The sequence below is a fragment of the Malania oleifera genome, chromosome 2, assembly GCF_029873635.1.
Source record: "Malania oleifera isolate guangnan ecotype guangnan chromosome 2, ASM2987363v1, whole genome shotgun sequence".
NCBI lineage: Eukaryota > Viridiplantae > Streptophyta > Magnoliopsida > Santalales > Ximeniaceae > Malania > Malania oleifera.
Genome location: NC_080418.1, coordinates 34,854,290 through 34,998,468, shown reverse-complemented (window position 1 = coordinate 34,998,468; position 144,179 = coordinate 34,854,290). Strand labels below are relative to the sequence as shown.

At 36.5% G+C, this 144,179-nt stretch overlaps 3 protein-coding genes across 11 annotated transcripts; all 3 read left to right on the top strand.

Moving 5' to 3' along the window:
* The first annotated feature begins 26,184 nt into the window (after positions 1–26,184).
* On the top strand, positions 26,185–96,453 carry LOC131149339 (uncharacterized). Of its 9 annotated transcripts, none has more exons than XR_009135205.1 (8): positions 26,189–26,867; positions 27,495–30,401; positions 32,727–32,824; positions 33,839–33,892; positions 61,275–61,628; positions 81,911–82,030; positions 82,207–82,320; positions 95,752–96,453. XR_009135205.1 is itself a non-coding variant. In XM_058099710.1 (4 exons), exons 1-4 carry the CDS (start codon positions 26,325–26,327, stop codon positions 61,533–61,535), a joined length of 3,765 nt encoding a protein of 1,254 aa, XP_057955693.1. In that variant the 5' UTR covers positions 26,211–26,324; the 3' UTR covers positions 61,536–61,633. The 9 variants fall into 9 exon arrangements, 1 of the variants encoding a protein (XP_057955693.1); XR_009135204.1 differs by having other exon boundaries at positions 26,211–26,867; positions 82,226–82,320; XR_009135201.1 differs by lacking the exon at positions 32,727–32,824 and having other exon boundaries at positions 26,185–26,867.
* Positions 84,319–84,696, top strand: LOC131148117 (uncharacterized). The gene has a single exon (XM_058097849.1). It carries the CDS (start codon positions 84,319–84,321, stop codon positions 84,694–84,696), a length of 378 nt encoding a protein of 125 aa, XP_057953832.1.
* A 36,021-nt stretch (positions 96,454–132,474) lies between the features above and the next one.
* On the top strand, positions 132,475–134,148 carry LOC131147794 (aquaporin TIP1-1-like). The gene is made up of 2 exons (XM_058097370.1): positions 132,475–133,216; positions 133,539–134,148. Exons 1-2 carry the CDS (start codon positions 132,833–132,835, stop codon positions 133,908–133,910), a joined length of 756 nt encoding a protein of 251 aa, XP_057953353.1. The 5' UTR covers positions 132,475–132,832; the 3' UTR covers positions 133,911–134,148.
* The last annotated feature ends 10,031 nt before the right edge of the window (positions 134,149–144,179 follow it).

The window sequence follows — 144,179 nt, the reverse complement described above, 5'->3', positions numbered from 1 at the left end:
ATTCAGTATTTGTCTTTCCCTCAGTTATGAGAAATACAATACACGAAGAAATACTAATGTTTTGTTTTGGGGGATTTGATTTTCAGGGTATTGAGTGGAGAACCCTGCAGATATAGGGCTAGAGGATAGTAAGGACTTTTCAGAGATAAGGCAAGGGAAATATGCTATGCTAGGAATTTTTATAATGTTATCAGAGATTTTACATATATGAATATACCAACTTATTACCCAGTTTTACAGAATATAAGTTTTAAATGCTTTGGTGGCCTGAGTAGATATTTATGTGATGAAAAACTTATATAGTTTTTACAGTATACTATACTGATTACACGGATATAGACAGTATATTACAGATATTTATCCAGAACAGTATATTACCGTTTTACTCAGATCAGTATGTTATAGTTTTATACAGATTAGTATATCACAAATATTTATCCAAAATAGTATATTTCAGTTTTATTCAGTTCAGTATGTTATAGTTTATATACTAATCAGTATATCACATATATTTATGCAAAATAGTATATTACAGTTTTACTCATATCAGTATACTACAGCTTTATTCAAAACAGTATATACAATGTTTATAGTATGCCATGTTTCCTATTACCATAACATACAGAGTATACAGACAGAGTATACATACAAATATACAGAGATAGCATCAAGATGCTACAGATATAGCATGCAGAGATTACAGAATTTACAGTACAAAAGATAGCATTATGGTAATTTTGGAAATATGATGAAAACAGTAAAAGAGTATATATAGTATTAGATCCCTGAGGAATGATTACAGACAGATACAGATAAAGAATACAGAGCACGGTACAATTTCTATATATAGAATAGAGTACAACCACATATCTTAGATAGTGTGTGGGTACCGTCAAACTGTGCTCGGAGAGGATGCAGCTCCCCAGTTCACTGGGTTAAGGGGGCCAGTTTGACGAGGTAGCAGCCAGTCCCGCACCTAGGAGAGTATGCAGTTTGGCCGGGCTGAGGTAGTGTAGAGTATATTGACTTATCTGGAGGGCCGACCAGATTAAGTCCCGCCTACGGGCCGTACAATCCTGTCATGAGGGGTCAAATCATGACATACAGAGTTCCACGGATAAAGCACAGTTATGTATATGTATACAGTTTTACAATATCTGATGAGTATAGTATGATATTAGTAGTATGAAAAATAGAAAATACAGATGATACAGTTATATTTTAAATTGTGAAAAAGAAGATATGCTTTACAAATTTACTATTGTATTATAGTTCAGTTGTTATTTAAACAGTATTCCTAACTAAGTAGCAACACACTAGTAATAGCATATTTCCACTTACTGAGCATCGACTCACCCCATGACTTTAACATTTTTCAGGTGAGCCAATTGGGCGAGTAGATCAGGCTCGCGGATAGAGAGTATATTGATTACCCTGGTTTAGAGGGTAAGTTTGTGTAAGGTATTGTATTTTGGGACAGGTATTTTGAAGAGAGATGTATTACATAGTTATGGTTTAGAAATACAGATTCTTGGTAATGTATGATGTGTATGGATGTATGGATTACGTTTTCGCTGCATAGGTGTCATTTTATATTTAGATTTACCCCGGTGCCTTCTGAGGCTCGAGTTTCATAGTAGGGGGTATCAGAGTAGTTCATATATATATATATATATATATATATATATATAATGATATAAATTTTGACATCGTTACACTCACCTTACTTAGTGAGCCCTCGAGTTATGTATCCAGGCAAAGTCTCCGAGAATAGGGAAGTGTACCCTCCCATACAAGTAGCTTCCTTCTACTCTAGTACCAACAAAAAATTACCAGAGCACTCACCTTTCTCAGCAAGCCCTCAGGTGGAGAATTGTACTTTACCAAAAATACTTATGTAATTAAAGTTACACGTATCTAATGCCATCTTTTCACAAAGATCCACATACATACGCATACCACAACCAATCCACACACCATACACACATACTTCATTCACACCCATGCAGGGCCCATATCCATAAAAAAATATAACGTCCACACAGGAAACACATCCACAAGAGAAATATGGTCCGCACAGGACTATCAACCACACAGAACTATCATCCACACAGGACTCTCATTCATACAAAACATAAGGTCCACACAGGACTAACACCTTCAAAAAATACATGATCCACACAGGAATAGTCCACGCAGGATTAACACCTTCACAGAATACATCGTGGCCCACATAGGCACCACAACCACACAGATTACAAATCCACACACACAGCCCCGTTCATAGTAAATCGGTAAAACAAACTCCTCATTCCACTGCCAATGTTTTACCCCTTTAATATAAATGCCCATATAACAACCTCCTCATACCACTGCCAACGTTATATGGTGATTTATATCAGGTACGATATAACGACCTCTTCATACCACTGCCAACGCTATATTGCAATTTACATGAACCGTAGCACAAAACACATCCATAGCATAACTAATCATCCAAGCACATCAACGCATTTACCACAGTATTCGCAATCCAACAATTCTCACAACTGAATAGTATTCACAACCAAGAAGAATTTATAACGCAATCAGTAGCCACATGGGAACAATGGTTATAATCAAGCAGTACTCGCAATCATTTAATTATGAAAGTTATTTTCATACCACACGAATTTTTCCCGAATATGAAATATAATCAAAATCAAAATCATTATTTTCTCAATGTCTAACTATTCAGATAAATTATACCTAAATATTTATTTTTGTATAATAGAATTTAACCGGTTTAAAATTACTTTTAAAAAAAGCTGCTATAACGTTTTTCCCCTTACTTGCTACACAAATTTCTGCCTAGGCCGAACAAAAAACGAGACCCTATTCCAAAAATCTCAACTTACTCAAATCTCAAAACAATATTTATTTAATACTTCTTAGGTTATATATACTTCAATTTAATAATAAAACTTAAAAATATATCACTTACCCTGATTTTGGGATGGTGCCCCAAAATCTCAAATCAACGATCTGCTCCGGTAGCTTTGCAAAGAATGATCCCACGAATCTCGTGGTGGTTCCAGATCATCAAAATAAATCATTGTGGAGCGAGAAATCAAAGAAAATAAAGGTAAGAACCATAGGTTTTTAGAGAGGAAGAAAAGGAAATTTTGATTTCCTTAAGAAATGCTAGCGAGACTTTCTTTATAGCCACCTTTGCGCAGAAAATCGTCACTAGTTTCCCCAGGCCTCAAGAAAATCGTCACCAATTTTCTCTTTAGCTAGCCCAAATTTACCGTCTACTAGTTACTGTCTCGTAGTAAATTCCGAAAACTGTTGCCGATTTTCTCCTGAACTAGCCAAAATCCATTTTTTTTCTCAATTTTTCTTTTTATTTCCCTTTATTTATTTCTTTTATATTTATTTTCTTTTAGTTCCCGAGTTCGGATTATTACACGCCTACGTCCTTGCCTTAGGCAACACACCTAAGGATTCCACTATACCACTCGTTCACGAACGGAGCAAACCTTTACAACACACTTTTAATAAGATAGAGCCCTCCTCTCCAAGTGATACCCCACGCTTGGTACAATGATTCAACAGCCCTTAACCATCAAGAAAACAAGAAAAACTTATTCTGTACGAGAATCACTCTCAAAAAGAGCAGATTAGTACAAGTTATAGCACAACTAAGAATACTTCAATTTAAATATCAATGAAGAATAGAATTGAAGGTCAGAGAATATATCATTGGGATCTTTCTTTTGATTGATCAAACTCAGAGTTAATGCTCAAAGATCAGTGAAAAATAACTCAACAAGTCTCAGAAAAACTCCAACAAGTATGTAAGCAGGAAGGCTTTTGGAAGAGTATAAGAATTATAAGCTTGATTTCTATTTTGAATTCTTGATATGATTTGATTTGTGAAATCATGTATTTATAGAGTCAAAAAGTCATATTTTTGTGTTTCCCAAGTTACTGGGAGTGTTTCTCAATTTTTGACAAAGTTTGGGGTACAAACAACATAATTTGGAAACTTTTAAACGTTGTTTTAAAATAGCCGTTACGAGGTTCAGGCACCTGGACTCATCAGGGTAAGTCTCCTGGACTTTGAAATTTTGCGTAATATTAAGGTTAGAACAGGGTCAGGTGCCTAGACTCATAAGGGTCAATCGCCTGAACCTATACTGTCTTCCCAATTTTAATTCAGCATAAATGTCAGTCGCCTGACGAGTCAAGGGTCAGTCGCTTGGGTAGTTAAAAACCTGTGTTTTAAAACTTCTTTCTAAAAACTCTTGCCAACTTGTTTTGATACTTTTCAAAGTATTTTCTAAGGTTTTCAAAATATGGTCTCTACGTCCATGATTAACCCTAATGAGCTTCAAAGCATTCATTTTGACATTTAATTGAAGTACTTACACAAGACTTCCTTAAGACTTAAAACTTTTCTAAACTTGAAGTCTTCATGTATATCTTGCTTTGAGTCCATCTTGTCTTGAGTTTCAATATTCTTTAAGCTTTCATAATGTTTGTTTGTCTTTGACCTTTTTGAGCTTTCTTTTGATCACTTGGCTTTGGAATTCAATTTTTCATAACACTTGTGATCTTGGATTCTTATGCTTGAACTTTTTTAACTTCTTATGTTTGGTTTATTGAAACATCATTACTTAAACCACAACATGTTAAATTACCTTAATTTGTTATCATCAAAATAATATTCAAAAGCCATGTTAGGTTAGCACCTACAATTTTCATTTTAAATAATCTCTAAATTAAAATGAGGATACGTGATTTGTAATACTAAAAAGAAAATACCTTTAAATATATAAATAGAACATAGTTGCAATTTTAAGTATTGCAGGTGGGAAAGTTTTAAGTTAAAGGTTTGTACGCCTAAGAAACCTAGGGGAAAACATGTTCTCGTGCCTTAGCTCTAAAGAGACTAATTTTTTGTGCGTGAGAACCTGATTTTCATTTTGTGAGAAACCAACTTTCGTAAGAAACCGATCAATTATTTGCAACCTACGAAGAAGCTAAAGAATGTCCTACGATAGCATCCTGCAAAGAGCAACTGAATTCTATGCTATGAAAACCTATTTCCGTGCATGAGAAGCCTCGTACGTAAGCTGCGAAGAAGTTGAAGAACATCCTCTAAAGAACATTAGAAATGGGACTAGCTAGTAAGATATTTATTATTTATCAGAAACCGATCATATTATTATTATTATTATTATTATTATTATTATTATTATTATTATTATTATAGTTGTTGAAATAGATAAAGTTGAGCATATTTATAGATTTTAATTTTATATAAATTAGTAAGAATATAATTGAAATACATAATGTATCTTTTGAATTATATTTATAGGTTTTAAAGCCTTTTTTTCCTTGCCTATTTCGTTTGCATTCAGAGCAAAATGATTCCATTTTTTCTTTTGTGATTGACCTTTGTCATTGTTAATTAAGTAAACATTATGTTAAGAAAAACTTAACTTATGCCAACTAATTTTCTTTTATTTTTTGTATTTCTTTTAGGCGGGAGGAGGTAATTTACCTAAAGGAAGAGAAAAGTCACTAGACATATATATTCATTGAAAGACTGACAAGTTGACAAAGTAAGGACGAAGGTTCACGAAATGTGTTTTAATATTTTTATGGACCTCTAGCCATCTAGACTAAATTTAACTTTTTAGAGGCTTTTATTTTTATCTATGACGTGGAAGATTGTAGTTTTGTCCTGAACAATCGTTGTCTATACTTCACTTTAGACTATATTATTCATTTTACAAGCTTGCCAATTGATGGCAAACCTGTTACCGGCATCAACAACTCTGAGAATAAACCATGCTCCATTTACCTAGGAAGAAATAATTGTTGTGTTAATAAACAAGGTGCGGTGACAAAAAGATGGCTAATAGAACATTTATGCACGTGCTGACTAACATAGAAGAAGATGATGAAAGGTTGGATTCCTACGTTAGGGCTTATTTATTATGCATCACAAGTATAGTTGTTTGTTTTGTTTTTAAATAGCCAAAATTTTGTGTTGTTTGTTTTTTAAATATTTAAAAATTTTAAGTTTACACGCTATATTTTTTCTTGTAGTTGATTTTGTGTTTCTTATATGTATCAGTTCGTAATTATTTTATTTCTCAAATCATAGGAATTTTTTTGCTCCCAAACAAGTACATGGTAAAAGTACCAATTATTTTCCTCCATCTCTTCAATAACATAGCTAAAAATGATAGTTATGCTTGTGGAGCAGCTACATTGGCTTCCATCCATTATGGCCTCTAAAAATTTGAAAATGAATATCCTAAATCATTATCGGGCTACAATATGCTTCTAGAGGTAAGCTTTCATTCAAAATATGAATGATTTAATTAATATCATTATGTTGTGGATTGATGTTTGGTTGGTGTTCATTTATCTTCTTGCAGATATTTGCTTTAGGGCACTTACCCATTGTTGTTGAAGAAATTGTTGGGAATGAGGTTCATCCTAGGCTTGAAAAGAGGCTTTAGGCTTAATAACACCTTGAATGCTGCCAAGCACATATCTCCAAACCTTTCAGTAAGAAAGTTTAGTTGTGGTCCTTTCAAGTTTGAGATATAGTGCTAATCGTGCATGGACCTATCAACATGAAGTTTTGCCCCAGTGACAAGTTTACTTCCAAGTGGGATAGACCATATGTGATACAAGAAGTTTATATAAATAATGCATATAAAATATTTGATAGTAATAACTTAAGAATTGACCCCATAATGACAAATTCTTAAAACTTTACTATACCTAGAGTTTTCAACTTCAAATCTAAGTGAGGTGAAATTGCTGTGAGCAAAAAAAAAAAAATCCCCACCAATGGTGTTGCACATAGCTAAACTGTTTAGACACAAATAAAATTTCTATGACAAAAAAAAAAAAAAAAAAAGTCCCACCATTGGTGTTGTATGTGGCTAAACAGTTGAAACACAAGATGAAATTTTTATGGTAAAAAAAAACACGCCAATGGTGTTGCACATAACTAAACTGTGTTAGGAAATTTTAATTTCCTATTATGGGCTCACATATTTAAAAGCAATTTTGTTACTATGCTATTTTAACATCTATTGGGTATGAGCTTTGCAATGTGTAGAAATCCAATACTAAGTTAATTTAGGACTGATGGGCTTCTAAAATAACCTAGTATATAAGGAAAACCTAATAAGGCTATGGTCCTCAAGTCAAATCAGAAATAGTTTCACGTTCTTTCTTTTCCCCATCTAAAGAGAAGAACACAAGTGAGGCACTTAAGGATTTGAATGTGGAAGATCAAAACTCTCCGCTAAAGGTTGTTGGACAATCAAATTAGACACATCTATGGATCCAGGTATTTATTTTGCAATTAGTTTTCTTAATTGAATAACATGATGATCTTGAGTTAGTAGGTTTTATAGATTAAAGTTATTTCTAACAAGTAATATCAGAGCCTAATCATGTTGTTGACTAAGAAACTATACATGATTTGACCTAGGAATGATACTGATTGTATTAAAACCCTAGATCTAGGCTTTGCATGATAAAATTTAAAGAAAACCTAGATTTGATGTGTTGTTGCATGATTTTATGGATCAACATGTTTTAGGGTTAAAGGAATTTTATTCGCCATGCTTAAAATCATGTTTTTCCAACCCTAATTTGAGATTTTTTATGGTTTGGGATCGATTTGGAGTAATTCCAATCGAAATAGGAAAAAAAATTAAGGAAATTCTTCAAGGCCCGCGTGACTAAAAAAATAAAAAATAATAAAAATAAAAGAAGGACTTCATGCTTCAACGCCTAAGAAGAAATTTTTTTTTCTTTCAAAGATAATTTGTGTATGTCTAGTGTTTCAATATAAGTATATTGAAGTAATAAGTTGTCAAAGTAACCTCTATTATGTAGATGCATCTATATTGAAACATTAGGGACGTATGTGTGTTATTTGTGCGAGTAATGATCAGGCCAAAAGAAGGTTATTATTAGGCCAAACAACTTGTATACTTGCGGTGATAAATACATTACAATTGTTAGATTATCCATGTGAATAACAAGTTAGTTCAAAGAAAGGTTTGTTGTTTGACAGAACTTATTGTAAGTATTTGATCACTACATGAAACAAACCACTAACAAGTTAATATTTTAATCTAAAAATAGGATATTAATGTTGTAATAGGTATCTTCAAATAGGGCCCACTTTTACTTGTTAATATATCTGTCATGTATATATGGAACTGATTTAGGAATATAATATGACTTGTATATTATGACTGAGGATGTTGTATGGATCTGGATCTTGCGCTACAGACAGAACCCTCCCACCTTTATGGATACAAGTACCTGTGATATGAAGAGGGACTTGGAGAGGTGGGAGCGTTCTAATCGTATGAGCCTAATGATCATGAAACACTCTGTTTTAGAAGCATTCGGGGTCGTAATGTACTATGAGGATGATGCTAAGGTATTCCTTGAGGAACTACAAAAACGTTTAGCAAAAAATGAAAAGGCTGAAACAAGAAACCTTTTGGTTAGTCTTGTTTCGATGAGGTATAAAGGAAAAGGTAATATCAGGGAATACATTATGGAAATGTCTAATATTGCTTTAAAGCTAAAGGCACTTAAGTTAGAGCTGTCTAATGACTTGCTCATGTACTTAGTTTTGATTTCCCTTCCTACACAATACAATCAGTTCACTATGAGTTATAACACTTAGAAGGATAAGTGGACTTTGAATAAGCTCATTGCTCATTGTGTGCAAGAAGAGGAAATGATTAAACGAGAGAAGACAGAAAGTTCTCACTTAGCAACTTCCTCTAAGGATAACAAAAGGAATAAGGATAAGGATGTTGCCATTGGCACATCCTAAGGAAAAATGCAAAAGAAACCAAACCAAGAATTCGGCTACTACTTTCGTAGGAAGGGTGGACACCTCAAGAGGGACTGTTCCGATTACGCGGCTTGGCGAGAAAAGAAAGGTACACTTCTAACTTTAGTTTGTTCTGAAATTAATTTGCCTATAGTACTTTTACATTCTTGGTGGGTAGATTCAAGTGCTACTACTCACATAAGTGTGTCAATGCAGGGCTGCCTAAGAAGCCGAAAGTCGGTTAATGCTGAAAGATTCATTTATGTAGGCAATGACAATAATGTTGAGATTGAGGTAATTGGGACCCCTTAACTTAACAGACTTAATAGTTTGTGTGGAATGTATTAAAGGGAAACTGACAAAAAAAAAAAAAAAATTAGAAGCCAATAAAGCCTCAGCTGTCTTATAACTAATACATACTGATATATGTGGTTCATTCCTTACAACTTCTTGGAATGGACAACAGTATTTTATCACATTCATAGACGATTACTCGCGCTATGGGTACCTTTATTTGATACATAAGAAGTCACAATCTTTGGACGTGTTCAAGGCTTTCAAAGTCAAAGTTGAGAACCAACTAGGCAAGAAAATTAAGGCCGTCAAATCTGACCGTGGTGGTAAAATACTATGGTAGATATGACGGATTAGGAGAACAACGTCCATGACCCTTCACTAAATTCCTAGAAGAATGTGGTATCATCCCACAGTACATCATGCTAGGGAAAACTAGCATGAATGGTGTTGCTGAGTGATGAAACAAGACGCTTAAGGACATGGTAAGAAGTATGATTAGCCATTCTTCTTTACTAGAATCTCTCTGGGGGGGGAAGCACTAAAGACTGTAGCATATATACTAAATAGGGTGCCGAGCGGCAGTACTAAAACTCCTTATGAACTTTGGACTAAAAAAAGCCAAGTATTAGGCATTTACACATTTGGGGTTGTCCGACTGAGGCTATGCCTTATAGGCCTAATGAAAAGAAATTAGACCTAAGGACAATTAGCTGCTACTTTGTTGGGTACGCTGAAAGATTGAGGGGTTATAAATTTTATAATTCCTCGACAAGGACCTTCTTTGAGATGGGAAACGTCAAGTTTCTTGAGGAAATTGAGTTTGTAAGGGGGGAGATAAGGTTAGGAATATTGTCTTTGAGGAGGAATTTATTTCTCTCCCTAGTATTGTTATTGAATCTGTTCAAGAAACAATACAAGACAATATCATTGTACTCCCTATGTAGAGACCCGAATAATTATTGTAATTTAATAATAGAAGGAGGAGAGAAAAAGAATTATATTTGAACTATAATAGGGGTCTCGTCGACGAATGCAGCATGCTTGTCGAAGAGCACGCTTAAGGGGATCGTCGACGGGAACGTGTGTCTCGTCGACGAGAAGATATTGATAAGCTATTTTTCAGCTCTGAATTCATCAACGAGGAATAGCATTCGTCGATGAACTTCCTTTGTGGGCTCATCGACGAAGTGACGTGGCTCATCGACGAGTGTAGGTGTATAAATAGCCTAAACTCAATTTTTTTGACAGATTTATGCGCAGAAACCCTCCTCTCTCTCTCTCTCTCTCTCTCTCTCTCTCTCTCTCTCTTGTTCATCCCTTCCCCCTTCTCTCTAAAATTTTGGGCCGAATTCTTGTCGGTCCGACAATCCAAGGCCGCCACAACACTCCTGCGGAAGTTCTCTTCAAGTCTGTTGGAGTGGATCATTGGTGAGACTGACTTGAACTTCTTCCCAAATTGAAGGTAGGACTTTTTATTCAATATTTGGCTTTCCGACAATTGTAGGAAATGTAGTACTCGAAAAAATACTAAAGTTTTGTTATGGAGAATATTTTTTTTAGGGTGTTGAACAGGGAGCCCGGCGCGTGTAGGACTAGACACTATAGGGATTTTTCAGTAGTCAGGTAAGGGAATAAACTAAAGCAGTAATTTTCCATGAAAATTTTATTTATTAGCAAATTTATGTTCAAAAAGCATGTATTAGATTTGGGTATTATTGAGAAAATGTATATTTGGGAAAATACTATTGTTATATAGGAATGTATATTTTAATATGAAATGTTAGAAAATATGATTTCAGAACAGAATGTATGATTTTATTTATCATTGTGTGGCATCAATATTATTTTCCGCAAATTGTATTATGTTAAGTAAATTTTACAGGAAAAGCATATTTGCAGTTATTTTAGGAATAACATGATAATATAGTAAATCATGATTTCCGAATACATGATAAATAGTATATTTATTCAGATCAGTATGTATATTATGTTCAGCGCAAGGCCGTGATTGACAGCCGGCGCAAGGTCGTGGATTATGCATGTTTTCAACTCAAGGTCGCAATTATGACTATATTCGGCGCAAAGTCGTATTTATTTATGTTATTATAGAAATTGGAAAATGCTATCAATCTATTTACGTTAAATAGTATATTATCATGTACTATATGTTATCATAACTCGGATGATAGTTCAAATCAGTTTTAGGAACACGGTATCATAGCTATACAGTTCAGTTCAGTTCAAACTTGTGCTAACTGCCTCTACTAGTAGAGGGGGTTGGAGATGGATAGTTGATGTGGTTTTCAGTGTAGAGTTGTAGACGTCCACCTGGCAATCCAGACCAGGATGTGGTGGACCCATCGTACTTACAGACATTTTTTACTCAGCAGTGGTTGGCCAGCCATTATCGGGTCTCGCCTTCGGGCTACACAACCCATCATGGGGGGTAATACATGACATCAGTTAGCTATACATCTTGGGTAAATTTTAGAATTACTAGTTATATCAGATGATTTTAGGAAGAGTGAAATGCAGTATGATTTAGTATATTTATGAAATGATATGTTTACTCAATTATGATATTGTCAGTTTTTAAAGCATGTGACATGTACTATATAATTATTATAGCCCGCAAATATTCATGTTACCATACAATTGTATTTAGTTTATTTTCCTTACTGAGAGGTGTCTCACCCCAACTTAAACCATTTCAGGGAACCCAGAAAGACTGGCGGACCGAGGCCACCGTTGAGGCAATGTTATTACCTTACTAGGAGGGTAAGTTTTGAGCTAGGATTAGCTGGTTTTTGTTATTAGAACCCAATTTTATCTTTTGGTGACCTTGGGGATTGTGTATTTATATAGTATATGGTGGAACGTAGGTACACTGGTATATGGTATTTTATGGTTGAGTGTATGAAATTTATAGTTACTGCTGCTTAGGTTTCCATTATGTATGTCAGGTGTGTCCCCATTACTCACGGGTTCAGGTTGACTTTGTTATGTTTTAAGTTAATGATAATTAATATGGTTGATTATGTAGTAAATTAAGCAGGTCGTTACACCCTACACAAAATGAGGATATTGCTCCAGAAGAGCAAACTCAACAACCTCAAGAAGTGATGTCATTAAGGAGATCCACTAGAGAAAGGAGAAGTGTGATTTCATATGATTATATTGTCTTTCTCCAAGAACATAAATTTGACATAGGTGTAGTGGAAGATGATCCAATCAACTTCTATCAAGTCAAACAAAGTTCTAATTCTCAGAAGTGGATTGATGTCATGAATGTGAGATGAATTCCATGAAAGCAAACGACGTTTGGGATCTCGTCAAATTACCTAAAAGTGTGAAGCCCATTGGTTACAAATGGATATTTAAGACCAAGAGGGATTCAAGGGGTAATATTGAGAGATATAAGGCACGTCTAGTTGCTAAGGGATTCACTCAGAAGGAAGACATTGATTATAAAGAGACTTTCTCTTCGGTTTCATCGAAAGACTCTTTCAAGATTATAATGACATTGGTGGCTCATTTGGACTTAGAGTTTCATCAAATGGATGTAAAGACAACATCTCTCAATGGTGACATTGATGAAATGATTTATATGGTGCAACCTGAAAATTTTATTTCTGGAAATCCAGAAAATATAGTTTGCAAATTAAAGAAATTCATCTATGGGCTCAAACAAGCTTCCCGTAAATGGTATCACAAGTTTCATCAAGTAATCATCTTGTATGATTTTGAGGTAAATTCGATTGATGATTGTGTATACCATAAGGTCAATGGGAGTAAGGTTATATTCCTTTGTATGTCGATGACATATTGCTGGCGAGTAGTGATATAGTCTTATTGCATGAAACCAAAAGATTTTTTACCATAAAAATTGAGATAAAGTATCTTGGGGACGCCTCTTTTGTATTAGGAATTCAGATACATCGAGATCACTCTTAAGGTATACTTGGGTTATCACAAAAGATCTATATTGAAAGGGTACTTGCTAAATTTGGCACGAAAGACTATCACCTAGGAGATACACCCATAACTAAGGGAGAAAAATTCAGTCTCAATCAATGCCCCAAGACTGAGGTTGAAAAGAAGGAAATGTAGAAGATTCCTTGTGCGTCACCTGTAGGGAGTCTTATATATGCTTAGGTATGTATGTATCTGGATTTGGCATACGTAATTGGAATTTGAGGCTGATATTTGAGTTACTTAGGATTGGATCATTAGAAGGCAGCCATGAGGATTATGAGGTATCTTTAGAGAACAAAAGACTACATACTCACCTACAAAAAATTAGATCAACTTGAGATCATTGGGTATTCTAATTCTGATTTCATTGGATGCCAAGATAGCAAGAGATCCACTTCGGTCTATATCTATCTTCTGGATGGAGGTGCTATTTCCTAGAAGAGTGTTAAGTAGACTCTCATAGCTCCTTCGACCATGACAGCAAAATTTATAGCATGCTACAAGGCATCTAATCAAGGAATTTGGTTGCGGAATTTTGTCACAAGGATGCATATTTTGGATGGGGTTGAAAAATCGCTCAAGATATATTATGACAATAAGTCTACGGTGTTGTATTCAAACAATAACAGAAGCTCGACCAAGTCAAAGCATATTGACATCAAGTTTTTGGTGGTTAAGGAACGGGCTGAGAGTCGTCAAGTGTCAATAGAACATATTGGGACAAACTCCATGGTTGCAGATCCATTCACCAAGGGTTTACCGCCCAAGGTGTTTCATGAGCACACTGCACATATGGGTGTCATCTTGTTTGACGATGTTGCGGTTTAGTGGAAGTTTGTATTTGATGTTCTTTCTTGTAAACACTTGTTTCAGATTATTTTTTGCAGAAATAAAGTAATTAAGGAATGCATTTTTATGTATTTGGGACTTCGAATGTTATCTTCCTTTTGGAAGAGCTAAGGATTAAGGAACTAAGGTTGATCTCATAAGTAATAAGGTAGGACCAGTTGTGATATGCATGTTAAGGTTAAGGAGCATGCATATTACCATGCTACACATACATTCTCGATCTATGCCATTGAGTGTATTAGTGTGGTGACCATTGATGGGTTTAGTTACGAATATAAATGTAACAAATGTCGCTTTGATCCCATGCTAGTATATGAGATGAACAAGATTGAATTAAGGAGATATTATAAAGATAATAGTCATATTATGTACACTTAAGGTTTAGGTAATATAATTTTTTTCGATATTTATGTGTCGCTCAAGTGGGAGATTGTTAGGAAGTTTTAATTTCCTATTGTGGGCTCACATATTTTAAAGCGATTATGTTATTGTACTATTTTAACATCTATTGGATATGAGTTTTGCAATGTGTAGAAACCAAATACTAAGTTAATTTAGGACCGATGAACTTCCAAAGGAAAATCTAATAGGGCTATGATCCCCAAGTCAAATGAGAAACAGTTTCACATTCTTTCTTTTCCCCATCTAAAGAGACGAACACAAGTGAGGCAATTAAAGATTTGACTATGGAAGATCAAAACTCTGCTAAAGGCTGTTGGCTAATCAAATCAAATACATCTATGAATCCAGATATATATTTCACTTTTAGTTCTCTTAATTGAATAACATGATGATCTTGGGTTATTAGGTTTTATGGATTAAAGTTATTTCTAACAAACTGCTAAAACACAATATGAAATTTCTATAGCAAAAGAAAACAGCTCCCCCAATAGAGTTGCATGTGACTAAATTGTTGAAAAATTACAAAATCAAGACATCAAACAAAAAATCATCGATAGTGTTGTATGTGGCTAAACTATTAAAACACTCCATTAAGTTTGAGGTGGTTAACAAGTAAATGATCTAGGCCCATGAAAGCTAAAATTGCATATGGTACAAAAAAAATTGTTTTCCTCAAATTATAAAAAGAAAAAAAATAAAGTGCGGGGATATGGTGGTCTAACTTGTCTCCAAAAACATCTTATCTAACACCATTCACTATGACACCAATATCTTCAGCACCCATAATTGGTGGTTGAGTTTCATTCTCTATCTACCAACATTTATCATTTTCTACCTTTTGCTAATCAAATTGCTATTGTCAATTCTTTCATAATATTGTTGGTTTCATCAACTACAACAGTTGTTTTGGAATGATTGTTTGTACTAGTCATAATAGTTGGATAAATTTTCCATTTAATGAAATGACTCACAAACTAAAGTACTCAACACCTCCATGTCATCGATATCAATCTCATTGTATCTCGTTGCCTTTTTCAACTGTAAGAGTTACCAATTGTAGTGATTTGACTCAAATTATCGTCCAAATGAGTTGCTAACCATCATTGCCACATTACCAATGTTAGCCCCCTTTATATCATTGTTGTCATCATCATCTATAAGATTTACTTTGGCATCAATACATAAACTAGCTAAAGCAACTAAATATGAATTTTCATCCATGTAAAGCAAGTGGCTAACTAGTGCACCCACCACCAACTACATCATCTATGTTAATTCATCCTCATTAGCAATCTTATTGCCTTCATCCACCATGATTATTGCTTTATATTTACCTCTGGATAATGATAAGAATAAATGTGAATTGTTGCTTAACAATGTAGGTCTTCATTGATACACATCCAACATTTCCTTTAATGATATCATAGATTGAAGATGCTTCTTTACTACTAAGAAATTCATGATTTGCAATGGTTGTCACCTATTCAACTTTATTCCATGCAACGTATTGCATAGTATGATAGTACATTGGCTAAAGAGGTTTTCAATCACAAAATATTGCTTGTTGGTCTGGTGAAACCTTCTATTGAATCATTGACATCAAAAAGGACATCGTGTTTAGTATAAGAATACCATGTCATGGCATAAATACAGCTATGTGATACCTAAGGTGGTCAGCTCATATTATAAGAAGCGAAGCTAAAATGTGTGACTTTGAAAGCAAATTGCGTGTTGATGTCACTTAGATAGCAAAGACATGCAACACTTAAACACGTCACCAATGTAACTAGCAATACCTTACACAATTATTACAACCATACAAAGATGATGAAAAAAAATGATAAATCATGATGTCATAGAAAGATATATAATCAATATCACCATCTCATAGAAAATTGGATGAGAAAGTGTGTTTACCAATCTCTAGTATTAGTGGAAATGCATACAATGGAATGGAAGTAAAATGTTCAAGTTGATATGTTCATTGAACTTCAAAAAGAAAAGAAAAAAAGAGTCAACTCAAAATAAGAAAGAGAGAGAGGAAAGAGGTAATGCCTTGCATGAAACTAAATATACACATACAAATACACATATACTATGTATTTTTTTTTTGTGTATGCATATATTATAGTATATTACATTATATTTATGTAAAAAACAAAGGTTTTCAGGTGTGGAACAAGATAAAGCAATCATTAGCATTAAATGTCTTACTCCTCAAAATTTCCTTCCCATAAAATATTCTTTTTGATTTTCTCAATATATTAAGTTCTCTTTGCCTCCTTGGCATACAAAAGAAGATGTTTTTTTAATTAAATCATTCCCCCTATAACATTATATATCATTAAACTCCCTATCTCTCTCTTCTCATCTCTTTCTCTCTCTATCTTTGAGATACATGACAATGCTACTCTCATTCCATTATAAAGAGGAGGTGATATTATTTGCATAAAATATTCACTCTCCTATACCATAACCAAGGGAGCACACCATCAATTCCATTAAAAAAAAAAAAAAAGGGCAATAAATATTGATTTGTTTCCAATATTGCATTAAGTATGTATTTGATGAAGAAAAAAATAAAAATAAAATAAAATAAAATAGTGCGTGAGAATTCCTGCTTACCTCATATGCAAAATTACCTCTCTTCCATATGCATATATTGTCATTAGAGCAATTTAAATTTTTCTCTCTCTTCAGAGGCTTGGTTTGACATTGTTTCTCATAATAAGTGGTGGTAAAATTTTGAACTATTATTGGGGGAGTTTTGCATCAAATAAGAAGATAGACACATTTAGGTTTGCTCCTTAAGATAGTGCTACTTTGAATTGTGGATGTAGTCCCACCAATTACCTTTATAGTGTGTTGATGAGCCTGATGTACTTCATGTTGTTCGATGAGTTGGTGATCTATGCTTTACCTTCATCAACTTCTTCCATTTTTTGTATCATTCAAGTTTAAATCCTCCTCATAATTTCTTTCAAACAACATTCTAGTCAAATTGATAAAGTTGGTGAATAAGCTATCACTAATTGCTAATTTCAATCGACGAAGTTGTTGACTTGCTTAAGGAAACCTCAAAGTGTTGCGCCATTGAAGATGAAAAAAAAGAAATGTTTTTTTTTTTCTTGCAACATTCCATTGTCAACCAACTTTGGGCATTTGCAATTGTATGCTCTAATTCTTAGTCTCAAAAAGTAGATGGCATTAAGTTCGAGCCATAAGGCAAACCATGCCAATCATTTTAACGTATCTCCATCAATGACCTTAGTTAACTCTTTGTCATTGGTCAACGGAAACATATGAATATTTTTTTAGGAAGCAAGTGTCATATCTGTTGGGTGCACCAATGTTGACTTCATTAGTTTCAAAAATTGTCACTCGACAAGTTGTAAAATAAGGATGCTACAAATAAATCACTATTAATAGTGAAAATATTATTCTTCTTGGAAAATTGTCATTGAAACACTAATTGACCAGGATCCTTTAAGAATGCAGGTGGCATTGAGCCTGGTTTGCAATATTCTAGTTATAAAACACTTAGTAAAACCCAGTAGGCATGAATCCTACACAATAAACAATAATCTAATGGATTTAATAGCTATCACAAAGAAGATTGTAGTCTCACCAATTGCTTAAGGTATGCAAATTCTTAAATGATAAAAATACTAGATCTATACCAGAATTAGTGGTAAGGACAACAATGAAGCTTTTGATGATGAAAACATGCCAACATAGTGATTTTATGGTTAATAATGCTCGAAACTTCTACTAAATATCATGTAACAAGTTTGGTCGAGAAAAGGTAACCAATTGAATTTGTAGGGAAATTGTTGCACTTGATGACATTGTGTCACAATTTGTGACTAGGTGAGGTTGAGGATATTGGTGATGATGGCAGCACCACGTAAGGTGGTTCACAATCAATAATGCTTATGATATGTAGCTGAATCCATGACATGTCATACAATGAGTGTAGTTGAGTGGTAGTCGAGACCAAATATGCAAAGAAATCATTGCTTTCAACAACATTGTACAAAAGGAGATATTATATGAAGATGGATTTAGAAAATATTTTTTATTTAACTGAGTGTCATTGCTATAAAAGAAGGAATTTGTGAGTGCTTCCCCGAAGATTATGTGAAGTGTAATAGAGAACATACTTCAATGATGAAGGAAAATTTGTTCAAAAGAAACAAAATAATATTAAAAAAAATGGTCACAAAGGGCAAGTATCAATTACCTCTTATGGTGGAAGACAAAAGAGTCATGATGGAAATTAAAATAGGATCAAGGGCTATATATAGGCTACACAAGTGTCATCCCTCTTTCTTTGTCTACTTGTCTGCCTAAATTAAATTGAACCTTTTTATTGGTTACTCAATTTAGCAAGAGCAAAGGCACACTTTTGGGCACTGCCAAAAATAAAGAATTTTATAAAGGCAAAATATGGTATGATAAGCCTCATCTTTTACAAATAAAAAGGGGGTTCACTACAACAAAAGGAAGAATATTGGTCTTAGATCCAACCATTTTGGTTCAATTAAATATATAAAAATAAATACTATTGTGGAAATTGAACTGCACAACGAAATATCAGATCAAACAAATGCAGCACTCATTGGAAAAATACAAAACAACACAACCACGCGGATTATATGAAAGCAATAACAAAAGACACAAAGGAATTACATGGTTCGACAATGCCTACATCCACAAAAGCAATCGACAATCTTTCTCACTATCTTGTGTCAAAGACACGGAAAACCATTACAAATACATCACAAATGACATATAAATAGAGTTTACAGAGGCTTTCCCTCCAAACCCTAGCTAACTTAACATCCCTAGTTCAAAATTTGAAAATTTGCATTGGTTCCCCAAGTCAAACCATCAACGATTTCCTCAGCATACTTTAGCACACTATTTTCACCATGTTTTCATCTTGTGCATGCCTTGTACTTACAATATAAGTCACATATCACAACAATCTCCACCTTGGTGAATATACACCCCTTAGAAGAAAGTAGAAAACATTAACCTGCTGCTCCATCTTAACCTTAGGACATTAGGTTGGGACCACACGTCTAACAACTGGAGACAAAAACAAAGTCCAAGAAACACTTAAACTTGTCCGTGGCAGCTTCGGCTTTTACCAATAACCCCGATTCAGCTGTAGATATAATGACCCAAGACTGCACCTTGGACTTCCAATAAGGCCTTCCCACAACAGTAAACACAAAATCTACTGTAAACCTTCTATTATCAAAGTCCTCTGCATAGTCTACATCAACATACATTACAACCAATGAATCACTTTATTGCGTGCCAAAACACCCCATTGCACCAGCATAAGGGACCTTTGACATATTCCGAACATCACCGTTCGTCCTTGGGTACTGAGTGGTAGACAATTTACACTGATTCTTCACAAAATCATCTTGAGACGATAAACAATGTCTTCCTACAGTTTTGTTCACAAAACCACCCCAAGATAATTTCAATCTTCCTACAATTTTATCCTTGCAAATCTTCCAACCAAGACTCTTTTTGGCCGTAACCAAAACCTTCATGTCAAATACACTTCTAAACAGAGTTCCCAACTGATTAGCCTCAGTCAAAGCTTTCCTAGCGAATAACATATTAACCTGCTGTTATCCCGAGGTATAATTCCTTGCATTATGAATAATGTAATCCTTGCTCTGAGTCTGTAACTCCACCTACATCACATGTTCAATGTTGCTGCAACTTTTTGGCATCTATTTCTCTTCCTTTACTTGAGTACGTTGCACCATGGTTTTCTCACTAAAAACCATGTATCCACTGATCACCACCTGTTTGCCATTGGATCACCTTGCTTTAATCCACCTTTCTTATACCTTAGAAAGATGTATCATCCAAATATTACACAAGGCCTAGATCCGAATCACTAGAAACGTGCACGTCTGGACATCCAAACACTCTCACGCCAAAGTGGTCTACTGCATAACCTATCCAAACCTTTCCTGTAACTTTCCCATCTAGTGATACATTTGGCGATCGATTAAATGAGAAACATGCCATACTCACTGACTTTACCAAGAAGTTCCTTGTAAGCTTTGATATCAATTTATTGTGGAAATTGAATTGCTTAGCGGAATATCAAATCAAACAAATGCAGCACTTAATGGTAAAATATAGAACCACACAACCATGCAGATTATATGAAAGCAATAACAAAGGACATAAAGGAATTATGTGGTTCGGCAACACCTACATCCATGAGAGCAATTGACAACCTTTCTTACTATCTTGTGTCAAAGATACGAACAACCATTACAAATACATCACAAATTACAAACATATAAAGAGTTCTTGGAGACTTTTCCTCCAAACCCCAACCAACTTAACGTCTTTTGTTCAAAATTTGAAAATCTATGCTAGGTTCTCGAGCCAAACCATCGATGTGTTGTGTCATATCATCGACGGTTTCAGACAGAGAGCAAAATCTCTCTAAAGCTAGGCCAAACCATTGACAGTTTTCTTAACATACTTCAGCACATTGTTTTCACTATGTTTTCATCTTGTGTATGCCTTCTACTCATAATATGAGTCACATATCACAACAAATACAGTTAGTGACTCATATTTATGCTTATAAATCAGCATAGGACAAAAGGTCATGAATGTGGCCATGTTACCTACTCATTTAAAAAGGTTTTAGAAAAACACTTGGAGTCTTGTCTCTATTGCATAACAAGCCCGCACATAGCCAAGCTTTGGAGTGGGGAAGCTTTGGGGTGGGGACATTTTTAGGCACCAAAAAATTATCAATGCCTAAGTTTAATTTAATTAGTCAAAATAATTTTTTTTAAAATTATTTTAATGATCTCAATTAATAAAAATGTATATTAAGTTTCATTAACAGAAATGAGTTCTAGGCCCAACATTAAAATATGGGTTTAATTAATTAAATAAGATTAATTTGCCTATAAGCATATGTCCTACGTAAGGACATGTGTCAACATATTAGGCGTACTCGGGTTTCACCTAATTATAGCCTCTTCTATAAATAGTGTTTCACTCCTAAAAAAAGTGGCTCCCAACAATGAGCCACACATCAACTAATTGAGAACATCTAAGCCTCCATTATTTGATAACTTTCTCAAAGTCAGATTTGGCTACATAATGAAGATCGACACATGATCAAAGAACAACAAGTCTACAACCCTTCAATGATCCACTCTTTATTCAAACATTTGTTCTTCGCGATTACACTCACATATATTGTAGAGACCCAGAGAATTATGACAATTAAATAATAAAGGAAAATAGATAAATGATTTTTCCAAGGGGGCTTAGTAGGGTCTTGTCGATGAACAGAGAATATTCGTTGACGAGGGGTCTTCTTGGGAATGTTGATGAGGACACGTGTCTCGTCGATGAAGAGAAACCGAGAGCAGGATTAGGGACATGCGGGCTCGTCGATGAACTCATAGTCTTTGTCGACGAACTTTCTTCTTGGACTCGTCGATGAGGTTCATCGACGAGGTGACATGACTTGTCGACGAGGTGACGTGGCTCGTCGACGAGGCCACACTCTATAAATATGTCAAACTCACAATCTAAGCAAGAAATTCATGCAAACCCTCTTTCTCTCTCTAAAATATGTTTCTCTAACTTCTCTCTAGAATTATGGCTTCGATTTTCGCCGATTTGACAATTGGAAGCCACCATGTTACTCCTGAAAAGATTCTCTATAATATTGCCGTATCAGAATTTTGATTTGGAACATTTGAGCATCATCCCAAAATCTGGGTAAGTTGATTATTTTAAGTTTTATAAGTTATTGATATTTTTGAACTGAGGGATTGTGTAGAAAGGTATTATACTGGTGTTTGTTGATCTATTGGAGAAATGTAAATTTCAGGGTGTTGAGCTAGGAACACACAGGAGTAGGTTTGGTTAGATTTGTGAGCTTCTCAATAAGTCAGGTAAGGGGATAAATTAAGTCAGTATTTTTCATGAAAATATTATTAATATACAACATTTATTTTCAGAAATTACGTATGTTGTAGTATAGTGTTTGGGAATACTATTGTTGAATAGGAAAATATATTTAATACATTTTATCAAAAAATATGATTTCAGGATCAGATTTTATGTTTAGAGTATTAGTCGCATTTGTGTGGCATAAGTATAAATTTCTATGAAAATTATGTTATATCAGAATAATATGATTTTTCCAGAATAAACATGTTACGTTAGTTTTCAGAAAAACCATAAAAATAGTACATGAATTGTGGTTAAGAATATTATGTTAAATAGAGCAGAAATTTCTTATTCAGTATGTTATGATATGGTCAACGCAAATGTTGTGATTTATATATTATGATATGGCCGGCGCAGATGCCATGATTTATATGTTATGATATGGCTGGCGCAGATGCCGTGATTTATGCATGTTATGTTAGAAATCAAGAAAATATTATCATGTCAGATATTACTTTGAAATATGAAACAATTATGTATCAGTAATATGAAATGTACTATATGTTATCAAAACCCAGATGACTTAGTCCAAATTTCAGAGCACGGTACCGTAACTATATGATAAGATTACATTCAAGTATAATTTTATGTTAATGCTACCACACATCCCTGATAGAGTATGGGAGATGGCAGATGATCTTCAGTGTAGTATAGGTGTCCCCCTGGCAGTCCGGACCAGATGGGGCAAGCCCATCATACTTACAAACATATGTTTGACTTAGAGCGGTTGGCCAACTATTGTTAGGTTCCGCCTACAGGCTACACAACCTAGTCATGTGGGGGTAAGACATGACACCAGCTATCTATCCATCCTAGGTATTATTTCAGTATTGTACAGTGATAGAAGATGTTTACATGATTACAGAATTTAGTACGTTATTTATTATGATATGATGAATCATGTTTTACTCGGAATTTATACAGCCAGTTTTATCATATATATATATATATATATCTACTGCTGTAGAGCTCTATCAACCTTTCTATTTGGATTTCCTGAAATGTTTGTAATGCTGGGGTGAGACACCTCTCAGTAAAGGAGATAAACTAATATTAGTGTGTGGCAAGATGAGTATTATCGTGCTAAAACATAAATTGTACATAACATGTGTGTGTGTGTGTGTGTGCGCATGTGCGCCTATATATATATATATATATATATTATGATATGATGAATCATGTTTTACTCGGAATTTATATAGCTAGTAATCATGTTTTACTCGGAATTTATACAGCCAGTTTTATCATATATATATATATATGATAAAACTGGCTGTATAAATTCCGAGTAAAACATGATTCATCATATCATAATATATATATATATATATAGGCGCACATGAACACACACACATGTTATGTACAATTTATGTTTTAGCACGATAATACTCATCTTGCCACACACTAATATTAGTTTATCTCCTTTACTGAGAGGTGTCTCACCCCAGCATTACAAACATTTCAGGAAATCCAAATAGAAAGGTTGATAGAGCTCTGCAGCAGTAGAGGTTGACTGAACTACCCTGCCAGAAGGGTAAGTAGTTAAGTTAGGGTTAGATTGGTTTTTAGGTTATGACCCTAGGGTGCTTTTTGGTCATTTTGTGGATGTTTGTATATATATGACAGATTCAGTAGAATTCTAGTATTGTGCTAGTTGTTGTATGACATGTATGTAAATTATGTTTTCCGCTACTTAGGTATCAGAGATGTATGACAGGTATATCCCCGATACCCATGGGTCCGAGTTGATCATGATTATATCAGTTTAGCAGGATATTGGAGTTATTATGAATGTTGTTATGTAGAAAAAAAATAATAAATAAATATTAATATGAGTATATGATAAAATAGGCAGGTCATTACATATATGATGATCTAACACACATCCATCTTCATCAATATTCATTTGCGCCATGTTCAAGAGCACGCTTATCAAGCCCTCGAATTGATCATCTAGAAGATCCACCAATTCTTCATTCAAGAACATGCTTTTTAACCCTTTGAATCGACATATCTTGTCAAATAAATTTGAAGATCAAACAAAATTTTCTTCTATAAACAATCAAATTGATCTTTTGGAAGATTCGTCACCACTGCATTTGGGAACATATTCCTTGAGCCCTCAAATCAGCCCATCTTATTAAATAAATCAAAGATCAAACAAATCAATCTTCCGTAGATTGCCAAATTGATTGTTCAGAAGATCCACTACTACTTTCTTCAAGAAAACACCATTCTTCATGATAAAGCCTATGTATATGTCACCATCACCATGTTTGGGACATGCTCCTTGAGTCCTTGAATCGATAGATCTATTTAAGAGAAATTGATGATCAATATAAATACATCTCTTATAAATTGTCAAATTGATTGTCCTAAGATCTACCACCTCTTCATTTGAGAACATGCTCTTTGAGCCCTCAAGTCGACAAATCTTGTCAAATGTATCAAAGATAAAACAAATTCATCTTCTACAAATAATCAAATTGATCTTTTGAAAAATTCATCACTAACATGTTTAGGAACATGCCCCTCGAGCCCTCAAATTGTTATATCTTTAAGAGAGATCGAAGATCAGACAAATACATCTTCTATAGATTGTCAATTTGATCGTTTGAAATATCTGCCATCTCTTTGTTTGAGAACATGCTCCTCGAGCTCTCGAATCAAAGGATCTTTAAGAGAAATTAAAGATCAAGACAAATCCATCTTTTTGTAGATCATCAAATAAATTGTTTGGAAGATCCATTATCGCTTCCTTCGAGAACAAAGTCATTGAGCTTTTGAATTGGTACATTCACTTTCAAGGAGATCGAATAAGAGGATATTTACTCTGTCTATTATAAAAATATACGGAGATTGTGCTCATTATTTTGTTCAAGATACAAATTTTGACGTGACAAATATCAAATGAAATAAGGGCTTTAGCACATGACTCTTATATCTAATTGTTAATTGATTTTTTTTTTTTTGGGGGCCAATGCATTGCAAAATGAGCTTTATATTTTAACATCAAAAGCATAGTATTATTGCATTTCATATAAGCACATTCTATTTAGATGTCACAATATAACCTCATCCAATATAAAAAATTACTTATTAATTAATGTTTAATCCTCTAAAATATAAGACTCTAAAAGTGAAAATAAAAGAAAACAAAGTATAAACAATTATAGGAATTATGACTCTCCTTATGTGTTGCACAATTTGTTGAAATAACCCATTAGAAGCAAGAAATGCTTGTACGTTAAAATATTCATATAAAACCACTTGCAAGACAAATGTTGTAAAATACAACCAAAATCACATGAGCACTTATGCAGAAGAACATTTATATAGAATTATTTATTGAAGTAGTAGTTTTAGAATAATTTAAGTGTAACTAACATAATTCAAATCATATTCTTAGTGTTGAATATTTATTAGAACTACTTTACCATAAAAGTTTGTTATCAAAGTTTTCTTAAAATTAATTCTTTAAACTATGATCTCTTTGCAGCCAAATTGATCTATTGACCAATTAAAGATTGCTATAAAGAATCCAAAAGGAAGTGCATAATAAACCCTTCTTAAAATATACAAATATATTTATAGATGAAGGAAGAATTTTTCATTCAAAAATTTCCAAACTTTTGCTTGAAAATTGAATTTGAAATTTATTTTTGAAAATCAACTAGTTTTTTTTTTTTTTTTTTTAAAACTCACACAAGAAAAATGACTAGTATTAGTAATGGAGTGAAAATGAAATATGCTGAATTGCTAATGAAATGTTTTCCGGTCATTTGCCCAAACCCAGAAAACCAGAACCTGCCTTTTCCGTCCCGCAATCTCTCAATGGAAGTTCAAGCCTTCTACAAGTAGTCTCTTACCCAAGCTCCCCATTCTATTCATGGAAACAAACACTTCTTCCTCCGTGCGAGTCTTAATCCGCCCCCCTTCTTCCTCAACACCGCCATTGCCACCATCCCTGTACCCTTCTCCTTCCTCGTCCCCACCGGATCCCCCTCTCCCTCCTATAGCTCCGCCGCCAACACTGTCCCGACAGCCGTCGCCGCCATCTCCGTCACCGGCACCGGCACAGGCACCGTCGTCATCCCAACCTCGCCCATCAGACGGCATCGTTGTCGTAGGGTTTATTGGGAGAAGACCCGACGATGTGACTCCGCTGATCAACCGTGTTCTGGACTCGAATGTGTTCGGTTCTGGTAATCTTGACAAGGACTTCTGTGTTGAGAAGGAGGAGGTAAAGGGTTGGTTCAAGAATCGAAGAATCAGCTATTATCATGAAGCGGAGAGAGGGGTTCTGTATTTACAGTATTGTTCCACGCAGTGTCCGGCAATGGAAGGAGTTTCGGAGTTGCAGTCAGATTTTGATGCGTTATTGGAAGAGCGCGATTTTGGGGATCTTCAAGGATTGCTGTTTATGTTCTCCGTGAGTTACTTTCTTTACTTGGTTGGTAGCGTGGTAGGGAACTGTAATTTTTTTCATTGGATTGAAATTATAAATTGTCCTTAAGAACAGTAAAAGAAAAATATGACGCATTAGAATTGTATAAAAAACAGACGAACTTATTAAGACCATGGGTTGTGTACTCTTTTACTCTCCCTGTTGTTGTTGGACCGAGAGATTCTTAGCTTCAGCACCTGCAAGATCTATAAATCAGGTTAAATCTTCTTATTGGGCACACGACATGCTTTTATTGAAGAACTTAGCAAAAATTCAACTAAATATGATTTCTCTACCTCCAATAGAAAAAGCAAATTCAGCTAATTATGAGTTGTCTACTTCCAATAGAAAAAGCACATGAATATTTATCTCTAGTATCAATGTGTTTGGTAATTAATTATTACATTTCAGTTGTTTTACTGGTTAATTGGTATGAGTAGTCCTGCTTATAAGAGTAATCTGGCTATATTTAGATCACGAACAGCTTGGCAGTGGTCTGAAATTCCCAAATGAAGTTTTTTTTGTTCTTCTTTCTGGTGCAGTGTTATTTTATGTGGTTATGAATGAATGATGGGATACAATATATAAAAATAACTTTAACTAGCAATGCAGGTTTGCCATGTAATCATCTATGTTCAGGAGGGCTCACGCTTCGATACACACTTTCTGAAAAAATTTCGGACTTTGCAAGCTGCCAAGCATGCTTTGGTTCCATCTGTGAGATCTCGAACTGCAGCACCATTGTTGTCTAAGCCACATTCTTTGTCATCCTCAAGAGCTCCTGTATCAGCAAGTTCTTCTAACAGTCCTTCTCCAGGCAGGAGTCGGGGCATGCTGAATCGTAATGCTTCAGCTATTTCTCTTATGTCAGGTCTAGGTTCATACACCTCTTTGTTTCCAGGACAGTGTACTCCAGTCACACTGTTTGCTTTTCTTGATGATTTTTCGGATCTATTGAACCCGGGTTCTAATGTTGAGGATTCAACTGATATTTCCTCATTTAATCAGTCTTCTAGTTTGAGCAGTTTTTCCAGGCCAAGCTTGCCTACAAAAGGTTCTGGTCCAGTTGTTGTACTGGCACGGCCTGTAAATAAATCTGAAGGTGGTTTGAGGAAGAAACAGCAGTCATCTCTTGAATCACAGATTCGTTTTCTTATTAAGAAATGTCGGACTCTCACTGGGTCTGAAACAACTCATGCTGGGTCAAGAAATGCAGGTGGTGCAAGTTCAGCTCCCTTGTTTTCACTTGATGCGTCAAGGGCTGTTGTGTTGTTAGAGAGGTGTAAAAATCGAAGAGGTGAATCTCTTGAGTTTGCCACCAGTCTTGTAGAGGATGTTCTGAATGGAAAGGCATCCTCAGATTTGCTTTTGCATGAAAGCCATGGTCAGATTGCAAACAAAGAGGATGTTCAATCTGTAAAAGAGTTTATTTTCAGGCAGTCTGATATTCTAAGGGGGAGAGGGGGATTAGTTGCTAACACTAATAGTGGTTCAGCTGCTGGAGTTGGTATGGTAGCTGTTGCTGCAGCTGCTGCTGCAGCCTCTGCTGCATCTGGTGGAAAGACATTTACTACTCCTGAACTTCCAAGTTTGGACTTTTGGATATCTTCCAGTCAAACTATTCTGCGAGGATTGCTTTCTGCAAAGCGTGGGTGCATTGAAGAAGCTGAAATCAGCAAGAGAAAATCTCGGCAAAGAAACACTGTTCCAGCTCAGAATGAAGTGATTGCTCCTAGATGTGCAGATCCTGCAGAAATTGCAGTTTCTTGGTTGGAATGCGGTAAAGGGCTGAACATGAAATTCTCAACTTTGTGGTGCCAAAGAGCCCTTCCAGCTGCTAAGGACATTTATTTGAAAGAATTGCCTGCTTGTTATCCAACTTCACAGCATGAAGTCCATTTGGAGAAAGCTTTGCGTGCTTTCTGCTCAATGGTCAAGGGACCTGCAGTTCAGCTTTTTATGAAAAGATTAGAGGATGAATGCACATCCATCTGGATATCTGGGAGGCAGCAATGTGACGCTGTTAGTTTAACAGGAAAACCATGTGTGCACCAGAGACATGATGTTGAGGGTGGTGGTTTGCTTGCGGTGGCTGAAGTTATGCCACATTCCAGTGGTTTTGTTTTTCTTCATGCTTGTGCTTGTGGTCGTTCACGCCAACTACGGTATGACCCTTTTGATTTTGAAAGTGCTAATGTGACTTTCAATCATTTTCCAGATTGTGAGAAGCTCCTTCCTGCGCTCCAATTACCAAAGCTAAGCCATGCAGGACCTCTTCAGCCATCATCATGGAGTTTGATTCGAGTTGGGGGTGCAAGGTATTATGAACCCTCTAAAGGCTTACTTCAGAGTGGGTTTTCTGCCACTCAGAAATTCCTTTTGAAGTGGACAATTTTTCTTGAGAGATGGAAAAATCCAACTGGCGCGTCTGCTAGTATTGTGCAAATTCCTGTGACCAGCACAATTCACAAGGTTGAATCTACTGTAGACGCTGACCTGAGGAAGTCTAGTGCTGCTCATATATACCCAGGAGAAGTACAGAGTGGGCTTGAAAATCGTAGGAAGTCCTCAGAGAACATTAAATCTATTGATAATAAGATCAGTTTTGGTCGTGGACTTCCCAATTTTTCAATGAAAAAGCCATTTTCTGAGGTTGTTGCTGGATCAGCCGCAGCAGATTCAGGATTCCCTCCTCTTCAGCAGAGTAAACAGCCCTTGTTAGATTATGAAAAGGGCACAAAGCAAAATAAGTTTAGAGACAGGATTCAAGAGCGAATTCATCCAGCTGCTGATCATCAAGATTTGCAAAACTCTGAAAATATTTCTCCTGTTCAGGAAACTTTAAATGCAACTAGCGCTAATAAAAACACGGAAGGCAACCCATTTTTACAGATAGGTAGCAATGTAGTTCCAGTAAATGTGGATGGTGGTGGAAATAACAAATTAAACCCATCTTTAAAGCATGTAACTGTATATGTTGGATTTGAGCATGAGTGCCCACATGGACATCGATTCTTGTTGACTCAACAGCATCTCAATGAACTTGGCTCCTCTTATTTGTTGCCTGAAGAATCTCTTATGCCTTCAGCTATGGAAAACTTGAACTGCAAACCAGTAGGTCCAGTAAAATTGGTTAGGAATGCTGGCAACGGTAAAGTTCATCGAAACTTAAATGGGATGACTAGTGCTGCTTTAAATAGGGTGAGAAATTTGGATAAGTCAAAAGAGATTGTGCCCAATGGTAATCATTATTCAGGAGGGCTAATGCAGACTTCTGAAATGGGAAAGGATCAGGAACAAACTTCTGCTTGTTCGTCAACCCTCCAGGATTCTGGAAACAATATTGAAGAATGTTTTCAGACCCTTGACCTTGATGATGGTGGATGTGCTTTTTCCATGTTGAACAGGAATTTACCCATATACATGAACTGCCCTCACTGCAAGATCTCCCGGACCAAGAAGGATCCAACCAAGAATAAGTTTGCCAGCACAATTTCTCAGCTTCAAAGGATTTTCCTGGTATATATTTTGTTAATGAGCATTTAATGCATTGCTTTTCAATTCTAACAACTCCTAAAATATTAATTATTCACATTGAAGCCATCTTCCATGCTATATTTCTCAATAGGCATATTGCATGGCAATTATTTTTTTTTGATAGAAACATATAAACGACAATTGACACCATGTTTTTACTGAATCAAACTTGTAATCCTCTTCGAGCCATATTTAATTTTTCCATTACTTCAAAAATGCGCTTTGTACTTTTATGCATCATTAATTAAGAAAAGGAATGCTGGCTTTGTTGTTCTTGTAATAGTTTCTCTTGCATAAAAATGCAGTTTTTGTCCTTTACTGAAGTGGTGAAAAAGTAAAACTGTCTGAATATTTGCTGACATTCTTCGTGTTGATACTCCTTAACCAAACCATCACGATCATTCTTTCTGTTCATTTTGGTTATTTTTTCTTTCTGGATCCATTATTTGTCTAGCAAATAACTTCTATGCTCTTTCGTTAAGACTCAATCTAATTTGCATTATTTATGCGTTGGTTAGGGACAATTTTAATTATTTAATGACTCCTTTCTGCCCCAGAACTTGTATTTCTGTACATCTTACAACAACGTCATCTTATGGGATCTTTGGTGTTATATACTAGTTCCGTGTAGGTGATTATAGCAGTAAGATTTTGTTTCCAGATAATGGATTTTTTGATTGAGAAAGAAAACCTAGGAGCTGCAATGCCCTTGAGCTTAGTAAATTAGTATATGCATATATCTTTTCTATATGATTTTAATCGAGTGAGTTCAGTCGCTGTTCTGCCATGTGTCCATTGCCAAGCCTTCAACTTCTCTTCACGTTTGCTTCTCAACGTCTCATCTGCCTTAAACATCTCACCCACTATGTCATGCGTGTAGGCATGTCCCTTTGTTCTCATTTGCCTGCCAATATTCCCCTATAATTGCTTCTCTCAACTTTCCTTTTTACTGCTGCCAAAATTTGAACCCTTACATTGTCTTCCTTATGCAATTGTCCTCCTCTCTTCTGGCCTTGCTTCAACGCGCTCTCTAGTGATCCTTTTTTTTTTTTTAATATTATAAATCTCATCAATCCAAGCTTATTCCCCTTCTTGTATTGTCGCAAGGCTGATTTGCTTGGGCCTACCCATCAAGATATATCTACCACCTATGTAGCCATTTTCCTCTGTGAGCTACCAGCCTACCACCTATGCCACATCATGCATGGCCAAGAAGATGATGGTTCATATAACAGACATGTTAGCTTCAGAGATGGTGGCCAACTGTTTATTGCGCAACCCAACCATTGAAAACTCATTAGGTTTAGTACCCCGTGGTGACAACTTCATAGTCAGTTATGTGATTCTAGTTGAACAAATGGCCGAGTTAAACAACTTGGTTCCAAGCATCAATGGAGGTGTTGTTGATCTAGTGTCACTAACTGAACATGAATGCTTGAAAGAGGAGAAACACCTTACATCTTACTGTGAGTTCTGTTCTTGCCTGCTTTTATGAGGGGTGATGCACTAACTGGGCGATCAACTTGAACTCGTTCATTTTCTGCATAATGCTCCTATCTGTTCATTCTTTTCTTCCAAGGGGGTTCTCTCTTGTGGGATTTTTCTCTTTTTCAAGAATCTTAATGAAAGAGTTGAACAGCTTACCACTTTGCTTTCTGTGTTGGACTGCTTTGTTCCTTCCAAATATGGAGGATGAGAGGGTTTGGGGGGGTGATTCCTTGGGGTTTCTCTTTCTCTGAATCATTTTTCTTACTCTTAAAAGTTTCTTCCCCCAAGTCTTTCTCTTGGAGCCAAATCATTTGGAAGGCAGGGGTGGCTCTGCCTTTAGGCCATTGAGGCACCCGCCTAGGGCCCCCAAATTTTTGGGGCCCCCCAATTTTTTTTTAATATAATAATATACTTTTTGAGCCCTAAATTTTTTTTAATTAAATAATATTAATATTATTTATTATGCTCTATTCCCATAATTGACTTCCCAACTAACAAATAAATGAAATTATATTTTAAAATATAAAATAAATACAATTTAATTCATTTTTTTTCAAGTCTTATACTTCCCAACTAACAACTTTATTGTATTTCAAATTATCTATTACTCTCATCTCTCTCTTAGTCTCTCTAAAAAATTTTTTTCATCTCTCACACTCTCTCACTCTCATCTCTTGGTCTCTCTATGATTTTTGCTCCAACTATTGTATTCATCATCTTTGGGCCTCCGATTCTTTGTAATTTTCTTCAACTCTAATTTTGATTTCAATTTTGTATATTATTTTCACTCTGAATTTTTTTTTTTCAATTTTTTCTTAGATTTTGGAAGCTTTGAGGTTAGAGCGCTGTATCCGACAAAAATTCGATATCTCTAAAGTCTCGCTCGCCGATCGATTTGCAATAATAATAATAATCAGGTTATATTGTTTCAATCTACTATTTCTATAAATTTATTAAATTTATTTTTATTTGTTTACTTAATTTGTCAATTTATAGTGTTAATTTTGAAATTTAACTATGTCAACGAGAAAATATGAATCTGGATATGAAAAACGAAAAAGAAAAAAAAAAAGAAGAATTAGTGTCATCTCAAAAGGGAGCTCTTGATAAATTTTTTTTTAGTTCTAAGCAAAATATAAATGAGCCCGCTCCAGTCCCCTTACGAAACTATGTCACAAGAAAGATTAAATGGATTGGCTATGTTATCAATAGAAAAAGAAATACTTAAAAATCTTGAATATAAAACTTTAATTAGTGATTTTGCATCTCAAAAAGTTAGAAAAATTAATTTTAAATAAAAAAAAAAATTAAGGGTCCTTGATTAAATCATTCGCCTAGGGCCCCATATTGTGAAGAGCCGGCCCTGTTGGAAGGCTAAGGTTCATTTGAACCTTTGTGGACTATGACACTGGATGGAGTCAATATTCATGAGATGTTAAATATAAGCTTTTAGATCTTTTGCCAATTCCATTACAGCAAAAAATCTAAATCTACAAACCAACTAAGCTTGGTAATCTATTGACAGAATAATTGTGTGCCCACATGCAATCTGGCACGTCTCATTAACAAAATCTGGGACAAACAGAAATACAAAAAAGAGACAAAAGAGAGGAAAACAAACAAAAAATCCAGCTCACAATATCAATCTGACAAATATCACCAATCGCTGAATATCCGAAAAGCTCACCCCCTGAAAATTCCCATAACCAACACACCAAAGAGATGCCATATATGGTATGACTTTAGAGTGGAATGCACTCCGAAACTATACACCACCCAGTTGGATATGGGTGTTGCACAGCTATTAGGACTTGTTTAATTCTCTTTTGGAATTGATATATGCCATGCAATATGGATTTATGGAGTGTTTTCATACCATAATTCCCATATATCTTCAACACCTCATTACATTTTTCATGGGTACTTTGCAGGTCACCCCTCCATTTCCAGTTGTTTTGGCAACCCGCCCAATTATACAGTTTGAGGTATGTCTTAGTTCCTCACTATAATATGCATCTATAAACTGGATTTATGTACAATAACAATGAATCGAGAACTTTATTTGAGTTTAGTTTGAATTAATTGTCTATTATTTGTATGAATTTCAATAGGCTGCATATGAAGTACATTTTTGCAATTATTGTTATTCACTTTATGAATGTGCAGGGGTGTGCATATGCATCTGTGTGTGTGCGTGCCTGCGTGTGTTGCTTTGAGGGATCATCTACACTATATATAAAATTACGAATAGTGTAAGTCATTTTGTGGACAAAAATATCCTTGTCTTTAGAAAGTAAGACTAAAAATTCCTAAAATTTAATATTTATACCATATATATCCTAATCTTTTAAAAGAAAGGCAAAAATTTCTAAAATAAATAAATTTTCATACTATATATAAGTGGAAATTGTGTAAATCATTTTGTGCAAATTTTTTTTTAATCTTTTTAAAATAAGACTAATATTTCTGAAAGAAGTAAATTTCCATACTATAAAGTAATTCAACTAAAATTAGATAAAATTACATTTAGAATGTCTAGAAACTTTTTTTTAAACATAGTGAAAAGCTTTCATTTGGATAAAAAATAAAATAAACTAACAGAATATATACATATACGTATCTTTATCATATCTATACAATAAACTAATAAATGTACAAATAGGATAAATGATTCTATGAAAAAATATCCTTAGATTTAAAAAATAAGATAATAATCCTAAAAGGAAGTACATTTAACTAAAATTAGGTAATATTATTTTTGTAAAATATAATTTAGATAAGGGGTTGGGAGGGGTTTAGATTTATGAAGAAGTTGAAGAGTTTGAAAGAAAAATTGAAAGAATGGAATAAGGAGGTGTTTGTAGATATTAGGATTTAGCATTTTAGGTGAATTGGAATAGATAGATAAAAAGGAAGAAAACATTACACTTTTTCAAGGGAGGAGGAGGTTAGAAGGGCTTTTTGAAGAATGAGTTGGAAGATATGATTTTCAAGGAAATAAGAAGTTGGAGGCAGGAGACGAAATTTAAAGGGGTAAGAGAGGGCAATTGTAGTTATAAATTTTTTTGTATGATAGGCAGTGGGGAAATGAGAAAGAATTTGATTAGGGAGTTGGAGGTGGACCAGGGGAGGGGTGTTATTATCTCGGATACTAGCAGAATTGCATCTGAGATCATGGTTCGAAATCGCGGTCGTGGGTAACATTGCGTAATGGTTGCAGGTGTCCCGAGACACGGGAGACGCGGGTGTTACGCAACAAGAAGTGGGTGTAATGGTCTTGAATTTTTTTCACGCATGCATAACCATGCCAAAATTGAAAAATAAGCATGAAATCCATTAATGCATGATTTTTAATGAATTTTGATGGCTTTTATTCAACCTACAAATGCTTTTTAATAGGTAATATGATTTTTATATTAATTTTAGTGCGTTGTTTACAAAAAAAGGCATATTTTTTATAGTTTACATTACTTTAATGGGTAAAAAGATGTAGAAATGTTATTAAAATGAAGAATCAATTAATTAAAGACATAAAGTTACAAAAAATGAGTCAATACTTAATATACACATACATGAATTTGAAAAATGATTGGTATCAAATATCAATAGTTGAATACATGAATACATGATTGAGATTGAGATTGAGAATTATCTCTCCACCCTTGTGGAAATACATAGCTGAATAAACCCGTGTTTATGTCATTTTGTTGTTGCTCCTGAAAATGTACTAGTGGTGAAGAAGATCCAACTGATATAGGAGGTGCATAATCTCCTCCTTAACGATATCTTGAATAATACCCATAAGTTGGGGTTGGGGCTGGCTCTGGGTAGTGTGTAGAAGAAGACTCACTAGATCCTGAGATTCCTGATCTACTAGGATACGTGAGTCATGAGATGCATAATGTGGATATGCTGGATGAGATCCATATGATTGTGATGATGAATCATCTAAACCAAAGTCTCCAAAACTACGAACCGCACCATATGAATCTTCAGTAGAATTAGTAGGGTCACCACTAGTAGCACTCCTTCTCCTGGGTTGTGAAGGTTGGTTCCCTGGAGGAATACTCAAGTCATAATTTTCAGGTATATCATGTAGTTCATAACAACTAAAAGGATGTATATCCCTTATAAATGATATCCCTGTGTCATATCCATAATCATATTCTATACATCCGCCACCACCACCATCACTACCCCCCCCCCCCAACCCTAGCTCTAGTACCACTACCACCATCATCATCATTTGGTGGCTTAAACCAAGATTGTCATCACTTTGTGTATGTTCAGGGCTTGAACTTGAATCATCATGCACGTTTATTGGTGGTTGATCACCTCCTTCTGTAGTACCACCAACTTCTTCATTTAACCAATTTGAATTGTCTTGACTGTCGAGTAGTGGTGTCTCTCTCTCCTCTAACCATTGACTCAAAAGATCATCTTTTTCGAAAATGTAGTCCAAATTGATTGGATTGAAACCATCTTCAATTTCCCGTTGGCTTCTTCTCATTGTACGTCTTAATTCTTAACTTTAACCTCATGTTGTAAAGTACGAAAACAAATTTTTGTATTCTCATGTACTTTAATCTATTTCTTTTTTTCGTATGGATGATACTAAAGTTGCTCCAATTATGCTCACATTTTGAAGATGATGTGATCTGACTAAGAACTCTAATTGCTATTCTTTGGAGCTCAGGAGCACACAAGGCATAATGAATCCACCATTCGGCTGCATGAATAATTAAAAAGAGTTTTATGTCAGTATAGTGTATTTTTCAAAAGTCAAATTTGAACATAAAGAGAGAAAATAGAGCCATTCATCCATTATTTAGCTATATTTATGAGAATTTGTTTGTTTCACTGCCCTTTGAGCCAACGGGGTTCCAAACGTCTCTTACTTATTTCAATATAGCAAAAACTAAAAAAGGATGATTGTGAAATATAATTAATTAATTAGATGTATTAATAATTATTCTAGAAGGTATTACAGAATACTAGAACAATTCATTATTCAATTTAATTGAACCAATACTTACTTGATTAATAGCCCAAATTTGAGTATCTATATTGGTACCAACTTGGTTATCACTTTTTTAACCCCATTCATGACTTCTCTAGCAACTTCAGGAGAGGGTGGGCCACCGTAAAGAAATTGTAGGTTCAAAAAATATCCTATAATTAAATTTAGAAACATATTAATCAATAGTTTTTTAGTGCAAATATGCATAATTTTAAAGTTAAAATAGTAAGAAATTGTATTTGATTTACACTTACCAGCAACGTGCAAAACTTGGTGCAATTGAAAACTCCCCCAGTTGTCAATAATTTTCCAATAATCTTTGTAGAACGGAAATCTTTTTGAATGACCAAGTTCGCCCTATCAATTGCCTTGTATATGAAACCCATGGTTGGTTTTTCATCCCTATCAACCAATTTAAGAACTTTCACCAAGGGTTCCTGCACTTTAATTATATCGGAGGCCTTTTGCCAAAACTCTTTGCCTAAGATAATCTTCTTCGAATCATATGCTGGGTCTAATTTTGCCATCCCAGACCTTGAGTTTTTCTAAGCATTAGATGTAAACATTTCCCTTAATGCTTGTTTATGTCTGACAATAGTCTTCAAAGCAATGAAGTTGATGGCAAATCAAGTGATGGCAGGGCAAAGTAACTCTCTATTATTTGCGAATTTCTTCATGAAATTCACTATCTATGTGTGGTTGTAAATAAAGGAGGTTATTGTTCTTGCATCTTCTAAGACCTTTTTCATGCTATTTTTCTTACCAATATCTTCAAGAATAAGATCTATGCAATGAGTTGCACATGCTGTCTAATAGAGATTGGGCCTCTTTTGCATTAATAATTTTCCTCTTGCCTTCATTGCAGTTTCATTATCAGTCACTAATTGGACCACTTTATAAATATTACTCCCTCCAATTGTTCTTATTCGAAATTTTTGTCTCTCTTCCCACTGTTGTTGTGATCGTATGCTTTCTTGTCGAGCAAATCTCATACTTTCTTCTTCCGAGTCTTCTTCATCGCTCAAATTCTCAAAATCTCCTCTAATTTGGGCTTTTACTTCATCTTGCTTTTTTTGTTTATCTCTTTTCTTCTCCGCATACTGTTGTAGACGTTTTATCATTTGTTCTCTTACTTATGTGGTCACATTTGAGCTTCCAACAACTTGACAATTTTTATGTGCCAAGTGTTGTTTCATGCGTGTAATGCCTCCTTTAATTATCTTCCCACATAACTTACACATAATAACATGTCTATTACCGTCCACCGCAGTACCAAAATGCCATCCAATATCCTTACTAGGTAAGTTCTCATTTCCTCTCTCACGTGGCATCTTGATAGACTTGATTTGATGATCTCTACACAAAACATAGAGAAAATACAAAGTTACAACCTTTATAAAAAAAAATGACAGGTATAATATAATTAGTAATTTAGTAAATATTAAATAGTAAGTACTAAATAGTCCTTCTAATTTTAAATACTTATTACGTAAAAATAAAATATAATATTTGATTAAAAATAATAAGTAATTTTTATTTAAAATATTTAAATAAACAGAATTATAAAATATTAGATATTTTATTCATTAGTAAAATAAGAGTGTTTATGCATATATTTAATGGATGTGTTCTCTTGTTGAAAGGATTTCAATAAATACATATTTTTAAAGTGTAAATAATTACGTAAAAATATATTCCTTTATCTTTACAAAAGATATTTTCATTAATTTTTATAACTTGATTTTATTTTCATTTATAATTATAAGAAATTAACATTGTAATTTTAAAGGTGAAAAAGACTTTTGCTCTACTTTCATATACATCACTAATAGAGATCCATACAATACAAATTGACTGTTTAACTTTTTAAACATTTTCTCAGTATATGGATTAAAATAAATTTTTTCTAGAAATTCTAGTAGTAAAAATCAGAATTATTAATGTATTAACTATTAAGTTAAAATTTTGTTTATTAAGTTATCAATTTTTACTTTATTTGATAACTAAAAGCAAAAAAGTAGATCAATGTAAAGATTTTTTTTTACCTAATTTCAAATTTAAGGTCAAATTGATGTTTTAAAACTTAAAAAATATTAAGAAAAAAGAAATATATGATGGAACTAGATTTTCATAATTACTTTTCAAAAAAATAGGACAATTAAAATATTCATAAATTAAGAAAAATTTATTTTACATATGATTATTATTGATTTCTAATTTTTTACTTTATTAAATTACTTTTTTTTTTAATTCAATGTAACATACATGATACAAGTTACAATTATAACAAAATATAATTTTTTTAAAAGAAAAATATAATGAACAGTTTAAGTGGCCAGTGGGTGTTGACTGATTGACTCTTAAAACTTATCTTATATGCTGGAGAGTGGAGAAGTTGAGTCTTGAGAGTGGAGTGCTGAGCAGAGAGTCTGAGACTGAGAGAGGAGCCTCGAAGGAATCGAAGCACGATCAGCCGATGACTCCAAGCTCTGAAGCCAAAATCGAAGGGTTGGCCGGTGGCGAGTGGCGACGACTGGCGGAGGGAGTTGCTGAAGGGCTATTGGCGACTGGCAGAGGTGGGGGAGTTGCTGCAGGGCTGTCGTCGGTGACTCGCGAAGCTGTTGCAAGTCTGCAACTCCTGCAAGGCTGCGAATGCGACTATTTGAGGGCGTAGATGAGTAGATTTGATCTCACTCTTAGGCTTCGAAGAAGTGAAGCCTTCTTATTTAGCTTCGTCCAACAAAAGTTCAAGGTACGATTTTTATTTTCCTCTTTGAATGTTAGATTAAATGGCAGATCTGCCTAGGATGGGTGGTTGGGAGAGGGGGAAAGGAGCGGAAAGCTTGGCTTTAGGGATTCAGGAATACTAGCAAGCTGTCGGCACTTGACCAGTGTAATGGTCTGTAACGGACCGTTATGGCAACGTAACGGCCGTTATGGCTATGCATTTTTTCTGCTCCGCAATATTGGCCTGTTTCGGTTTCGGAGCCTTCAATTTCAGTTACGTAATGGCCGTTATTTAAAACCATGATTACAACAATCTCTACCTTGGCGAATATACGCCCTTTAGGAGAAAATTAAAAACATAAACCCGCTGCTCCACCTGTGACAATAGGTTGGGATTGCCTCCCGTCTAGCAACCAGAGACATTCAACAAATCCAAGCAATGGTTGAACTTATTCGTGATAATCGACTTTGTCAGGATATTTGCTGCATTCTTAGAAGTGTGAACTTTCTCAAGTTCAAGTTCACTTGAAGAAACCAACTCCCGGATCTTGTGGAATCTCGCATCTATGTGTTTGGTTCTTGCATGATACACTTGGTTTTTCGCCAAATATATGACATTCTGACTGTCACAACGCAGCTGAACTCTACCATGTTGTATACCCAGCTCCTTGACTAAACTAGTAAGCCACAATGCTTCTTGGGAAGTTTCGACGACTGCCATATACTCCGACTTAGTTGTTGATAATGCAACCAGAGATTGTATCATGGACCTCCAACAAATAGGTTCTCCCACAAGGGTGAACACATACCCTGTTGTAGACCTCCTGTCATCCAGATTCCCTACAAAATCTGCACCTACATATCCCATCTAACGGATCACTCTATTACCTGCCGAACCCAATGCCATAGTGAGAAGTATCCCACCAGTATCTGAAAATCCATTTGACGCCATCCCAATGTTGTCTACCCAAATTTGAAAGAAACTTACTTACCGAGATGACAGCTTGTGCTAGGTCTGGCCTTGTACATACCATAGTATACATTAAACACCCCACTGCACTAGCATAGGAGACCTTTGACATGTCTTGGATATCATCATCCATCCTTGGGCATTGAGCGGTAGATAATTTAAAATGATTCGCTAATGGTGTACTTACCGGTTTTGCATTAGCCATGCTAAGCCTCTCCAACACCTTCTCCACATAACCACCCTAAGATAACCACAATCTCCCTGCAATTTTATCCTTGCGAATCTCCATCCCAAGAATTTTCTTGGCTGCACTCAGATCTTTCATGTCAAACTCTTTATTCAACAGAGTTTTCACTGATTAACCTCAATTATATCCTTCACAGCAATTAGCATGTCATCAACATAAAGTAACAGAAAAATGAGAGAACCGTCCTCAAGGCACTTTACATACACGCAACAATCATATTCACACCTCCTATAGCCTATCCGGATCACATAGGAGTCAAAACGTTTGTACCATTGCCTCGAAGACTACTTCAGCTCGTAAAGTGACTTCTTCAGTTTACAAATCAAATGCTTCTGTCCATATTAACTTTCCCTTCTGATTGTATCATATAAATCTGCTCTTCCAAATCACCATGGAGGAACACTGTTTTTATGTCCATTTGCTCCAATTGCATATATTAATGTGCCACCAATCCCAACACTACCCTGATGGAAGTGTGCTTGACCACAGGGGAGAAGATTTCATCATAATCAATCCCTTTCTTTTGTGAGTATCCCTATGCTACTAACCATGCCTTGAACTTCTCTCATTCCTTTTCTGATACCGCTTCCTTCTTCCTATACACCTACTTGCAACTTATCGCCCTCTTCCTTTATGGAATCTCCACCAAATCCCTCATTTGGTTCTTATGCAATGACTCCATTTCCTCCACTATAGCAACCATCCATTTACTTTTCTCCTGGCTGTGCACCATCTCTTGAAAAGTAGTGGGATCCTTGCAATTGGTAATGAAGCATAAGACACCAAATCATCAAATCCATACCTAGGTGGTGGCCTGATAGTGCGTCTGGGTTTGTGTAATTGTGTATAGCGATACTATCATCCTGCCGGTTTCCTAAGCTAGAAGTCCCCGCATTCTAAACACCTTCATCATTGCCTCGAGTCTCTAACTCCACCTACACAATATGCTCATTTCTGCTTTAGTTTTCTGGCACTTGTTTCTCTTCATCTTCCTCCTGAGTACGCTTTACCATGACTTTCTCTTTGAAAACCACATCTCTACTGATCACCACCTTGTTGCCATTGGATCCCATAACTTGAATCCTTTCACACCTTTCTAATATCCCAAAAAAATGTAGCGTCTATACTTTGCATTATGCTTTGATCTCTCCTCACTAGAAATGTGCACATGGGCAGGACAACCAAATACTCTCACCAGAGTAGTCTACCGCATTACCTGTCCATACCTCCTCGGCAACTTTCCCCTCTAGTGATGCCCTTGGCGATCGGTTAACCAAGAAACATGCCATACTCACTGCCTCGGCCCAAAAGTTCTTTGCTAGCCCTGCATTCAACCTAAGACACCAAGCTCTTTCAGCCAGAGTTTAGTTCATCCTTTTTGCTCCACCATTCTGTTGTAGTGTCTGGCGAACTGTGAAATGTCTCCTTGTGCCATGCTGCTCACAAAACTCCATGAACCACGAATCAGCGTACTCAGTTCCATTGTCTTACCCGAAGCATTTAATTCTCCTCTTGGTTTGGTTTTCCACCTTAGCTTTCCACAATTTAAACCTGGCATACGTCTCTGACTTGTACTGCGTGAAGTACACCAAGACCTTCCGTGAGTAATCATCGATAAAACTCACGAAGTACATATGTCCACCCTGTGATGCTACTTTCACTAGCCCCCAAACATCAAAATAAATGTAGTCAAGAATACCCTCTGTTTTGTGAGTGGCTGTTTTAAGCTACACCCTGTTTTGTTTTCCAAGACACAATACTTGCAGAAATTCAGCCTGCATGATTTGATACCTTTCAAGTGATTCCTCTTATGAAGTTCCTTCATCCCATGCTCACCTATACGCCCTAACCGCATATGCCACAAAACAGTATTATCTAACTCAGAATTTATGGCTGCAGTTCCACATGCAATTTTTGTTCCCAGTAGTGCATAAATATTTCCTGCTAACTTTTATCCCTTCATTACCGTTAGAACGCCTTTACACATCTTCATTACCCCACTTTCAGAATTGTAACTAAATTCGGTACAATCCAAAGCGCCCAATGAAATTAAATTCTTTCGTAGATTCGGTATGTGTCTTACATCACATAATGTTCTCACAATACCATCATACATTTTAATTCTGACATTTCCTATTCCAACTATTTTGCATGAAGCATCATTTCCCATCAGAATACCATAATTAACTGACCTGTAGGTGCTGAACCGTTCTTTATTTGGTGTCATGTGATAAGAGCATGCCGAATCTAGGATCCAATAATCCGTTTGACGATTGGACCCATATGAAACAGAAAGCATATTACCATCACTGCTCTCAGAGTTTCTTTCTTCAACTATATTCGCCGATTTTGAAAAACCCTCCTGATTTTCTGCATTCCCTTTCTTCCTTTCCGGACACTTCGATTTATGTGCCCCTTTTTCCTGCACTTAAAAGATCTAATGTCCTTCTTCTTGGACTGCGATCGAGACCTACCAGATTTTCATATGTATGAGACGCTGGTAGGGAATTCAATAGCATCAATGCCTTGTCTTCTTCCTCGAACTTCACATCAACTCGCGTCAAATCACTGATTATTTGATTGAATACATTGATGTACTGGTTCAAATCCGAACCCCCTGCCATCTTAAGCCAATACAACTTCTGCTTAAGATACAATTTGTTCGTTAGAAACTTAGACATATACCAAATTTCAAGTTTTTGCCAAAAGGCCACTTGAGATTCCTTATCCATGGCCTGATGCAGCACGTCATTGGCCAGACAAAGTTTGATAGTCACCACAGCCTTCATTTCCAATCCCTTCCAACTTGTTTCATCCACGCCTTCTGGTTGACCTCCGTATAATGCCTTTACCATACCTTGCTGCACTAACAGATCTTAACTCTTCTCTGCCATAGTCCGAAGTTTTCCGTTCCATTGAACTTAACAACATCAAAATTTGCAGAAGAAATTCCAAAAGCCATTATAACAATGCTCTGATACCAATTTGTTGTGCAAATCAATGCGCAGCGGAAACAAACAATCTCGCAATGCAACACTTAGCAGTAAAATATACAGAAAACACAATTACACAGATTATAATGAAAGCAATAAAACAATGACATGAAGAATTACGTGGTTCGGCAATGCCTACATTTACGGGAGCAAACGATAATGAATTTGTCACTATTTTGTGTCCAAAGACAGTGAGTTACATCATACAACATGTATATATAACTTTCCTGGAGTTTTCCCTCTGAAACCCACCTATCCAACTTCCCAATTCAAAATTTGAAAACCAACACTGAGTAACCGAGCCAAATCGTCAATAGTTTCAGACATACCGTCGATGGTTTGAAGCCGAGACCAAATAGTCGATGTAACAGCACCAAAAACAGTCGACTGTTTCTCTACACCTAGAAAAACCATCGACGGTTTTAGGGAAACTGTCGACGGTTGGCTCCTGCAAACCAGCATCTGTTGTTTTCTACCATGTTTTCTTTTTGTACACGCATCCCACTCAACATATGAACCACATTTTACAACAGACTTGATGAAGGTTTTCAACAAATTTTATGGGGATGGGGTTTAAACTTTAAAGTAAAGAGTATTAATTCTACCTTCATTGCTTTGGTGATAAAGAAAAGTAGGTCGATTAAGATTTTTGATTGTAGGCCTATTAATTTATCATCTAGTGTTTATAAAATAATCGCCAAAGTTCTAGCTAATAGGTGAATGGGGTGCTTGACAAGACTATTTCTAAGGCCCAACATGCTTTTCCGGGGGGGGGGGGGGGGGGGACACATATTGTGGATGCTATTTTGGTTGCGAGTGAAGTTGTTGAGGATGGTAGGAGGAGGAAGAAGAAGGGCTTCAACTTTAAGCTGGATTTTGAAAGTGCTTTTGACAGAGTGAGGTGGAGCTTTCTAGATAAGATTTTTATGAGGAAGAAGTTTGGAGAGAGGTAGCAAAGATGGATGAAAGGTTGTATATTGAACATGTTTTACTTAGTGATAGTGAATGGCAAGCCAGATCATGTTTTTGTCGTTTTTGTTTGTTTTAGTGGTAGATGTTTTGATTTTTGAGTAGGCTGGTTCATAGGGTGGTGGATAGAGGATTAGTGAAAGGTTTGAAAGTGGGGGAGGGAGGAGATTACGATTTCACACCTTTAGTTTTTCTGATGATACTATAATTTGGGGTCTCCATATTTTTGAAAGGATTTCATTTGTTAAGATTAATATAGGGAAGGGTGGTATGGTGAAAATTTACGTGCTTGCAGAGTGTGTTAGAGATCTTTGGAGGTGGGATGTGACGATGTGTTGAGTTGGAGTTGCTGCTGTCCTATCTAGGGTTCCTTTAGGGGGTAATTCTAGGTTAGTTAGGTTTTGGGACCCGGTGGTTGAGAGCGTCCAAGCATCTAGGTGGGTGAAAGGGAGCTCTTTTTTCCTTGGGAGGCAAGATTACTCTAATATAGGCTTGTCTTTCTAGTATCCCGTTGTATTTTCTTTCTATTTTTAAAATTCCAGTGGGTGTTGCCAGTAAGATTGAGATAATTATGAGAAATTTTCTTTGGTTGGGGTAGAGGGTTTTAGGGATCATTTGGTGAATTGGGAGGTAGTTTGTAGGTCTAAGGCTGTCTGGGTCTTGGAAATTTGGTATCTGAAAACACAAATCTCTAGGCCAAGTGGCTTTGGCGGTTCCCTTTAGAGGATTTTTCTTTGTGTCATAAAGTTATTAAAAGCAAGTTTGTACTTGACGGGAATGGGTTGGATACAAATTTGGTTCTAGATGTTCTTTGGAAAGTCTGTGGAAAGCTGTTTCTCAGATTTACCCTCTCTTTTTTCCTCATACTAAATTTGTGTTGGGTAAGGGGTGTAATATTCGTATTTAGGAAGACTTTTGGTTGGAGAATATTGTCTTGTCCTCCTCTTTTCCTCGCCTATTTCGATTGAGCTTGGGATAAATGATCCCATTTCCTCTTCCCTCGTTGATCCTGATGGTCCTTTACCTTCTTGGAATTTTTCATTTTAGGAGATCCTTGAATGACAGGGAAACAAATGAATTATCTTCATTGTTGGTCCTGTTGAATAATTGTATGTTATCCCCAGAAGCTGATAGTCGATCTTGGCTGTTGGATCCCTCGGGGGTCTATTCTTGTGAATCTTTTTGTGAATTCTTGGTTAGCACCCACTCTTCCTTTCCACTCTACAAAATTATTTGGAAGGCCAAAATTCCCTATAAAAATCAAAGCTTTTGTTTGGTTGGTTGTGCTTAATAGGCTAAGTACTAATAACTTGATGCATATTTGGAGGACTTTAAAGGCTCTCTCCCCAGATGTATGCGTGCTTTGTTTTAACTGCTTAGAGTGTGCTCCACATCTTTTCATGCATTGTAATTTTGCATGGAAGGTTTGGAACAAGTAGTTCAGTTATTTTGGAGAAATTCGGGTGTGTGTAGGGACAGCGGAGGAGTTTTTGGCAATATCTTTTGTTCCGTTTGGTAGGAAGGAGAAAGGAAATGAGCTATGGCTTAGTGCTTTATTAGTATTTTGGGGTTTGTGGAAGGAATGAAACTTGTGTATATTTTCAGGGAAGAAATTAGCATTTTTTGTTGGTGTGGGGGAAGATTCATTTTCTGGCTTCTCTGTGGTGCATGGGTGATGGTAATTTCAAGGGGATATGCTTTTCAGATATTCAGTGGGATTGACGTTCTTTGTTTTTGTTCTTATCTTCTTATATGTACTGTATTTAAAAATTTGTTATGCTTAGCTTGCATGCATCATTGCATCCTACGTTTCATATTTGCTTTATTTTATCATTTTATTTTTTAAGTTAATCCAAAAAATTTATAAAGTCCCTCCACCAAGACCTACAATATTCAGCTAAACATTTTTTTCACAACTTTAGATGATTAAAATTTTACCGTTGACTATATATTATGGTTACAAATTCATCCCCCCAATTCATACCCCAATACTTCTGTTTTGAAGTGTTCTGCACAATCCACCAACTGAATCCCACAAAACATTAAAATTATATAATCTTTAAATTTAAATATGTAAAAGCTCTGGGGCTGTTTGGTATCACTGTTAGAAATTATAAAAATGAAAACCAAACAAAAACTAAAGATCAGAAATAGAAACTAAATGCTGAAAACCAAACCTGTTCAGTTCATATTTTTAGAACAGAAAAAAATTAAGAACTTGATTAAGCAAATGTTTCAAGTAGGCTAATAGCAATTACAAAATATGATTAAAATAATAAAAGTGCAAAGTAATATAAATTAAAAATACAATAATAAAAAAATTATGATATTTATTTCACTTAATTATTTTATTTCAAAATTCACTTTAAAAGAATAGTCTTATTATAGTTAATCCAAAATAGTTAATCTTGGACACAGAGATATTTTGGCAACAGGTTGCCAAAACAATTGAAAATCGTAGTGGCCATTTGGTAACATTGTAAAAAATTATGAATATGAAAACCAGAAACGAAAACTAAAAGCCAAAAACAAAAACTAAAAATTAGAAACTAACAACCTGTTTGGTTAATATTTATAAAACTAAAAAAAATTAAAACATAATTTATAAAACACTCATTTTCGTCTTTAAATCAAATCAAATTATAAAAACATGATTAAAAATAATAAAATTGTAAACTTTAATAAAAATAAAAATATTATAATTATTTTACTTAATTTTATATTTTTCAAAATTTACTTTACAATTACAATCTTATTGTAGATGACAATTAAAAAATAGTAATAATATTTTTGATTGGCTTTTATAGTTTTAATTTTTTTTGAAATTTATGTTATTTTTTATTTTAATTAAATTTAAAATCATATGTTCATTTTATTTAATTTTAATTAAAAATGTGCTAAAAATGAATGATTTAATCCAAAAAAAAACTATTTCTGGATATTAAAATTTCTGGTAACAGGTTAAAACAACTAATCAGTTTTTTGCAAATATCTGAAAACCGAAAATAGGAACATAAATTTAACAACATGAACAAACACGCTTTTTTAATCTGTTTTCTTCATTATGCAGAAACAGAAACAGAAAATAGAAAATAATAATGATGCCAAACAGGCCTATGAAATATGGTTTTGTGTTTTTTCACAAATAGCTGAAAGCCGTCAATAGAAACAGAAAATTGGCAATTAATAAACATGTTTTCATAATTTGTTTTTTCACTGTACAAAAACGAAAACAAAAAATCGAAAGCGGAAATGATACCAAATAGGCCTTTAGTTATTTATTTTTTATTTTTTATTTTTTGATAACAAAAGGAATTTCAATCATAGGGAAAGAGTTTACAAGGAGGGAGAATAAGATATCTCGCGAAGAATATTTGGTGCACACCAGAAAAAAAGAACTAAAACAACTAAAAGAGAGAGACATCAAACCAGCCATTTCCTCCAATCCCTATGTAAATCCTGAAATCTAGCTTCCCTTAAAATAACCAGACATTCCAGAAATAAGCTGTACACTGAATCTTATCCCACACCAGTGACCAATTTAGCTTCTTCCAAGGAAATATCTGTGCACTCCAGCCATGTACCCCATAAGACAGCAAAGATGCCACTCTTCCACATAGCTGCCCTATCCTTTCTTCTTCCAAAGCCAGTGAATGAGATGGCTAACAAGTCTTCCAATAAATAGGGGCAAATACCAAACAGTTTGTTCCAAATCTTCCTTGCAAAATCACATAACAAGTCTTCCAATAAGTAGGGGCAAATACCAAACAGTTTGTTTCAAATCTTCCTTGCAAAATCACAATGCGAATGAGATGGCGAACAAGTCTTCCACTAAACAGGTGCAAATACCAAACTGTTTGTTCCAAATCTTCCATGCAAAATCACAATGCAAAGAAGATGGGATGCTACCTTGGAATTCCAGTAACAGAGCACACAAACATCTGGAGAGAGGGCCTTCAAAGGTCTCCTATTCAGTTGAGACAGGTCTCTCATTGTTTGTCTGAGGATGATTTCCCTGGTTAGGCAAAATGCCATTCACAACTGACCTAGCAAGAAGCTGAGAACTGCCTGTGATATCTTGCCCCTATCTGACATAGGTACCTTTTCAACACCCACAACATCCTGTGGATATCTCAACTGCGGCAAGGCAAGCCCCACAGCTTTGCTTCCTCCTATAAAACTTGGATGAGAAGCATTTATATAATCCATCTCCATCTCAACATTATTCATTATCATTCTCTCAGCAGGTTTTACGCTGTCACACAAGAACTTTCCCATTACTTCATCCAAATGCCTTCACAAAGCTGGAGATCTTTGCATCTCAATTACTGCACAAGCATGACTTATTTGTTAGTAATTCATCATAGACTGATCAAAGACATTGAATGCTGGGGTCTAATAACCGAGCAATCTGTCTGTAAACCCGAACATCAAATGGCACCTCTGGGACAAATAGAGCACTTCTTGGACCAGTGGCATTTTGAATAGTTGTTTGGATATCCTTGTCGCTAAATCCTTCACAAGGATCCACTTCCTCCACACCCTTTACAACAATTGACTGAAATGTGTAGTGGATCCTGGCATCCCCTGACAATTCTTTTGTTGACATCTCCTGACTTTTTCCATCAATCAGGGCAGAAAAAACTTTGCAGTATTTTGTCAGAATGTTCAATAGAACCATGCCTTGTTCTGCTTTTGATTTCATAGCTTCTCCATATGTTTGCAGCTCTTTAACATTAGCAACATATGAGAATTTAGTTATTTATCTCAGCTTTCAAACCTGGGAGAACAGTTCTACTGTGCTGCTCCAAAATCTGATTCAATTTCTTGCTAACTGAGGAATGCCATAGAGATTGGAGAGACCATGATATGAAGAATTATATAATAATAATTAATATATATATATAATCTCTAACTCTAACTGGGCTGGGGATTTTAGTGTTCCAACTCCACTCTCCACTACAGTCTCTACTCCTCTCTCCAGCCTCAACCTTGAGCGCCGCTGGACCTGGACCAGTCTCTGCCCAGGTCTGCAGTTGCCTCTGGACCTGGACTAGTCGCAGTCCACACTCCGGCGACTGCGCAGTCTGCAGGTACTCTGCAATCTGCAGTCACTCCGCAGCCTCGGCATCAATTCACCCTTGCCGACTGGACCAGTCGCCGCCGCAGTCCACAGTTGCCGCTGGACCTGGACCAGTAGCAGTCTGCACTCTGGTGACTCCGCAGTCTGTACACTGAAGCTGGATTTAGAATTTAACATGTTACAAATCTGATTTTGCAGTTTTACAAGCAATTCCAGATTGTTTTAGGCTTCAATTGGGAATAAGTTTTCAAACTTCTTTACAAATTTCCTGTGGAAAGTGCTATTACATTAATTGATTTCAAGCACATTTTATATACATTAATTGTTTCGTTAAATTTGGATAACTGAAAATTCAGTTCGATCGGCTAACAAGACTAATTTGGTCGGTTCGGTTATGGAAAATTCTTGACTGTAAAAATTTGGTTAATTCGGTTAATTGACCGAATTGCCCGAACTGGCCGTATGCTCGCCCCTAATCATGCCAGTTGTCTGGGATCCAGTTGGGTCAGCCTTTTTGGCCTTGAAAGTGCATCAGAGGTTAGCCAAGTCAGAATTTGCAGGACTAACTGCCAATATGATACAATTTTCTTGTTTGATATAGAACATAATCATCTTCCTTGTCGTGGTTGTAATATCACTAGGTTGATCACCCACACGAACTTTAGCGATCCCAAGAAGATCCAGAAGGGTCATATTAAAAACATTTGGAGGAGAAATCTTTAGGCGAATTTGCTTATCTGAAACTCCTTTATTAAACCCAGCTTCTCTATCAGTTTCAGCCTCAATTTCTTTTTGTATTCTCACAAAATCATAGAACCGCTTTCCAGGCAAGTGCCAGAACTCGCACTACTCCAGCTCATCTTCATTCTCAGAATGCCATCAGCTGATTCTCCAACATTAACACCAGCGGCGTCTGAGTGCAAATGTTGCAGCCCTGGGAAAGGACTTCGTGACCAACCAGCGCCTCAAGCATGCTGGACTTGCCACTGCTCTGGCTGCCCACAATGGCCACCTGCTGCAGACTGATCTTCGAGAGTTCAGTGCTGAACGGCGCAAGGATGTCTTGGAGCCTGTTGATTATCGGAATTGCTGACATGCCGATTGATGAAGGATTGATGTTGGGCAAGTCATCCATGGAGTTCACCTACTCTTCCATTTGTTAATTGTTGAAACAGATAAAAGGAATCTGTCATAGAGATCACCGTGGTGGAGAGAAACCCTTCAACTGGGATTCTCTATGGTGACTCCAATAATGCTTCAGTGCGCCAATGGCTTAAAGCCTAGGTATTCTATGTGCGTGAATTGAGGTTGGGAACTTGTCCATGGAGTTCACCTGCTCTCCCATTTGTTAATTGCACGTGAATTGTATGTTAATATCTCAACTTATCTTAGGGTCAAGATATTAACATACAATGCACGCACAATTAAATATTTAAAGCGCTTCATTTCTTAGAAAAAGTATATTTTTTTGATAGCAAAAGAAGAGATTTCATTAATAGGAGAAGAGTTTACAAGGAGAATAATACATATCCTGAAAACATTCTGGCAAAAACCAGAGGGAAAAAACTGAAAATCAACAATGGAAGAAAAAGAAAAGTCAAGTCAACAGATTCCTCCAATCTTGCTGAACTTCCAGAGAGCTTACTCCCCCAGAAAACCAAACCCAACACACCACAAAGAGGTCATATAGTGAATCGTTTCCCAAACCAGCAGTCAATTCAACTTCTTCCCAAAAAGATCATGCATTACTCTCCAAACGTAACCCCCACAACACTGCAAAGATAACACAATTCCATAACACAGTCTATCCCCTTCCTCCTTCCAAAACCCTCAAATGAAGTAGCCAGCAATTCCTCCACTGATACAGGACAAACCAAACTTTCCCCCAAAACACCAAATAACTTGTTCCAAATTCTCCAAGCAAAATCACAATGCAAAAAAAAAATATGAGATGCTGTCTGAGAATTCATATAGCAGAGCACACAAAAATGTGGAGAAAGAGCCTTCAAAGGTTTCTTGACCTACAAAAAGTTGTTGGTATTTATTTTTTTTAAGCACAACCAACCAAATAAAAGCCTTAATTTTTGGGGTTACTTTTGCCTTCCAAATAGTAGAATAGAAAGGAAAAAAAGAATTGGAACAGGTCAAGAACTCATAAAATGATGTACAAGGATAAACCCCCGAATGATCCAAAGACCAAGAATGAACATCCCTACTCGAAGGAAGATGACAATTATTCAACAAAGCCAACAAGGATGATAATTCCACCAGGGCTCTATCATTAAGATATCTCCTGAAATGAAAATTCCAAGAAGCCAAAGGATTAATTGAATCACCAAAAAAGGAAGAAATACCACTATTCTGCCGTAAGCTTAATAGGAAGAGGCAAGGAAAGGATGTGGATAAGACACCATTCCCCAACCATGGGTCTTTCCAAAAATAAATATGAGAATCCTTCCCCATCTCAAATTTAGATCTCCATGGACTTACTAGAGAACATCTTAAACTTGCATTAGAGTCCCTCCCCACCTCAAATTTCGATCTCCTTGGATTCTCTAAAGAACATCTTAAAATTGCATCAGCATCCCAACCATTCTCACTCAACCCAAACTTACGTATAATAATTCTATGTCAAAGGGAAGAATCTTCTAGGGGAAATGCCATAGCCATTTAGCTAAGAGAGTGGTGTTCTCGCTTCAACATTCCAAGACACAGCCTACCCTCCAAATTCCAATTTAGACCTGCGCACCTCTTCTTAACTCACTAAATGATTCCTATGATCCTCGACCCTAGACCACAAAAAAATATCTCATAATTCTCTTAATCTTACTAGCAATCCCCGCTAAAATCTTAAAAATAGAAAAGTAATATGGCGGGATACTATAAAAACAAGCTTGAGTAAGAGTAATTCTTACCCCACGAGAGAAAAGAGCCTCTTTATAGCCATCTAAACGCTTTGCCGCCCTTTCCACTTCTGGATTTTAAAAATCCTCAAATCTGGGATTACTCCCAAAGGGCCCTCTAAATAAGTCAAAGGCCAATCTAATAAACCACTCCCCATATAAGAGGGCCACTCACTAGCGCGCTCAACAGGCACATTAATAGCTACTAAACCAATCTTTCCCATGCTAATTTTGAGCCTAGGCACCTCTCAAAAACATGGAGAATGCCAAAATTCTCTTGAAAAAAGGACTATGATCATATAAAAAGAAAATACCATCATCAGCAAACTGAAGATGAAAAACCACCATTCCTTGTCTCCCCATTGTCAACTCTTTCACCAACTCCAATCCACTGCCCTCTCCTCCATCCTACTCAAAATTTCAGCTACTACGAGACTAGGACAAACAAAAATGGGGAAAGTGGGTCTCCTTTTCTAATATCTCTCAAGACACTAAACCAAGACTTGGGTTCACCATTCACAATTACAGTGAGCCATGCATTAGACAAATAACCACTTATCCATTGGTGTCATTGCTTACCAAATCCCTTTCTCGCAAAGATTTTATCCAAGAAACTCCAACTATGTCATAAGCTTTCTCAAAATCCAATTTAAAAATGAAGCTCTCCCCCCACCCCCCCCCCCCCCCTCTTTCTTTTTCTTTCTCCTATGAATATCCTCCCCCACCTCATTAGCCACCAAAATAGCATCCTCTATTTGTCTCTCTATGCTCTTTGAGCACTAGAGATATTCTTATCAAGCACCGCACCCAGCCTATTAGTTAATTCTTTGGTAATAATCTTAGAAATACTAGAGACTAGACTAATAGGTCTAAAGTCCTCTACCTTAATAGATCTAGACTTCTTAGGCACCAAAGCAATAAAGTTGGAATTAATACTCTTGCTAAAAATCGTATTCCCATAAATTTTGGTGAGGATTTGAAGCAAATCACCCTTAATTACATCCTAGCAATCTTGAAAAATGCCTATATTAAAGCCATCTAGATTTGGAGCCTTATCCCTCTCCATTCCATCCTCTCACTTCTTCCTTATCAAAAGGTCTATCTAACCATCACATCTGATCTCCTAAAACGGGATTCCACTCTAACTCAACCGTCGGTCTACAAACATCCTCCTCATAATACAAGTTATCACAGAAATTAGTAATCTTAAAGGCAATCCAACTAGGGTTAGTGATAATCCCCTTCTTAGAACATCCAACTCAAATCAAATTCTTTCTCATTTTCCCATTTGCTAGCCTATGAAGGAAACTAGAATTACGATCACCATCCTTGACCCATTTAAATTTGATCTTTTGCCTTTAGCTCCTCATTTTCTTAAAAATCACCTCTTCCAACTCATTCTTCAAATAATTCATTTTTGCCTTATATTCCGAGAGATTGATCTCCATCCTTCCTATCCAAAGAATCTAACTCACATAAGATGCTGGATTCTGTAATGCTAACATCAACAAACACTTCCTTGTTCCAATTTTTCAATTTCCTTATGAATCTAAACCCTTCCTCGCCCCTCTTCATGTCCTCTCCCCAAGAGCTCCTTGCCAACGACTTGAGAGTTGCATGATCCACCTACCTATTCTCAAACCTAAAAGGACCCCACGACACCCTACTTGATTTCAACATAATAGGTAAATATCAGAAGTAGGCCTTAGGAAAAAAACTCTGGAGAGATCATAAAATTTGTCCTTCCACTCACTATAAAACAAGAACCTATCAAGCCTATTAGCCACCACCCAAGCTCCCCCAATAAAACAAGTAAAAGTTGCATTCCCCTAGAGGGAGATCTTTTAAACTGCCCTCCTTGATAAGCAGGTCAAAATGCTACATGCTAGCAGTTAATCTACCCCTTTTTTCTCCCTCAAAATACCTCACCATGTTAAAATTGCGGCCTGTGATCCACCTAGGGGAGTAGAAACCATAAACATAATAAAAGATCATCCTAAAAAGAACTCCTAAAGTTTGTTCTAGAGGGACAATACTTGGAGAAACCCACCACTGGCTCCTCCCTTGCACTTCAACCAAAACAAATAGGAGAAAAAACCCTACCAAATTATCCACTCTAGAAATAGAACAAGACCTCCTGAAGTCTCTTTTGAAGATAGAATGTCCTAATCCCTACAATGACCACCTAAATGCTTGTAGAAACCTCCCTGTCTATCATTCCATTTTAATTTCTTGAATAAGAACAATATCAAGGGAATACCTAGACAAAAATTCCTTAAATCAAACTCCTCTTCCTAACACTCCTTAAACCTCGCAGACTCCAACTAATAATCTTCATAACTTAACAAACTTATCACCCTTTCCAATCCCCTTATCACCCTCATAATTTATCAATAAAGCTAGATTTTTTAACTCTTTTTGAACTTTCTTCTTCTTCCTCTCATAAGTTCTAGGATTTAAACCTAGCCTCACTTCATCACCTATGAGGTCTACTAATTTCAGGCCTAGATCTTGAAGGAGTTTTTGCAGCTCTCTATAATCTCTCTCACCTCCCTCGGAGCTAAACCCACAACTGTCCCTCCTAAAAGAATCCTTTCTTTGGCATAAAGTATTAGAAGGAAGAAATGAATGAGAAGGAAGTGGAAGGATGCCTTTACTAGTTTTAGAGGAACATGGATCCTTCGTAGGAAAGTGTTTGGAACACATTGAGCTTGTCACCAAGCTCCACTGATCTTCGTATATTTGTGGGCCATGCTTGAAGCATTGCAATATGACCTTGTGAGCATCTATGGCATTGTCCCAAACCATTTACATGTCCAACAAAGCAACAAGGAAAGCCCACCATCTAGTGATTTGATCTCCCCTAGTGATGTGCACATCTTGACTCCCCGCTCCTGTATTATCCTTCTTCAGTTGTAGATATCCACCCCTGCCGTGCGAAAGAACCTTTCCTTCTTCCTTGAGATCAGAGACCTCTCGATCCACCTCAAAGCCTTGGTTCCCTTTGCACAATACACCCATAATCCTCAAAACCCAGACAAATTCCTCCTCCTCCTCCAGCATGACGAACAACACATGCATACCTGAAAATTCCAAGATGTGAAATGTTGAAAGATCTAGATAATTCTTGCTGAACACCTTCCTTTCAACTTTACGTGTAGAGTGACCTCCCATTACTCTTTTGCAGTATCTTTGATAGAGCTCAAAGCCACAACCTAGTAAAGAAAGGAGAAGTGAGAGATGGGGAGAACTGATTTTTGTGAATGGGTGGAAAGAAATGGGAAATTGTTAAGAGGAGGTTCCTGTGGAGAGGGGTTTAGGATAAGAGGAGAAAGAAGACTGCCATGCTTGCAATCTTGAAGGGAGGAGGCACTGGGGGAAGAGCATCACGTTAATGGGAGCCTATGTCTTTGTCTTCAATGTTCAAATTAGGCTTTTGTAGTGACACCTAATATATTAATAATATAATGGATATTCTGATGTGTACTCATCCACTGGCACACAGATGGTGGGGTGTAGGCCACAAGTTTGGTGCATAGTACTTCAACAAAGAATTTGTAATTGACCAATAAATGAAATTTTCGTTCGCAATTCAGTCAGCACGACTCTACTCTGCAATAGATTGTTAGTGTTACTGCTATTAAATACAATTAACGAGTAAAAGCCTTAACCTATGAGGACTTTGGCCTTTCAAATAGTACAATGAAGTGGGAAGACATGTTTATATGGGTTTTAAGACTTGTAAGTGCAATCCTCTAATCAACCAAGAGTACAACCGAATAAACTGATAGTCGAAACCTCCCTATCATTAGTAGACCTATGAAAATGAAAAATCTCAAGTGAATTCATCACTATTTAAAATAAAAAAGAAAGAAATGGATTCATTATGCAACAAGGACCACCATGCTGATGAGGAAAGGAAGTGCAAAGTGCAAAATCACCCACCCCAATTTCTTCCCAAAATCAAATATGGTCCCCATCATTGACGATAAAATTATCATAAGAAATACACTTCCAGAACTGTCAAGAGTATATCTCAGCCCCAAATTAGCATCGCACCCATTACCCTGCAAGCCAAATTTACTTTTTTGATAATGTTGTGCCAAAGGGGAGACTCCTTTAAGGGAGTCATTTACCCATTAAAGCAATATTCTTAGTCACCAACTTACCAAGGCCCAAACCCCCTACTTTTTAGACCTGCAAACAATATCCCATCTAACTGAATGACCCTTTTTCTTCCCATACCTCTCTTATGACTTAATATTTCTAGCTACTCTTCATTGAAATTCTAAAAATGCACTAAAAAATAGAGAGGAGTACTCGAAATACATGGCTGAATGAAGGATGACACACCCACCTAAAGAGAATGAAGCACCCTTTGACCCATCCAATTGCTTGGACATCTTCTCCACAACAGGATTTTGAAACCCAAAAAACCTAGAATCACTGCCCAGAGGCTCTCCAAAAGAGTTAAGAGGCCAATCTAGAAAACAAGACTTAGCTAAAGAGGACAAATCCAAAGATTTAGACATGATGAAATTAATACAAGCTATACCACTATACCACTCTTCTGCAAATTTATTTTCAAACAAGAAACCCTCTCAAACAGTTGCAACTTGCAAAATGGTAAGAACATTTAGAAAAAAAAAAAAAAAAAAAAAAATTCCCTATGATCTTCAAATATCGTCTGCAAATTGAAGATGAGACAACACAACCCCCTCACTACGTACCCCAATCCCTTTTACAAACCCTCTATACCCCTATGAATACTACCCAAGGCATCTTCCACTAGAACAAACAAAAAAAAGGAGAAATTGGATCCCCTTGCGTAACCCCCTTCAAACCCTAAACTATGATTTATGCATTAATAATAATTGAAAAAGAGGCATTAGACAAGCACCTCCTCATTCAAGCCTGCCATCATTCACCCAAATCTTTCCTCATAAATAGTTTACCAAGAAAATTCTAACTTTCTATGTCACAAGCCTTTTCAAAGTGTACTTTAAATGCTGAATCCTTTTTTTCCTCCTACGAACCCCTCAAAGACCTCACTTGCTACTAAAATAGCATTTATATATTCCCTAAATAGCATTTATATATTCCCATAAAGCACTTTCTGCCTCTAGAACTTAACCTATCCACTAGAACCTTTGCAGTGATCTTATACACTTGAGTAAGTCGGCTGATTGACCAATGTTTCAGAGTCCGTTACAATTTAATAATTGAAGAATGAAATCTTTCAAAGATGGTAAATTAATTATGTATGACTATATTCTGTTGTCATTAAAATCATATGAAGCCTTGGGGCTCACAACTTGGTTGATAATGATGCGAGTTGCACAATATTTGGATATCTTTCTTGTTGGCACCATAGTTTTAAAATGTGGACTTGTGACCAACTTGGTACAGTCAGTGGGATAGTTAGGCCGGTTGGACTGGTGGGCCGAAGTCATCAATTGATCCAGTATGCACACACATGAACACATATTTCAAAGATGATGGTCATAATTATCTATTAGTTATGATTTATCAAAAAGAATATCTATTAGCTATTAGTTAATTAGAGTAAAAAAAATAATTAATTGCAACACTCAAGTCCATTTTTGTTGTACTTTTTCAAGTCTTTTAAATCGGACTTTTTTTTTGATAGTAAAAGAAGAATTTCATTGATAGAATAAGAATGTTAAGCTAGGAGAATAGGACATCTCCTTAACATAGTCTGGAAAATCCAGATAAAAAACCCAAAGAAACAACTTGAAAATGACATCAAGGGAGAGGAAAACCACGACAAACCAACACTCCAACATATAATGCTGATCGCGTTGAATATCAGAAAAGATCTCCCCCTTAAAAACCCCTGCCCAACGCACCAAAGAGGAGCCAAATAATGTATCTTTTTGCAAATCGGAAAAAGAGATGGCTTCTTCTCAAGAAATATGTGCACATTATGCTCCATCCACAGCCCCCAAAATACTGCAAAAAAAAAAATACATTTCCAGAGTGATGCCCTTTCCTTTTTCCTGCCAAAATCAGCAAAAGACACTGCCAAAAAGTCCTCCACTGTCTCAGAACTCACCCAAAATTGACCTAAAATACCAAATAACTTATTCAAAACCCTCCAAGCATAGTCACAACGAATGAACAAATGTGCCCTCCAAGCATATTCACAATGAATGAACAAATGCGATGAAGATTCTGAACAATTAAAACAAAGAGCATAGATGTCTAAATATGTAGCTGTCAAAGGTCTCCTAGCCTGCAGCAAGTTATTGGTATTAATTTTATCAAGTGCAACCAACCAAATAAAAGCCTTGATTTTAAAGGGGACGTTGGCCTTCCAAATGGAACTATAGATAGGAAAAGGTAAATTAGACTTATTCCAAAAATCACAAAAAACATTTGTAGGAGTATACCACCAAAGGATCCAGAGACCAAGACGACCTTTCCTCCTTTAAAGAAAAACGACAGTTATTCAACAAGGCTAGCAAAGAGGATAGCTCTTCCAACTCCCTATTGTTTAACGATCTACGAAAATGGAAATCCCAAGAAGGCAAAGGACCTCTTGGATCAACAACAAAAGAAGAAATGGAACCATCCTGTCCTGAGCTTAGGCAAAAAAGGCGTGGAAAAGAGGTGGACAAAGCTACATTCCCTAAAGGGTCTTTCCAAAAACAGATTTTACTACCTTTTCCCATTAGGAATTTAATATAGGTAATGAAGAGGGGATAACTTTGAGAAATTGCTTTCCACGAACTTTCCAAAGAACATCTAAATCTCAAATCGGTATCCACGCATTCCCGTCTAATCTATATTTACTTTTAACTAAATGCCATTGGGAAGAATTCTCTTGTGCAAATCACCCAAACCACTTAGCCAAAAAAAGTTGTGTTTTTGGACACCAAATTTCCAACACCCAAACCACCCTCCTGTCTAGTCCTACCCACCACTCCCCAACTTACCAAATGATCCCTAAAACCCCCTACCTCCAACCACAAGAAATCCCTCATAATATTCTGAATCTTATTAGCAAGCAACCCCCACCAAAATCTTGAAAATTGAAAAAAAATAAAGGATACTAGAAAGACGAGCCTGGATAAGCATTATTCTACCATCAAGAGAAAAAGAGCTTCTTTCCCCTCGTTCAATCTCTTGGAAACCCTTTCCACAATGGGATCCCAAAAGCTAGCAGATCTATTGCCACCCCCCACAGGAACCCCAAGATAGGACCATGGCCAATTTAAAACACTACACCTCATTTTCTCATCAAATAACTCCCTAGACTATCACTCTCAACAGGCATATTGATAGCCGTGTTACCGCTCTTCCTCATATTGATCTTAAGCCTAGATACCTTCTCGAGAACGTGAGGGAGACCCAAAATATTCATAAAAGAGTGTTTTTGATCCTCTACAAAAAGAAGAGAGTATCATCAACAAACTGAAGGTGCGAGATCCTGGACCCCTCTCTCTCCACCTCCAAACTCTCTCTAAACCTCTAGTTGCTGCCCTATCCACCATCCTACTCAAAGTATCACTAAAACGAACAAAAACGGGGAAAGAGGGTTACCTTGCCTAATCCCTTTTGTGGCCTTAAACCAAGATTTGCCCTCCTACTACCGCCACTGCTGCTCTAGCAGTAGAGGAGGAGTACTGCTTTTACTAGTAGAGGGGAGGAGGAGAATCAAATAAAAATTAAAATGTAGTGTGAAAAATGTTTAATCCAGTTAAAATTTAAAAATTTGCTTAATATAATAGTGGATTTAATTTATTCACATGTTATATTATGTATGTGTCGGAGGAGTTGAATCAAAGAAATATTAAAAGGTAGTGTGAAAAATGTTTGATTTAATTAAAATTTAAAAATTTAATTAATAAAAGAGTGAAGGATTTAATTAATTCGCGTGTTATATGTATCTGTTGCATGTAATTTGTTCCATTAGTGTTCAAACTTCGAAGCCCCTCATCTGTCATTGCGGTAAGACATTAACTCAAATTTCATGAGGTTTGGGGTTCAAGTCTGCTTGCTGCAGCTTATATATTTCTAGTGTAAGGGATTGGATCCAACCCAGCTGGTCTATTGACTACGTCCTAGTCAGGCCGAGACATTCGATTTCAGCCAGCTTGACTCCAGTTCACTTCACATCCAATTTTCTGATATGTCCGAACTGGTTAAGTGATCCATTCCAGTCTGATCTTGGTTTTTTAAAAATATTTTTTTACATGTGGTCTTACACTCTACTTGTTTTTTTGGTGCATTTTGAAAAATTATGTAAATTTTTCTTCTTGATGAAACTATCTTTTATGTGTAGGCATTTTTCTTATCTCTGTGGCTTACATAGTATCTTCATATCTTTTTGTTGTGATGCAAGCTTTGTTATCATGCAGTCTTTTGGTTTTGGGCGCATTTTCGAAAATTGTAGGTCTGTTCTTCTTGACTAAGCATCTTTTATTTGTAGGCATCATGCCTACCTACATCTGCTTCAGACCTTGAACAAAAGTTGCAGTTCAGCCTTGGATGCCAAGTAATCTTACCGCCAGAGAGTTTTCTCACGCTAAGGCTTCCATTCATTTATGGCGTTCAACTGGAGGATCAGAGTCTACATCCTCTTAAGCCATTTGAACATCAACCAGAACCCACTGCCTGGCTTATTAAAGGCACAACTTTGCAGGTCTTGTCAAGGGAAGAAATTCGGATGAGAGATTTCGAATGCAGTTAGGATTTAAATCCCAGAATTTGGTTAAGTGATGATTTATATCCCTTATGAACTACACGAGGCAGATTCATTACAACAGGTCCTATTCAAGCTCAGGTTAGGTTCACTTGTAACCTGCATCTCTAAGATAATGTATTTTTTTTTTTTTTTTGAATATTTTACTTATTTCAATTAACTTTACTATTTTCTTGACCTTGACTTTCATATGTTTAACTGTTGTTTCTTCCCTTTCTTTTTGTTTCAAATCTTTTGGTTAGTAGGCTTTCAAGATATATATATTCCAAATAAATTTGTGTTAGAATAAGCCATGTGACTTTAGTAAGAATGTGCTAGAGAGGGAATAGCATATGATCTGCGACCAATGGACACCTTAATGCAAATATATTTTTGAAATTTGAGTTATTGCACACAAAAAGAGATTGTAGTTCTTGAATCAAATCCTAAAAAATGGGGTCCAACTCTGTTTTGTTTTGAAAATATGTGGTTGACATATCATGAAGATTTGATTAAAATGAATGACCCAACTTGAAGATAGGTCTCTCCCTCTATTTATAATGCAAATTAAACGCATTCTAATGATAATAATATCCTTACTAACTCTCACTAATTAACATACAAACACACTCAATAATAATACTAAAAGACATAAATAACCTCTTAACACTCCCCCTCAAGCTGGAGCATAAATGTCATATGCTCTTAGCTTGTTACAAATGAATTTAACATGAGCACCCCCCAATGCTTTGGTAAACAAATCAGCAAGCTGCATATCTGACTTCACATAAGCAGTTGTAATGAGCTTCTGTTTCCAAACAAAGTGGCAATTAACTTCAATGTGCTTCGTCTGCTTATGAAAGGCCAAGTTGGAGGCAATATGAAGGGCAGCTTGATTATCACACATCAACGTCATAGGCTGAGAATGAGAAATACCCAATTCTTCCAACATGTTTTTCAACCATACAAGTTCATAAGCAGTGTGAGCCATAACTCTATATTCTGATTCAGCACTTGACCTTGCTACCATAGGTTGTTTCTTGCTCTTCAAATAAACCAAATTACCACCAACCAAGATATAGTACCCGATTGTGGATCATTGGTCGGAAGGCGATCCAACTCTATATGCATTTGTATATCAATGGATATAAGTGTGACCTTGATCACGAATTCACGATATAAAAGACCTCAAGGTCACCATGCAAGAAGGCATTTTCACATCTAACTAATGCAGAGGCCAGTGACGAGTAGTAGCCAAGGAGATGAATTGACGTATCGATGTAAGTTTGGCAACTGGTGAACAAGTATCAAAATAATCCAGACCATACACTTGAGTGTATCCCTTAGCAACAAGACAGGCCTTTAGATGGGCCAGAGAACCATGAGGGTTGACTTTCATAGTGTAAACCTAGCGACAACTAACCACAAACTTGTCAGGAGGAAGAGGTACCAAGTCCCAAGTACCATTGTCATGTAAAACATTCATCTCTTCATCCATAGCATCCCTCCACCTAGAATGGGCCAAGGCTTAAACAAATTTAGGAATGGTAGTAGATGATAGAGTAGTAACAAAACAACAATAGGAGCGTGATAAGGTGTCATAACAAACATATTTGGAAATGGGATGTTGAGTACATGTGCGTTTATCTTTCTGAACAACAATAGGAGGATCAACATCATGGGAAGTATTATCATCAGACGAGGAAACCAAAGGCGTGGTAGTAGAAGCTAGAGGAGACTCTCTTCCTTGGAGCCGTCGTCGTAAATATACCTGCAAATTAGGATGATCAAGATGATGAGAAGGACTCAAACTACATGGAGACTCATATGGTTCATTGGGCAAGGACAACAACCCAGAATTTGGAAGATTAGGCAAAGGAAGAGACTCATTGAGCTTAGAAGCGCCTAGTGATTGGGTGTGGTAAGGTGTAGGCTCAAAAAAGGTAACATTGGTAGAAACAAAGAAGCGATGCAACACAAAACTATAACAACGATATCCCTTTTGAGTATGTGAGTAGCCCAGAGAGACGCATTTTGTAGCATGAGGATCCAATTTATCCACCCTAGGAGTTAGTTGATGAACAAAGGACACACACCAAATATATGAAAAGGAAGAGAAAATAAAGGTGAATTAGGAAAGAAAATCGAGCAGGGAATTTTACCACTAAGAACAGAGGATGACATTTTGTTGATCAAATAACAAGTAGTAAGTATAGCATCACTCCAAAACACTTTAGGTACATGCATTTGATAAAGTAAGGCGCGAGTGATTTCAAGAAGATGTCTATTTTTCCTCTCTGCAACCCCATTTTGTTGAGGAGTGTGGGCACAGGATGATTGATGAAGAACACCAAACTAAGTTATATAAGTAGTGAATTATGCATTGAAAAACTCTCAAGCCTTATCACTTCGAAGTATTTGAACTGGCAAACCAAATTGAGTCTTTATTTCAAAACAAAAGGTAAAAAATACATGAAATAACTCAGAACGATCTTTTATTAAATATAACCAAGTCATTCTTGAATAATTATCCACAAAGGTTACAAATTACGGGAAACCCAACTTGGACACAACCCTACCAAGACCCCAAACATCAGAATGAACTAACATAAAAGGGCTTGCAGCCCGTTTATTGACTCAGGAAGCGAAAGGAACACAATGGTGCTTTCCTAATTGACAAGACTCACAATGGAGACCAGAGGCTGAACTCAAACTAGGAACAAGACATTTTAACATTTCCAATGAAGGATGACCAAGGCGACAATGAATTTGGAAATGTGTGGCAGTAGCAGTACAGTCGGTAGAAGGAGATAATGGCTCAAAGTGATAGAGTACACCAGCTTCACACCCTCTGCCAATCATCTTCCTCATCTTCAAATGTTGAATAACCACAAAATCAGGGAAGAATGTTACTAAACAATTCATGGATTTAGTAATTTTGCTAGCTGACATAAGATTGAAAGGAGATTTGGGAATATATAAAACTCAAAAAAAGAAAAAACGAATAAGTGGGATTTATAGTCCCAATTCCCTTGACTGCAGTGGTGGGTCCATTAGCAAGAGTAACAAAAGTTAAATATGCAGGATATTGAAGAGTGGAGAAGAAGGTAGTTATACCTGTGATATGATCAGTGGTGGTGGAGTCTATAACCCAAGGACGGGGACGACAAGTACTGCATGATAGGCATACTATGTGATTACCTATTTGGGCAATAGATGCAATGGGAAGAGAAACTTGTTGTGACGCTTGATATTGCTAGAGCTTGGAATACTCTTCCTCCAACATGGATATAGTACATTGCCCCAAAGGTGAGGAATCAATGGTGGCTAGATTGGCTGCCCCCAAAGGTGTGAAATCAGTGGTGGCTGCATTGGAAACATGTGAAGGTTTGCTGTGAAGATCCCAACACTACTCAATACTATGATTACTCCGTCCACAATGAATGCACTTGTGAGGAGTACCTCTACCTCGTCCGTCTCTACCACTACGACCACTCGAATCACCTTGATAACTTTTGCAGTTGTTCGGTAGAGAGCTAGAATCACCCTGTGTAGCAAAGGTTGTCCTCTCAGAGCTAGATGCAAGAGCAAGAGAATGCGTGCTAAAGGAAGCACGAAGGACAGGAGAATAAATATCGGCAAATGATGGCAATTCGACACTAGTAAGTATTTGGGACCGGGCTGCCTCAAACTCGGGTCTCAAGCCTGCTAGAACATGAAGAAATGTTATCTGCTCCCTCTGGTTTTGCATCTCATGAATGTTAGCAGTTATAGGCTCCACGACGTTAAGCTCCTTATGAATATGCTCTCCAAAATAATCTGCAATACTCCCATCTCCTTGTTGTAACTAAAAGTAATCCTAGTATAAATCATACTTACATGTAATGTTACTGCAGTATAGAAGTTTGACATAATCCCAAATCTCCTTGCACATATCTAGATGCATACACTTCCGTGCAATCTGTGGCTCCGTCAAATTCCTTTAGAGGGAAACAATCAAGGCATCTTTTTGAACCCACATGCCTTTTCTCTTCTCATCAGAAGGATCAGATTTGAGCAAGTGGTCAAATTTCCCTAATCCTGCTAAATATATCCGAACAGCCTTAGACCATTGAACATAGTTCTTTCCATCCAACTTTTTAGTCGTTTTTTTGTGGCAGCGATGTAGGAAACACATTTTTGGGATTCATAGATTCCATACCAACACTCACAAATCAGCAACCACACCAAAACAAGAAGAACAATCAAAACAAAATGGGACAATTGCAGACTATGTGAAGCACTGACACAACCACGGACAAGGTGAACAACTCACCGACAAATACAGCACTGCCACAGCCTCACAACTGAACGTATGAATGCTGCCACGACAAAAAACTCACAAAGAAGCCTTCACAAACTTTGAATAGAGATTAATGGAATACTGCGAGTGCATGGTCGAAAAAGGTTAAATTTTTGAGCAAAAAATTGGCCATAAGCTTGATAATATAGTCTAGAGAAGGAAAAAGAACATGGCAGAGGAAAAGAAAAGGAAAAAGTGGCCAGAACTTCACTCATGTGCCGGCATGTGGGGTTGGTCCTGTCTGCATTTGGCTGGCGCATGGGGGTGTGTGGGGGCTCCTCCAGCGATCGGATTTTGTGGGGTTATGCTTCAAGTGGTTCTGTTTATGGGTGTATGGTTGTTTTTGTGAAATAATATGGGATGGAGGTGGATCTGCGAAGGACAGCTGTGGGAATGATGTTTTCCGGCGACAACTGAGGGGAATAGGGTTTAAGTTGGATCATGCTCTGATACCATTTTAAGATTTGATTGAAAGGAATGACCTAACTTGAAGATAGGTCTCTTCCTTAATTTATAATACAAATTAAATACATTTTAATGACAATAATACCCTTACTAACTCTCACTAATTAACATACTAACATATTCCATAATAATAATACTAGAAGGCATAAATAACTTCTAGCAATGGCTTTCAGAGGTTGGCTAAAGAATGATGGGGAGAGTGTAATGCGGAGGGTGGGAAGGCTTTTGCTTTATGTGATGGTTGAAATTTTTGAAAGATAAATTTAGAACTTGGTATTTGGAGGTTTTTGGCAATTTGCATTCTAGGAAAAAAAAGAAAAGAACTTGGTGGTATAGATCGGTTGGCTGCAGAGGGACCTCTCTCAGTATATTTTGTGGGTAGAAGGGTTCAGTTGTCTAATGAGTTTGAGCAGGTTCTTTTGAGGGAAGAGGTTAATCAGAGGTAGAAGTCTAGATTGAATTTGGTTGTGGAGGGAGATTGTAATGTAATACTGAGACTCTTTCATCGAGTGGCAAGTGGAAGGAGGAGGAGGAGGAATTTTAAAAAAGAATCAGAGGATGATAGGGACATGATTACTAGGGACCCTGTTTGCATTGCAAGTTACTGATTTTTACATTAATCTCTTTTCCTGACGATAGGGAGGTAGGGCTATGATTGAGGGGTTGGATTGGTGCTCTATTTCAAGTGAGAAAGCAATGTGGATCAATAGGCCTTTTGAGGAGGAAAATTTTGAAACAAACAAATTTGATTCATGTTTGCTGCGTTTGTCACAACTTAAGGAATATATAGAGGCTTCAAGGTAAAATGCAACTGACAAAGCTATAATATTTGTTAATCAAATAAAATACATACCACCTAACAATTCGGAGAATTTATCAGTAAATCATGAAGCAAAAGCATGATAAACAAATTTTGAAAAATATAAGTAACCATCAATAAGCATGTCAAACCAATTTCCCTAGAGTGTATTGTATGATCAATGATTCAGAAGATGACTGTAACATGCAGAGATTAATATGAGAGTCAGATAGAAGGAAATTAGAGATGCAGGATTTTGATTTGGTCCAGGATGGTTGGAAATTTTTGAAGGATGATATTTTTATAGATGTTAATGAGTTTTTCTACAATGGGATTGTGGGTAGGAGCTCTAGTTCCACATTCATTTCCCAGGTGCCTAAAAAAGATATTGCTACTAGAGTCGAGGGTTTTAGGCTAATTAGTCTGGTGATTCATTGCGTAGTGTTATCTAAGAAACTGTCTAGTGTCTTGGTGGATACTGTTCCCTATAGCCAGAGTACAATCATTGGTAATAGACAGATTTTATATGCGGCTCTAGTAGTTAATGAGCTTGTTGAAGATGCTGTTAGAAGAAAGAAAAGGGGTCTGGTTTTGAAATTGGAATTGAAAAGCTTTTGAACTTGTTAATTGGGATTTCTTGGATAGAGAATGTTTTGGTGCAAGATGGAGGACGACATGGATTAGGAGTTGCATTTGTTTGTAGCCTCTCTGTTCTTGTGAAAGGGGAAGCTAAACTTGGGTTTAGTGCTTGTAGGGGTTTAAGGCAGGGTGAGCCTCTTTCCCTCCTTTCTCCATTGTGGCTGATGCTCTGAGTTGAATGATTGATAGAGGTTTTGATAGACTTGGGGGACATGATCAAGGTGGGCCTTGAAAACTTACTCATATCGCATTTGCAATTTGCTGATGATGCCATTCTCTTTCTTTTGGAGGATATGGGTAGCTTTTCTAGTATGTTATGTCAACGGAGCATCACACAGCAAAGCAAAAGATTTCTTTCCTTACTTCAACCCTCATTTATTTCCTTATATTTCAATTCATTATTTTGTACAGTTAGCATACATTTAGTTTACATGTATAGGGCTTAATAGATTATAGTTCACTTGTATAGGGCTAGAATCATGCTAGACCTTATTTACTTTCCATGTATAGCATTCTTGTAAAGTCTATATATAATATACAGAACTCAAGGCCAATTCATTCGGGCATTCACAAAATATTTGACATGGTATCAGAGCCAGCCAACTGCTAGGTTTTTTTTTCCCTTCAATTTTTTGTCTTCTTGGTTTCATGGCTGTTGTGGCTTTGTTTTCTCTTCTGGAATTTTTCTCTGTTCTTTTGGTACTTCTGTGGCTGCGTGGCTGTCGGCACAGCAGGTTTTTGGGTTGTCATTTATTCCTTCAGTTTATGTCCTTGTGATTCTCACCAAGCAGGCAACAGTTTTCTGTTGCTATTTTTGACTTTTGGCAAGCAGGCACAGCAGGTTTTTGGTTTGCTACTTATTTCTCCAGTTTTTGTTGCTGTTTGTGACTCTCGGCAAGCAGTGTTGTGACTTTCGGCAAGCAGGCACAACAGGCTTCTGGTTTGCCACTTATTTCTCCAGTTTCTGTTGTTGTTTTTTGTGACTCTCAGCATGCAGGCAACAATTTTTTGTTGCTGTTTCTGGCATTTATCTTCTCGGCACAGCAGGTTTTTGGTTCAAGATCTAATTTTTAGTGCAGGGAGGTGTTCTTGGTTTTTCTTTGCACCTGCATTGTTTATTTTGGGCTTCTAGATTTTCTGGTGGTTTGATTCTTTTGACAGAGTCTGTTTTTTTTTTTTTTTTGGTCTTCTCGATTTTCTCCCTTATTTAGCATGGACTCCGCACCTATGTGTGCTAAGTTTACGGGTAACAATTATTCTACGTGGGCTTTTCTTTGGGTTCATATTGATGGCATGGATTGTGCACCCAATCTTGATAAATGCAAGGAGACCACAGCTTGTCTTTCATGGGCTGTGCTTGATGCTTGGATTATGTCTTGGCTTCTTGGCTCGGTTGAGCCGCATATTGCCCCCAACTTGCGACCTTATCGCACCGCTCAATCCATGTGGACTTATTTAAAAACAGTATATCATCAAGATAACAGTGCCCATTGTTTTCAGTTAGAGCATGCGATTGCCATGCTTCAACATGACAATGATTCCATCCAAGACTATTATTCGGGGTTTATGACTCTTTGGAATGAATATTCTGATCTGGTTACTGCAGATGTTCCTATGACTTCTCTTCCCATTATTCAATGTCTTCACGAGACTAGTCGTTGTGTTCAATTTCTAATGAAACTCCACCCCGAGTATGAATCTCTTCGCTCGTATTTGCTAAATCGCTCTCCTGTTCCTTCTTTGCATGTTTGTTTTGGTGAGTTACTTTGTGAAGAACAACGACTTAGTACTCAAGTTACTCTGGCACAATCTCATGGTAGTTTTGGGTCTGTCCTTTTGGCTTATGTTGTTCAATGACGAGGGCCGCCTGCACATTCTAGCACTTTGCATTGTTTTGCTTGCAAAGAATTTGGACATATCACTACTCATTGTTCTAAGAAATTATGCTCTTATTGCAAGAAGAAGGGTCACATTATCAAAGAATGTCATATCTGCCCATAGAATCGTCAGGCCCAAGCATTCTAGACTTTTGTTAGTGTACCCCCCACAATGACTTTTGCGGCCCCTGGCTCTTCTTTAGGTGACTTCTCTATTCATGTACCTCCTCCAGCGAATTACTGCACACTTGAAATGGTGCAACAGATGTTAATTTTGGCATTATCAGCAATGGGGCTCCAAGGTAACAATTTTACTTATCTTTGGTATGCGGACTAGGGTGCCTCTAATCACTTGACAAATATTCCCACTATCTTGTGTCATGTTCGGCCCTACGTTGGTCAATCTGCTATTTAGACTGCCAATGGCAGCTCTTTGCCAATAGTTGCTGTCGGAGATGCCTCTTCTAAGTTCACTAATGTGTTTCTTGCTCCTTAGCTTTCCACAAATCTTATTTTTATTGGTCAATTAGTTGATAACAATTGTTCTGTTAATTTTTCTGGTAATGGTTGTGTTGTGCAGGACCAGGTAACGGGGGAGCCGATCGCGAAGGGACCTAAAGTGGGGCGCTTGTTTCCACGACTTTTCCCTGATCCAACACGTTCTCCAATTTCTTCTGTTAAGTCTTTTGCTAGTAATAATGTTTCAGATCTTAGTATGGTGTGGCATCGTTGTTTAGGCCATCCCAATACTTAGATCTTATCTCATGTATTGAACTCTAGTTTGCTTAGTAGTAAAGAATGTTCTTCTTTATCTCTTGAGTGTGCCTCTGGCAAACTTGGTACAAGCAAAACTCTTCCTTTCCCTTTACATGCTAGTAGAGCTTCTCAGTGTTTTGAGCTTATCCATAGTGATGTTTGGGGACCTTCCCCAGTTAGTTCACATGAAAAATTTAAATACTATGTGACTTTCATTGATGATCATAGCAGATTTACTTTGGTCTACTTTTTTCGCTCTAAATCTAATGTTTTTGTACTTTCACTGAGTTTTTAGTGTATCTTGACAATCAATTTTTTGCTTTTATTAAGACATTACGCACATATTCTGGTGGTGAATATGTGTCTACTGAGTTTCAAGCATTTTTGGCTTCTAAAGGCATTATTCATCAACGTTCATGTCCTGCAACTCCCCAATAGAATGCAGTAGCCAAATGGAAAAATCGTCATCTCCTAGATGTGGTCCATACTCTATTGCTAGAATCCTCTGTTCCATCCTTGTTTTGGGTTGAGGCTTTGAAAACTGCTACTTGATTAATCGTTTACCTTCTCAAGTCCAACTCATGGAGTCTCCCTATTTCCGTTTATTTGCTGAGCAACCTTGTTATGATAACCTCCGTACCTTTGGTTGTGTATGTTTTGTTCATTTACCTCCTCATGAGCGACATAAATTATCTACTCAATCTGTTCAATATGCATTTTTGGGATACAATGTGTGTCAAAAGGGATTTGTTTGCTATTATCCTACATTACATCGTACATGCATTTTTAGGAATGTTATGTTCTTTGAAAATCAACATTTCCTTCCTGTGTCCTTTGTACCGTCCTCTCCTACTGTGATTCTTCCCAAGGACTTAAATTTCGATTTTTCGATGATCTCAATTTACGGAAATTTCGATTTCGATTTAAAGAAATTACGGAAATTGATAGTAAATGATGGAAATTTACAATAAAACTTTAGGAAATATTAGAATAGATGATTATGCTTAATATGGTATCAAAATACATTAAAAAAATGCATATATGACAAGTTTCTAGTGTGTAGGATATTAAACTGCATATCGCGAAACAAACTATGAACAAAAGAACATTCAAATGATTATAAAGTTTTGAAGCTATTCCTTTAAGATTTAAGGCAACAAATTATCATTTAAACAACTACATTTTCAATAAAAATTATACATTTAATGATCTAATACCACGTGGACTTTCTTGGTGGCTCAAAGTCATCTCTCCTATCCCTATCATTAGGATTTCGAGATGACATATATTGTTTACAATAATCACTCCATGTCATATAATTTCCAAAATATTGAGTATAGGTGTACATGTGTTGTTCATACTCCTTCGTAGTCATCTGGTTCATGGCAGTTTCTACTCGGCCAGAAGATCTTCGTGTGCTAGGATTTCTTCTTGCAGGTTCTACTTGTTGTGTATGTTCATAGGATTGTTTTGCATTTACATACTGGTCATACTCATACCCATATTCTTGACCTGTTTGTCCATACCCATAGACAAGTGGTTGCCAATTTCCATATTGTTGTGCCTGCTCATTTGCATGTGAAAACGGGTGGCCATATGTAGATTGTGAGGAGCTGTTCTGTGTAGATTCATAACCACCATAACTATTAGAGTCGTGCTCTGTTCTTATACTCATAGATTCCATATTAAGGGAAAAGGTATCCTCTTCTATTTGATGCATCTTCCCTTTTCCTTTTCTATGACTGTACTGCCTATCAACTGGACGTGTTTCTCTTTGTGGACCCTCATCTTCTAGTTGGGAAGGGCGTGTATATTCCACTTCTGGTCTATAATCTTGCCATCCTTCATTTCCTCAGTCCCCACCATCACCACTTGCCCACTGCTACCGCTGGGGTTAGATCCGTCACCACCAGCATCATTGTCGTCATTATCCTCATCACCACCAGAGGGCATAGACGCATAGTGGATGAAGTTCCATATCTAGATCCAAGATTCATTTGAGAATCATCACTACTAGATATTACTTCTTCTACCATTACCTGATTAACATCGATGCCAAAGTCATCTTGTGCATGCTTGGCCATTTGTGGATGGGGACTTCCGTCTCGTTCATCAAGATGGGATGGCCTAATCCATTGAAAAAGTGGATACTCATCCTTATCACCCAATTCTACTAATATGTCAAGAAGGTCCAGGGGATCTTGTTCAGCCACTTTGTCCATTTCGGCCTCCATATCTCTTATTCGAAGCTTCATATTGTAATAACAAAAAACAAGCTACTGAAGTCTGCTGTAGGCTTGTCTATTTCTTTGCTTTGTGTGAATGAGTGCAAATGTGCTCCAATTTCGTTCACAAGCTGATGAAGATGCGGTTTGTGACAAAATGCGCAATGCTAGCTTTCTTAGGATTGGAGCACTTGATCCATACATCATCCACCAATCAGCTGTGCAAGATGTTTTAAGAACACAAGTTAGTATTTACTACTTAGTAGATTGTACTTGAAGTTTGTAATTTTGTATTGTACATTTATATAAAAATACTTACCAGGTGCCATGGTTGTCCTAGTTGCTTTAGCAGCTGCTTCTCCAAAGCTTCTTTTAGCATCTATAAATATAATAATCTAAAAAAAAATATTGTTATTGAATAATTAAACATGGGTTAAGACTTATTTTATTTTAAAAATATACCTCATTTCCAATTTGATCCATGCCCGAGGAATGTGGTTCAAGGGTGTTAAAAACTTTGTGAACTGCATCAAGAGAATAAGGATCTTCCCCAACACCTTCTTTGTATTGACATTTTGGATTTAAGAAATAAGCTGCCAATCAAATAAAGTAAAATATAAATATGTAATAAGTATTTTGATATATGAATTTCTTGAAATTTATAAATATTTTATACCTGCTGCATGAAGAGGATGTTCAAGGGTTCTTTCCTACCGGTCATTGATGACTTTGAGAACCCATCTTGCACTTCTTGCACCTATTTCAATGGCCTCTTTCATCGCCCTTATTGCTTCAAATACAACTCCTAATGTTGGCCACACTTCACTGTCAACTATACGCAATACTTGATATATGGGCTCATAAATGTTACAAACTTTTGCCACTCTATCCCAAAATTGATGGTTAAGAACTGTACTTTCAATTTCTCTACCCATTTTTGTTCGACTAAGAGCATGCTCAGCTCATTCATTAGATGTGAATAGAGATTTTAAACCTACTCTTTTTTTTTGTAGGCTATCAAGTGCAATGTAGTTTGTAGCAAATTGTGTGGCCCCTGGACGCACAATATCCCCTTGACAGTGCTCCCTCATTTTAGCAAGCAACCATCCATGAGTATATATAAAATTAGTGATCTGTCTCCCCTACAAGATCACTATTCTTATTACCTCTCTTTTTCCGATCTCTTCAAAAATGAGATCAATACAATGAGCGGCGCAAGGAGTCCAATACAAGTTGAAGCTTTCTTGTAGGCACTACCATTATCGGTCACCACTTGGACAACATGTTGCTTTCCTACCTCTTGTACAACATATTTTAATAAGGAATATATGTATTCATGGTCTTTTATTTTGTCAGAAGCATCTACCGACTTTAGAAAAATTGTGCTTCCTTTCGAGTAAACCATGAAATTTATGATGGATAATTTTGTAGGGCCTGTCCATCCATCACACATTACAGTGCAGCCATACGTAGCCCACTTTTTCTTCACTTCTTGTACGTGGTCTTCCATTTCTTTTACCTCTAAATCAAGGTATTTTGTTCTGATTTCATAGGGTGTCGATGGATCGACTCCCGTTCCAGCTGATTGGCAACCCCATACCATGTTTTTAAAATGAGGTGATTTTGCCTTCTCAGGTGGAACATTATTATATATAAAAAACTTCGAAATCAACCTATTCATTTCTTCTTTTATTTTACCTCATTTGAATAAATTTTTCAAGTTTCTTTGTTTTGCTGCATCTGACTTGTAATATTGAGAAGACTTTGAAATATATGGCTCTATTTCTGGCTCTCTCACACTTTGAGATCGCCTCATCAGAGTTTGCCTTGCACTACTACCAGCCCCTGAACTGCCTCTTTGTTGCCTACCTGCAAACCTATGAGATTGGTCTCTTTCCCATTCTGTCTGTTTTGAAGCATAGAATGCTTGACGACATGCAGAACTTTCGTAGGAAGAAATGTCAGGCGGGTATGCAATATTGTCAACATCATCAACTTAATCAATTTGTTGTGATTGCATCAAGTTCCCACGCAATTCATTTTTTATTTGATCTATTCTTTTTATTTTTTTGGCTTGTTTTTCTTTCTAAAACAATTCTCATTTCCTGCTTAACTTCTGGAGGTACTTTGTCACAGAATTTTATATTATGCTGCGGGTCGTAATTTGTTAGGTGCATTCTTAATCTTGTTGCACCACCACTCTTTATTTGTATTCCGCAGTATTTGCAAATAAATCCATTCTTGACATTGGGCATTGATTATCCATGTTCCCATGCTGGATCTTGTTTTCTTCCTTCAGACATTTTTGTAGATAATTTTACTTTCCTACAAGGTAATAATGAATCAAAAATTAGGTGTTAAATTAGTCAACAATTTTAAAATAAAATTATTTGAGATATTTTATTATCAATATAATATTAATAAATAAGACAAACATTAAAATATTAAATTAAATTTACAAAATTTAATGATAATGTACAAAATTACCAATAAATTATAGAAATTAAATTAGTCAGATAAATGAAATAATTTAAACTATATTAAGCTAATAAGTACTTTAATTTATTTAATTACTAGGCTATACTGATTAGGTGTTAAATTACTCTAAATTTGTAAAAAAAAATAAAATTATTTGGATGTTACTCTATAATTTAAAATAAAAATATTTAGATGCTAAATAAAGATAAATTAATTACTAAGAGAAATATTAAATTATTAAATTAAAATTACAAAATTAATGATAATTTTTAGAAAATTATTATTAAGTAGTAAATTTTTAAAATGAATATATTTAAATAAATGAAATAATTTATTAATTTATACTATAATAAGACAATAATAGTAAATTATTCTAATTTTATTTAGTTATTAAATTTACTAGTTATTAACTAATTATTTATTATACATTTATACTAACTTATTATTTAGTATACTAGTAAAGCAGTAAAGTAGTAACTAGTAAGTTAGTAACATTAACTAAGGGGTAAATAGTAAATGGGAGAGGAGGGCATTGCTGTAAATATATTGGGGGCAAGGGGGATTTTGAGTAAATAAAAAAACTTAAAAGTTAAAACATGTTATTTAAAATATAAACCAGCCTTTAGGCAGCCCTTTTATTTTGTGGAGTTGCTGCTGCTGCTGCTTGTGGAGGGAGGGGCGACAGAAGCTACAGACTCTCGTCCCTCGTTTCTTGTCTCTCTTCTCTCGGTTTCTTGCTCGCAGCTCTGCGAGAGCCTCGGCAAAAAGGAAGATTGGAGGCTGGAGTTCTTGCGGCTGGCTGCGACTGTGTGTGACGCCAACAACGATGGAGGTGGAGGGTGAAGCCGAAGGCTAGAGGCAGAGGCTCGAAGGGCTGGCAGGAGGGGATTCGAAGGCTAGTGCTTTTCGGAGTTCGAACTTCAAAGGTGGAGGCAGGAGGCAGCAGAAATTTGGAATCAAAGGTTTTCTTTTTTGAAGTTTGAAGATGGAAGAAGAAGGCTTTGAGAGTTTGAGCTTGAGGTATGTATCCGAATGCATGTTAATTTATACAAATAATTTGTGTATTGGTCGGAGGAATTATTGGGTTGAATAATGGATCTGCAGTGCAGAGTATCTCTGCGAGATGTTTTTTTTCACTGTAAGCTCACGGGTTTCACAACGTGCACAATCACGTGGGAAAAGCAAAAAAAAAAATCCGAGAATAGTCAGAATAGTGCTGAAATTCCTCCCTCCAAATTTTTTTTTTTTTCTTCCACATGATTTCCAGAAAATTTCAGAAGAACAGCCGAAATTTTCGAAATTTCGACATTTCGATTGAAATTTAAGTCCTTGATTCTCCCCTCCTTTGAGGTGCAGTTCTCGGATCCTCATCTAGTTAGTTCTCGTTTTAAACTAGGTATTGTGTATACTCGGCACCCCCACCCACAATCTCTTTCGGTAGCTCATCCGATATCTGATCCTACTATGCTCCATATTCAGTCAGTTGCAACACCTCCATAGCCTTTGGTACATCGCTCTTCTTGAGTGTTTGTACCCACAAACAGGTATGGGTTTCCCTCTTCAAGTTCTGGTAACTCTGTTTCAACTCTTACTGCTGCATTCTCCAATTTAGATATTCCCACTTCCTACTCGCACGCTGCCAAGCATGATTGTTGGCGACAAGCTATGCAGGAAGAAATTGCCGCTCTAGAGGCCAATCACACCTGGGACATTGAGCCTTGTCCTCCCACCATTGTTCCTTTGGGTTGTAAATGGGTTTACTTAGTCAAGGTCTGACTTGATGGAAGTCTGGATCGATACAAAGCTCGCCTTGTTGCACTTGGGAATAATCAAGAATGTGGTGTCAATTATGAAGAGACCAGATGATTACTGTTCGTACAATTCTGGCAATTGTTGCTTCCAGTGAGTGGTCATTACATCAAATGGATGTCAAGAATGCTTTTCTTCATAGGGATCTTAAAGAGTGTATTTATATGAAGCCACCCTCGGGCTTGTTTCCCTCTCCGACTTCACATGTGGCTAAGCTTCTTCGTTCTTTTTATGGTCTCAAACGAGCTCCGAGGGCCTGGTTTGATAAATTCAGCACTACTTTATTACAATATTCATTCAAACAGAGCAAGTATGACACTTCATTGTTTCTTCGGAAATCAAACATGGGTATTGTTGTTCTTTTGGTTTATGTTGATGATATTGTGTTTACTGATTCCGATTCTGCTTTACTTTCTCAGCTCAAGACTCATCTCTTAGAGTCGTTTCATATTAAAGATCGTGGGTCTCTCACTTATTTTCTTGGTCTTGAGGTGAATCATAGTCTCTCAGGTATTTCACTCAATCAACATAAGTATGCCAATGATTTGGTGGCCACAGCTGGCCTTCAGAAGGGTACTTTTTTTTTTATGTCGCTAGGTGTCCTGGGCTTATGCACCAAACTAATCCCACGCCTACGCCAGCCATGCCCATAGCCAATACGTAGGAGGTAAATTCGGATGTGCGGTGCAAGTGGCAGGTTTCGAACCCCAGATCCACCGTTGTAAGCGGCCTTTTGGGACAAGTCCTTACCACCTGACCATATGCTCGGGGGCTTCAGAAGGGTACTTCTGTTGATACTCACCATGGAATTAAATGTTAAGCTTCGCAAAGAGGAGGGTGACTTACTTGTTGATCCCAGTTTATACTGGAAGTTGGTGGGTAGCCTTGTTTATCTCACCATTACTAGACCAGAAAATTCTTTTGCTGTACAGCAAGTCAGTTTCTTTAGACTTCTCGTCATCTTCATTTGCCTGCTGTCTGTAGGATCATACGCTATGTTCAGGGCACTTCTACCTGTGGTTTATTCTTCCCTGCAGGCAATTCTACTCACCTTGCTGCTTATAGTGATGCTGATTGGGCTGGTTGTGCGGATACATGTTGCTCCATCACTGGTTGGTGTGTGTTCTTAGGTGATGCATTGATCTCTTGGAAGAGTAAGAAGCAAGACAGAGTTTCCAAGTCATAGACGGAATTTGAATACCGCGGGATGTCTCTTGCTTGTTCTGAAATTATTTGGCTTTGAGGCTTGCTTGCTAAGCTAGATTTTTCTGAGACTCCTACACCTCTACATGCTGATAATACGAGTGCTATCCAGATCAAGGTCAATCCTGTCCATCATGAGCGCTCGAAGCATATTAAAGTTGATTGTTACTCTATCCATGAAGCATTTGAAGCTCGTGTTATCACTCTTCCACACATTTCCATTGAATTACAAATTGCAGATATCTTCACCAAGGCTCTCACTCGTCATCGACATTGCTTCCTAAGTAGCAAATTGATGCTTGTTGTTCAACCCGCATCAATTTGAGGGGGGCTGTCAGCGGAACAACACATAGCAGAGCAAAAGATTTTTTTCCTTACTTCAGCCCATATTTATTTCCTTATATTTCAATTCATTATTTTGTACAGTTAGCATACATTTAGTTTACATGTATAGGGCTTGATAGATTATAGTTTACTTGTATAGGGCTAGAATCATGCTAGGCCTTATTTACTTTCCATGTTTAGCTAGGCCTGGCAAAACGGGTTTTGACCCAACGGGTCACCCGTGACCCGCGTAGTTAAAATAGGTCTGGGTTCATGGAAATCAACCCTTTTATAAACGGGTCAACCCGTGACTCGCCAGTTTATAAACAGGTTAATTTGGGTTCGGGTCGGGTGACCCGTTTATTTACCCATATATTTAACCCAACCCTAATTTCTTATGAATCTTACCCACACCAGTGAGTCAGTTACCAGTCCCCCACTACCCTCTGTGACTCAGTTCCTCTCCCGATAGCCTAGCACCAGCACGCCCACGTCGTCGCCGTAGATCCTCTCGCCGCATGTCGTCGCCACAGTCCATCTCCCTCTCACTCCCTCTCACTCAACCTCACTCTCATCTCCTTTAGTCCCTCGCAGTGCTCTCACGATCTCACCCTCAAACTCCCTCTCTCGGGCCTCCAATCCCCCGAGGTTGTCTCCTGAACCCGCCAACGAGCAGAGAGAAAGAGAAAGCGAGGGAGAACAAATTGTCAAACAAAATTGCCCTGAAGCTCTACCCAGTCACCTTCCCATCTTAGAAGTTGACTTCCTTTGCTCTCCCGCCAATGGCCGGCCTCAGATCTCCTAACACAATGGCCGGCCTCAGATCTCCATGACTCCATCTACATTATTTTTTTTATTTTTTATTTTTTATATTTTGTTTTTTTTAAGATTGAATAAATAAAATAAGGGGTACTTTTTGTAAAAAAATAAATTAAAAAAATTAAAATATATAATTATTTTTAAACGGGTAACCCGTGACCCTCCCGTTTAATAAACGGGTGGGTTACAGTTTACATGGTTGTGACCCATTTACGACCCAACCCGCTTATGACCTGATCCATTTACAACCCACCCGGACTCAGCCCGCCCGCCCATTTTGCCACCCCTATGCATAGCATTCTTGTAAAGTCTATATAATATACAGAACTCAAGGCCAATTCATTTGGCCATTCACAAAATATTTGACATGTTAATTATTTTGCTGGTGTTTGAAAAAGTGCTGGGTTAATTTCTTAAAGAGTGGCATTGTGGGTATAGGAATCAACCCAAGTCCTTTGTTAGGTTAGCTGATTGTGGTTTTCTGAGTTGGCCGATTACTTATTTAAGTATCCCTTTAAGTGGTAACCCTACTGTCGAGTGCTGATTCTTTTCGGGACTCAATTTTTGAGAACGTTGCTAGGAGGTTGGTTGGGTGAGCCCGATTCTCTCTGGCACAGAATAATTGCAGTAAATTTGGACTTCTTCAAAACAGCTGGGATGTGAAAAAGTTGGGGTTAGTATCACCTCATTAAGTCTTTGGAAAATCTTGTCTCAAATTTATCACACTTTTCCCTCTCATGTCAGATACAGTGTTGTTAGTGGGGAGAGAATCTGTTTATGTGAGGATCATTTTTTAGGGGAGGCTCTTTTGGCTAATACAAGTCCTTGCCTTCATTTATCTTCTTTTCATGATTCCCCTATCTTTGCTTTCTTTCACTTGCAAGAGAGCGAGCACTTTTAGATTTTCATTTTTTAGGAGCCTTAATGAGAGAAACCAGCAAGCTTGTCCCTTTGCTCAGCATGCTTCATTCTTTTCAGCTCCAAATGGAGTGTGACAGAAGAGTTTGGGGTGAGATTCTTCTGGGGAATTTTTTGTATAACTTTCTCTTCTCATTTGACTCATGGTCCTTTTGCCCCTTGCTCTTTCATTTGGAAAGCTAATTTATCTGAAAAAGCACTTATTTGAAAAAGTACTAATCTAAAAGTAATCTATAGTATTACTAATTATAACTACTTTTTCAAATAAGTGCTATTTATTTTTAAAAATAGTTTTTCAAAAAAGACTTATTTTTCCATAAAAAAAAGTAGTTTGGAAAAGTACTTTTTGAAATAAGTACTTATTTAAGTGTAAACCAAACACCACATTATTCTCACAAGTACTTAAATAAGTAATTTTATGAAAAATTAATTATTTTTTAAGATGTTCCAAACGGGGCTTAAGGAAGCGTTTTGTTCTTTGTTGTTTAAGGGGTTTGGAAAGGAGAATGGCAGTGCTCAATTTTGGCTGTCTTCTGGTGTATTTGGTTGGGGAGAAATGCCAGAATCTTTTAAGAACTTGGATACTTCTCTTAACTTGCTTTGGAATAGAATGGTGTTTCTTGCTTGGCTGTGGGTCTTGGCAAATGGTTTTTTTCAGCATTTATTTCTGACAAATCTACAGTGGGACTGGGTTGCTTCTGAAGTAGAGATGTTTTGTAATCTTTATTTTCCAGTTTTCTAGTTAGTTCCTTTTCTGATTGTTGGATTACCACTTTACTTAAAAACTTAAGCTTAGGTTGTGGCACAACAATGTATATCAAGCTTTAACACTCTTCCGCACGTGCAGCCCAATAGCACGTGGAGAGATAAACACACTATAATAACACTCATCGCAGGGAATACAATAATTTTTTAAATACCACACAATATATGTGGGCAACAAGACTTGAATCCAGGACCTGCTGATAACCAGCTCTTATACCATGTTAGATTTCCACTTTACCTAAAAGCTTCAACTGTTAGGTTGTGGGCCAGCAATGTAAATCAAGCTTTAGCAATGATGTATAGGTAGGATATCTTATCCTCCATATTTTCCTTCTTTTTTCTTGTTCTACTCTTCTCTCTCTAGTTAATTGTTTATCCAAAGAAAAATAGTGGATGTTGTTGTCTTCTAGTCGTAGCCGACCCACCAATTCTCTGTCGTATGTCCTGGGCATGCGGAGGTGATAAGTTGTTGGTTGCCTGCCTCTAGCACTCTCTTTGGACATTAGGTGCATTAAATTGGTGTAAAACTCAACTCGAGAGGAAATTTCATGACTACTTTAGCAAGATTTTTGTATTGTACAAGGAGTTTTGAAACTTGATAATCTCCGTCACTTTGAAAAGGGAATAGTTTGTTGAACTTAGTGTCTTAAAAATATAAATTACAACTAGGGGGAAACTTCATTAGCTTTAGAGATATACTAATTTGAAAGACGCTTAAGAAGATGAAGAGCATGCTGATTTCAATGACAAAGGTTCTTCAATTTTGAGCCTGTGTCTGTTTTTGAGTTTTTGGACCCACTTAAGTGACTCAAAAGATGGCTTTGTTGCAAATAACAGACCCCAACATTGAACTAACACTTTAAAGAGATAATGTTTATCCTTTTTCCAGTTGTCATTTATGCAATCTGCTGGAAGAACAGAGACTGAATTATTTGAAAATCTTGGATCCTGTTGATTTTCAATAGGGGCAATGCTGGTGTGGTATCTGATGGAGGAATGAGGATTGTGCAACACCATATGCTACATCAATGGATCCATATTATTTGTCCAATACTTCCACTGAAGCAGCTCCTTTCGATATTCTAGTAAGGCAATGTTTTTTTTTTTTTTGTTCTTTGTTCTCTTCCTATTTGCCTTTTCCAGTACCATACTCTTTATTGTGCTTTATTATTCTATGAATGTTGAGAACAATAGAATTGATGATGCATTGTATTATTATCATATCAAATTGATACTAGGATAATGTACTATTTTATTTTAGTTTAATGGAGAATGTGCAGGATAAGGAGATTCGCGGTTAATGTTAGCTGGTGATGGACAATGTGGAAAGAAGTTTAAGAGAATTCGAGACTATTTGGTTGTTACTACTTACTAGGTATTGTACTCCTGTGAATCTTAGAAATACTGTCATGATCTTCATAAATTACACTTGAAATCTCATCCATTGCTGCACATCATGCAATTTTGATTTGCACCTAGTTGAGTCTATTTGAGCCTCATGGTATTTTATTTTATTTTATTTGGGGATCATTGCACATGTTCTTCCTGGCTTCTTAGCTTCATGGGTTTGCTTTTTGCATAGGCACATTAAAAATTATACTTTTTGGAAATACTTGGAAGAGTTCAACTTTTTTATGTAATGAACTTCATTGCAACTTAGTTGAGCTAGAGATATGCTATTTAGTGATCCTTGAAATAAGATAAAGCATTCAAGGTGCAAAGAAGGTTCAATTACATAACTCAAAGGAGAGAGAAGGATAATACCAACTTTTGGTTTGATGTAGTTTGATAAGCTTGGTTGCTATGCATGTGTCTAGACAAGTATTTGGCCTTTGGATTATCCATAGGTAGCAAGGTCAATCAAGAAGTCCTCACATAGGCCTACACGCACAACTACGCTAGTGGGGTGGTGGGGGTGGGGTGAGGGGCTAGTGTATGGTAGTTTCCTGCAACAACCCTTCTAAGCCCTGTATAGAGGAGAGAATAAGATGAGGCAGCCCCCTTAGGGTAGTCATCTTAATCATATTCTAACATAACTAAAGTTTTTCCTAATCTTAGTCATTATTCATTACATGTAGCCCATCAAGTCACAATGTAGTATCATATGGCAGCCTTTCTAAGCCCTATATAGAGGAGAGAATGAGATGAGGCAGCCCCTCTAGGGTGGTCATCCCATCCGTAGTCTAACATAGCTAAATTTGTTCTAATATTAGTATTTACGTGTAGCTCCTCTATTGTAAATCAGATTGCATCTAATAAAATATATTTCTCATTTCTTATTTATTACATTTTGTTCCTATCACATGTGGCCTCATAGGTTCATTTTAACATGGTTATGGAATTGAAAAAAAAAAAAAATTAACGTCCTTGGGCCCTAAGGCTTCTCGCCTTGCGAGGGTAAGGGGAGGGTCGTCACAGTGTACGCAACCTTACCCCTATTATTATGTGGATAGGCTATTTCCTTGGACTTGAACCTATGATCAACCGATCACAAAGGAGCAACCTTACTGTTGATCCAAGGTCCGCCTCGTGCTAAGGGACCATATCGTATGGCGCCTCTAGAGCGAGCAGAGTTGAGAAAACAACTTGATGATTTGTTGGAAGTGGACTATATTCACCCTTCCAAAGCACCGTTTGGAGCACCGATGTTGTTTTAGAGGAAACATGATGGGAGCATGCGGATGTGTCTAGACAACTTTGCGCTCAATAGAGGTGACTGTGCGCAACGATATCCTATTCCATTGATTGCCAATCTGTTTGTTTAGCTGAGTCATGCCAAGTACTTCACTAAACTTGATTTGAGGTTAAGCTGCTATCAGGTAAGAATTGTTGATGGGGATGAGCCGAAGACAACTTGTGTGGCATTATGGGGGCATATGAGTTCTTGGTGATTCCATTTGGGTTGACGAATGCGCTTGCGACATTCTGTACCTTGATGAATCAGGTATTTCATGAGTAACTCGACAATTTTGTTGTGGTGTACCTGGATGAAATTATTGTCTATAGTGCCACTCTGGAGGAACATAAAAAGCATTTACAGAAGGTGTTGGACAGGCTAAAGGAGAATAGTCTGTATGTGAAGAAAAGAGAAGTGCTCTTTCATTCAGCGGAGCGTCAAATTCTTTGGTCATGTGATTGAGCAAGAGCAAGGTCATATCAGGATGGATATGTAAAAGGTGAGAGCTATTCAATAATGGAAGATCTCAACGACAGTGGAGGAGCTGTGTTCCTTTCTTGGTCTTGCTAGCTATTATAGGAAGTTTGTAGAGGGGCACTCGAGGAGAACTGCTTCTTTGACAAACTATTGAAGAAGGGTCAGGGGTGGAATTGGACAGAGAAGTGCTAGGGAGCTTTTAATGACTTGAAGGATGCCATGATGAGAGATCCAATACTTACTATTCCGAACATCATGAAACCCTTCGAGGTACAAACAGATGCATTAGACTACATCCTTGGAGGAGTCTTGTTACAGGAGGGATATCTTGTTACGTACGAGAGCCGTAAGCTTAGTGAAGCGGAACGGAAGTACACAGCTCAAGAGACGGAGATGCTAACGATGATCCATTGTCGCCGCGTGTGGAAGCATTATCTACTGGGGTCAAGGTTTGTGCTGAAAATGGATAACTACCAGAGAATCTGTGAATTCTGGGCACCTGCAGTAGTAGCAGGGATGGGAAAGACAAATAACCAACCAACTATGTATGCTTTAACTTCGTTCCTCTCGTCTTCCTTATGGAGGATTTTTAGGTGATATTTTATTAAGAAATAACATAAGACTAGTCATCAGAGCTAGTATGTTGGATGACATAGATCGGAAGAACCCAACTATTGAATCTGGTGCTAATTAAGATGGCCTCAAATTGGATAAGGAAGTGAGGCGCTAGGCTTGTCGTTTTATGGCTTACCTCCCAAAGAAACCTGACTTTTTAGGGGCATGGCATTTAATCCTATCTTAATATATGCTCATCCAAGGCCAAGGGTGGATTGAATCCAATGCCATTCAACACTTTTTTGTTTTTTTGGTATGCCGCTCCATGAGCAAGGAGTGGCCTTCTAGGAGGTTTTATTGTAGTGGATAGATAGGACTACTAGTTGCTCGATCTGGACCTTAGCTTTTTGTGTGGATGATGCCGGGAAGAGAAGGGAATGCGTCGAGGTGGTGAACAACAACAACACAAGTACATTTTGGCTTTTCCTTCCATGAGATGATCCAATGCTTTGGATTGATGGATAAGAGATCCAAAAAGCGCTTGGGCGCTTTACATACGATGTAGTCTCCATCAGATACATATCGATTTTTTTTTAAGGATCAAGAATAGATAGTTGTTTCATCAATAGATAGAAATAGGGAATTTTCCCTTATTATTGATAGATTCCCTCTTTATCCATTCCTACTCTTTTGACCTTAAAACTTCGGTAAATGACCATACCGACCAATGCCCGGAAAATTGATGTGCTGGAAGCACAGGTTGCATTGGCATCCAACAATGTGGTAGTAGAGATTGCCCGACTGACAAAACATGTTGATGAATTGGAGCGATCACAAAGGCATCAACAGAGTTCGATGGTGGAAATGTTAGAGGACTTTCACCACACTGTGGAGACCTTGCAAGCTTAGATAGTTGATCTGACTGCAAAGATGAATGTAATCGTTCTTGCTATAGGAAACTCTTAACTCTGAGGTTTAGCAAGACCAAGATATCAGAACCCAGGATGTATGGGGGTGCCCGTGATGCCAAGGAGTTGGAGAAATTCTTGTTTGATATTGAGCAGTACTTTCATGCTTTGAGGATTGACTTAGAATAGGTGAAAGTGGATATTGCGACTTGGTGACGTCAAATTGTGGTGGCATACCAAGTACAATGAAATTGAAAATGGACGTTGTGTATTTGATGTTGGGTATACTTGAAGAGAGAGTTCAACGCCCAATTCTTTCTTGAAAATGTTGAGTACAATGCTAGGAGAAAGCTAAGAGACCTTAAGCATACTAGGTCAATTAAGGAATACATGAAACAATTTTTTGTTTTAATGTTGGATATACGAGCCATGTCGAAAAAGGACAAGTTTTTATTTACTTATTTATTTATTTATTTTTATTTTTTTTAAGGGGTTGAAACCATGGGCAAGGGCAGAACTTTATAGGCAAAGAGTTCAAGGCTTGTCTACCGCACAAGCTACTGCGAAGTGCTTGACAGACTACGCTGGTGATAACACTGCTTCGTCTAAAAAGAGTGTCGTAGGTGGAAACAGCGGGAAGTATTTCACAAAGGGCAAACCCAAAAGTGGGGGAGTAGACAGTAAGGCGTCAACTTCAAAAGAAGCTTCATCGTCTCAAGGGTTCAACACACCTGATGAAAAGGGTAAAATTTCATACTAATTGTGTCTGAGGCCCTTATAGAGTTTCCGAGTTCCCTCACAAGTGATCACTCGATGCCTTGCAAGCATCCATCGCAGAGGGCACATTGGAGAGTGATGAGGAAGAGGAAGATACCCCAAGGATGGACGCAATGTGGCTAGCGAACGCATTGGAAAAGCAGGCGAAAGCACCGAAAGTTACACAAGCGAAAGGGTTGATGTTTGTGGACTTAAAGATCAATGGGAAGAATGCCCGTGCTATGGTGGATACCAGGGCAATCCATAATTTTGTTTCACAGGCAGAGGCAGGGAGACTCAACTTATCTTTGGAGAAGGATTCATGATGCATGAAAGCAATGAGTTCTGTGACCCAGCCTACTTTTGGAGTAGCCAAGCAAGTTACTGTGAAGTTTGGGCAGTGGGCAAGTCATGCAAATTTCACAGCGGTGCAGTTGGATGACTTTCAAGTCATTTTGGGAATGCAATTTTTGAGGGAGACTAGGGCAATGCCAATGCCTTTTGCTGGTTCTTTGTGTTTGATGAGAGATCACCTTTGCATGGTGTAAGCTGTTGCAAAGAAAGGAGACGATGCGAAGTTCCTTTCAGCCATGCAACTTAAGAAGGGATTGAGAAGGGGTGAACAGACGTATCTCCCCACGGTGGTGGTAGAGGAAGATGTAGGCCAAGAGATGGTGCCTATGACCATCTAAGTTGTGTTGGATGAGTACAAGGAGGTGATGCCAAATAAGCTACCTCACAACTTGCCTCCATGACGGGGTGTGGAGCATGAGATCGAGTTGTTCCCAAAAGTTAAACCACTTGCTAAGGGGCTATATTGGATAGCACTTCTAGGGCTAGTAGAGTTGAGAAAACAATTTGATTTGTTGGAAGTGGGATATATTCACCCTTCCAAAGCACTGTTTGGAATACTGGTGTTGTTTTAGAGGAAACATGATGGGAGCATGCGGATATGTGTAGACTATTGTGCGCTTAACAAAATGACATTGTACAACAAGTATCCTATTTTGTTGATTGCTGATTTGTTTGATCAGCTGAGTCATGCCAAGTACTTCACTAAACTTGAATTGAGGTCAGACTACTATCAGGTGAGAATTGCTAATGGGGATGAGCTAAAGACAACTTGTGTGATGCGGTATAGGGCATATGAGTTCTCGGTGATGCCATTTGGGTTGACGAATGCGCTTGCAACATTCTGTACCTTGATGAACTAGATATTTCGTGAGTACCTCGACAAGTTTGTCATGGTGTACTTGGATGATATTGTTGTCTACAATTCCATTTTGGAGGAACATAATGAGCATCTACGGAAGGTGTTGGACAGCATGAAGGAGGACAATCTACATGTGAAAAAAGAAAAGCGCTCTTCACTCATCGTAGCATCAAATTCATTGGTCATGTGATTGAGTAAGGTCATATTAGGATGGATATGGGGAAGATGAGAGCTATTCAAGAATAGAAGATCCAAACGACAGTGAAGGAGCTGCGTTCCTTTCTTGGTCATGTTAAATATTATAGAAAGTTTGTGAAGGGGTACTCGAGGAGAATTGCTCCTTTGGCAGAACTACTGAAGAAGGGTCAGGGGTGGAACTAGATAGAGAAGTGCCAGGGAGCCTTTGATGACTTGAAGGATGCCATGATGAGAGATTTGGTACTTGCTCTTCCGGACATCATGAAACCCTTGAGGTACAAACAGATGCATCAAATTATGCCCTTTGAAGAGTCTTGTTATAGGAGGGACATCTTGTTGCGTAGTCGTAAGCTTAGTGAAGCGGAATGGGAGCACACAACTCAGGAGTAGGAGATGCTAGCGGTGATCCATTGTCTTTGCATGTGGAGACATTATCTACTTGGGTCAACGTTCGTGTTGAAAATGGATAACTCAAATGTTTGGCACTTCTTCACATAGTCAAAGTTGTCTCCTAAGCAGGGCCGATGGTAGGAATTCTTGGCAGAATTTGATTTCTCATTTGAGCACAAGACAGGGTGGATGAACCAAGTGGCTGATGCACTGAGTAGGAAGGCCGAGCTGGCGGCTTTACAGATGGTAACACACTTGACGCTAAGTGCTGTTACCATGCTGATGCGAGAGCGCATCAAGGAGAATTTTGCCAAAGATCTAGTTGCGCAGAATCTCATGAACATAAAAGGGGAAAACACGTTAGTTTTGGATGGAAGACGGATTATTGATGATCCATGGTAGCTGACTTTTTGTGCCACAAGTTGGAGATATGAGGAAGATAGTGCTGAAAGAGTGTCATGATACCATGTGGGTCGGACATCCACGATGGTAGCGTACTTTGGCATTACTGCAGCAGAGGTTCTATTGTCCGCACATGCGTGATGATGTGGTTGATTATACTCGGACTTGTCTCACCTGCCAATAAGAAAAGGTGGAGCGAAATAAGATTGTAGGGCTGCTGGAGCCCCTACTAGTCCCATTCAGACCGTGGGAAAATGTCTCATTGGACTTTATCACCAACTTGCCTAGAGTGGGAGATGCAGGGTCTATACTTGTGGTTATAGATAGGTTTTTGAAGTACAGTATGTTTATACCCATACTGAAGTATTGTTCAGCAGAGGAGACGACACAACTATTCGTTAAGAATATTGTGAAGTATTAGGGTGTTATCCAAGATATTGTCAGTGATCGGGACTCAAGATACACTGGCAACTTTTGGGCAGAACTTTTGAGAATCCTTGATTCACAACTTGACATCTTTTCGAGCTATCATCCACAGACAGAGGGACAGATGGAGAGATTCAATAGGCTACTATAAGAGTACTTGTGTCATTTCGTCAAGGCTAACCAAAAGAATTAGGTGCAACTACTTGATGTGACACAATTCTGCTTCAATGCCCAAAAGAGCTCAACAACCAACAAGAGTCCTTTTGAGCTTGTTACTAGTCAACAACCATTGTTTCCTTAGACAGTGGACAAGCCATATAGAGGAAAGAGTCCAAGAGCGTACGTCTTCACCAAAGAATGGAGAGAGAATGCAGAGATTGCCCTAGCCTACTTGGAGAAAGCTTCTAAGTGGATGAAGTAGTGGGGCATATTAGGGGAGAAGACCGCAACACTTCAACGTAGGTGACTTGGTGCTTATTGAATTCAATCCTGAACAGATCATGTCACTATGAGGATGAGATAGGAGACTACTTTGAAATGTGAAAGACTAGTCCCTATCTTGACAAAATTCGAGAAGACCTCTTACAGAATTGACCCTTTGGCTTGGATGAAAGTGCATCTCGTGTTTCACGTTAGCTGCCTCAATTCGAACAGATCATGTCACTATGAGGATGAGATAGGAGACTACTTTGAAATGTGAAAGACTAGTCCCTATCTTGACAAAATTCGAGAAGACCTCTTACAGAATTGACCCTTTGGCTTGGATGAAAGTGCATCTCGTGTTTTACGTTAGCTGCCTCAATTCGTTCAATGCCGACACCAAAGATCTAAGTAGAAGTCAGTCAGCTAGAGCATAATTGAAGACAGTGCAGCTTGACAGACAAGAAGTTGAAGACATCCTTGCAGATAGAGAGTTCTCATCCTTAAGGAAGAAGCGGCAAGAGTTCTTAGTGAAGTTGAAAGACCTTGGTGACGAAGAAATTAGTTGGGTTTCTGCTGAAGATATGCAACCGTTTGTGGACAAAGTTGGAGTGTACTTAGCGTCAAAGTCTACGAGGACGTTGACTGCATAAGTGGGGGAGTGTCGTGAGCCGAGCTTGTTCAGGGTTTTATGCTTGCCTGTGACTACATGTCTTGTGCGTTTGAGATGGGTTTCCATTATGTAAATACTAGCGTAAGATTATTTTTTAGAGGGAGTTTTTCCCTAGGCTAAAAAAGGGAGTATGACTCTTAGGTCATAGTGATGTTTCCTAGTGCCGGAGTGAGAATAGCATAGAAAGCTCTTTAGGGGGAGGGTGAGTGTTCAACTTGTAAAACTCACTAGCTATTGTAAACGTGTTTAGTCTACTTGCCTCCCTCGCTAGGCACTTGTTGTTAACAGGGATGTTGATAATGAATTATACGTTGCTTCAATATTTACTGCTTACGTGTCATTGCTTTCATAAGTTGCTTATTGCTTTTTCTTATATTTGTTTGAATGATAATGGAAGTGTTATGTTGGTGAATTGTGGTAAATGCTAGGGTGGGTAGTTAAACAAGAGTGGTTTAGCTAGGGCCGCAACAAATGTGTGAAATATTTGGCCCGTTACAATTAGAGAGAGAGAGAGAGAGAGAGAGAGAGAGAGAGAGAGCAGGACTCTCTAAAGCTCTTCACACTCTGTGTCCTTCGATCACTATGATGTGTGGCAATCCCTCTCCCCCTACGATTTTGGGTACTCCCCGGGGGGGGGGGGGGGAAATACCCTCACTTCGTTCTCAAAGGACTATAGTCTCATCGTTTGTGCCTCTCACCCGAGAGTCACTTCACTAAAGGAAAAAAGTGTGAACTATGAGTTTTCGAAGGACTACTTTAGTCTCGTTCGTGCCTCTTACCCAAAAGGTGCTTCACTAAAAAGTGTCAAAAAGAAGGGCTTTAGCAGGGCTTAAAAGGCCAAATAAATCGTTTTTGCAGCTCCATAACTGCTAGTTGGTGAAGCAGAGCGAAAACCCTCGCCCCTAGATTGCTAAGCAGGTTTGTCTTGCCCCTACTCATACTGCCAGAGAGAGTTGCTTGTAAGATCAAAATTGGATGTGGAGTTTTGATTGAATTAAAGCGACGCCAACCAGTACGGGAAATGTTGGGCCCGTTTGGTTGTTGAAAGCATTTTCTATTTTCGTTTTCCAAAGAACTATAAGAGCTCGAACTTCTTCTTATTATTTTTTTTTTGAGTTTTTCAAGATTTGTTTTGAAAGGCTAGAAAATATAGGATTTGTTTAGTTACATAAAACAATTTTCTTTTTTCATTTCTAGATCTCCATATAATTACAAAATCATACATTGTTTCCAGTTTCCCAAAAATTATATAAGGAATTAGAAATCTAGAAAACAATAAAAATACGTTTTCCAACTTTTCTGTACAAATTTAGAAAATTGGAAAAACAGGTGGAATTTATGTAATTATTTGAAAATTTTTAATGGAAAATAAAATTGTTTCCCACAGATGAATAGTGACAAAACTTTTATTATTTTTTTGATTTATTATACAAATATTGTTAAACTAAAAAATAAGTTTTTTTAATAAATTATTTGAAAACTAAAAATAGAAAATGAAAGCTGTTTTCTTCTATAGCTAAATAGGCAGCCGTCAGAAATTCTGTTATAAAAATAACTTTTTAAAGTGTCGTTGATGGTCCACAAAAGCTTAAAAACTAAATATTTGAAATGCTCGTTCAACCAACAACTATATTTTTGATGTGGTTTTCATTCAATTATTACTTTTGGGTTTGGGGTTGGTGAAGATGTGGACAAGAAAGAATCAAGGGTATGTTTGGAATATTTTCTATTCAGTCAAGAAAAAAATTATGATAATACATTTGTTTAAGGTAGTCATAGGTTTTTATTTTTATTTTTATTTTTTTGGTTGGTTCTCAACTGTTTAAAAAAAAATAAAATTTGAAAACAATATTTTATGATTTTTAGTTATTTTGATAGCCTTTTGTTAGGAAATTTTAATATACAAAATTAACTTTTATGGATTAAATAATTCATTTTATACTTTTTAATTAAAATAAAAATAAAATTACCGTGTGAATTTAAATGATAATTAAAATAAAATATTCATAGAAGTTATAAAAAGTTGAAAAAACAATAAGGGATTTAAAAAATATATATATATATATATATATATATTTTTTTTTCAATTGTCATTTGCAATTGTTCTTGTAGCACTAAAAAATGAGTTTTGAAATATGATAAGTAAATAATAATTATTATAAAATTCTATTTTTATTATAGTATTTTTGAATTTTTATGTATTTATTGTTTTAATTATATTTTTAATTGCCATTTGATTGAAGAATAGAAAAAAAAAAAAGAGCATATTTTAATCATTTATTTTTAATTTGTTTTAAATTTGAGAAATATTGACCAAATAAGTTGTTTTTAGTTTTTTGTCGACTTTAGCTTTTAGGTTTTGTTAGCTTTTAGTTTTTAGTTTTTGTTGGTTTTTGGTTTTCATTTATGACTTTCATTTTCATAATTTTTAGTAGTGATAGTGTTGATTAAGGTGTAATCCCAAAAGAGAAAAAAAAGGGGGGGGGGGGGTGAATTGGGTATTTTGAAAATTCTTTGACCCTATTTACCAATCAATCCCTATTTCTATGTTTAACTAATTAATGTCTAGAATTTGATGTTGATTTGAATTACTAAATCAATGAATTTCTTTTTACCCAATTAAATGCGTGTAAAGTTATTCAGCATACACAAGCAAACAGGAAATTGAAATATGATGCGGAAAATAATAAGGATAAGGGAATAGAGAATGCAACCACGATTTTACGAGGTTCAGCCAATCCGGCCTACATTCTCGCCTTGAGCAATCCACTCAAGGATTCCACTATAATCCCTGCTCCTTAAATTGGGACGGAACTTCCCTTACAATTCGCTGCTTACTTGAGGTGCAACTCCCTCCTAATCCGCTGCTTACAAGAGATACAACTCTCTCTCAACTCGGGTTCACAAACTGAATGTTGAATACAATTTAATCTGCAAAACACTCAATGTTGCTTTTAACAAAGCTAGTGAGTACAATTCAAAGTCCTAGTACATAATCATATGATAAAACTTGAAGCTCAAAATGTATGGAAACGATACAATCGTTTATGTATGATATGCTTCAACACACAAATCCTTCTTTAACCAAAACTCCCAAGTAATGATATATTTAAAATGCTTTGGAATATATTAGGGTTCTAGTTCACTTTGTAAAGATGCACAAATATATCTAATGTGAACTTGTTAAAAACTTTATCTTGAATATTTTATCAATCTATATAAAAAAGCTTTCTTTCAATTATTTAATCACAACCCAATCTTTGTAATATGCAAATATATATATACGATATGTAATTCAAAGATCAAAATACTGAGTATAAGGTTTTTCAAACAAAATATCCCTCAATAAAGTAAATATTTATGAATACCAAGGATATATATTCAAGTGTTTTAATATATCTAAAATATGAATCCTTTAACTGAATGCACACTTGAATCAAACTATTCAATCAATGACAAAACCTTAATCAAATAGTGAGATTATCCAAATAATCTATGTGAAAATATACTCACTATCAATCTCCCGACTTATTTTAATAATAGATTTGGAATGAGAAGTTCTTTGAAAAATAGGTATACTCTTGAATCAAATACTATTCAATCAATAGCTAAAACCTTTCTTAAGTGATTATCTTGTAAAAAAAATATTTATATGTATATGCATTCAAAATCAATTTCTCTAATGATATTCAATAACAAGTTATGAGATGAGAAGCTCTTAAAAAATAACTTGAATCACCAAACCTCAATACCAAGATGAAATACAAAATGTATACGTGAGTTCCCTTCTGGTTTTCTGAATTGATTTGCTCAAAGACAATGTGTAGAATGAAGTGCAAGCAATCGTATATCAATCAGCTCAAGTTTCTCTATTTTCTTTCAATAAGATGTGTTCTTCTCTTCTTGTGAGTCTTAGTTTGGTTATAGGGTTTAGATATTTAGTATTTATAGTATCTTACCCTTAAGATTGATCTCAGCCGTTGGATCAAAGAAAAAGCTCGCGAGTTCTATTAATAAAAATATGATTTTTAAACTTTCCCGCGACTTCAAGCTACTAATGTTGAAGTTTAGGCTCCTAAAGTGACTTCAGGCGACTGAAGTTCCAGTTCAGGCAACCGAAGTACCTCGGCCTTCTTGCTATGTTTTCCCATTAATTCTTCAGGCTACCGAACTTAATCTTCAGGTTCCTAAAGAAATTCTTGAAGTACCTCGGCCTTCTTGCTATGTTTTCCCATTAATTCTTCAGGCTACCGAACTTAATCTTCAGGTTCCTAAAGAAATTCTTTAGGCTACTGAGGGTGAGTTCAGGTTACTGAAGTCCCCTTTTTCTCAATTTTCCCTTCCTTTTTTTTTTTTTTTTAATTTAAAAATCTATTTTATTTTCTTTATTGACTTTTTTATAAAGGTACTTTCCAAGGTTTTAAGAATATTTTTAAGTTCATGAAAGTTCCCTAATGATATACATGAAATGCATGAATCCTAAAATCATTCTAAGTTATGTTGCACCTCAAATTAAATCATATGAAAATGTAAGTACATGAGTTCTAAATACCCATTCCCAAGATGTTCTTGAATTTTGCCGCTTGCATCTTGATTCTCGTATTCTTTGAGTTCCATGGATCTTGCCAAGATATGTCAGCTTTACTTTATGGCTTCCATGACTCGTTATCTTTCCGTGCATGCTTAATATAGGTCATGTTCACAAACTCAATGCACAAATCAAATAAAAAGTGATTTGTCATTATCAAAACTGGATTGGACTCGTAGAGTCAACAGATACCAAACAGCCCCTAAGATATTTACTACAAATATTAAGATTCAAAATATATTACCTAGGGAGGATGAAGGTGTTGGCCTTTATTTTTTGTATTTTCCTTGAATATAGAAGGGAAAGGGGTTGACTTAAAATAACCTGGAATGAGATAGTGAGGAAGTATTTAATTGCTTTGAAGAAAATTCCCTTGATCGCTTGAATTGGTGGAAAAGGATTTGTTGGTGGAAAATGATTCATATAGACATCCACATAGTGGGATTTAAGGCTTCTTATTGTTGTTATGAGATACTCATTTTCTATGGTAATGAATGATTGAATACCTACAGTTCCTGTATTGTATTAATCAGGTTAACTATTACAGTTCCTGTATTGTATTAATGAATGTTGTTATGAGACTCATTTTGGATGGGTAATGAATGATTGAATACCTAAAGTTCCTGTATTGTATTAATTATGTAACTATTACATGATTTGATACAAATAAAGCACAAACTGATTTGGTACTTGAGCAGACTGTAGTCTACATCATAGAGGATCACATCATTGAATCTTGTATAAAGTTTGTGCATCATTTTGATCTGTTTCTAGAAGTGAAAATTGAAAATGAGTTGATTATGAATCATAAAGTTAGTTCCATTCTTGCCTGACAACATTGCTCTCTAGATAAATTGTTGGCTTAGTCAGCCATCGATTATTTCCAGATAGAAAAGATTTAATGTTGGTTTCTTTCATTTTTCATTCATCTTAAATAATAAAGAGTTGATTTTTCTGTATGGAAAAAAAATGAAGGGCTGAGCCGCAGAGGTGTAGATTATGGAGTTTTCTTTCTGCCTTGTGTCTGAATAGGACACTACAAGTGTCCCTCATGACTCATGAGCGATATGATAATTTTGCACTAAGATATTCTCATATTGCACGTGTTTATTTCTTCCTACAGGATACAGGTAGCAAGACTTGTGAGTTTTGGTTGCTTTCTAAACTGAGCTCTGTTCACTTGGCAGCTTTACCCCTGCACTGGCAATTGCTTGTTAATATGTAATGGATGTTTGGTTGAGATCTGCTCCACCATTGTACCCTTTTCCGCCCCTAATGGAACACATTGCAGAGGTGGTATGGTGCAAAGCGTTGCTCCATTGGAATGGGCTTGCTAGTTGCCGACTCATATCGGATGTTGGACATGAAAGCCTGTCAAATTGGGGGACTGCAACGATATAGGCCTCAGATGAAGCCATTAAGCTTTCCTCCATTGCACTGGGCTTGCTAGTTGCAGACGCATAATGGATGTCGACCTTAGAAGCCTGCCAAAGTGGGAGACTCCGATGTTATAGACCTCAGATTGAAGCCATAGCATTAGTATTGATGTCAGTTGAAGCCTGCCAACTTGTTTCATTACTGATGTGTATCGTACAGTAAAACTAGAAGTTCTCTCCTTTTAGTTAGTGCGAAATAGTTCTGGGTTTGACTTCCTGATCGAATTAGTGGTTACATTGTAAGAGTTTGAAAATTAATTTTGAACCTCAAACTACCTTAGCTTGCATTTGGTTTGTGGAATCGTTTTAGAATTTTCATTATTCATGTTTGTTTTGAGGTTGAAAAAAATATCATGATAGTAATATCATTTATTCTGAGTCTTTTAATATTTTTTTTTTTTTTTTGGTCCTGGAATATGTTACACCAAGGGGTAGTTTAAGTTCAGCATAAAAAAGAGGTAAGATATTTTTATTGGGAGTAACCTTCCACTTATGGCTAAAATTAATTTTGATGGTTCTTTTGGAACTAATCAGGAGTTATTGGTCTAGTTACTTGTAATAGGCTATGAAAACCATCGTAGGTAAGGGGAGATAGATGACAATTCCAGTTTCCATTTATCATCTCTGCTTTTTATTTTATATTATCATTCTTGTACAGTGAAAAAATATTTTATGTCAGCGTACTTGCTTATGTTGTTTGTTATGAAAATAATCAATAATCCCTAATCCCTAATCCCTAATCAATGATTCAGCTAATCTGTAATGGATTTTTTTCCAATGGTTCGAGCCACTTCTAAAAGTTGACTAAGCTCATGGGAAATTACAACCTCCGGAAGCTTACAATAAAATTTTTACAATGAGTAATCAAGGAAGAGAAACGGCAAGATTTGAGCCCCAAGTAAAATCAGCATCACCTGAATATCATTTCTGGTGAGGAGCATGACTTGCATTGGAGTCTTTCTGCATGTAAGACTTGTAATTCACCAATGGTAAAATATCATTGTAATTTGAATCCACAAAAGTGGGATGTGTTTTAATGTAGATTTTAATAGTATAGGTACCACACTACTTTAATGTATTTGAATCAAATTCTTGAATTTTGAATACTGTAGGAATTAATAACTATGACTTGCCAATTACCTAAAATTTAAGGATTTAAAATGTAATGTGGTTAGTGTCATGTATTACCCCCCATGACGGGTTGTATAGCCCGATAGTGAGACCTGACAATGGTTGACCGACCACTGCCGAGTCAAAATGTCTGTAAGTACGATGGGCCTGCCACACCCTAATTCGGATTGCCAAGTGGATTTCTACAACTCTACAATGAAAGTCACATCGACTATCCATCTCCCACCCCCTCTACTGGCAGGAGTGGTTAGCACAAGTCTGAACTGAATTGAACTATATAGCTATGGTACCGTACTCCTAAAAACTAATTTGAACTATCATCCGGGTTCTAATAACATATAGTACATGATCATACTCTGTTTTAACATAAATAGATTGATAACATTTTCTGAATTCTGTATTAACATAAATAATCACGGCCTTGCACCGGATCACATACATAACTATGGCCTTGCCGGCTATCAATCATGACCTTGCGCTGAACATATCAAAGATATTGAACTGAGCATATGTACTGTTTATCATATATTCTGAAACCATAATTTCATGTATTATCCTTGTTATTCCTGAAAATAACTATAAAAATGTCTTTTCTGTAAATCTGACTTAACATAATAAAATATACGTGAAACAATTTTCATGCCACACAAACTAAATAAATAAAAAATGCATGAAATCTGTTCTAGAATTACATTTTCTGACATTTTACACAAAAAACATACTCCTGTGTAATAGCAGCAGTATTTTCCCAAATATACTCATACATAATACATGCTTTCTGAAAATTAATCTGTTATTAAATAATAATAATTTTCATAGAAAGTTATTGCCTTAGTTTATTCCCTTATCTGACTACTAGAAAACCCCTAAAATGACTAGTCCTGCACCTGCAGGGTTTCCTGCTCAACACCTTGAAAACATCATTGCCCCAAGCAAAACTTCAGTATTTCTTCAAACGCTACATTTTATACAATTGTAGGAATGCCAAATACTCAATAAAAAGTCTTAACCTGGGATGAAGTCCAAGTTAGCCCCACCAACGATCTACTCCAGCAGACTAGAAGAGAACTTCCCTAGGAGTAGCGTGGTAGCTTCAGATCATCGATCCGGCAAAGAAAGGACTCAAAATCTTAGTGAGAAGGAAGGAGAACCGAAGAGGAGATAGATAGATAGATAGAGAGAGAGAGAGAGAGAGAGAGAGAGAGAGAGAGAGAGAGAGAGAGAGAGAAATTCTTCGCGTGAATTATGTGGTGAAAACTAAATTCAGGCAATTTATACACCTGCACTCGTCGATGAGACACATCACCTCGTCGATGAGGCCATGAAGGAAGTTTATTGACGAACGCTTATTCCTCGTTGAAGAAATTCAGAACTGAAAATAACCCCTCGGTATCTTCTCGTCAACGAGATGCATGTTCACGTCGATGATCCCATCAAGCGTGCTCGTCGATGAACGCGTTGAGTTCGTTGACGAGACCCTGTTAAATTCTAAATTTACAATTTCCTTTTCTCTTCTCCTCCTATTATTTAATTAACATAATTTACCGGGTCTCTACATTCTCCATTCCTTATAAAAAATTTCGTCCCCGAAATTTACTATTCATATGATTCACCATCCCCTAAAGGCAAACAGTCTACTTATTTTATTACTTACCCTCACTTATGGTGGAGGAATATCGTGGTTACATTCAAATTTCTGGGAGATTACATATACAAAATAAAATTCTCCCGAAACTAGAATACTATCTACTAACTAAAAATTACTACGTGAGTTAGTTATCTTGCAAAAGAAACTTTACATATTCATTTATACTATTTTCCATCTACTACCACTCCCCACTGAAAAGATACAGGTATCTCTGGCATACTTATTCCTCGAGTTCCCAAGAAGCTTCTTCTATTATGTGATTTCTCCATAGGACTTTTATTAGAGGAAGCTTCTTATTGCGCAATTCCTATTCTTTCCTATTCAGAATCTGAATTGGTACCTTCCCATAAGCTAGTGAATTATTGAGCTCTAATTCACTATAACTGATTACATAGGAGGGGTCTGGGACGTATTTCTTCAACATAGAGACATGGAACACGTCGTGTATCCTGGACAAAGCAGTTGGTGAAGCTAGCCTGTAGGCAACTGGCCCTAATTTCTCAAGAATTTAAAATTGACCAATAAACCTAAGGCTAAGTTTACCCTTCCTTCTAAACCTCATAACACCCTTTAATGGAGCTATTTTAAAAACACATGATCACCAATATCAAACTCCAATTTCCTGTGGCGGGTATTGGCGTAACTCTTCTATCGTCTTTGAGCTGCACTAATTCTATCTCTAATGAGCCGAACCTTATCATACGCTTGTTGTGCTGACTCTGGTCCCATAACTTGTCGTTCCCCCCATTTCATCCTAGTATAGAGGAGAATGACACCTTCTACTATAGAGCACTTTAAATAATGTTATGCCAATGCTAACATGATAATTGTTATTGTACGCAAATTCCACCAATGACATAAATTGGGTCCAACAACCCCTAAAATCCAGCACACATGCTTGAAGCATATCTTCTAATATCTGAATCGTCCTCTCAGTATGCTCGCTGATTGAGGATGGAACACCGTGCTGAAAGATAATTGAGACCCTAGAGCCTCTTGTAAGCTCCTCCAAAACTATGGCATGAAACGTGGGTCTCGATCTGACACTATATACACTGGCATTTCATGAGAACGGACTATCTCCTGAATATAAATCTATGTCAGTTTGTTAATGGAGTAGCTGATCTTGACAGGGAGGAAATAGGTGGTCTTAGTCAAATGATCTACAATCACCCAGATTGCATTCTGGCCATGCAATGCCAACGACAGCCCTAAAACAAAATCCATAGATACGTAATCCTATTTCCACTCTGGGATAAAAAGTGGCTATGATTGGCCTGACGATCTTCAGTGCTCAGCCTTTACCTGCTGGCACGTCAAATACTATGCTACATACTCAGCAATCTCCTTTTTTATACCATTCCACTAATAAAACTCTCGCAGATCCCTATACATTTTTGTGCTGCTAGGATGAATTGTGTATAGAGATCTGTAAGCCTCTTCTAGGATGATCCTTCTGATATCAGCATTAGCAGGAACACATAATCTAGAACGGAACTACAAAGCCCCATCATCTGTAATGCAAAACTCCTCTCCCTGACCACCTTATACTCTGACCATTCCCTCTGCTAATTCTGGATCCTCTTTCTGTGCAGCTTTAATCCTTTCCTGCAAAGTAGGCTACACCACTAAGTTGGCAATATATGCCTGAGGGTCACTATTGACCAACGCTATGCTGAGTCTCTTTAGATCCATTAAGATCAGATACTGAATCTCTATAGCTACCAGTGCTAGTCCCACAGACTTCCTACACAGCGCATCAGTTACCACGTTTGCTTTTCCTAGGTGGTAACTGATAGTGCAGTCAAAATATTTAATAAGCTCCAACCATCTTCTCTGCCTTATGTTCAGTTCTTTCTGAGTGAAAAAGTACTTTAAACTCTTATGGTCAGAGAAGATTTGCATCGCTCTCCATACAAGTAATGCCTCCAAATCTTCAATGCATGTACTACTGCAGCCAATTCAAGCTCATAGGTAGGATAGTTCTTTTCCTACTCTTTCAACTGCATGGAAGCATACGCTACTATCCTACCATGCTGCATCAATACACAGCCAAGTCCCTTCAAGGATGCATCACTTTAAATAACATAACCCTCACCCCCTGACAGGATGATCAACATTGGTGTCGTGACAAACCTTTGCTTCAATTCCTTGTAGCTCTGCTCAAAGTTGTCATCCCATTCAAATCTAACGTTCTTCCTAGTTAGTCGCATCAGAGGCCCTAATAACACCGCGAATCCCTCAACAAAACGACGGTAATAACCAGTTAGTCCCAAGAAACTCCTGATCTCTTGAACATTCCTCGGTCTAACTTAATTCACTACCGCATCAATTTTACTAGGATCCACAGAAATTCCATCCTCTAAGATGACATGCCTAAAAAACGCAACCTTCTCGAGCTAGAATCCACATTTGTTGAACTTGGCATACAACTTCTTTCCCCTGAGCATCTGTAAGACCTGCCTCAAATGCGTCTCATGCTCCTCATAGCTCCTCGAATAAACCAGTATATTATCAATAAAAAAAAGCAACAAACTGATCTAAATATTGGTGAAAGATTCTATTCATCAAATCCATGAATATTGTAAGAGCATTCGTTAGACTGAAAGGCATAACAAGAAACTCATAATGCCCATACTTGGTCCTAAAGGATGTCTTCGAGACACCTTTCACCCTAACCTTCACTTGATGGTAGCCTAATTTGAGGTCAATCTTAGAATAAACCTATGTACCCTGGAGCTAATCAAATAAGTTGTCTATACAGGGTAGAGGATACTTATTCTTGATTGTCACCTTATTAATTTTCCTATAATCTATACACATCCTCATGGAACCGTCTTTCTTCTTCACAAATAACACTAGACCTCCCCGCGGAGATACACTGGGCTGTATAAAATCCTTATCAAGAAAATCTTGCAACTGATTCTTTGATTTTGCCAACTCTGTTGGCACTATTCGGTAAGGTGCTTTAGAGATTGATGCTATACTTGGAAGCAGTTCAATAGGAAAATCTACCTCATGATCAGGTGGCAAGTCTAGTAACTCATATGGGAAAACATCTGTAAACTCCTTTACCACTGGTGTACTAGTGAGCTTTAATTGATTCCTTGAAATTTCCTTCACAAAGGCCATGAACCCTTGACAGCCACTCAGGAGCAATCTTCTCGCTAGAATAGCTGAAACTAACTGAGGTGGGGATTGCACTCACGACCCTATAAATCTAAATTCTGCTATTCCCGGAGGTCTGAATATTACTTCTCTTGAATGGCAGTCTATACTGGCAAAGTTAGATGCTAGCGAATCAATCCTGAATATTATATTGAACTCATGCATGTCCAGCACTATCAAATCAGTAGACAGGACTTTCCCCTGAATAACCACTGGACTGCCTCGGAGCACCCTACTACACCTCACTACTAACCTGGTCGGTGTGGTTACTAACAGTTCAGTGTCTAACAGCTGTGTTTCTGCCTCACACAATTTAATACACCCCATAGACACGAACGAGTGCGTGGCTCCTAAATCAAACAGTACAATAACTTTAAATGAAAGCATGCTAACCATACATATCACGACGTCGCTGGCTATCTTAGAATCACCAGGCGTCAAGGTATAAACTCTCGCTGGAGCCGTATTCCTTTGCTAACCTCCACGAGGCACCTAAAAACCTCCCCGAGTAGGTTTAGGAGTGGAAGCAACTCCAATCTGAGCTTGACAATCCCTCATCATATGCCCTAGCTCCCCACATTGGTAGCAAATACCTTGCCCGGTACGACACTCCCCTAGGTGTCTTTTCCCACAAGTCAGATAAGTTGGAAAAGACTGCATATCCTAAAACCCAAGATTCCCTGACTCCTGCATCCGATCCCTGTAGTAGCAACCTTTCTTCAACGAACCCCGACTGGACCCCTACTAGGAACCAGAAGGCGTGGACCTCTTTCTCTATTTCTGTTCCTTAGCCTCCAATCGCTCTCCAAATTCAGCAATAGCTGTGCTGTTTACCAGCTCGGCAAAATCTTGTAATTTCAGTATTGATACCTGCTTATCTAATTCTCGCCTCAGGCCTCTTTCAAATTGTCTTACTTTTTTCGTCTCGTCTGAAATAATGTACGGGGTGAAACGAGGTAATTCAATAAACCTCGCAGCGTATTGCTACACTATCTGTTGTCCCTGCATCAGGTTCAGGAACTCCTTTATCTTGGCTTCTCTAAACGAGGCTGGAAAGTATCTGTCAAAAAATACTTCCTTAAACTAATCCCATGTCATCTCTATAGACACTGTCATCTACTACTCAAAAAGTTTCACTTCCGTCCACCACCTCTTGGCCTCCCCTATCAATTTATACGTAGCGAACAACACCCTCTATTCCTATGTACACTGCAATACTGCCAATCCCTTTTCAATCTCCTGCACCCAGTTCTCGATGATCGCAGGATCGGTTCCTCCTGAAAAAGATGAAGAATTCATCTTGATAAACTTCTCAATCAAACTACTATGGCCTGCAGACGGACCTTCCTGCTCTCTGGAGTTCCTAGCAATTTCGGCCATGACTTGCTGAGCCATGCTGCATAGTACTGTGTTTGAATCGCCACCAGCTACACCTGAGGGCTCAATTCCCTCATTACCACTAGCATAGGTGCTACTACCCCCAGGGTCCATCCTAAAAAGACAATAAACTTAGCTTAGGACCCTATTACCATAACATATCATCTAATTAGAATATTATATCCTTAACTGATTTATCATTCCCGATCTTAATTCAAGATTCAATCCTGCAACCTAGATACCCAGCCCGACAATAGTTTACTATGACTTTCCTAAAATCGTCACTCCAAGAAAGAAATATAAAGCATCATGGAAGTTCTGCATCTAGACTACAAAACAAGACCTCAAATTCCCTTATCCTATGCTCTAGTATTGTTACCGCTACATTCTAGAGTCTAGAGAACCTAGCATCCTAGGCTTTGACACCAAACTGTAACGACCTACTTATCTTATTACATAATCAACCACATTAAATACCCTGATACCATTAAATTATAACATAAAAAAGTTAACCCAAACCAGTGGGTAACGGGGACACACCTATCACACACAATGGACACCTAAGTAGCAGTAAATATAAATTTTCATTCACCCAACCATAAATTACTTTACTAGAGTTACTTACATTCCACCATATTTATGTAGATATATAATCCCCAAAAATATCCAAAGATAAAACTAGGATCTTACTTCAAAACTCTACTGACCCTATTTCAAAACTCACCCTTCTAGTAGGGTAAAACAACTACCTCAACGGCGCGGAGTTTACTCACCCTTCTAGTAGGGTAAAACAACTACCTCAATGGCACGGAGTTCGCCTGTCTTTCTGGGTTCCCTGAAATAATTTTGTGCTAGGGTGAGACACTTCTTAATAAGGGAAATAAACTAAATACATTTGCATGGCAACATGAATATTTGCGTTCTAAAATAAATATATAGTACATATTACATGCCCGAAAACACTGATAATATCATAACTGAATAAACATACAATTTCATAGTTATACTAAATCATATTGTATCTCAATGTTCATAAAATCATCTACTATAACTAGTAGTACTGAAATATACCGAGGATGAATAGCTAGCTGGTGTCATGTATTACCCCCCATGACAAGTTGTGCAGTTCGAAGGAGGGACTCGACAATAGCTGACTGACTACTACTAAATCAAAATATCTGTAAGTACGATGAGCCCGCCACACCTTGGTCCGGACTGTCAGGTGGATGTCAATCCTCTACACTAAAAGCCACATCAACTATCCATCTCCCACCCCCTCTATTGAATCGGGTGTAATCCCAAGAGGGGAGGGGGGGTGAATTGGGTATTTAAAAAATTCTTTGACACTTATTTACCGCTTAAACCCTTCTTATATATTTACCAATGAATTCTTGTTACTCAATTAATTATGTGTAAGGCTATCCAACCTATACATGCAATACACACAATTTAAATGCAATTCTAAAAATAAAGAGTAAAGGAAAGAGAGAAGACAAACACGGTTTTTACGAGGTTCAGCCAACTTGGCCTACGTCCTCGCCTTGAGCAACCACTCAAGGATTTCACTAAATCCTTACTCCTTAAATTGGGACGGAGCTTCCCTTACAATCCTCTGCTTATAAGAGGCACAACTCCCTCATACTCCGCTGCTTACAAGAGATACAACTCTCTTCTCACACACTGGTTCACACACTGAACCGTGTATACAATAGAATCTGGAAAATAACACTCAAAAATGATTCTAACAAAAGCGTGTGAGTACAAATAAAATTCCTAACACATTAACATATGATTAAACTTGAAGCTCATGAATGTATGAAAACGATACAATCGTTTTATGTATGATATGCTTCAACACACAAACCCTCTTTAACCAAAACTCTCTCGTAATGATATATTTAAAATGCTTTGGAGTATACTAGGGTTGTAGTTCACTTTGTAAAGATGCATACATATATCTAATGTGAACTTGATAAAAGCCTTATATTGAATATTTTATTAATCTATATCAAAAAGCTTTCTATCAAATATTTAATCACAACTCGATCTTTGTAATATGTAAATATATATGATATGTAATTCAAAGAACAAAATCTTGAGTATAAGATTTTCCAAACAAGATATCCCTTAATAAAATAGATATTTATGAATACTAGGGATATATTCTCAAGTGTTTTAATATATAAAAAATATGAATCCTATAACTGAATGCACACTTGAATCAAACCATTAAATCAATAACACAACCTTAATCAAGTAACGATCTTGTTTAAAATAAATATGTATATGTATAAGAAATTTCAAGATCAACCTTTTAATACCTAATCAAAAATAGATTTTTCAATAATATGCTATATGAAAACTATATATATACTCTTGAATAAAAAACAATCAATTAATAGCTAAACAACTTTCTCAAGTAGTGATCTTTTCAAAAACAATTTTTTTTATATATATATGAACACACACAAGATCAAACTTTTCTAAAGATAATCAAGAACAAGTAATGAGATGAGAAGTTCTTGAAGATAATCACTTGAATGATCAAACCTCAATACTGGAACGAGAATTCTGATGAGTAAACAAGTTCCTTTTGAGATTCTGAGTTGATTTGCCCAAACTTGATGGTTAGAGATTGAAGTGTAGGCAATCGTATAGCAATAGGAGCAAGTTTTCAATGTTCTTTCAACAAGATGTGTTCTTCTCTTTCTTGAGTGTCTTGGCTTGGTTTTAAGGTTTAGATATTTAGTATTTATAGTGTCTTACCCTTAGGATTGATCTCAACTGTTGGATCAAAGAAATAGCTCATGAGTTCGTTTAAAAAATCTGATTTTTAAACTTTCCCACGACTTCAGGCTACTAAAGTTGAAGTTCAGGCTCCTAAAGTGACTTCAGGTGACTGAAGTTCCAGTTCATGCAACCAAAGTATCTCGTCCTTCTTGCTGTGTTTTCCCATTAATTCTTCAAGCTACCAAACTTAATCTTCAGGTTCCTGAAGAAATTCTTCAGCTACTGTGGGTGAGTTTAGGCTACTGAAGTCCCCTTTTTCTCAATTTTCCTTTCTTTTTTTATTTATTTAAAAATCTATTTTACTTTCTTTCTTGGTTCTTTTATAAAGGTACTTTCCAAGGTTTTAAGAATATTTCTAAGTCCATGAAAGTCCCCTAACGATATACATGAAATGCATAAATCTTAAAATCATTCTAAGTTATGTTGAGCCTCAAATTAAATCATATGAAAATGTAAGTACATGAGTTCTAAATACCCATTCCCAAGATGTTCTTGAACTTTGCTGCTTGCATCTTGATTCTCATACTCTTTGAGTTCCATGGATCTTTCCAAGATTTGTAAGTTTTACTTGAAGGCTTCCATGACTCGTTATCTTTCCGTGCATGCTTAATATGGTTCATGTTCACAAACTCAATGCACAGATCAAATACCAAGTGATTTGTCATTATCAAAACTGGATGGGACTCATAAAGTCAACATCCTCTACTGGCATAGGTGGTTAGCACAAGTCTGAACTGAACTGAACTGAACTGTATAGCTACAGTACCATGCTCTTGAAAACTAATCTGAACTATCATCTGGTTTCTAATAACATATAGTACATGGTCATATACTGTTTTAACATAAATAGATTGATAGCATTTTCTGAATTATGTCTTAACATAAATAATCACGGCCTTGCGCCGAATAACATACATAACTGTAGCCTTGCACTAGCTATCAATCACGGCCTTGCGCCGAACATATCATAGATACTGAACTGAGCATGTATACTATTAATCATATATTCTGAAACCATAATTTCCTGTATTATCCAAGTTATTCTTGAAAATAACTGTAAACATGTCTTTTTTTGTAAATCTGACTTAACATAATACAATATACGTGAAATAATATTCATGCCACACAAACTAAATAAAAAAAAAAAACATGAAATCTATTCTAGAATTACATTTTCTAATGTTTTACACTAAAAACATATTTCTGTGTAACAACAGTATTTTTCAAAATATATTTTCCCAAATATACTAATGCATATTACATGCTTTCTGAAAATTTATCAACTATTAAATAATAACAATTTTCATGAAAAATTATTATTTTAGTTTATTCCCTTACCTGACTACTGGAAAGCCCCTAAAATGACTAGTTTTGCACCTATAGGGTTCCCTGCTTAACATCCTAAAAACAACATTGCTCCAAATAATACTTCAGTATTTCTTCAAATGCTACTTTTCTACAATTGTAGGAATACTAAATACTCAATAAAAAGCCTTACCCTGAACCTGGAATGATGTCCAAGTTAGCCCCACCAACGATCTACTCTAACAGACTTGAAGAGAACTTCTCCAAGAGTAGCATGGCGACCTCAGATCGTTGATTCAGTAAAGAACAGACCCAAAATCTTAGTGAGAAGGAAGGAGAATCGAAGAGGAGAGAGAGCGAGAGAGAAATTCTTCACGTGAATTCTACGGTGAAAACCAAGTTCAGGCTATTTATACACCTGCACTCGTTGACGAGACATGTCACCTCGTCGATGAGACCACCAAGGAAGTTCATCGAGGAATGTGTATTCCTCAATGATGAAATTTAGAACTGAAAATAGCCCCTTGGTATCTTCTTGTCGACAAGACACATGTTCACGTCGACAATCCCATCAAGCGTGCTCATCAACGAATGTGCTGAGTTCGTCGACGAGACCTTGTTAAATTCCAAATTTACAATTTCCTTTTCTCTCCTCCTCCTATTATTTAATTAATATAATTCACCAAGTCTTTACAAGGTTGGCATTACCTCCGTCTCTGTCTAGGATCCATGACGTGTTTCATGTGTCTATGTTGAGAAAATACGTGCCAGATCCTTCACGCGTGATCAATTATGAGTCACTGGAGCTTAGAGATACCATATTGTATAAAGAGGTGTCAGTTCATATTCTGGACTGGAAGGAATAGGAACTATGCACCAAAAAGATCCCATTGGTAAAAGTACTCTGGCGCAATCATGTAGTTAAGGAAGTTTCATGGGAACTAGAGGAGAAAATGCGTTAGAGATATCCACACCTATTAACCAGAGCCTAGCGTTAAACCAGTAAAGGTAAAGGTAAATAATTGATTTTGACTATTGACTTGTATCGTGCGGGGTAGTTGGTTATAATTCAGTGTTTTTGGTTTTAAATTATGAATGGTTTTGGGAGAGTTTTTGTGTGATTAAATGTAATCTCCCATAAACCTTTAATGTTACCACGATATTCGTCCGCCACAAGTGAAGGTTATTAATAAATTTGGGATAGGGTCGGTATGTGGGTAGCTGCCGACTTTTTCTAGGGTCGAGTAAACTATCAGATGATTTCCAGATGTTGATAAATATTAATTAGCAAATTTAGACAAAATTTTTATAAGAAGGGGAGGATGTAGAGACCCGAAATAATAATAATAATAATAATAATAATAATAATAATAATAATAATAATAATAATAATAATAATAATAATAATAACAAAAACAACAACAAGAACAACAACAACAACAATAATAATAAGAATAAAAAGGGGAAATCGATTTGGTGCAGGACCAACCTGTCGACGGTTTGGAGGAGCTCAGCAAAAATCGTCGACGGTTTTGAGTTACCGTGGCTCAGTAAAGGTAAATAGTAAAAAGAGGTTTGGTTAAATACCAAGCTGTTAACGATTTCCACTAGGGTAGTAGCCTATAAATATGCTGCAAGTGTAAAATTTTTACAAAAAAAAAAAAAATCAAATTCTCTCACACACACACACACACACACTCTTTCTCTCTCCTCAATTTCTCACCTAATTTCAGCCCAAAATGGTTGATAAACATCATTCTGGGATCACATTGATGATTCTTAATAGTTTAACCGGAGCCATTTTGCTGTTTGGGGATCCTAGGCACCATTTCAATGAAAAGGTAAGGAGAATATATTATAACAAGTATTTTAAAACATTTAGCCAATTAAATTGTAATATGAGATTACAAGATACATATATATATATATATATATATATATATATATATGTTTTTCTGGATATTTTGGTATATGGAAATGAGGATTTTGAATTATGATTATTATAGGTATATATTTTTGGGAAAATGGGTATATTGAGTTGATAAAATCCTAGAAGATGATGATTCTTTTAATTTTCAGCAAAATATATATGTTTTTCAGGCAATTATTAAATTATAAATTATCACCCAAATTGTGTGGCATTAGTATATATTGATTTGAGAAAATGTTGTAAAAAATATGGAATTATGATATGAGTATAGATGGCTGTGTGCCGAGTACAGATGGTTGTGTGCCGATTTCAGATGGCTGTGTGCCTATTACAGATGGTTGTGTTCCGATTATAGATGGTTGTGTGCCGAGTTATGAAATAATGGTTTATAAAGAGTTATGAAATGACAGATTTTATGCAGAATTGTGATTATATAAGATTTTATACAAATTTATGGAAATGTGATAATATTACAGTTTGACTATATGAAATGTATTATATGGTAGCAGAACCCTGATGAACTGGTCCAGATTGAGAGCACGGTACCGTAGCTATTATGATAATCAATGCAACCACACTACTCAAATAGAGTGTTGGTAACGGAAGTCAATTTGGTCTGCGAAGAAATATTGACTGCCCCTAGGTCCGGACCAGGCTGCAATAGGAAAATCGTACTACAGATGCATTAAATTTGACTTAACCTAGCGATAGGCCAGCCATATGGCTAAGTCCCAACTTTGGGCTGCACAACTCGATCATGTGGGGTTATTACATGATGATATATGATCGTCCATTCAGGGATAATTCCTTATGTATATATGTATATAATTTTTCAATTATTGCAGAGAATTATTTATTATGATACAACATGTTTTGAAAAGGAAATATGTGTTTTCAAATATATATATATAAGTGTGAGTACAAATTTACGTGTTTTATCAGTTAAAGTTAATTATTTAATGGATGTGTTTTTGGAATACTAAAACTCATGTTACCACACATTGATAATAATCTATTCCGTTTTATTGAGATGTGTCTCACTCCTACAATTTCTAACATTTTAAGAAATCCCAAAAATCAAGCCTAGAGTGCTCTAGGGTAGGGCTGATTAGAGTTTGTCCAGGGTGAGTTTCTTTTTATGAGACTCAGTTATGTAAATGGGTATACTTAGTGATTCGAGGGATGTATTTAAGGACTTGTGGGTAAATATGTATGTATCTTGGGTGACAGTAGAACTCTAGTATTGTATTTGGAGTTTGCACATGTATGTTTTACTATGTTGTGTGGGAAGAGTTATAGATAGGTGTACCTGGTGCCCACTTTGGGTATCAGAGCTTATTTATGGTAGAATTTTCATAGGGCCTCACAATATGTTTTTCCTACGTGGCACGCTGGACTCCACTTTCAGGTTCGGGACGCTACATTGGAATATTGATCATACTACTTAATGAGACACTAGTTATAACTCAAGACAGAGAGCTTGAAATGAGTCATGGAATATAAAGTAAGATAGATTCTCTGAGTGGTGATACAGTGGAGTTATGGTTAGGAGGCCAATAAAAAAGAAAAAAGAGAAAAAAAAAAAAACAAAAGAAGAGCGTTTGCCCATTGATGTGATTCTTTAAAGCTAGCAGCAAAGTTGCATCAACATCAAAGTACTGGTAAAATTGTCTCCTGTTAAACAAGCACATAAAATCAAGCAAAAACAAGCAAGTTTGAGCATTCCATTCATATCCCTAATGATATTGAGTTATCTGATTGCATATTTATTTATTTAAATTTTAAATTGATTTTAAAACATGAAGGATGCAATCCAAAGAAGGTCATTGTTGAGAAAATGCAAGATGCACAAGATAAGTCACAGATGAATTTACTAGAGCAGATGTCATGCTGAGTTTCAGAGGAACCAACTTAGTGGCCTCTAGTTGAAATTATGGCCAAGATCAGAGTTTGGTTTGTTACTTACAGGTGTGTTGGAGAAGGAAAGTTCGCACATCATCAGGCATTTCATGCATTGCATAAAAGAGAAAAAGAAAAAATTGCATATATATCCCCATGATCTAGCATCATAAGTAGCAGCATGCATGCATATCATGCAACATGCATCATTGTCTGCAACATACATACATATCATGCAATGTGCAAAAATATCTTTGTGTCATACAACATGCATATGTATCATGTAGCATGCATACATCCCCGCATTCTAGCATCATAAGTAGTAACATGCATACATAACATAGCATTAGTCAGTCATACTTGTCTTATTGTTTAGGCTTTGCATATCCCTTTTTCATCTCTGTCTAAGAAAATCCTTGTTTCGCTAAGCCCAAATATTGGGGCAACTGACCCAAGTCCAAATTAAGTCATCTACTATAAAACTAGGGGGCCCTGACCTAGGTCCAAATTAAGTCATCTACTTTGAAACTAGGGCACTATCCCAGTTCGCATCATCTACTTTGAAGTTGGGACATTGACCGCGGTCCAAGTTGTGATGTTTACTTTGAAACTAGGGCACCAGCCTCCAGGTCCAAATTGAGTTTTCAACTTTGAAATTGGGGCATTAGTCCTCTTTTCCTAAAATTGAGTTGTCCTTCGTTCCAAAAATTGAGTTGTTTTTTATTCTAAAAATTGTGTTGTTTGCCTTGAAACTGGGGCATCAACCCTCAAGCACAAATTGTCTTGTCTACTTTGAAACTGGGGCATTGGCCCTCAGGTCTAAATTGTGTCGTTAACTGTGAAACTGGGGCATCGCCCTTCAAATCCAAATTGTGTTGTCTACTTTGAAACTAGGTCACTAATCCTGGTCCAAATTGAGTCATCTACAATCTTCAGATACTTTGGTATTCGAGTTCCTACACCCGAGCAATCATCTTCATATACTTTGGTATTCGGGTTCCTATACTTGAGCAATCATCTTCAGACACTTTGGTACTCGGGTTCCTACCCCCGAGCAGTCATCTTCATATACTTTGGTACTTGGGTTCCAACACCCGAGTAGTCATCTTCAGATACTTTGGTACTCGGGTTCCTACACCTGAACAGTCATCTTCAGATACTTTGGTACTCAAGTTCCTACACCCAAGCAGTCATCTTCAGATGCTTTGGTACTCGGGTTCCTACACCCAAGTAGTCATCAAGAAGATACTTTGGTACTCAGGATCCTACACTCAAGCAGTCATCTTCAACCATTTCGTGGTCCTCTTCCTATTGACCCTTCCGCGGTCCTTCTCTTATTGACCCTTTCACGGTCACACTCTTACTAACCCTTTTGCAGTCCTACTCTTATTGATCCTTTTGCGGTCCCACTCTTATTGACCCTTTCGCGGTCCCACTCCTATTGACCCTTTTGTGGTCTCACTTTTATTGAACCTTTTACGATCCTCTTGCTATTGACTTTTTCGCAATCCCCCTCCTTTTGACGCTTTCACAAACCCACTTTATTGACCCTTTCACGGTCCTATTCAAATTTACCCTTTGTGGTCCCATTCAAAAATGTCAGTTGGACTATCTCATTCATTCAAGTAGTCATCTTCTGATTTGAAAATTGCTTCGGCTACACCTGAGTAGTCATTTATAAAAGGCTCTTAGGGATCCTACATCCAAGTAGTCATCTTCCAGAGAATTGTGCTAAACATTCCTAGGTTGCCCTAGTCACTCCCTTTTTTATCCTTGGTTGGCAGAAGGAAACAGTACCCAATTGATCTAAAAGCCTTAGGTAGTTGTGTGGCCTAACTAAAATAGGTGTCTTTTATCTTTATAGGTTTTTTGCTAAAGATAAAGTAGGAGAGCTCCTACGGCGATCTTGAAGCAACAAAGCCTATAAGGAGGGGTAGCTATAGACACCCCAATTTTGACCAAACCTTTTTGAGGAAACCTTGCGTAATAAGAAGTTGACTTTGTATCTCAGGCATTGGAGGATCCCTTTTGAAAAATCTGATTGAGTCATGAGTCTTTAAAATGAGTCTTAGTTATGTTTAAATTGAGTCTTTTAATTTCATAATTGAGTTCTTTTATTTGAGTCCCGATTATTTTTAATTGAATCCTTTTCAAAATTGAGTTGTTTTATTTTTAAAATGAGTCCCTGTATTTTTAAATTAAGTTCTAGATATTTTTAAACTGAGTCACGGTATTTAAAAAAAAATTAATTCTCAATTTTTAAGTCTCGGGTATTTCAAAATCAAGTCCCAGTTATTTTAAATCTGACTCCTTTTTATTTAAAAAAAATCCAAGTCTCTTTTATTTTAATTGAGTCATTTTTATTTTGAGTCGAGTCCTCTTTGTTTCAAAAAATTTAAGTTTAATTCTTTTTACCGAACTTCTCTTTTAAAATTGGACAAATTAATGATGGGCTATAAATGAATTTTCATGGGCCGTATAGCCCATGCAAATTAAAATAAGGAGCGGTGACACTCTATTGGTTTTTAGGGTATTTCATGGAAAATTTTAGGAGCACACAGCAACTATAAAGCTATTGTGCACCCACCACAACTCACGGCCGCTGGGAAACTCCAAGCACGACACACTATTTCTCTCTCTCTCTCTCTCTCTCTCTCTCTCTCTCTCTCTCTCTCTCTATACACAACACACACTCACACACACAATTGCACTTTTTCACCAGGGTTTATGTCCTAACAAGTTCATCGTTTGAGCATTGTACCCAATCTGTGGGCTTTCCACTTCACATTGTCCCCATACACGCTCCCACACAACTCACCCAGCCGCCATCTCCTTGAACAACACTCCATGCACGACTTCCAAACACTTCTACCCTTCAGCAGCTACCTCACGGTGATACACCATAGTAGCACCACCCTCATAACCACCCTCCTTCACTCAACGCACATATAGCTACCACCGTCCTTCTCCATTCGTAATTGCAGCCGACCATCTTCCTCACTCTCCCTCATCCTCACACCACATCAGTACCACAACCTCCATAGCTTACACCAGTCACAACTGAAAAGGAAGGTGTATTCCCAAGAGGGGGTGAATTGGGTTTTTAAAATTTCTTTATACCTTCTTTAATTGATTCTTTCTCAACTTGTTTTAAGTTTAGCAACCACACATACAAAATTGATTTTCAATCACAAGTTCAGCGGAAATTTATTTAGTTATAAACCTTTATGAATGAATAAACCAATTTGAATATCCCTTTCAACAATTTAATTCACTCCAACCAAGATAACCAAAACACAATTCACAATATAGAATGAATTGAGCAATGCTTCAAAGATTCAGCACTTGAATAACTCAAAATAGAGTTTAAGTATGTAGTTGATAAAATCCCTGTATTAGTGAACTTGATTTCTCAATATGAAACACAATGTAAATTTTTAACACTCTTCCAAAAACTCAGATTTTAAATAAACTTTCAATTAATAAGTCTTCGATGTTAACCAATCAACGTATTCCCTTATGGTTTCCGCAATTTGTATTAATCAACCAACATACTCCCTTTTTGGTTTCTGCAATCCCAAAGTCAAATTAATCTTCGGTTTATTTAATATCCAATCCACGTAGCTATTATGAACAAAAAAAATAAAATCCAACCACACAGTTTATATAAACGAAAAATTAAATGAAAGTAGGGAGGAGAGTGAGACGCGAGTTTTACGACGTTCGGCTAAACCCGCCTATGGCCTCGCCTCAGGCAATCACACCCAAGGATTCCACTATACCACTTCTTTACAGATAGGAGCAACCTTACACACTCCTTTGCGGGTAGGAGTAGGATTTACAATCTCTCCTTCAATAGGCTAGAGTTCGCCTCTCCAAACGATACCCCACACTTGCTTCAACAATGATTTAAAGACTTGAACCGTCTACAAAACAAGAAACAAATTTAGTGTACAAAGACTCTCTCAACAAGAGCTGATTAGTACAACAATTAAGCACTACAATATACTTCAATTCCAAATAACAATTGAAAGAATTTGAAACCTTAGAAGTATATCACCGTGAGCTTTCTTTCTAGATTGAAAAAATTCATATTAGGCTTAGAAATTTTGTGAGAGATTCATAGCAAAAATTAGTAAGGAACTTTAGAGAGTTTGAGAGCAATAGAGCTTTGAGAGTATTAAGAGTAAGAGAGCTTTAAATGTTGTGTGCTTGCTTCGTGTCTTGAATCCTTAGCTTTGGGGAGTATTTATATATGTTTAATTAAGAGTATTTCGTGTTTCCCAAGTTTTCATAACATTTAGAATTCAAAAAATCAAATTTGAAAATTTTCCCGTTACATTTAAAATTTGAAATTTCGAAGAGCCAGTCGACTGAGAATAATGAGTCAGTTGTCTGGATTCATTAAAACACTGAAAATTTTAAACTCAGCAAAGAGTCAGTCGAATGGGAATAAAGAGTCAGTCGCTTGGGTCCTCTCGGGTTGTTTCAAAATCAGTTTATTTATTTGTTAGTCGCCTGGATTGAATTTGTCAGTTGCCTGGAAAGACCAAAAATGTGAATTTTTTTTTTTAAAATTTTGTTTCCAATTTATTTTTGCTCTTTTGCTTTCCCCAAAATAATTTAAAACTTTTGAAAAATATTTTTCGGGGTTTTTCAAAACATGGTCTCTAAGTCAATGAGTTTCCTAATGAATTCAAATTCAATCAAATTATCATTTGAATGAAGTACTTACATATAGACTCTCTTAAGATTTAATTTTATTCTAAGCTCGGAATCTTCATGCTTGTTATTTGTATAGTTCATCCTGCCTCTGAACTTGAATTCTTGAAGCTTCCATCAATTCTCTAAGCTTTTATCAAGGTGTCTTTGGAATATGTTCTTTGAGCTTTCATTTCTTTTTCATGTATTCTTGTAATGAGTTTTGTAATAACTTTGAACTTAAACTTAAACACTTGTTTCCTGAAGTATCATCACTTTCAACAAAACATGTTAAATTATCTTTTATTTGTTATCATCAAAACAAGATTACTAAGTCATGTTGGCCAACAACAACCACAACCCACACTAGTCATTGCTGCAACCCTTGCTTCTCCGGCCACCCTCTCTCACAGCCAGCCCTTCCACCATAAACAAAGTTGCAGCCATCTCCTTCTTCACGGTTAGCTTACACACAACACATGCAGTTTAAACACACACTTAGAGTCACACTTAAATACACACTCAAACACACACTTAAACACACACAACCACACACACAATAGCACACACACTCACGCTGATTGTAGTCGCTTCATATGTCCAGTGTCTCCTCTTTGCTCGTAAGGAAATACTATCCATGCTATAACTTGTATTTTTCTTCATGGATCTCCATTTCTTTTTCTTTTTCTCCTTGTTACGGAAAAGAAATGTGGAGATTCCACGAAGTATATTATTTCTTTGGATATGATTATCGTCATTTATTATTATTCATGTATTTTTTTTTAGGGTTTTGATTAATTCATGTTTATATTAATTTAGGGTTGTTATTTATTGTTGGTTTTATTTAGCGTTTTTTACATTATTGTTGTATTATTTATCATTGTAGATTCATGTTTATTATTATTTAATGTTTTTGTTGTTCACTCATATTTGTTGTTTATTTATTTAGATTGTTGTTGCATTATTTAATACTTTTATTATGATTTATTATTGTCATATATTTGTTGTAATAGTTGTTTATTCATTTAGGTTCTATTGTTGTATTATTTAATTTTGTATATTCATATTTATCATTGTTATACAAGTGTATTCATTTAGGTTTTTGTTGTATTATTTAAGCTCTTATTGTCATTATATTATTCATCATTATTGTACATCATTGTTAATTTTTTTTTATTATTGTATAGGGTATTTTATTATTTTTGTATTATTTAGTATTTTTTGAATCGTTGTTGTACATATTTAGGGTTTTTGATTTATTGTTATCTTATTGTTATTGTATTATTCATGTTTAATGATTATATTTAATTAGGGTTTTTAATCATCGTTGTTGTATTATTTTAGTCATATTATCATGTTTATATTTATTTAGGGTTGTGATTATTTCTTGTTTATATATTTAAGTATGTTTAGGGTTTTGTATTATTGTATTATTGGGGTTTTTTTTATTGTTATTATTGTTGTATTTATGTTGTTATTAGGTTCTTGTTTATTGTCATATATTATTAGGGTGTTCGTATTTGTATAATATTTGGGGGGGGGGGGGGTTAATAATCATATTATCATTGTATTTATGTTTATTATCATGTTCATATTTATTGTTACGTTTATGTTTATTGTTCATATTTATTATTGTGATTATCTTTAATATTACATTATTATTGTGTTTATATTTATTATTATGGTTACATTTATTATTATGTTTATATTATTATTATGTATATGTTTATTATCACATTATGATGGTCATATTATTATCATTATTATGTTTATTATCAGGCTTATTATATTATTATGTTTAGTATTTTAGTTTATATTTAGCATTTTATGTTTAGTACTATTATTATTATTATGTTTATAGTTATGTGCATATCATGTATTATTATTTAAGGTGTCAATTAGCTCATATTTTCATTGTTTATATTACTTTAGAGGTTTTAGATATTTCATATCATTATTGTTTATATTGTATATTATTCTTAAAGTTTTATTGATTTCCATGTTATTGCACATTAATTTTAGGATTTAATTTATTCACATATCATTGTATATTGATTTTTATGGTTGTATTTATTTCCATGTTTGTCCATATTACAGTTAACTTTTAGGGTTTGATTCATTGCCATGTTTGCTTAATTAATTGTATATACTTAGGCAATTTGTTCATTTAAAGGGAGTAAAATAAAAGGTTATTGCAATTTAATTTGGGATAATTTTTAATTAATTAGGCACCGTTCATAGAACGGGTGTGTAGGGGGTGTTAGTATCTTCCCCTCGCATAACCGAACTCTCGATCCCGATCCTGGTACACAGACTGATTCTACCCTTAATTGGGTAGTAATCATGTGTTCAAATCACACCCCAAAAGGTTAGTGGCAACTCCAACTCCAATTTTCCCAAAAATTCAAAACCATCATTTTTTATATGCCCTCCTTGAGGCACCCTCGCTTCCGAGACGTTGCGACAATAGTAAAAAGGAATAGGATGTGCACGGAAAAGAAATAGTGTGCTTGGTTCAAATATCAATATCTATGGGCGGGTTGCTAGTGGAGCAAGGAGAATGGCCATCAAGTGCAATTAGCGAACGCAAACATAAAAATGTCCTTGCCTTGGCAAAATACCTAGAAACTGGCCTAATTGATGAGTCGGACCAAACATCTCACCTTGTTGAACCAGCACCCATCTCTCAAACTCCAGAGCAGAATGATCTATATGTCTGGCCATGGACTAGGATTGTTCTTAACATAGTAGATGAAAAAGATGGAAAAGTTGTCATTGATAGTGAATATTGGTTGAAAACATTCTCTAAATTTAAACCCTTCAAGTTCATACCTGCTTTTCAAATGACCGTTTACAGACCAGGGGAGCTACATGTGGTGATGTTTTGCAATGATTGGAATGGTTTTTTAAATGCAATAGAGTTTTGAGAGATTTTAAGAAGCTGCTCATCACAGTAAAAAGGAATGAGATACACAAAAAAGAAACAAGGTGCTTTGTTCAAATATCTATGCATAGGTGGATTGCTTGTGAAGATGATTACAATTCAAAAGGGCCGGTCAGTCGGAGACTATCTTCGTAATAGTGGACAGATAAAAACAGTTGCTGATATTATCCAAGAAGTAAAATAGGATAGAAATAATGTTGTGGCTAACCTAGCCAGTGTGTTTGACACCACAAATAAGAATCTGGATCAATTGAAGAAAAAATACAATGAGAAGAGCATGTCTTTAATTAAGTAGAATGCTTGAAGAGAAAGCCCATCACTAATAGTCTTTATATTAGTGATGATTTTTCTTAAACGTCACTAATAATGCATTTGTTGAATAGGGAAAAGGACAAGAGGTTACCAAGTACAGAGGACTTGTCTCTGCGCATTCTTCCCAAGAAAAAAATTATCCTCTTAACCTTTATAAGTATATTCAAGATCCCTAAAGGGGTGCCATTCATGGTGGTATGATTCGGTAAGAATATAAAAGCTTTATCAATTCAATTGCTTAGTATTGTTCTTACCCCCCCACCCCTCTACCTCAATTGTACTTCAATTTTTTCCTCAGGGAATTATTGACAGCATTTAAGAGATCAACTAGGTACAAACCTCACATAATATTAATATTTTATAGGTGAATTTACTTGTGACATGTTTGTTGATATTTGTTTAGAAGTTTGATGGTATTTTACCATTTGCTGCATTCTTCTTTCGCTAATAGTATTTTCTTTATTAAAAAAAAACATATAAACAATTTATTTAACTATTAGTGACAGTTTATTAGAATATTAGTGACAGTCTAAAGCCGGCACTAATACTCTAAAATGTTAAAACCCTAACTCGTGCGAATTTCCCTCATTTTCCCCTTATTCTCTCCTCTTCCTTGCGTGCTGAACACTCCTCCCACCCTCACCCCCCCCCCCTGGCCGCTGTTGCCAAAGACTCCTTTCCTTCTCCCTCATCCTCCTCCTTGCGCGCGTCATCTCCGACCACCTTCCGCCATTCCTTCCTCCTCCCACCGATGTCGCTTGCGTGAGCTACTCTAGTCGTCGTTGTTGCTGCTACTACTGCTGAGCTTCCCTACTCCCAGATTCTTCTTCTTCTCGTGCATGTGTGAGTGTAAGTGTGTGTGTGTGTGTGTGTTTGTGTGTACATGCTCACGCACGCGCGCGCGCGTGCATGTGTCTATGTGTGTGTGATAGTGTGTGTGAGTGTGTGACAATGTATATCAGTGTGTGACAATGTGTGTGTGTTTGTGAGTGTGTGATAGTGTGCATGTGTCTATGTGTGTGATATGCAAATTGATAATGATATTGATGTAGAGGTTCAATCCTTCAAACCAGCACAAGCCCTTCGTTGTCGAGGTTCAAGCCTTCGTGAGTCATCAGGCTGCTTCGATTTTCAAACTAGTAAGTCATCTTCTTCTTCTTCTTCTTCTTCTTCTTCTTCTTCTTCTTCTTCTTCAGTTTATGATGCTTCTTTTTATAATATTAACTTGCATTAATCCTTTAAGTTAATATTATGTAATATCTAATTGATGTGGTAGTTTAATGCAAGTTTATACTTTATAATTAATTTTTTACTGAATTTTGCTATTGTTTTATAATTTGTTTGCAAATGCAGAGTACGACCACCTGTATTTTGAATATATTCATCCTTTGGTTTTCTTTGTTCTATTTTAAAATTTTTTTATTTGATGATTATTAGGCTCGCCAAGGCTTGGGTCCTTAACTACTAAAAATATTATTTATAGAACCTAACTAATCCCAAGTTTAGTAGAAAGTGGGGGAAGTTGGGTGTCAATCTACAGGCACTTAAATTGCAGCTATCAAACCACTTCCAAATCAGTTTATTATAGCCTTGTGTATAAAGAGAGAGTAGAGGTGGGATTTTTCTAACAATCCTAATGAAAGCATGAAAAGTCTAAACTAACATTACTCCTAAAAAGTAGTGCTTAATCATGAATTTGACCTAGGATGTTGTATGCATAATCTAATTTTGGTCAGTTTACCGTATTAAGCTAACTGAGAATCGGCTAAATGGTCCAATGAGCCATTCGATGGTATAGGGTAGCAAGGGTGCACCAACTGTCTGGAGCACGGTCGAGAACCGGAGTATACTTTATCACAACGATCACGAGAACCTCTATGGGAGACCGTAGCCTACTACGTGTACCTAACTGAAACTGTAGAAGTGCTATCTTATCTACTAAGTATTCATCACAATCAAGCTGTAAAGGAAAGCAGTAAAGGAAAGTGATTAAATGAAAGCATGTAAAAATGAAATCAGTAAAGAGAAAGCATGTAAAGATGGCTTCTTTATTGTAGAATGAATCGTCTGTCACTAATGATCACTCATACACAAAGAGAACTAGAGTAGGAATATAAATACAAAAGCATGTAAATCTAATCTACAGTGGTTCTCAATGGCGTTTAGGTCTATCACACGAGGACTTAAAGCGCAGTTATCAAACCACTTCCAAATCAGTTTATTATATGGTCTTGTGTAAAAAGAGAGTGTAAAGGTGGGATTTTTATAACAATCCTAATGAAAGCATGTAAAGTCTAAATTAACTCTACTCCTAAAAAGCAGTGCTCAATCATGAATTTGACCTAGGATGACGTGTGCATAATCTAAGTTTGGTTAGTTTACCGTATTAAGCTAATCGAGATCGGCTAAACGGTCCAAGGAGCCATTTGATGGCACAGGGTAGGAAGGGTGCACCAACTGTCTGAAGCATGGTCGAAAACCGGAGTATACTTTATTACAACGATCACGAGAACCTCTATGGGAGACTATAGCATACAAAGTGTACCTAACTGAAACTGTAGAAGTTCTATCTTATCTACTAAGTATTCATCACAATCAAGCTGTAAAGGAAAGCAGTGAAGGAAAGCGATTAAATGAAAGCATGTAAAGATGAAAGCAGTAAAGATAAAGCATGTAAAGATGGCTTCTTTATTGCAAAATGTATCGTTTGTCACTAATGATCAATCATACACAAAGAGAACCAAAGCAAGAATGTAAATACAAAAGCATGTAAATCTAATCTACAGTGGTTCTCAATGGCATTTTAGGTCTGTCGCTAACCCAAAATTGGCCAAGAGGAACCCTAAGCTCATTGTTGAAGCTACTATATATACACATTAGGGTTTATAAGGTTTGGAATTCAAAAAATGGAAACTACTTCAAGTATCTCATGACGCAGATCATCAGTTCTGACTAGGTCACATCCATACTTTCCTATGGTTGAGCCTTGGTTGATTCTCCCGGGAAAGCAGGAATTCAAATTTAGATCTTGTCAACATAGTCACACCATTGGGTCTTGATGGTTGAGTCGATGGTCGAGACTTGCAAAATCTTGAGCTTCAAGAAATCTCAGGAGCTCGACTCTGTCGCCTGTAATGGTCTCTCTAGTCAAGTATTTGGTCGAGACTCTCTGTAGTTCCGTCTTTAGTCAGCTTTAGTAGTTCGACCTAGTCACCCCAAAGGATCACTTAGTCCATCACTTAGTCAAACCTTGAAGTATTTTCGTCTCAGGCCTGAACCTTGGAGTCTGCATCTATTGCCTTGGTCGCCCCTGTTTGTAGCTGGTCGCTCCACATGGCCGAATAAGATATTTCTTCCTTGAATGCACTGATGCTCTAGGGACTTGACTAAACATCTGATTTGAGCTTTGAATGTCCCAAATATTCTCTTGGCTTCTTGTAATGCCTAACTCCATGATTTTAACCTGTTTTCCCTAAAACACAAACAAACCTTGCATAGCTCTAAAATATGATAACAAAGGGTTACATACAAAATAAATGAGGATAAATAAAGGTAAATGAAGGCCTAAAATAGGGCATTTTAGGGACTCATCAATGATCATTTAACTTTGTTCGCTGTCAATGTTTTGATATTGTTTCATAATGATATGTATGCCCATCATTTTTTTTAATAGATACATGCTTGTTCTCCAATAATTGAACTATTTCATTCTTAATGGTTTTTTGAATGGAGCCTATGCCTCATTTAGCTTTGTTCACGGTAAATATAAGTTTCATTCATCCCACAGTTAAAAGCAAGATCATGTGGAACGTACATACGGATGTAGTCTTTTTATTTTACAAGTTTGGTTTTTTTTTTTTTTTTTAAATCTTCGGATTAAAATTTTAGCTAAATTTGCATAAACTAATCAAATATTGTACTACTAGATTGGCCTTCAATCTTATTACATTTGAAAGATTCTTCTCTTAATTTTTTGCCCATAACACAATTCACATCCAATATGTTTGGAGAGTACACATAAGTTGAAATGATTAAAGAAGATTCTCACTACATCTTTGTAGGCAACTTCAATGTAATATTGGGTGTGCAAAAATAAAATTAATCATTTAGTTTTTATACCAAAACTATTATCTAGAATTTGATTTAATTTGTTGTTTGGGTTGCAACTTCTATACACTACAAGAAAACTGGTTTTTAGTGATGGATGCATTAGTGAAGGATGGAATTTCTTCACTAAAAGTTTAGTATTTGTAACGATTTTTTAAAACCGTCACTAATATTTCAAGTATTAGTGACGAAATTCAATCTGTTACTAATACTGAACTTTTAGTGACGAAATTTCATCTTTCACTAATACCTCCATCACTAAAAACTAATTTTCTTGTAGTGACGGAGAATCTGTAAATTCCCCATTCTCTTTCTTCAAGTTTGCAATATGTTTTCTGGTATTGTGTTTTTTTTTAGTAGGGCATAAAAGAATTTAGAGTTCCTATCACTCTTATTCAGATAGTCATTTTTGACTGGTTGAGCAACAAAGCACCTATTAGCCTTCTCTAGTCTAATTGCTTCTTCTCTCTTCAACCTGACCTCTTCTTGTAGATTAGGATTTTCAGGATCATCATGCAGGGATTGTTGGGCCAACTTCAATTCTGAAGAAGCAATTTCTGCTCTGTTTGAGATGTGGGCAAAATGAACAGCATTTAAATTTCTAAGGGGCATCTTCAGAGCTTTCAACTTCATAACTAGATTATACATTCTATACCCCTGGACATCTCTTCTCCAAGATTCCTTCACAACCTCCTAGAAGCTAGGATGATGACCCCACACGCTAAAGAATTTAAAGGGTCTCTTCCCTAATTCATTCTCCATAAGTAGGGACACAATACAAGATGCATGATCTGAATGGATGCCACGGAACTGGAACATGGCTTGAGCACCCATATTTTCTGAGAACCATTGCTTGTCGGCCACAGCTTTATCAAGCTTGGACCATGTAGTGCCATTTGACCAAGTGAGAAAGCAGCTAGAGGAATTTATGTCACATAGTCCACATTCATAAAAACATTGCCCTATTTCTTTTGTTCATATGCAGTTACAGGTTTTCCATTGGTTTTTTCATTTGGCAGTGACACATTGTTGAAATCTCTAATTAGCATCCAGGGTCCAGGATATTTATTCCCAAAGTCACATATGGATTGCCATAGTGGCCTTATGTTCACAATTGTAAGAAAACCATAGACAAAGCTAACAAACAAAATTTTAGATGTTATTTGATAGAAAAGAGAGCAGTGCAATACCCGAGCATTACAGCAAAGCACTTGAATCTTGACTTTCTAAGGGTTCCATAAAATAGCTATCCTGCCAACTTCATGTTCAAGAAAGTTATTTACTTGACACCAGCTACTAATTTTCTTTTTCATGAAATCATCTAATTTATAGACTATCATCTTAGTCTCCAACATTCCCAGCACATCAAGTCTTTCTTCCTTAATGAGGTTGAGCACCCCATTATGCTTTAGGGGCTGGTTGAAGCCCCTAATATTCCAACAAGAAATATTCATCGGGTTATAGAAGGGGGATTTAGCCCCTTTCCAATATATAATGGATTGAATTGTACCCCTTTGCCTTTCTTATTTTTACTAACAATTTGGAATTCCTCAGCTTTCTCTTATCCTTTGTCTTTTGTTTTCCTTTGGCTAACTCTGCAGATTAAGTCATCCTCTTTCCCCTTATTTTCTACTACCTTCCCTTCACAACCAACTGATTTGTTACATTGCTTTTTCTTTTCCTCCATATTTTCCTGTGGTCCATTGTTTTGATTTTCACCCTTTTCTTTACTTTCCCTGGCTAAATTAGGTGAGACCACCATAGCCTCATTATCCATAGAGTTAGGAGAACCTTTGTTGACCTCTTCCAAGTCTTCTGGGGGGTCCTCTTCTACAGAGTCTGACTTGCTGTTGCCAACCGTTACCTTGTCTTCTTCTTGATTCTGATTTACCCCTTGTAGTTCTTTGTTTATCCCAACATCCTCTTTCTCCTTATTCCTATCTGTATTGCTAGTCCAAGTTTCTGTCCTTGTATTTTCTGTAACCTGTAAAGCTTGCACAGTTCTTTTAGGCCTGTAATGAGGTCTGGTATGCATTTTTGGGGCATCTTTGAAGCTACAAAAGGCTGCAGAATGCCCCAAGGCTTTACATTTTTTGCAAAATCTTGGTAGCCCCTCATACACTATCTTTTGTGTTATTTCCACATCATCTGGCAGCAAAATATTCACACTATATTTAATGTCTTTGACTATATCCACCTTAACCATAGCCCTAGCATAGGATATCCTGGCTCTATTGGTAGTGAATTTATCCATACACAGTGGTCTCCCAATTTGTGAAAAAAATCCTCCAGATTGCACTAGGGTGCCACAACTCAAAAGGGAGGTCCTTCAACTAAACCCAAACTAGAACTAAATTTCTCTGCTCAATCCCAAATTGAAAGAATTTAGGCATCCTCTTTAGGATAAGTGTTCTTCCATACACATGATAGGGTCCATTCATAAAAACCTCATTGGCGTCCTCTTCACTGTAGAATTTGAACACAAGCCAACTCTTGTCATGTTGTGCAGAGAAAACCTGCACTCTCCAATTTCCCATCAGACTGCACGAGGGAAATGGAAGTATGTTCATGATGAAGTTGAATACATGTTTAGATAGGGCCGTCCTATTTTAGTTGGGACAACTAGGTAAATCTCTTTTACCAGGCTTTGTGTGGTATTAGTTTGTGCATGTTGGAGAAAATTTAACTCCAAGTTGTTTTATTTGTTACTTCAAAACATGATTTCTTCACTTGTCTTTTATGATTCTATCATTAGTAACGGTTCTCAAATCATCACTAATATTTGGTCCCATAAGCATTAGTGAAGGTTATTAAACCATCACTAATAGTGGACTATTAGTGATAGTTTTCAAACCGTTAATAATACTTGGGCTTTAGTGATGATTTTGAGCTGTGAAAATGTAGAATTTATAGTGACGATTTTAGGCTTTAAGTGATGGTTTCATTCCATTAATAATACTTATTATTAGCGACGGTTTTCAAATTCATCACTAATAAGTATTAGTAGCCATAGATTTTGTGACTAATTTAGAACCGTCACTAATACTCGCTAACCCGTCACTAATAAGTATTAGTGACAATTTTATTTTATTAGTGACGGTTTCAAATCATCACTAATAGCTCTATTTTTTGTAGTGTTCGGGCTTTGCAAAGGACGGTGAAGGACTTGCTAGTGTAGCAAAAGATGGTGAAGGGTCTATACAGAAAGAAACAGAAGGCATGGAAGACACAAGTTGGAAGGAGTTGAAAGCAAAAGTTGTGTCCACAATGAGGCTATGTCTGACCGATGACGTGTTGTATTACGTCATGGATAATCGGCATCGGTTTGATTGAAACTGGAGCATTGGTACATATACGTCCAAGTCATTGACGAACAAGTTGTATCTTAAGAAAAAATTATATTGGCTTAAGATGACATAGGGTTCAAACTTGACTCGGTACATCAACACATTTAATCAGATCATTAGTGATTTGGGGCAAGTTGATGTGAAGTTTGAGGAAGAGGACAAAGCGTTGATGTTGCTAAATTCCCTACCTACGTCGCCTATATACGAGAATCTGGTTATGGAGTTGACTTTAGTGAAAGAAACACTAGAGTTGGAGGACATCACGAATACATTGTTGGGGTTCCATCAAAGTAAGAAGGCCATCGATGAGGGTTCACATGGTGAAGGGCTCGTGACGAAGGGTAATCAAGTTTGTGGTAAAGGAAAGTTTTGGAGTAGATTTAGTGGTAATAAAACTCAATCACAGTCAAGGAGGCGAAAGGTCGTTCACTTTTTTAAGTGCAAGAAACTAAGGCACATAAAATTGAAATGTTCGGAATAGGAGAAGGGAAAGGCAAAAGCTCAAAAGGGTTCATCAAAATTTGCTAATGTAGTTGAAGAAGGGGACTTCGGGAGCAATGATTGTAAGATGTTTTATGTTTCATCAAGTTCAGAACACCTCACGAATTCTTGGATCCTAGACTTAGGATGCCCTTTCCACATGACGCCCAACAAAGCCTGGTTCACCACTTACATATTTGTGAGTTCTGGTTCCGTTCTGATTGAAAATGATGCTGTCAACAAAGTTGTTGGAATGAGGGATATCAAGATTAATATGTATGATGGTGTGGTAAGGACGTTATGTGGTGTAAGGCATGTACCTGATCTACAAAAGAATGTAATATCATTGGGTACTTTGGATTATAACCAGTATAGTTACAAGTCTAAAGGTAGGATGATGATGGCGTGTGATGACGTATTAATAGTGATGAAAGGACATAGGATAGCAGGGAATCTCCATGAACTGCTAGGTAACTCAGTTGTAGGCAGAGCTGCAACAGAGAGTTCTAAGTCACATAATACCATTTTGTATAGTATAATTACAGACAAAATGGAGGGTGTTCTTAACTACATTGTTATGGATGTTTGGGGACCGGTGAGGGTAGCATCATGGGTTGGACATGGATATTTCATGGGGTTATCACGAAAATTTTGGGCGTATCTCATGCGGCACAAGTTAGAGATGCTTGTCAAGTGTAACTTGTGGTTTAGGTGGAGTACCACATCAAGAGAGAGTTCCTCAAGTCAGATATTGGTGCTGAGTACATTGGTGTTCAAGTAGTTTTGTGAGCAGGACATGGTGTTTTTAGGGATTGCAAATCACTTCTTGATAAAGTCAATGAGTATGGTGGCTTTTTTGATTAATTGATCACCAAAGGTATCACTAGATGGGAGAGTTATAGGAGAGGCTTGGACAGGTTATGCGGTAGACTTCTCTGGTTTGATAGAGGTTGGAGGTCCAGCTATGCACGTTTCTAGTGAGGTGAGATTTAGGCTTGGTGTGATCTCTAGACGGTACATCTTTCTGGGGTATAATAAAATGGGTTCAAGCTGGGTAATCCAATGGAAAATAGGGTGGCAATTGGTGGAGACATGGTTTTAGGTGTTAAAGCCATGAGATAACGTACTCAAGTAGATATAGAGAAACAGGTGTTAGAAAGCAACATTAGCAGCAACGAGCATGTTATACAGGTGGAGTTGGAGACTCAAGGCAAAAATATAGGGAGTTCTAACTCAAGAGACTTGTTGTATCACAAGATAAAATGGAGCAAAAAGGATATTGTGATGCAGGTGAAGTTATAGACTCGGGGTAGAGATGACATTGGTCATAAGGTAGAGAGTTTAAGCTCAGGAGACTAGCAGGATCACAATGGGCTCAAAGGCACTATTAGGCCACTGCCCACGTGTAAAGATATGATATCTTATGCATCCATTACTACAATGTTGGATCCTACTACCTTACAAGAGGTAGTGCACCACCAAGAGAAGGGTAGGTGTATAGGTGCTATGGTGGAGGAGATGGAGTTACTATATAAGAATCAGACGTGGGGGGTTGGTGGAGCTCTAGAAGGGGAGAGAGAGTAGGATACAAGTGGGCAGTTATTCTGTTGTTTTATGTGAGTGACATGCATATTACCGGGAAGGTTCCAACTAAGGTAACTCAGTCGGGGACTTTGTTGAGAAATGAAGTTGACATGAAGGTTTTGGATGCTGCCAAGAGTATTCTTGGGTTAGAGATTCGCAAGGAGAAAGCTGCAGGGAGATTGGGATTATCTCAAGGTGACTGTGTAGACAAAACTACAGGGAGAGTGTGGTTATCTTAAGGTGGTTTTGTGAATCAGGTGTTTGAGAGGTTTAGCATGATTAATGTTTAATTGGTCACCGATACACCGTTGGCGAATCTAAGTAAACAGGTTACCGCTCAGTACATGAGGACGGATGGTGATGTTCGTAGATATAGACTACACAGGGGACTTAGATGACAGGAGACCTACAGTAGGGTATGTTGTGGGAAGGCCTAATTGTTGGAAGTCTAGGATACAGTCTCATATTGCACTAGTTACAAATGGAACGGAGTTCTTGGCAATGGCTGAGGCTGCCAAGGTAGCATTGTGGTTTAGAGGTTCGTTCAAGGAGTTGGGTGTCTAGTTAGGTGGAGTTCTTATTACCAAGGTCAAGTTCAAGCGTGGCTTGGACTTGGTTTACATTGCCAGGTGTTAGATAGGAGGTGGTCCCAATCTACAGGCCCGAGTGGAGCACCGGGGTTACGCTTTCGAATTTCTCCTAAGTGGTGAATATTTTCCAAGGTGGAGATTGTTAAGGATGTGGCTCATATATTGAGTGGAACACATGCACCAGGGAAAGTAGCGTGATGTGAGGAACAAGCGAAAGGTTTGTAGGGTGTAGCTTTGAGGGCAAACCATCGACGATTTGGGTGTAACCATCGACGGTTTTAGGTAGTGTTGCAGAGGCTTTCTTCTTGGCTTCAAACCGTTGATAGTTTGGCCTAAATCGTCGATGGTTTCGCTTGCAAATTTCATGAATTTTTGAATTCTAGTTCAGTAGATTAGGAGTTTTTGGAGGAATTTCCTTCAAGGGATTGCTACAGAAGTGTTTTAGATGTACTAGAGGTCTTCTGTACACATTAGATTAGTATATAATCATCTTATGTAACCCTAGATTGATTAAACTTAGTGTAATCTTCAAGGGCTTTGTAAGCTTCGTTGAGATAATGACAATGACCGTTGCTCTCGTGGATGTAGGCAAATTGTCATATCACGTAAATTCTTGTATTTTGATTATTGCTTTCATTGATTTACATTGTTAAGTAATTGCTAGGTTCGTATAGTTCATCATCGAGTGCTTTCTTATTTGGTTTGTTGATTGTTCGTGAGAGTTCGTGTGAGGTATTCTGTTGTGCACACTTGGCACCAACAATTGGTTTCTGAGTGTTATTTGTTTGGGAGCAACAATTGGCATCAAACCCGGGTGATTGTTGGTGAGGTGAATAACACCCCTAATAATCCTAATATCTTTGTTTGTATACATATTAAATTTGATGGATGGGACATTTTCACTAGTAAAATCAAAAGCATCTAACATTTATTACGATGTATTATTATTATTATTATTTATTTTATTTTGCTTAATATTTTGTTGGACTAACTAATTTCTTGGAAGTTGAAGTTTGATAAATTTGAAAATAAATATTATAATTTATATATAAAAGTTTCAAATGTTTTGTAAATGTAAAATGTCCTAAAAAATAGAAATTATTCAAGAACTTTGATAGCTCATACTTAAGTTGAGTTCTTAAAAAGCTTTCGTTTTAGTCACAAAGTTTTTTTTTTTTTCTTTTTTTTTAAATTATTCAAAACGTCATTTTATTTATTTTTATAATACAATGTCAATTATTAATATTCAATGATTTTTTCTCATCTAATTTTTTTACAAATTGATATGATTTGATATTTATATCAAGGGTGTGACATAAAGTTGGTTGGAGGCAAATTAGATGGAAAGAGGAAGATTGACTAAGGAAAGGAGCCACTTCTGCTAAACTTTTAGATTTATTTGATTGTTTCTTTATTTGTTTGTTTATTTATGGACATATTGTTATAGGTAATAAAGTGATTATATTTTTTCAAAAACAAACAATAGAATTGATAAAATTATATTTTCATTTCTATACTATCAAAAAGAGACAAGATGTTAAAAATAGAGGAAATAATGTTGAAATTTCAATAGCCCTCTAAATAATCCAAATGTTTTTTATTACATATAAGTTGAGTTCAGTAGATGAGAAGCTTTTATTTATAAGATCCAAAAATGTGAAATTTGATTTTAATTTACATTTTATTTCTCCTTAATTATATTGTACTGTTATTAATGAAAAATTATAACGTTTATAATGTTGTAATTTGAATTGATTTTAATTAAGCAATTGATTTTAAGGTACAATTCTTCAACATTGTAGAGTAGATGGTGTTTTTAAAAAAAAAAAAAAATTGAAAAAATAACATAGAATGTTTATATTAATTTTTTTGTATTTAATCTAACCAAATTAGTTTCATTAAATTAAAATTTTTAATATTTTAAAAATAATTATACGACGAAATTTATAAAATATAAACAGTGAAAGAATATCTCGTGCATAGGTTCTCTGCTAGCATATATATAAAAGATGAAAACAGGTAAATTAAATGTCTTTAATCTTTTTAATGTACCTAACTAGTTCCACTATATTAAAAAATTTTAATATTTCAAAAATAATTGTATGACAAAATTTATAAAATAGGTGAAATAATATCTAGTGCATAGGTTCTTTGCTAATATATATATAAGATGAAAACAAGTAAATTAAAGTTCTTTAATCTTTGAGCTCATTCAATCCAGTTAATTAAATACTATAAATACACATTTCAAACTCAAATGGAAGCAGTTCAAGCATTGTTATTATTAAAATTTTGAATTTATAAAGCTTGGACCTAATATTTATAAGATTTGAGGGCAAGTCTTGGATCAGCATAAGGCTTTTCCTTCACAGCTAGTTAATTATAAATACGAATCCAAGAAAACTAGCTCTCAACATAGAAGTAGGAGTAAAGTTGTGTATATATTATGATGGCTCTCTCGCTCTATCTTCACAAAATAAAAAGCCTTATAATCGAATAATGTCCTTTCTTCTTTATCAAAATTATATACGTCAATTAAAAAAAAAATTAAGTAGTTTTCAAGTTCTATATATATATATATATTTTAATTTCTCTATTAAAATGCCCTTTAGTTTATGATTATTTTATAATTATAATATTTATAAATCATAATTATCTAAATATTTTTTAAGAAAAAAAACTTTTATAACTTTTTATTATATTCTTAATTTCAATTACCTCTTAAAAATAATTAATATGTAGTGAGCCCTCCTACCATGCATGTGTACAAGAGTTTGAATTTGGTACCCCCAGGGTGTGGTTCAGGTGGTAGTGTGGGCTGCGGGAGTGCCTCTCATGAAGTTAGGTGTTCAAACCCTCCTGAGCTCATTTTCGCCCCTAAATTCCTAAATTTATCCTTCCTTTAAAATTGTGGAGTCAACTTCAAGGAGCATAAAATTAGTCACGTGGATCGTAAAACGGACACTTGGATACCCGGTGCGTAATCCAAAAAAAAAAAAAAAAAATCTGAATTTGGTCCATGTGCCCCCGGCTTGTGCCCATGCTCATGCCTATAACTACTAGCTAGGGTTGGCCCTGGGGACCCTAGATGGGACAAGAGCTCCCAAAAGCTACACCCTCCCACTCTCAACATCGACCCCAGTCCGCCTTAGTTACGTGGCTTTTTCTTGTTCATACACGTGTCGGTTGCACAGCGTTTAGGAGGTGGCAAATGGTCCCTCCCCCACCACCCTAGGTCAGATCAGACGTGCCCCAACGGTTTTCATTAAACCAAATCAAACCAAACCAAACCGAACCGGTCCAGCCCGTATCTGAACCCCATGGCCTTGGGCTTTCAATATATAACTAGCCCATACTCTCAAGTGTTCACACAATTATCTTCTCTCTCTCTCTCTCTCTCACACTCTCTCTCTCTCTCTCTCTTCGTAGCCAACAGGTTCTGAGATTGCCCGGCAATGCCGATCACTCGAATCGCCGTGGGCCGGCACCAAGAGGTGACTCACCCCGACGCCCTCCGGGCGGCGCTGGCCGAGTTCATTAGCACCCTCATTTTCGTGTTCGCCGGCGAAGGCTCCGGCATGGCCTTCAACAAGCTGACCGACAACGCGTCCACCACCCCCGCCGGCCTTATTGCCGCCGCTCTGGCTCATGGCTTCGGCCTTTTCGTGGGGGTGGCGGTCGGAGCCAACATCTCCGGCGGGCACGTGAACCCGGCCGTCACGTTCGGCGCGTTCGTTGGCGGCAACATCTCTCTCCTCCGGGGAATCCTTTACTGGATAGCTCAGCTTCTGGGTTCCACTGTAGCCTGCTTGCTCCTAAAATTCTGCACTAATGGCATGGTACGTACCTACGTGCTTGTAGAGAGTCAGCGTTATGACATCTTATAGTTCATCGTTGGGAAATTATTGGGGAACAGTTTGTACGGTTGCGCAGATTTATATGTGGGGTACCAAACATGGAATGAAATTTCATTTTATTTCACTCCGTTTTCGTAGAATAAACTTTTAAATTTTTTTAGAATTAAAAAGTGCATATAATTAATTAGTTAAAATTTAAATTTTTTATGTTTATTATTTAATAATAAAAAATATTAAATATATCGAATGTATGACTCAAAATATTGTACGCTTATTTTAACTGAGTTATCTTAAAATTACGCAGACTACCTCGGCATTTTCCATATCGTCTGGAGTGACCGTATGGAACGCGTTCGTATTTGAGATTGTGATGACCTTCGGCCTGGTTTACACCGTCTATGCCACCGCCCTCGACCCGCGGAAGGGCAACGTGGGCATCATTGCCCCCATCGCCATCGGTCTCGTCGTCGGGGCGAATATATTGGCGGGCGGGGCTTTCGATGGAGCGTCCATGAACCCGGCCGTCTCATTCGGGCCTGCCCTCGTCAGCTGGGACTGGACCCACCACTGGGTCTACTGGGCCGGCCCCTTGATCGGGGGTGGGCTCGCCGGCCTCGTTTACGATCTCTGCTTCATTTCCCAATCTCACGAGCCGTTGCGGTCGTCGCCGGCGTAGCCGGCTGGGTACGCTTAAGCCCACATGAGGAAATTCGCAGTCGGCCTAACGTATGGCCCATTGGGGCGACGGCTTTTGGTTGTCTCTATTTAATTATTGTTTGGATAAAGATTTTTTTTTAATAATTGTTAATTATCATTAATATGATTATCCTCATCTCCACTAGGGAGAGAGTGGTCCCAAATTGTACTGCTGAAGCCTGTGTGATTCTATGAATGATTGAAGATTTTTTTTCCAATTTATTTTGTTCTTTGTGCAAGATTGAACGCACTAAGTTTTTAGTTTGCAATACTTTAGGAAACATAATTTCGCATCATAGAGCCGTCCCTTGTGGGCATTGGTGCAAATTTGATTGGATTTCACTTTTTTCTTTTCTTGTCCAAAATATCTTCCAATCCCATCTGTTTGATAGTGTTCAGAAATAGACTCAAATGGAATCCAATCAAAATATCAAATTGAGGCAATCAGCTCAAGTGTTCATTTTGGTACGTACTGCTTTGCAACATGCATTTATTGTTCGGATGAGTTGCATTGTTGATTGTTTGGAGTATCTTATAAAGTTATTGTAGTATTTGATTCACTATTATGATAAATACATTTAGATTTTTGATTTGGACTTAGGTATGATATGATATAAAATTATATTAAAATTTAACAATTTAAATTCAAATTAAATGTCTGAAATCCACGCTCCCAAACGCAGCGCCACTAGTTTTGAGGTCGTGTTTAGAATTTGAAAAATATTGAAAAAAAAAAATTAGTAAGGAATTCAAATTTTTTATGTTCTATTATTAGAAAAAAAAAAAGGAAAATAAAAAAATATACTAAACTCATGAGTAAAATTTTAATTTTACATATAATTAATATTTATTTGTTATTTCATTAAAATAAAATTTTATTAATAGTATATAATACAGAAGAAAAATACAACAGAAAATAGGTTTCTCTATTCTCATAAATACAAAGAAGGGACGTATACAAATTTAATGAATTTAAAAAATATCAAAACAGTAATATTCAGATCAAATATATATATATATATATATATTTTTTTTTTGAAAATTATAACGGAGATTATTCCTTTTGCCCAATCCTATGCTTAGTATTAAATTAAGTGTTTGCCACTTGATCACGTGTTTATTTTAGGAGTCGTGCTATGCTTAAATTAAATATCTTTATTACTTACTCAAAAATCACAAAACACGTACACGGAACTAGTCAAAATGAAATCAAACACATTTTCTCAACATTCTCTACGTACTTTTATTAATTTCGAAACTTAAGCAAAATGGGCCTAATTTCTGAAATTCAATTAACCAAAAAAAGAAAAGAAAAGAAAAGAAAAGCATGTGAGTGGTAATGTGGTTGAATGTTAGTTAGGCGGATGCGCATGAATAGGAAGGGCCGGTGGCGATGGCGACTGCAAATTGCACACTGCCGTGGTGGAGGCAGACAGCCCATGCTGGACCGTCCACCTCCGTCCTTTCCTTTCACGTGATCGCCGTGTGGCGTTCGGCTCCGATTTGACACCTCCCCTACCAGTCTATTTCCTTATTATTATTATTTTCCACCAAAATCTCAGCTACCAAATTCCAACGTCAAGTAGTTTCAGACTTTATGAGAATGTTGGGTGATGGGGAAAGCTGAATGTCTGAGGAGATGCAGGAAGGGGACGGAATTCAATACTAGGCATTCGTTTAGAAAGTCTTTAAAAGTAATTTTTCATTATAAAAATATTTAAATTAAGTATTTATATCAGTTTTAAACAATATTTGGTTTCTAATTAAATAAGTATTTATTTTTAGAAATATTTTTTCAAACCATTTTTTAAGAAAGATAAGTATCTTTTGTATATATATATTTTTAAAAATACTTATAATAAGTAATTTTAGAATACTTTTAATAAGTGCTTTTTGAGGTGAGTACTTTCTATACAAAAGTACTTATCTATAAATAATTTCTAAATTGAGCAGAGATAGTAAAATATTGTAACTCTAAAAAATTAACACAAAACTCCCACCAACTTAAAAAGGTATATATATTTTTGCTGCTAAATGCGCTAGGATATCTTAATTAAATATAAAAAAGGGACCCAAGAGTTGTGCAATGGGATGACTCTAGATATAATATCTATTTACATATTCTATCTCGATACTGGCTTGAGTGTTGGAGAAAGCCTCCAAAGGCCACTCAATCTCCCAAATTATTTATTTATTTTTTCCCTTAACTGTAGGTGATGGTCATAATATCTAAATGCAAAGGTTGGTGTCCAATTTTTAGCGTCAACAAATTGACACGCTAGGTAGTGCTTCCCTCTTGATACTCCTTGTAACTAGAGGGGGGGAGGGAGTTGGGGGTACCTCGATCATCCTCCAAAAATCAAAGAACAACTTCAACAAAGCCTCGTGAGGCTTAAAAGAAAAAATCTTGTTACATGTCTATGTGGAAATAAAATTGGGATCCAGATTACTGAGCGAGAGCTTGAAGATGAGTTTCGTACGCATGTATGGTGCTATTTGAAGTGTTTGGGTTGGTTGAAGGCGACTTTTGCAGATTTTGATTTCCATAAGGATGCTTAAGATGCAATTTGCAGTTTGTAGAAGAGTTTTTTTTTTTTTTTTAAATTTAAATTTTATTTTTATAAAGATTGTAATTTGTTGCTATTAACATCATTTTTTCGATTCTTCAAGCTTGAGAATGATGATTTATATCCACCAAGCATCCTTACTTTAGTTTTGTTTGCTCTTGAGACAATATTTTAAACATCTTAAATTTTTTTGCTAGTAATAACCCCAAATCATTGCCTACTTACTTTTGCATATTATTATTTTTTCCCTCTTTCTTAATTACGGAAGCCTTCCTAGTTAAAAGAGGATGGCAACCCACCTATGTTTGCAAAATTGAAAATGCTTAATGCAAGTAGTTCTTGTATATATAATAATATCTTTTAATTTCAATTGAAAATTAACAAATCATGATGAAATCCATTCAAGCAATGAGGGAATTAATTCTATAAACTCGAGTTGTGAAGCATCTGAGAGATTTGTTTGAATGACAATTGAAAAATTCTTGACTCACTTGAATTTCTATTTGTACATTGTTGACTCTTTGAGTTCAATCTCTGTTTTGATGCTAACAAAGTATAATCATCTTATCTGTTATTAAGTGATTGAGTAGGATTCTATTTTAACACATATAGAAGGAAAAGGGAAGATGGAAGTCAAGACGCTTAAAGTTAAATCTGACGCATTCCATAAAGACAAGAAGAGCAAAGAGTAGAGGAAGCAAACATAATTGTTTTCAATTGTAATGCATTTAAGTTTTATCTTGTGGATCTGTAATAATAGTTTGTAATATTTGTATCTCATGCATGATTTGTGTTGGTTTTACTATAATCTCAAAAGGGGGGGGGGGGTGATTTGGTATTTTAAAATTTTTCTCTCCTGGGTCAAATATCTAGCACCAGTATTACACAACCCTAGGGTAAATCTAAAACAGATAATTAAACGAATCAATAAATGTAGCTGAAATTAAATTGTGTAATTAAATTACTCAATCAAGTGCAGTAAATCAAGTAGAACACCAGATATGTTATCAAGATTCGGAAAATGTGTCTACGTCCCTGCCTTGACTCACAAGCACAAGGATTCCACTATGACTCACTTAATGAGTGAAGCGGCACCTAGTACAACGACATCAATTAGCGGGGCTGACCTCAACCTACACAATCATTTTGGGCTAGATTATCACTCGTTCAGGTCATGCCTGGAATACAGCAGATTCACAATACAATTTGTGTACAAAGTGTATGTTTCTGAAACAAGTAGATTTATACCAATATAATCAACACACTACAATATGATAGGATATGATAAGCTCAATGTAGTCTCAACGTCTACTCTAAAAAATAATGCTAGTATACCAATCAGAATGTGAGAGTGTATGTGTTAGGATCTTTGTGTCAAGATAATAATATCAATCACAAGATGCAGCAACAAAGATCTTCAGCACACAAGCAAATATCTCAAAAATATTTTTCTAAAAAATAAGCATAAGAGATAATTGAAATCGGTTTGTAAAAATTATTTCTCAAACAAAATACAATACAAGATCTTGAGTATTGCAATGGTGCAAAACTCACAAGCTCTAAAGAGTTTTCCCAAAAAAGACTTATTGACAAAGTCTCCAAGAAAAACTTAAAGTTTACTCTCAAATAAAAATAAATCTCAATCAAACAGAGTAAATGAGAGTGTAAGCTTTATAAGATAATCACAAGAACACTCTTACTAAACAATTTTTGCAATAAGGATGAGTAAGAATGGGAGTGCAGAGTTTGAATATAAGAAACAGGGTTTTTGAGTTTCAAAGAGAATTTGCTAATGATATTTGCTAATTAGTTGCTAATCAATCCAAATGAGGGGGTATATATAGATACCCCAAAAATTATAACTGTTTGGGACCTATTTGGTATTTTTAAGAAAGTTTAAATAGGGTTAATAAAAATTGACTACGTTTTAACCTCGGTAAAATTTAAGTAACCCGATAGGTTCGATTGACCATTTTTAGGTTTGGTCAACTAAATTGCTCAGTTCGATTGACCATGGTGTTTTTGAACTGAGGTGTTGGTCGACCAAGCTTGAGATGATTTTTGAACCTTCGAGGTTCAGTTGACTAGGTCAAGTTTGGTTAACCAAATTCATACGTTCGGTGACCAGGTCCTTTTATAACTAGGAGTTCGGTCGACTAAGGTGTTGGGAAATCCCCACATGCCAGTTTCGTCGACCAGAGCGTTGATGTTCATTTTAAGATTGGTCAACCAGATGGTCAAACCTTTGACCCTGGGGAGGTTTGGTCGACCGAAGTTGCTTTGTGTGTTAAGGTTCAGTCAACTGAACACAATAATTTTTAACTCTCTTTTAAAGACACCCATGTTCACATAATTGTTACTTCTAAGTTATAAGGGGGTTCTTCATGCAATAATTTGGGACCTAAAGTTAGTCTATGGTGTTTTGAGCTTTCCTATCCTATCATGCATGCAATGCATTAATTATTATGGACCATTAATATTTAAATATTATAGATCCTTAACAAAATGAAATATAAATTATAACAAAACTTTGAGTCTTCATTTTATTTCAACTCCATGCGCACCATATAGTACTTCCAATTGATCCTGCACACAAATTCATCAAACATTAAATACCAAAGTATTTGTTACAATCAAAACGGGATATGACCTATAAGGTTAACAATTTGGATTCAATGCTTAAAAGGCCATAGACTGACCATAGGGAACCGAACTTGACTTCGATCGACCTTTGGTTGACCAACGCCGAATTTTTGGGCTTAATTTAAAAGCCTAGGTCATAAACTGACTCTTAGTCCCCAAGCACTTTATGAAAAATCCCCTATTACTCAAGGGTTATAAGTATATGAATAGGGGTGACTACTTACAAAATCAAGACCAAAATTGAAGCTTGAAAGGGCTTTAGGCGACCGAACTTTGGTGTTATAAATGCCTCAGTCGACCGAACTAGACTACGTCAAATTGTTGATTATGGCTCAGGCAACCAAACTGAAATTGAACTTAATGTCCACGATCAACCGAACCTTAAAGCTGTCACTTACCTTCCCCGATGCCCGAACTTGTAGTTCAAAATTGGCCTGGGCGACTGAATTGTAAGGTTCAGCAACCTGAACCATAGATTTGGTAGCCAAAATCACGAAGGTTGGGAAATTGCCCTGGCATTTATCCAACCGGCCTTGTCTCAGCCAACATAACCCAAGAACAGCACTGTGTTTGTTCGAGTGACTAGCCCTAAGGATCGGGTGACCAAACCTCTCGGGTTCACTTAATTTAATCGCAGTAATTAGGGTTAAAACTTGATTAAACATTTTTAAAATACCGAATAAGTCCCCAACGGCTATAATTTGTGGAGTACCTATAAACATTCATTCATTTTCTTTGATTAGGAACGAGATTAGCAAATAGATTGGCAAAAATTCTCTCAAATTTTATATACTTCTATTTGCCGACACTTCAAATTTTCATGCCAAATATTTCATACTCTCTCTTACATTCTTTGCTAAAATTATTTTGAAAAAGAGAGTTTCATTTTCTTTTACTCCTCTCTTGCAAATTTGATTGCAAAATTGTAAAGTAGCCTCTATATTGTTGTGAGCATTTCTATACAGTATTTTTAAGGTTATGATCTCACATTTCTATACTCATTAAAAAAAACTTGCTTGAGAGTTAGCTTGGTGATTTTCCCTGATTATTTTTGTATTGATTTATATTCTTGTGGGAAAATCTTACTTTAGCTTGTGAGTCTCTTGCATTCTGATTGCAAAGACTTGAAAGCTTACGTTTATCTTGGATAAATCTTTCTGGTAAGCTATAATCCATAACTTCTATAGTGCTTAATTTGTGAAAAATATTATTGAGGTATTTGCTTAAAGTTGTTTAGATTCTGTGATTGCTTATATTGTGAATACATATTCTAGAATCAAAGACCTTACTCACTCACATGTATACTTTGATACATATCTTGTTGTAAGTAGATACACTGTTTAGAACAAATCTCACTTGAGCATTAAGTCTCTATCATACGTGGGTGAATTGTATACTATGCTAAAATGTAGTACATATCTGCTTGTGTAGAAGCATTTCAATTTTACGCAAAAATTTTTATCATCTGTTGTATTCCAGGAATGGCCTGAAGGGGTGTTAATCTAACCCATAAGGATCAGGTTGTAAAGGTTGGGGTCATCCTTGTTAATTTGACGTGAGCTTTTCCCTTGCCTAATAAGGAAAAGGGTGTTGTATTCAGTGTCGCTCCACCCGCAAGTGAGCATTAGTGGAATCCTCATAACTGGTGTGGCTTGAGGTGGGGACGTAGGCACAGTTGGTCAAACCCCGATATCATATCTTTTCTCCAGCTTTCTCTTTCCTTACGCTATTTAATTTCTGCACTTATATGCTTTTTATTGATTACTGCGAATGCTTGGAAAATACTAAGATTGCTTTAATTGTTTAAATTTTTGTTTAGTTTAATTTATTGTGGGAATTGGAATATGTTTAGAAAGACGTACCCTAAGTTTTGAAATACTGCTGTTTATATATATTGACCTAGGAAAGTTTAAATTTCCAATCCACCTCCCCCCCCTCTTGGGAATACACCAATTTCAACATACATTGTGGCCTACTTAAGCTACATATGAAAGTATCATCTAAAGAAGAAAGTTCTTATATTCAAACTTTTATTCGTTGAAGAATACCATATTAGTCATTATAAAATTGATGTGAACATGGTATGGTAAGCGTATAAAGAGTGTTTACATTCTTGCTTAATTTCCCACATCCAATTACCTGTTTCTTTATTTATTTCCAAATTTTTGAAGCAACTACCTTTGCAAATGAATCTTGATAAGCTTTGCGTTTAGGTACATATGTTCTATTTCTTGCCATGACAAGTTCTATCTATACAAATTGAGCTCACTATTCAAAGAGCCCACTATGGGATCTAACTCACAAAATAAATATATTTATTGTTAGTAAATATTTGTGCAAAATTTAGAACCCCTATAGTTGGAACTAATTAAATAATAGCTCCAATGATAAATGTTACTTGACTTTAATTACATGACATTCTAGTTAGGCCTTGTAAGATGGTGGATGTGGAAAACATCGAGCAAATATAAGACTCAGACCCATTTACCTTGGATGGCAACTAAATCTTTGAGACATAACACATGCACTCATTAACAAGAGACTATAAAAAGTAAAGTTGCTAAATTTCTTTTAACTTGAATGTTCCTAAAGATGCAATACTAATATGTAATTATAAAATTAAAAGGTTTTACAAACCTTTAAAAGAAATTTCTAAAAGTACTAATAATACTTGGCAAGTGTCAAGATTAAGTTTTAGACACTTGGCTCAATTGTTCTTTGACAAAAGAAGAGAAAAATCCTATTTCTATAATTTCCCTATCTTTAATTCTTATATTATATATATTATTAAAGTTCAAAGAAAATTAACAAATAAAAACAAGAAAGTCATTGATAATTACACAGCGTGAGATAGCACTATAAAGATATTGTGCGAATGCATTTATATTATTTTATTTTTAACAATTGATGTGTAGGAAAATGCCAAGAAGCATACTTAGCCCTAAAGGGTTCATTAAATAGGGTTGCAAATAAGATTAGTAAGCCCTCAAGGACAACACTATAAGATCATGAAATAAAAAAGGTGAAACAAGCCCAATAATAAAATGGTCGAGATCAAAAGGCCAAATAGTCCATTTGACAAAATGCCAAGTACATCTGGCCTTTGCTCATAAAATGACATGAGTTATTCTCATAAATTAACATAAAAGTTACTTTTTCATGCATAACTTTTTTCCTACCATTACATTGTTGTGAATTTTTTTTATAAAATTTTCATCTTATTTCATTCTGTACCTAAGACACTCTACAAACCAAATAATCTTTAATGGAATGGTTATTCTTACAAGTAGAATGATTACAGTGTAAGAATTTTGTATAGCTAGTTTATAAATGAAAAAGTTATTATTAATATAAAGTAACTGACAATGTAGGAATTTTTAGCAATTTATAACATATGTTTTCAAGTATCCCATATGGTTTTGTTCACACACAAAGTAAAATAAAAAAAAAAAAAGTAAATAAAAATACAAAAATTTACATATTTTTAACAAAACCTCTATAAAATTTTCCATTATATCATTAATAAAAACCTACCTCGCAGCTACTGCCTAAAACTGTCGACGGTTACACACCAAACCATCGACAGTTTGCCCTCTATGGCTGCACCCTGCATCCCTCTCTTGGTCCCTCACTTCATGGTGTTTTCCCCGGTATATGCATTCCACTTGAATATGAGCCACATCCCCAACAATCTCCCCCTTGATGAATATGAACCACTTAAGAGAAATTTGAAAGCATAATCCCCCCGCGGTTGCTCCACCCTAGCTAGTAGATTAGCACCCTCCTCCCTTCTAACACCTAAAGGCATAAACCAAGTCAAAGCCACGCTTGAACTTGACCGTGGTAAGAAGAACTCCACCCCAACTCCTTGAACGATCCTTTGAACCACAGTGCTACCTTGGCAGCCTCTGCCTCTGCCAAGAACTCCAATTTAGTTGTAACCAGTGCACTCTGAGACTGTACTCTAGACTTCCAACAATTAGGCCTTCCCACAACATACCCCTTTGCAAGCCTCCTGTCTTCCAACTCCCTTGTGTAGTCTGCATCTACAAACATCATAACTGACGGATCCCTCTATTGCCCGCTGAAATATCCAACTGCACTAGCGTAGGAAGCCTTTGACATGACCCAAACATCACTATTCGTTCTCGAGTACTGAGCGGTAGAATGCTTACTTAGATTCTCCAATGGTGTACCAGTGACCGATTTAACTCTAACCATGCTAAACCTCACCAACACCTTATCTCCAAAACTACCTTGAGATAATCACAATATTCACATAGTTTTGTCCATACAGTTGCCCTAAGATAACACCAATCTCCCCACAACTATGACTACAAAGTCACCTTGAGATAATCTCAATCTTCCTGTAACTTTACTCTTGCGAATTTTCAACCCAAGAATACTCTTGATGCCCAACACCTTCATGTTAACTCCCTTTCTCAACAAAGTCTCTAACTGATTTACCTCATTTGGAACCTTCCACGCAATCGACATGTTACTCACACAAAACCACAGACTTATTACCCACTTGCATCCTATCTCCCTCTCCCCCTTTGGGAGCCCCACCAACACCCCCCCCCCCCCCAACTGCATTTGATTCTTATACCTCCATCTCCTCCACTATGGGACCTATCCACCTACCCTTCTCCTAGCCATGCACTGCCTCCTGAAAGGTAGTAACATCCTTCCTGGTAGTAATGGTTGCATAAGAAATTAGATCATACTTGGGTGGTGGCCTAATGGTGCCTTTGAGCCCATTGTGATCTTGTTGGTCTCTCGAACTTGAACTCCCTGCATCATAATGTTGGGAATAAAGAACAAATTCCCTAAAACTTGTGAGAAACAAAATGGAGAAAAAATAACGCCAAAGAAAAATCAACCACACGCACAAGACAATATTTATGTGGTTCGGCAATTTTGCCTACGTCCACAGAGTTGCAGGGATTTCAATATTATCATGAAGAAAACACAGAGAGTACGGCGATACAATGCTCTCCCTCTCGCTCTCTCACAGGTACAACCACACAAGCCCTAAT

What these genes read in the sequence shown, in the direction of transcription:
- LOC131149339 (XM_058099710.1), top strand. Translation starts at nt 26,325, where the DNA reads ATGGAAACAAACACTTCTTCCTCCGTGCGAGTCTTAATCCGCCCCCCT. An exon ending in AGCTTCAAAGGATTTTCCTG is followed by an intron (nt 30,402 to 33,838) that starts GTATATATTTTG and finishes GGTACTTTGCAG; the next exon opens with GTCACCCCTCCATTTCCAGT. An exon ending in GCCCAATTATACAGTTTGAG is followed by an intron (nt 33,893 to 61,274) that starts GTATGTCTTAGT and finishes TTTTATTTGTAG; the next exon opens with GCATCATGCCTACCTACATC.
- LOC131148117 (XM_058097849.1), top strand. Translation starts at nt 84,319, where the DNA reads ATGATGAGAGATCCAATACTTACTATTCCGAACATCATGAAACCCTTC.
- LOC131147794 (XM_058097370.1), top strand. Translation starts at nt 132,833, where the DNA reads ATGCCGATCACTCGAATCGCCGTGGGCCGGCACCAAGAGGTGACTCAC. An exon ending in AATTCTGCACTAATGGCATG is followed by an intron (nt 133,217 to 133,538) that starts GTACGTACCTAC and finishes AAAATTACGCAG; the next exon opens with ACTACCTCGGCATTTTCCAT.